The 144,179-nt window shown below is 41.2% G+C and overlaps 2 protein-coding genes across 2 annotated transcripts; both read right to left on the bottom strand.

Moving 5' to 3' along the window:
* Positions 1-15,180: 15,180 nt before the first annotated feature.
* Positions 15,181-18,105, bottom strand: LOC134314617 (piggyBac transposable element-derived protein 3-like). The gene is made up of 2 exons (XM_062995279.1): positions 17,876-18,105; positions 15,181-17,515 (listed from the first exon to the last, which is right to left on the bottom strand). The coding sequence occupies exon 2, from the start codon at positions 17,513-17,515 to the stop codon at positions 15,665-15,667; it is 1,851 nt and encodes a 616-aa protein (XP_062851349.1). The 5' UTR covers positions 17,876-18,105; the 3' UTR covers positions 15,181-15,664.
* Positions 18,106-28,773: 10,668 nt separating this feature from the next.
* hhip (hedgehog interacting protein) lies at positions 28,774-101,306 on the bottom strand. Its single transcript, XM_062995280.1, has 13 exons — positions 101,058-101,306; positions 89,467-89,659; positions 69,965-70,109; positions 66,086-66,287; positions 56,679-56,830; positions 54,965-55,138; positions 54,218-54,361; positions 52,943-53,064; positions 48,386-48,509; positions 47,500-47,630; positions 44,410-44,494; positions 30,066-30,214; positions 28,774-29,695 (listed from the first exon to the last, which is right to left on the bottom strand). The coding sequence occupies exons 1-13, from the start codon at positions 101,304-101,306 to the stop codon at positions 29,499-29,501; spliced, it is 2,067 nt and encodes a 688-aa protein (XP_062851350.1). The 3' UTR covers positions 28,774-29,498.
* Between the last annotated feature and the right edge of the window lie 42,873 nt (positions 101,307-144,179).

The following is a 144,179-nucleotide window of genomic DNA, read 5'->3' on the forward strand; positions in this document are numbered from 1 at the left end:
CCCATTCTTCCTGCCAAACTGCATTTGCAAATGTTACAAAGGTCCCTGTTATAAAGTGGCAATTTTGGCAAACACCTTCCTCCAAAAAAAAAAAGGCTTTATGTTTGGGGTTGTTATCTAAAACATGCAAATTTAGTTACATGATGTGAACTTCAAACTTGTTTATTATTACACTAATTGTACTGACAGGGATATTTAAGTTTCATGCTGTGGCTTTGTATGTGAATATCAGTAAGCAATTATCAGTGGTTTTTTTCCCTGCCTTATAGGGAAGCATGGTCAGAAGCACTGTTGCCTCTCTGCAAGAAGGTCCAGGGTTTTTTCCAGGTACAGCAGTTCAGGTACCTTTTGTGTGGAGTTTGCATGTTCTTCACGTGTCTGTGTGGGTTTCCTCCAGGAGCTTCGGTTTTTTCCCACAGTCCAAAGAGGTGCAAGTCAGGTGAATTGGAGATTCGACATTGAACTTAAACTGATGAATCATGTAAAACTAGCCAAACTAGCCAAAGTGTAAAACAGGACATTAAAATCCAAATAAATAAATAATCTTGCCTTTAAGTCAGTTAAATATTAACTAGTTAAAATTCATTTTTATTCCTGAATTCGCATATACTATGTTGCCACAAGGTTTTTCCCATGTGCTTATGCAAAAACTTTCCTACAGGTCTTGTGATTTTATAAAAGATTCTTTGTGCTTGCTTTTTTTGGAATGAATATGGAGGACAATATAAGTTGGGAGACATTGGCACCTAAACATTAATGGTAAAACAGGTAAACCTTTCCAAATTGTGGCAATTTTATCGCAATTTGTGGAGCCAAACTGATGTCATAGCTAGCATAGCTGGGACTCTAAAAATAACCTTGGTAATCCATAATGCATTATTAAAAGTTAGAATGTCACTGTTTCACCAAACATTGGTGTATGTACTTTGGCCACATCATTGCCACAAGCAGATGAATCTTACCTGATGAGAAAGTGCTTTCATGTACAATTTCAGTACCATAAATTCTGGCCAATGTGCTTGATAATTCCATCACAACATTATTAGAAGATCTCTACATAATAACGCCTGATTTAAAAATATATTTAAATAAAGCCAAGCTCGGATCAGTTCAACCAGTACAATTACAAACTAACAGTGCTAGACTACAATCCAGGATTATTATTCAATTAGATAATCCAATAAAGTGTGCTAGATTAGCACATTCTGCTAACAAAACTCAGGTAAGGATGCCCCCCAACAACCAGGTGGAGTATTGCGGTCAGTCTCTAATACACTGTAATGTAAGCAAAAACATTAATTCATTAGCCAAACACACAGTCTCTTTAGCTATGTAGCAATTGCTAATAGATTTAGCTATTTAGCATTTGCTGTCTACTTCTTTTACTTCTTGTACTGTCTAATTAATTTATATTTCAATCATTTTAACGTGAGTTAAATTTAGTTTTTATTAATATTTAATCTTGCCTTTGGGTCTCAGAATTTCATGTTGTTGGGAAATTAATATTATTATTATTTTTATGCATTTTTCTCCCTTTTTCTCCCGATTTTTAGCGTGTCCAATTTTTATCCAATTGCGTTATGCTTCCTCTCTACTGGTGCTGACTCCCGCCCCTGATTGAGGAGAGCGAACTGACACATGTCCCCTCCGATATGTGAGCAGTAGCCGACTGCATTTTTTCACCTGCACCAGCCAAGTTCATATGTGAATCAGCCCTGTGCACGGAGAGCCACACCCTGATCAGCATTATTCCTCTACTGGAATAATGTGCAGACAGCATCAACCAGCCAGCAGAGGTTGTAATTGCATCAGTTATGAGGTCCCTATCCGGCTCCCTAACCCTATGAACAACAGCCAAACGTTGTTCATATAGCCGCCCAGCCCAGCCGGATGGCAGAGCCGAGATTCGATACGATGTATTCGAAATCCCAGCTCTGGTGTGCTAGCGTATTTTACCAGTGCGCCACCTGAGCGGCATGAGAAATTATTTGTAAATGCAATCAGTGCTGACAGGTAGAATGGGCACATGCCTAGGGCAGCATCTGTATAATTTTATTCAAGTCGCATGCACATCTGTATATTTGTTTATCTGTCAGTTGTTGTTATTGGGACATGCCTATTTAATAAATGCAAAAAGGGTTTAGTTTCTGTGTTTTGAAAGGAATGAGAGGTGACAGAGAAACTGACGGAACAGCAGAAATACAAAGCAAAACACAAAGCTTGCACCTTATGAACACCCCCACCCAACAATGGGACAAACTACAAAACATCTTTAAATGTCACATTTAAACTAAGTGGTGATCATGGCAGAGGTGGTTCATTGGTCTTTAGTAAAATGAATCAATTACATTTGCACCACTTATCAAAGCTGTGAAGCAATTAAGGTGTAAGGGCTTTGCTCATGGTGGGGCATTAAACAGCATTATTCTAATTACTAGTCCAGTAACTTTTTTAACTTGGAGGTAGCACTGCCGTGTCTTCACATCTAGAGTTAAACATATATTTAGTTTTGGGAAAGTGAATATATATAACCTTAGTTTTACATGTTGGCAGGTGGCCATGACATAATAAGATAGGTCCTGTCAGAAAATAGACTGTTATGAAATAATAACAGACGTCGTGGTGGAAAGTGGACCTTGATCTCATCTGCTCTTGTTGGGCGTGGACTCTTGCTTACCGTGTGGGTACCTAATGCAAAAATAAAGGGTTCACTACATATAGCTTATTACAGAAGTGACAACAGAACGAGAAAATATTAAGAGCATATACACCGACCAGGCTTATCCATGACCACTTATGACCACTGACAGGTGAAGTGAATAACACTGATTATCTCTACATCACAGCATATTAGGCAGAAAGGGAACATTTTATCCTCAAAGTTGATGTTAGAAGCAGGAAAAATGATCAAGCGTGAGGATTTGAGCGAGTTTGACCAAATTGTGATGGCTAGATGACTGGGTCAGAGCATCTCCAAAACTGCAGCTCTTGTGGGGGTGTTCACAGTCTGCAGTGGTCAGTATCTATCAAAAGTGGTAAAAGGAAGGAACAGTGGTAAATCAGCGACAGGGTCATGGGCGGCCAAGGCTCGTTGATGCACGTGGGGAGCGAAGGCTGGTCCGTGTGGTCTGATCCAGATGAGCTACTGTAGCTCAAAATGCTGAAGAAGTTAATGCTGGTTCTGATAGAAAGGTGTAAGACTCCATGACGGGTCAGGGCTGTTCTGGCAGCAAAAGGGGGACCAACACAATATTAGGAAGGTGGTCATAATGTTATGCCTGATCAGTGTATTATAGTAGGTTACAGTGAGGGATAAGCAAACACAGTTGGGTGGCAAAAAAGTGTCGAATCAGTATAGAGGATGCATTCAGGGTAATTGGACACGACTAGATTAGGGGGGAAAATTTGGAGGAAAAAATTTTTTATTGGAAACTTCAGGAACGGAATCAGTTATGTTTGTTTGTTTATAAGGATTTTAACGTCATGTTCTACACTTTGGTTACATTCATGACAGGAACAGTAGTTACTCATTACACATGAACAATTTTGTATCTCCAGTTCACCTCACTTGCATGTTTTTGGACTGAGGGAGGAAACCGGAGCTCCCAGAGGAAATCCATGCAGACACGGGGAGAACATGCAAACTCGACTCAAAAAGGACCTGAACCACCCTACCTGGGGATCGAACCCAGGACCTTCTTGCTGTGAGGCGACAGTGCTACCGCCTGAGCCACCGTGCCGCCCAATCAGTTATGTAGGAAACCAGAAAAACAATTGTGCATGATCTACTTCTGACTCCATGTCATACCTTCATGTGTTTTCCTTGATAACACAATTAAACACACTGTAGCACTCAGTGAGAGTGAGCCCTGGTTGTCTCGGTGTGTGGCATTTCGATGGATGAGCTTCTCAAGTGGCTTTTTGTGTCATGAGTAATATAAAAGTTAAATACTCCATCCCCATGAGCCACTTCATCTGAAAGCCGAGAGCCTCTTCAGCTCATCCATCTCGCAGAATGACACAGCCACTCCACTCAGATGAATGTGTGGTCGAAACGGTTGAAAAAAAAAAGCATGGGTGAGGAGGATTTTACAAATTGCAATATGGATTTTATTTTGGATTCTGAGGTTATGAAAACATGATGTTCATGACGGGCTTTTGGACCGGGATCAGACATGTTGGGTTGTTATGTGCTGAAACATGATGAGAAGGGTAATATGGGATGCCACATTGATTTGGTCCAGCTGTATGGATGGAATGCCACCTACTGTCTAAAGTGAAAAGACTAAAATGTGTGTCTGGTGTAGAGTGTCTTTAATACCACAAGAAATATCCTATTCCTACGTTTTAATAACCACATTCTGGTTAAGATCGCTGTAGGTTCGGCACCATCTGAAAACACTGAGACCAGAGCAAGAATAGCCAAAACACACAATGTACACTGATCAGCCATAACATTAAAACCACCTCCTCATTTCTTCACTCATTGTCCATTTTATCAGCTCCACTTACCATATAGAAGCACTTTGTAGTTCTACAATTACTGACTGTAGTCCATCTGTTTCTCTGCATGCTTTGTTAGCCCCCTTTCATGCTATTCTTCAATGGTCAGGACTCTCCCAGGACCACCACAGAGTAGGTATTATTTAGGTGGTGGATCATTCTCAGCACTGCAGTGACACTGACATGGTGGTGGTGTGTTAGTGTGTGTTGTGCTGGTACCAGCAATGCTGCAGGAGTTTTTAAACACCTCACTGTCACTGTTGGACTGAGAATAGTCCTGCAACCAAAAATATCCAGCCAACAGCACCCCGTGGGCAGCTGATGAAGGTCTAGAAGATGACCAACTCAAACAGCAGCAATAGATGAGCGATCGTCTCTGACTTTACATCTACAAGGTGGACCAACTAAGTAGGAGTGTCTAATAGAGTGGACAGAGAGTGAACACGGTATTTAAAAACTCCAGCAGCACTGCTGTGTCTGATCCAATCATACCAGCACAACATACACTAACACACCACCACCACCATGTCAGTGTCACTGCAGTGCTGAGAATCATCCATCACCTAAATAATACCTGCTCTGTGGTGGTCCTAGGAGAGTCCTGACCATTGAAGAACAGCGTGAAAGGGGGCTAACAAAGCATGCAGAGAAACAGATGGACTACAGTCAGTAATTGTAGAACTACAAAGTGCTTCTATAGGGTAAGTGGAGCTGATAAAATGGACAGTAAGTGTAGAAACAAGAAAGTGGTTATATTGTTATGGCTGATCAGCGTATCTATATATGATTGGACTGGACAGTGGTGCAGAAGTTGGTGTTAGTATTGCACCACACCAGGGTCTTTTGGATCTGTATGTAACCCTTGGCTTCAGTTATTGTTTGTTCAGAGTTTGACATGAATCATGGCATAGCTTGTCTAAATTGTCCCAGAGGCAAATAAATAAACAAACAGGAGTGTGTGTCCTGGAATGGCTTGGCACCTTGTCCAGAATAATTTCACATTTTGGATTGGTGTTACGCTAATCTGCCCATCAGCGATGGATTATTTGACAGGACATCCAGTATATGCAGAGAACTTTATACACTTTATATATAAGGCAAGACAAGGGCAGGGCAGGCACAGAACAAAGTGAGAACAATACACACCGTGAACACAAAGGGGAGCTACACTATCAACATGGATGACAAGGCTAAAGGTTAGTGTGAGGCTAACAACTCTGCTAACACTAAATGCTAACTAAGACTTGGAAGCGTTCAGAATAAATTCCTTAACATGAATCTTAAACTCTACCAAACAAGAAATACTATATCCTAAGCTAAAGCTAAGCTAATTGCTAACAAGAACATGAGGGGTATGACACCATGGAAAACAATAAGACAAGAAGAAGACAGAGACTAGGACTGAGATTCTGCTAAGGTCAGGCTAGTACAAGGCACTTGGACATCAAGGTAATACAATAGCTAGGCTACAACAAGGAACATGGATCTTAAGGTCAGGCTAGAACAAGGCACATGGACTAAAGCTACTACAGCAAAGAACAAAAGCCACAAACAAGCTACAAAGAGGGTTTAAGGCTATGCTTTCCTACCCAACCTAATTTACACCAAAAGCACTCAACCTGAGCAGGGGAGCATGGGTAACTTATACACAAACCAATGATAACACAACATGGAACAGGTGAGATGATTAAGGTGAGAGCCAATTAGGGCAGGGGCGGAGACAAGGGAGGCGTGGAACATAAACATCAAACAAAAGCTGGAGCTGTGACCTATTACTAAAAATAGATCTACTAGTGTTAATTACTGTAATTAGAGATAGAATTAATTAAAAATATTTGGACTTTGGTAGGATCCACAGCAGCACTGCTGGAGTTTTTAAACACCTCACTGTCACTGCTGGACTGAGAATAGTCCACCAACCAAAAATATCCAGCCAACAGCGCCGCATGAGCAGCGTCCTGTGACCACTGATGAAGGTCTAGAAGATGACCGACTCAAACAGTAGCAATAGATGAGCGATCGTCTCTGACTTTACATCTACAAAGTGGACCAACTAGGTAGAGTGGACAGCACTGCTGTGTCTGATCCACTCATACCAGCACAACACACACTAACACACCACCACCATGTCAGTGTCACTGCAGTGCTGAGAATGATCCACCACCTAAATAATACCTGCTCTGTGGTGGTCCTGTGGTTCTTCCTGATCATTGAAGAACAGGGTGAAAGCAGGCTAAAAAGGTATGTAGAGAAGCAGATGGACTACAGTCAGTAATTGTAGAACTACAAAGTGCTCCTATATGGTAAGTGAAGCTAATAAAATGGAGGTGGTTTTAATGCTGATCGGTGTATATATGTACTGTATATCCTTGGATTGTTGTTTACCTAAACTAGAGTAGGTAAATGTTAGCTGTGGAAGCACTTTTATATGTTGCTTTGGATAAGTGCGTCTGCTAAATGCTGAAAATGTAAATAATGTGGTGATGGCGAGGAAACGAGGAGGCAGCACTCCTCATTCAGTCGCTTCTAAACCAGCACAGAGCATGAAGTAGAGGATAGATCTGAATACACAGACCACTCCCGCTATGTCTAAACAAGTAGAGAAAGGGTTTACCCCAACAAACGCAACACACTCAACGAAAACATGACAAATTTAACATAAAACGAATACAAAAAGACCATTAAACACATCAACACATAATAACCACGAACATACAAGCAAAATGCCATTTTAACCACAAAACCCACTTTATATCCCCTTAGAATATTTTGGTCTTGGCCGCAGGGCATCATGGGATGGCAGACCCTCATGGCTGATGGCGCATGCAGGGGAAATTCCCCCCACCCGGTCGCCACAATATAAATGTATATTAGCAATTATAGCAGAAATACGGATCACTCTAAAGGGTTCACAAACTTTATATCTGGAGCAGTGACATGGTCAGACGCTGCACGCTTCCTTTTTAAAAGAGCTTCAGCAGAGGGAGCCTTTATCTAGCTTTGCACCGAAGTGTTTTCTCAAAAGCACTGACCTACCCATTTAACATGGGCATCACTTGGGTTTGATTAAAACTCTGAGGGGGGCTGAGGATGATTTTGGGAAATTGATATTATGCACAGCCTCATGTGAGGAATCAGGACGCGGCACCACCCAGCTCGCGTGTATGAAAACCAGAGTGCCGGAGTTTATAAAGAACAAGCGAGAGGAAACAAAACAGGCATCTTGTGCCAACAAAATACAAATGAAGTGAATCGAGCGGGAGGAACGATATATCAAAGCCTGTAGCAGGTTTAATCAGAGACGTGAAGGAAACATGAGACTCTTTGATATTCATTAGGGGATATTTCATCATGTTAATTAAGAACATGCAACTGAGCCTAAGATTAGACTACGATTCATGACAGAGTTGTGGTTGTGGTTACATAGTATGTTTTCCATTATTCATTGTGTGTGGTGTGTGTGTGTTTGTTTTGTGTACACACACACACATAAATATAAACATACATATATACACATACATATACAGTATACATGTACAGTGTATCACAAAAGTGAGTACACCCCTCACATTTCTGCAAATATTTCATTATATCTTTTCATGGGACAACACTATAGACATGAAACTTGGATATAACTTAGAGTAGTCAGTGTACAGCTTGTATAGCAGTGTAGATTTACTGTCTTCTGAAAATAACTCAACACACAGCCATTAATGTCTAAATAGCTGGCAACATAAGTGAGTACACCCCACAGTGAACATGTCCAAATTGGGCCCAAATGTGTCGTTGTCCCTCCCTGGTGTCATGTGTCAAGGTCCCAGGTGTAAATGGGGAGCAGGGCTGTTAAATTTGGTGTTTTGGGTACAATTCTCTCATACTGGCCACTGGATATTCAACATGGCACCTCATGGCAAAGAACTCTCTGAGGATGTGAGAAATAGAATTGTTGCTCTCCACAAAGATGGCCTGGGCTATAAGAAGATTGCTAACACCCTGAAACTGAGCTACAGCATGGTGGCCAAGGTCATACAGCGGTTTTCCAGGACAGGTTCCACTCGGAACAGGCTTCGCCAGGGTCGACCAAAGTCCACGTGTTCGGCGTCATATCCAGAGGTTGGCTTTAAAAAATAGACACGAGTGCTGCCAGCATTGCTGCAGAGGTTGAAGACGTGGGAGGTCAGCCTGTCAGTGCTCAGACCATACACCGCACACTGCATCAACTCGGTCTGCATGGTCGTCATCCCAGAAGGAAGCTGATGCACAAGAAAGCCAGCAAACAGTTTGCTGAAAACAAGCAGTCCAAGAACATGGATTACTGGAATGTCCTGTGGTCTGACGAGACCAAGATAAACTTGTTTGGCTCAGATGGTGTCCAGCATGTGTGGCGGCACCCTGGTGAGAAGTACCAAGACAACTGTATCTTGCCTACAGTCAAGCATGGTGGTGGTAGCATCATGGTCTTGGGCTGCATGAGTGTTGCTGGCACTGGGGAGCTGCAGTTCATTGAGGGAAACATGAATTCCAACATGTACTGTGACATTCTGAAACAGAGCATGATCCCCTCCCTTCGAAAACTGTAAGTTATATCCAAGTTTTATTTCTATAGTGTTGTCCCATGAAAAGATATAATGAAATATTTGCAGAAATGTGAGGGGTGTACTCACTTTTGTGATACACTGTATGTATGTATGTATGTGGAAGCGATGCATAGGTATGCACTTCTATGTTTCAGGTGTGTCTATGTGGGCATGGAGGGGTGTGTGTGAAGGGTACATGGGTGTATAGGGTGTGTGTATGTGTGTGTTGTCAGGTGCATAGGTACATTTATTCATCACGTTGTGTATCTGTGTGGAGGAATATGTGGGGGTACATGGGTGTATAAATTGTGTGTGTGTGTGTGTGTGTGTGTTAGCAGGTGCGTAGGTACATTTATGCATCACGTGTGTGTAGTTGTGTGAAGAGGTTTGTGTGAGGGGGTACATGGGTGTATAAGGTGTGGGTATGGTTGTGTTGGTAGGTGCATAGGTACAAATATGTATTGTGTGTTTACCTATGTAAAGGGTTGTGTGTGGGGGGTACGTGGGTGTATACGATGTCTGGGTATGTGCGTGTGGGTGGGTGCAGATGAACATGTTTGTAAATTGTGTGTGTGTGTGTTGAGAAGTGTGGGGGGGGGTACATGTGTGTTTATAAGGTGTGTGTGTGTGTGTGTGTGTTGGCAGGTGGATAGGTACGTTTATGCATTACGTATGTGTATGTGTGTCAAGGGTTGTGTGTGGGGGTGGCACGTGAGTGTTTAAGGTGTGTGTGTGTGTGTGCACATGTGTCGGCAGGTGCATAGGTACATGTATTCATCAGGTGTGTGTATCTGTGTTGAGGGGTGTGTGGGGGGTACATGGGTGTTTAAGGTGTGCATGTGTCGGCAGGTGCATAGGTACATTTATGCATCACTTGTGTGTATCTGCGTCAGTGGGTGTGTGGGGGTGGCACATGTGTGTATAAGGTGTGTGTTTGTGTGTGTGTGTGTTGTGTATCTGTGTGTGGGGGGTACATGGGGGTATATGGTGTGTATATGTGTGCTGGAAGATGCATAGGTACATGTTTGAACAACGGCTATGTATCTGTGTGGAGAAGTGTGTGTGGGGGTATGTGGGTGTTTAAATTGTGTATATGTGTAATGGTAGGATCGTAGGTACATGCATGTACATGTATAGGGGTGTGTGGATGTGTGTGAAGCATACATGGGTGTATATGGTGTCTTTGTATGTGCATGTAATGGGTGCAGATGAACATGTACGTATGTGTCAGGTGTGTGTGGGGGGTACATGTGTGTATAAGAGGTGTGTATGTGTGTGGGGGGAATGCATGGGTATATGCATGAATCAGAATTAGGAGGGTAGTATGTGTGGAGGGGTATGTGTAGGGGTATATGAGTGTATAAGATGCATAGGTATATGTATGTATCAGGTACACAATATGGACAAAAGTATTGGGACAACCCTTCTAATTTGCAGTCATGTGTTTTAGTCATTTATTACAGGTGTAATAAATCAATTATGTAAAGGAAATTGTATGCTTTTAACTATACAGCAACAGTTTAGGGAAGGCCCTTTCATGTTCCAGCATGTGCCCCTGTTCACTAAGCAGTGTCTATAAAGACATTAAGAAAATCTCGGTTTAAAGAAACTCCAGTGACCTGCACAGAGCCCTGACCTCAGCCCCACTGATCAGCTTTGAAATGCTCTTTTAACTAAAAGGGCACAAATTCCCACAGACTAGTCTTGTGAGAAGGCTTCTCAGAAGAGTGGCTGCTGTTACAGCTAAAAACATCACACAGAGGTTGCTGTAGTTTTACACCATTTGTTTTTGAAAGACGTCCAACAAGCTCATGGTCAGGTGTCCAGATTATTTTGGTGTGTTTGGAGGGGTTCTCACAAACATGCTGCAAACTGCCAACACAAGCACATGGCATCATCACACACATGCTGCCAGCTGCCAATACAAGTAGTGCTTCATTAAGCACATTCTGCCAGCTGCCAAAGGTGGCACAGGGCATCACCATAGACATGCTGCCAGCTACAAACACACGCACAAGATTTGGAAGGGGGGCGTGGCCGGAGCCCTGCAATGGTTGACCTTAAGCCAGAAGTATGTAAAAGCACACTGGTAAGAGGTACAAGCTGGTTAAATCAATGATATGAATGGTTTAAACTTTGTTTAAACAGTTTAAGGAAGGCTCTTTATTGGCAAAAAGCCTGTTTAGTTAGACATGGTTTGATTAGTTTGGCGTGGGGGTACTCCACTGGCCTGCTCAGAGCCCTGATGTGTTTGGGATGAACTGGGAGTTGAACTGCCAGTTGTAAGTCAGACGTTTTTCATCACATCAGTGCCTTAAACTTTGACTCTTTTTGCTGTGAGGAGACGGTGCTACCCGCTGTGCCACCGTGCCGCCCATGTGTTATAGTAAGTACTGAGAATTAAAATATTAGTTAAAGTGCTAAAGAGCATTAAACTAAATTCATTATAAATATTAACATATTTTTGCCCCCAAGATTTTAGAAGAATAAAAGACAACTCGTGGGCACCCAGGTGCCGCAGTGCACCAGTGCCGAGATTCTGAACACCCCGGTTCGAATCTCGGCTCTGCTACCGGTCGGCTGGGCGCCATCTAGCGGGCACAATTGGCAATGCCTGCAGCAGACAAAAATTGGCCAGCGTGTCTGCTGGGTGGGAAAATGCCCAGACTAAGTGGGTGGGGTCTTCAAATGCTGTGGAAGGACCCTTGTTAGCAGACTGAGGTGCCTGTGCAGAAACTGAATGAGCCTCATGTACGAATCCACTGAAGCACAGGCGTAAAAGAGGGGGTCTGCTAGGACTGCACACGTGTCGGAGGGAGCGTGGGGCAGGCGAATATCCCCTCCTCGAGCTCAATTGGGATCCCCAGCAGCCGAAGACAAATTGACTATGCTAAATCGGGAGAAAAGGGGAGAAAATGCATAAATAAATAGACAAAATGCAACTTGATCTTTACTGTTAATAAACTAATTTTAATAATTCATGACTTAATGATTTTTCTTTTTGTTTATGCATTTTCTCCCTTTTTAGTGCGTCCAATTACCCAATTGCGTCATGCGTCCTCTCCACCAATGCTGATCCCCACTCTGATTGAGGAGAACTAAGCTAACCCACACCCCCTCCGACACTTGAGCAGCAGCCGTATGCATTTTGTCACCTACACTTTGACGAGTGCAATGCAGATCAGCACTGTGTACGGAGAGACGCACCCTGACAGCACTCTTTTCCCATCTCTGTGCGGGCGCTATCAATCAGCCAGCAGAGGTCGTAATTGCATTAGGTATGAGAGAGTCCCTATCCGGCTTTTTTTAATATCCCAACCCCCTATATGAACAACAGGCCAATCGTTGTTCATGTGGCCCAGCTCTGGTGTTCAGCGTGTGTTTTACCGCTGTGCCACCTGAGCGGCGGCTTAATGATTTTTTAACATGACATAAAACAGCATCTGTCCGACATTCACAGCTTTGTACCTGCTTTGTACCAAAGCAATTGGTAACCATTTTTAAATTACACGCGTGTGTTGATGCTAAACCATAATCAGTGGTGTTCTCGGAATGATCTATTATCTTTAATCCTCTCAAATAAATAAAAAAAACAGAGAGAAGCAGGAGAAAGCGAGACGAATGGCTGCGCCTGCAGGTTAACACCACTCTAGACAAGCACTGCCATAAAACATTTGCATAGCTTGTTTTAATGTGTTTGGGAAAATTGGCCGACTCGGTTTGCGAAGATACCTCAGCATGGAAACTTTTACCTGGGTGGTCTCTTTCCTCCCATCCAACTGTTTACCGTGCGCTTCTAGGAATCACAGCTGAGATAAACAGACGAAAAAGAACGAGTGTCTGGTTTCACGAGCTCACACAATGCTCTTGGTACACCTGCTTGTTCCGAACGCACATGTTCACCTATAAACTCTTTTATCTGAAACAATAAACACGCTCAGCTCTACCTGTGTGCATCAACTCGGGCGTTTAACATCGGCCGTAATTAACCACGAGGCCGTGCAGACCAGTGATCTCATTCCTCCACACCCATCCCCCAGTCCTCCTCTCCTGACACTTACCTGTCTTCTTCTGCCAATCTCCTGCCCTGGATATCAAATTGGCCCCGGTGTGTGTTTACATGACAGATTGGGCCCCAGTGGGAACCTTAATTGCATCATTTCATGGATGCGAGTCAGCGTAGCGGCTTACAGACAGTAAACACCAGTGAAGAACCAGGCTTGGACATAGCTTGTCTTCATGAACACACACACAAATGGCTTTGCGTGACACCCGTGTGTGCCTGGGTTGGGCCAGTTCTGGTTATCTTCAGGGTACTGGATGTCCTAGATGAGGTGTGAGTGTAACCGTGGGTTTGTATTGACTCCTCAGATCAGTCAAAAATGAGTTCACATGTGTTTAAGTAATCAGATATTGGAATAGGAGAATCTGACAACGGCGACCGCCGACTGTTGAGCAGCTGGAGTCTCGTATCAAGCAAGAATAAAGAAAAATTCCACTTGTAAAACAGCAACAATTAGAGTCCTCAGTTCCCAGAACATTAAAAAGTCTCATTAATAGAACAGGTGATGGAAAACATTGCTAAACACGCCCGTCTCAGCAAATTCTTTATTATTCTTTGTTATTTTATTTATGCATTTTCTCATACTTTAGCGTAGACAATTAGTCTTCCACTGCTGGGGACCCCAATCGCGCCCGAGCAAGATATATTTGGCTGTCATACGCTCCCCCCGACACACGTGCAGTCCACCAACCCCTTCTTATTCGTCCATACTTCCAAGGATTCGTGCATGAGGCTAGTCTCTTGCACTGATCTCTGCGTTCCTCCATTTCCATACAGGCACCTTGGGCTACTAACCAGGGTTCTTATACAGCACTGAAGACCCCACCTTGTTTTGTAGTCTGGTCTTTTCTCACCCAGCAGACCTTAGTGGAAAATTGTATCTGCTGCAGGAACTGCCAATTATGCCTGCTAGGGGGCACCCAGCCGACTGGTAGCAGAGCTGAGATTCAAACTCAGAAATTCTAGTCCTTCAGGTGGCACAGCGGTAAAACACACGCTGGAACCAGAGCTGGATCTCGAATACATCGTATCGAATCTCAGCTCTGCCTGCCTGCCGGCTGGGCTGAGAAACCACATGAACAACAATAGGCCTGTTGTTCAGATAGGGGTGGGATATTAAAGCCGGATAGGGACTTTCTAATGCAACTACGACCTCTGCTGGCTGATTGATGGTGCCTGCACATAGACGGGAAAAGAGTGCTGTCGGGGTGTGTCTCTCCGTACACAGTGCTGATCTGCATTGCACTCGTCAAAGTGTAGGTGATAAAATGCATACGGTTGCTGCTCACGTGTCGGAGGGGGCGTGGGTTGGCTTTGTTCTCCTCAATCAGAGCGGGGATCGGCATTGGTGGAGAGGAAGCATGACGCAATCGGGTAATTGGATGCCCTAAAAGGGAGAAAAAGGAGAGAAAATGCATAAACAAAATAATAAAAATAAAAAAACCTACAAAATTCTAGCGGAATTTCCTGCTGTGCCACCTGGGTGCCACTAGGTAACAAATTGTAATTGTGTTTATATTTACAAACTACAATTATCTTTTTTTCTATTTAAATATTTCTATTTAAATATCTCCTCTATTTAAATATTTACAAACTACAATGATCTTTTTTTCTATTTAAATATCTCCTCGATGGAGGCACCCCATCAACAAAAATGGTGCATTTTAGGATTTCCGTACTTACAAATGAAACTCCAACCTGTTTTTCCACAATATTGCCCAGCCTGGTCAGGTTTGCTTTCACAATCCTACAGAAATTCATCAAATGTTTTTTGGGACTGTTTGGCTTGATCAGATGAGTTTGTACTGAAGGGAATATCAGAGTTCCTGCTCCGTGGCCACACACACTGCAGCAGTAGTCCTCAATGACTCAGTCATGTAAACACATGAGGTAACAGAATATGCTGTGCAATCAAGGCCGTGACAAGAGCAGATACAGAACCAAAACACTGTCATGTAAGGAAACTACATCAGCTGTTTACTCCATCCATAACCCTTTAATGTCCTCACCAAGAAAAAAGCAAAGGAAAAATTTTTAATTTAAATTTTTTATTTGTTTGGGGCATTAATAAAAACAATTGGTGTTTTTTTTTTAAATAGACCCCCCAGTTTTCAAAATATACACCTCTACCAAATGGTTGAGATGGCACTCAGTGGTAAAATCAGAACATGAACCAGAAATACAAAAAATATTAAAAACAATGGGCAATGACATGCTAACTCTTTGTTTTCTTAACTTTTGTGACTTTTTAGACAAGTGGAATGTGTCCAAGGTTGTCATATAACATCTGGTTGTGAGGGCCTTGGGATGTAGTGTTTCTTCCGAGACATATTTGTAGTAAAATCAGAACATAACATCAACAACAATAATAATAATAAAACAATAATAAATAGTAACAACAACAATAAAAAGCAATAATAAAGTGCAGTAACATGCTAACTTTGTTAACTTTTGTGACTTTTTTGAAATACTCATGTGTGATGTGCAACAGCACTAATGGTTTTTCAGCATTGAATCCAATTTATTTCTTGTGGTATGCTATGAAGCATTGCTGGTTTGCATTAAGACACAAGAAAACATTGCATTTCTCACACTTCCACCTTGACACACCCTTTGGACAGAAGTTGCACCGCCCACGCTTGACACTGTGAAGCGGCATGTGTCCACAGTTGTCATAACGCACATCTGGTTGTGGTTGTGTGGGTCTTGGGACATATTGTTTCTTCTGAGACATTGGTGGTGGAGAAGAGAATGATGGTCGGCCAACCTTGGATGCTGTCTTGTTGACTTGCTTCAAAGTGTGGGCGACTGCCAGGCGGAACCTTTTGAGAGGTATTGGTTTCTCATTCAGTAGGTCACAGTCTCTCTTGTAGACCAGCCAGGAGTTTGAGACGCACAGGTCAAGAATGTATCCAAACAGTGGTAAGTACCATCGCCTTGACTTCGCAGGGGTCTTGTACATGTGCACCAGCATGTCAGAAAGATCAATGCCTCCCATATGCTCATTGTAGGCTGGGATAAGTGATGGGCAAGGGACAGAGATCTTTGTCTTGTCAACTTTGCTCCACCTTTTGACAGTGGAAAGAGGTGTGATCCCACAAGCATTGCTCAGAAGGTTGACACATTTGTTGTCAAACCATTTCACTGCAATCACACCATCAGAAGACCTATAATCGAAAGCTCCACGTCCTTTCTTCCTTAGCTGTTGGTCTGTAATCAAGGGTATTCCACTGACACGGTTTGATCGGACAGTGCCGATGCATTTGACACCCAAGTTTGCATGTACATTCTGGATCATCTTAAAGCTGGTGAAGTAGTTGTCACAGAAGACAACTGACAGCTGTGGTTGCGTCATGGTTTTGCACAAAACTGTCACCAGTTTGGCCCCTAGAGTCAGCTCTTGCTCCTGCTCACTTAGGGCAATATTGAAAAATGTGGATGCCCCTTGATAGAGCAGTAGATCATGGATGATTCCAGATGAGCTGGCTCGGCAGAACAATTTAAAGCCGCACTTGTCTGGTTTGTTGGCAATATACTGGCGAAGAGTGCCGGCCCTTGTGCCTTTATATGCCACCATCACCTCATCAATACTTTGTTTGTATGTAGATGGAATGAGGAGGCACTGCTCACGAAGCATCTCAAAAAGGGGGCGGATTTTAAGAAATCGGTCTGGAGTGCTATCCCACTGTTGATTGTCATTAAAATGAATGAACCGACGCAACAGCCTGAATCTTTTACGTGGCATGATATCAGCTATGACGCTGAATCGTGACTCATGGTGCCAGTAGTCTTCAATAGATGGGAAGCTGAAAACACCCATGAAGAGTAGTATTGCCAAAAACTCTTCAATCTCTTGTGGACTAGTTTTGATTGGATCCCCCAACTCTTGGGCAGAGTATAGATTGGTCTGTTGAGCAATATGTTCAATCATCTTGTCAGTGAAGAGTGTTTTGAAATACTGGAATGGTGTCTTTACAGCATCAGGGGGCTCAAATCTTGAATCAGGAACCTGGAATGTCCCAATGTCTTCATGTTTCCAGATTTTCTCCCTGCCTTTGTTTAGGCCTAGGGGTGAAGTAGGGTCACTGGTGTCCTCTGGCTCCTCTAAGGAAACTGTTTTCAGGGAGTTTTTCTCTTTCATCTTCTTCTTACGGGGTGGCGGTTTAGAAGATGAACTTGTTGAGACTATGTCCTCTTCATCCATGGACTCAAAAGATGTTTCTCCAGAGTCTTCTGTTTGTGTGGGCAGATAATCAGGATCCTCTATTTGGTCATCGTCATCACTCAGATCACCATCAGACTCTTGAGGATTTTCTGGTATGAGGGCTAGGACAGAGCGTGGTCTTGCACCATAAAATATTTTCGTGTCCATCTATTATTTGTAAAAAAAAAAAAAAAAAAGTTAGCATACAATTTGTTACAACCAATTTCCTTGTATGTGTCAAAATTTGTCAAATAAATAGATTTAAATATATTTCATGGAATAACAATAAATGTGTCACATGAACAAAATATGAATGATCAGAGATTTTTATTTCAAAGCAAGAAGTTGGTTCTAATTACTATAGCTAAGCATATACACTTTTACCCTAAAGAGTCAATTCAACCATTTGGTCACATATGTTTTAAAAAATTATTTGACCCTTATAAAACATATTTATGCTGTATAAAGTTACATCATTCTGATCATTAAAACCTCTGAAACTACAATGTGCACAGAAAATATGCTTACCTTTGAAAATTTGGCCAAAAAACGTCCGAATGGGTGGCTTGTTTTACTGGTAGCCCACTTCGGCTATGGAGGTGAACTGAAACGGCATACTATTGAAAGACACAGTGACCCCTAGTGGATTTTTTTTGCATAACATACCTCTACCGAATGGTAGATATAGCACTATCAGTTTGAGTTAAGTTCAACAACTTTTCAATAAGATATAGTGACTCAAAATGTGCTCTACCAAAATGTTGAGCAGAACGTTAAAGGGATAACCACAGCTTACAAACCAGTCCGTACAGCTAGATGAACTTCAGCTATTGCTCCGAATTACTGTACCTCATACCTCCAGATATATAAAAAATACTTATGGAGTTTTCTCAGTTATACAGTTCACAGAACTTGAACAGGTTCAAGTAATAATCATCTGTCCTCAGTTAGAAATGCACTACTAGGTTCCAAACTACATCTGTCAATAAAATATCTGTCTTGCAGAAGCTTTGTGGATTTGGTTTCCATGGACAAGCGGCTCTAAATAACCTCAAAAAAATGCACAATACCAGTATTCAGATGAATTGATTTAAAGCATACTGATAAATTTTCCTTGGATTTACGAAAGCACATTCTTTGAATTGTTTTCAATAATAAAAATCAATTTGGAGAGGCTAAGCAAAAAAAAAGAAGAAACAACTACATACAGTGTATCACAAAAGTGAGTACACCCCTCACATTTCTGCAAATATTTCATTATATCTTTTCATAGGACAACACTATAGACATGAAACTTGGATATAACTTAGAGTAGTCAGTGTACAGCTTGTATAGCAGTGTAGATTTACTGTCTTCTGAAAATAACTCAACACACAGCCATTAATGTCTAAATAGCTGGCAACATAAGTGAGTACACCCCACAGTGAACATGTCCAAATTGTGCCCAAAGTGTCAATATTTGGTGTGACCACCATTATTATCCAGCACTGCCTTAACCCTCCTGGGCATGGAATTCACCAGAGCTGCACAGGTTGCTACTGGAATCCTCTTCCACTCCTCCATGATGACATCACGGAGCTGGTGGATGTTAGACACCTTGAACTCCTCCACCTTCCACTTGAGGATGCGCCACAGGTGCTCAATTGGGTTTAGTCCATCACCTTTACCTTCAGCTTCCTCAGCGAGGCAGTTGTCATCTTGGAGGTTGTGTTTGGGGTCGTTATCCTGTTGGAAAACTGCCATGAGGCCCAGTTTTCGAAGGGAGGGGATCATGCTCTGTTTCAGAATGTCACAGTACATGTTGGAATTCATGTTTCCCTCAATGAACCGCAGCTCCCCAGTGCCAGCAACACTCATGCAGCCCAAGACCATGATGCTACCACCACCATGCTTGAATGTAGGCAAGATACAGTTGTCTTGGTACTTCTCACAAGGGCGCCGCCACACATGCTGGACACCATCTTAGCCAAACAAGTTTATCTTGGTCTCGTCAGACCACAGGGCATTCCAGTAATCCATGTTCTTGGACTGCTTGTCTTCAGCAAACTGTTTGCGGGCTTTCTTGTGCGTCAGCTTCCTTCTGGGATGACGACCATGCAGACCGAGTTGATGCAGTGTGCGGCGTATGGTCTGAGCACTGACAGGCTGACCTCCCATGTCTTCAACCTCTGCAGCAATGCTGGCAGCACTCATGTGTCTATTTTTTAAAGCCAACCTCTGGATATGATGCCGCACACGTGGACTCAACTTCTTTGGTCGACCCTGGCGAAGCCTGTTCCGAGTGGAACCTGTCCTGGAAAACCGCTGTATGACCTTGGCCACCATGCTGTAGCTCAGTTTCAGGGTGTTAGCAATCTTCTTATAGCCCAGGCCATCTTTGTGGAGAGCAAAATTCTATTTCTCACATCCTCAGAGAGTTCTTTGCCATGAGGTGCCATGTTGAATATCCAGTGGCCAGTATGAGAGAATTGTACCCAAAACACCAAATTTAACAGCCCTGCTCCCCATTTACACCTGGGACCTTGACACATGACACCAGGGAGGGACAACGACACATTTGGGCACAATTTGGACATGTTCACTGTGGGGTGTACTCACTTATGTTGCCAGCTATTTAGACATTAATGGCTGTGTGTTGAGTTATTGTCAGAAGACAGTAAATCTACACTGCTATACAAGCTGTACACTGACTACTCTAAGTTATATCCAAGTTTCATGTCTATAGTGTTGTCCCATGAAAAGATATAATGAAATATTTGCAGAAATGTGAGGGGTGTACTCACTTTTGTGATACACTGTAAGTACACAATCATTTTATTAAGATTTATTTATTTATTAGGATTTTAATGTCATGTTTTACGCACTTTGGTTGCATTCATGACAGGAACGGTAGTTACTGGTTACACCTTGATTCATCACGTTAAGTTTTTAAAGTCAAACACAGTCATGGACAATTTTTATCTCCAATTCACCTCAGTTGCATGTCTTTGGGCTGTGGAAGGAAACTGGAGCTTCTGGAGGAAACCCACACAGACACGGGGAGAACATGCAAACTTCACACAGAAAGAGCCTGGACCACTCCACCTGAGAATCGAACCCAGGACCTTCTTGCTGTGAGGCAACAATGCCGCCCTGTTTAGGGATTGACACAAGAGGAAATAACTGTATATTTATCAGTGATAGACAATTTCCAAATGATTGTTTGTCGCTTAATAAGATTTAAATAGCATAGATGAAACAGAATTCCTTTATTTGTCATATATACACCGATGAGGCATAACATTATGACCACCTTCCTAATACTGTGTTGTTCCTTTTGCTGCCAAAACAGCCCTGACCCATCGAGGCATGGACTCCACTAGACCCCTGAATGTGTGCTGTGGTATCTGGCACCAAAATGTTAGCAGCAGAGCCTTTAACTCCTGTAAGTTGCGGGTCTCTATGGATCGGACTTGTTTGTCCAGCACATCTCACAGATGCTCGATTGGATTAAGATCTGGGGAATTTGGAGGCCAAATGAACACCTCAAACTCGTCGTTGTGATCCTCAAACCATTCCTGAAGCATTTTTGCTTTGTGGCAGGTCGCATTATCCTGCTGAAAGAGGCCACAGCCATCAGGGAATACAGTTTTCATGAAAGGGTGAACATGGTCTGCAACAATGCTTAGGTGGCTGTCTGAGAGACTGAGAGATGCTTATAGTCTCCATCTGATTTCCACCTTTTTGGACGCTCAAAGAAGCTTTAAGGAGAAGAAGATTTTCATGTGATGATAATGTGAAAGCAGCGCTGCATCAGTGGCTATGCGCTCAACCAAAAACACTTTTTGCTGATGGCATTAAAAAGTTGGTACTACGCTGGAAAAATGCATCGGAGGGTGATTTTATTTGTTTTTAAAATTCTCAATAAATAGAGTTTAAAAAAGTGCACAAATGTTTTAAAGAACTCTTGTATTAAAGTAATACAACATAAAATAAAACAACTTTATACACTAACCGAGGAGAGATCGGGTTGACTGGCCTGAAGTAGTAAACAAATGTGGCAATACAGTAATCATATGAATTTTGTTTAAATCTGTTATCTATAAGAATAACTCTTCAGTTCATGTACACAGTATTGAAAAATACAATTTAAACCACCGGAGTCTTGGAAATATTTAGTATACATGCCCCGTCATGTTTACCCAGTTCATGGTTACACTGTTTATTAAAGATATCCAGGCATGGGCCCATTGGGGCAGAGAAAGAAAACCATTTCAAATAAAGAAAAATGATTTATGCCACAGATAGCATATAAACTAAATTGTACCTCATCAGGCTGGCTCCAAACACTGAACAGACAACCAGGCATCCAGCAACTCTGTGAATACACTGTGGCGACTATGATGATGGCCCTCCCAGGGTGGTCTTCATTCGTTATGATAACGAGCCGTCAGTCTGATTGATTTTTGGTGATACTGTGCTCATGATGTTATATTTATTTGAAGAATTCAATTAAACAATCTGTATAGAAAAGCCACAGCGCACATTTAACTTCACTGTAGGTCTGCATGGTGTAAACCGGGCTCGAATGAAGACCTTTGGGGTTTGGCATGTATTGCTGCAATCTGAGCTTGTTTGTTTCAAGAAATGTGTGACCTGCGTAAACAGCAAGTTTGTAATGCTGAGGTCATCATTGTTTACAGTATACACCGATCAGCCATAACATTAAAACCACCTGCCTGATATTGTGTAAATCCCCCTGGTGCCACCAAAACGGCTCTGAGCTGTCAAGCCTGACTCCAAAAGACCTGTGATGTGTCCTGTGGTATGTGGCATCGAGATGTTAGCAGAAGATCCTTTAAGTCCAGTAAGTTACAAGAAATGGTGTCAATGGATTGGTCCATTTATGAGTGTGCTTTACGTCAATCCAGCTGAATATTGGTATTGCACGTTCAGTTGAGCTTATATACCTGTAGAACTGCTTGTTCACTCACTCACTCACTCACTCACTTGCTTAACTGCTTATCCAGTTAGGGTCGCAGGAAGGGGGGGGTGCTGGAGCCTATCCCAGCTATCAATGGGCGCAAGGCACACAGTAACACCCTGGACGGGGCGCCAGTCCATCGCAGGGCAGACACACATACACACACACATTCACCTATAGGGCAATTATATGTCTCCAATTAACCTGACTGCATGTTTTTGAACTGTGGGAGGAAACCGGAGCTCCCGGAGGAAATCAACGCAGACACAGGGAGAATATGCAAACTCAACACAGAAAGGACCCAGACCGCAACGCCTGGGGATCAAACCCAGGACCTTCTTGCTGTGAGGCGACAGTGCTACCCACCGAGCTACAATGCACTCTGAGTTCTGAGACTTTTTTGTCATAGCAAGTATAATTCTTTTTTATTTTAGCAATTTGTATTATAGTAACTCTTTGTGTTGTCGGACCAGATTAGCCTTTCCTTTACACCCATGCGCCCATGACCCTGTTGCCAGTGTACTTGTTATCCGTCTTTGGACTACTTTTAGTAGGTACTAACTAGGGCTGTCACATGATTAAATTTTTTAATCGAGATTAATCACAATTAAAGAACCAAATTAATCGTGATTAATCGACTGCAAAAATAACTAAACAAAATTTGAACAGGTATGCACATTTTTATTGCAAGAACATGTTTACCAATAAAAAATTTAATACAATTATGATAAAATTAGTAAATCTAAATTATTTTAAGAAAGCCAGCCAATGCCTATATAGAGTTGTTAACAGCTACCCATCTTTCAGCCAGTTATTCAAAATGACAAGTCTGTTCACATTATCTGGCAACAGTGAGAATCTTTTCCTGTTCATAACCCTGACACTGGAAACAGGCGTTCAGGGTACTACAATCAACCATTTCTAGATGCAACATGTATAACGTCACGTTGTAATGTTCCCACGACGTGTACAGTTCATGGACTTTCCATCCAAATTCCTCTGAAATAAAGTTAGACTGAGTCTGAGCTCATTTAGCCTGTAACGCGTATCCATGCACGCAGACGCCCAACGAGACTCTGACCAAAGCGTGCTCTGACCAAAGATGATATTGAAGCATAAATTAATAACTGTAATTTTGTCTAGTGATGATTTCTCACGCTTTTCGAAAACAAAAATTTCAAAACACCCCTATATTTCGTAATATGTAGCAGCAGCAGCAGCTCGAGTAATTTGTAACTCACCAATGCAAACTGGAAAAAGAGCCGTGTTATCGCTGTACAGTATAAACACAATGTTGCTGTGTTAAAGCATCACAAATGACCACAGTGACACGTTTAAAGTGGCACAAACACAGCCCAATTAAAATCGTTTGATTCAAAATTTTATTCTTGATTAATTTGGACTACTGTCAGTAATTGTAGAACTACAAAGTGCTTCAATATAGTAAATGGAGATGATAAAATGGACAGTGAGTGTAGAAACAAGAAGGTGGTTTTAATGTTATGGCTGATCGGTGTAAGACTAAAGCTACTTCTCTCTGCACCACAACCTGATTACAAAGCTTTAAGACAAACTGCAAAATGAACTATTTTATCTGATATGATCTGCAGTATTTCTCGCTCTTTCACATGTTCAGATTACCTTGCAGATTAAAATGTATGTTTTTGTAACACTGATTTTATAGGGCGGTATAAGGATTCTGGCCTTTACTTCAGGATTAACATTTTAGAAATATTGGGCTTGCAGCCACATCGGCTTCCTTGGCATCCCCTGAACGTCCCTCTGTCTACTGTACCTTGATGAAGTTTGAAGAGAAAAAAATCTATCTCTGGAAATTTGGCCAGTGACGTACAAGAAATGAAACACTTCCCAGCATTGATCCACAACAGACACCAGGGGAACCTACATAAATTCATCGTTTGTTTGCACTGGGAAACCTTCTCTGATATTTTTTGCGGTGAGATGTTGAAATATTTATGTGCGCTGGACACTTTGGAGATTTTGAAGCCTCTCAGTGTATCCTTGTTACCTGGTGTGGACACAGTTTCAGATAATCTGCACTCAGTCATGCGGAGGAGCAGCCAAATGTACACCGGCGTACAAGAACTACCAAGAACACCATTTATTAAATCTCTTCTAAAAGCTAATGCAAAAGTTTACTCAGTTGATACTTCATATAAAAAATCCTGCCACACATTCTATAACCTTCCCAGTTTATTACGAGGGTTCTTTGAAAAGTTTACGCACTTTTTTTTAAACTTTAATTATTAAGAATATCAAAAACTAATGACATCACTTTTCTACAGTCACCTTCTGATGCATTTTCTCAGCATCGTACCAACTTTTTAATGCCATCAGCAAAAAATGTTTTTAGTTGAACGAGTAGCCACTGATGCAGCGCTGCTTTCACATCCAGGTGGAAATCAGATGGTGCTAAATTTGGACTAAAAGCGTCTCTCAGTCTCTCTGTCTCCAACCAAAATATAAAAGTGCTAAAACTTTTTGAACATCCCTCATATAAATGCATACCCTGTATATATAAAAATTAATGGGGAACAGTTGCACTTTCGCTGTTTTTTTATATATTCTTTATGCATTTTCTTTGCTTTTTCTCCTGACTTTTTAGCGCGTCCAATTGCCCGATTGCGTCACGCTTCCTCTTCACTAATGCCAACCCCGCTCTGATTTGAGGAGAACGAAGCTAACCTATGCCCCCTCCGACACATGGGCAGTAGCCGTATGCATTTTGTCACCCACACTAGGTGAGTGCATATATGCGATTCACTCTTTCTGCACTATTTCCCGGCCTCTGTGCAGGTGCCATTAATCAGCTAGCAGAGGTCGTAGTGCATCAGTTATGAGAGAGTCCCTATCTGGCTTAATATCCCACCCCTATATGAACAACAGGCCAATCGTTGTTCATGTGGCCGCTCAGCCCAGTCAGATGGAAGAGCTGAGATTCGATACAATGTATTTGAGATCCAGCTCTAATGCACTTGCGTGTGTTTTTCCCGCATAGCCACCTGAGCGGCTGGCTGTTTTTAATATTAGCAACAATGGCAGTGAATAGTGGACCAGTGATCACTGTTTCTGTACTGTTCAGATGGAACCTGAAACCGGAGACTAGAAACAACTCTGACAGAACTTAATCAAACAGTTAGCCTATTTCTAAAAACATTTTTTTTAAAGATTTATGTTACATCCACCCAATATTTAGTAATGCTCAATATGCCCCCACCCCCAATATACTGATGTAAACTTATAAACAAACATATTACACTTACTGCACAGACTTTGCAGGACATTCTTTGGCTTGTAGTATTGAACAACCTCCAGCAGCATTAAACAGGGATGGTTATTTGAAAGTATATGGCTGTAGCCTGAGGTTCTTTTAAGGCAATGTTCCCATATGATAATTTTAACAGAGATCATGGCTAGACCAAGGCAAGACCAAAGACCAACCTTTTGTAACCTTTGTCAAAAGAAATGCAGAATAAAAATCAATCATACAACGTGCAGTTTTAAAAAATCAAAAAACACCAAGAATACACCATTTTTGTTAAACATGCTATACATTTTAATAAACATAATGATATTTTTGGGAAGACACTGTGATAGCCCTAGTTTTATTTACAAATACATGATCAAATTCTTCACATAAAACAAAACCAACATTGCAAACAACTTAAATAACTTTATGTCATAACTACTTAAATAATGAATTAAACCAAAATAAAAAAGGGTTACTCTATTCACACGACACCTTCCCAGCAGCTCCAATGCAAGTTTCACATTAAGTGCTAATATTACAGAATAGACTTACAGCATAAATCCCTAAACAAATTACAGAAACCGTAAAAGTTAGACAAATGAACACTCAGTAATGCTGATATAGTATAGAGAGTGAATAATAATACAGTATACCCGAGTACTCTACTACATTAAACCATATGATCAACAATAGAGTGTTTGAAGGAAATCAATCAAACTGACTGGCCACTCTGTGCTACATGCGATGATATTGATGGTCTTTGAATTGGTCCTCTACCAAATAATTCAACTGATCAAGTTGCACAATGAAGTACATTTGAATAGCAGGACATCTGGCAGATGATTTAAAGGTTTAAAAACAGGTTTTATTTGTAATATAAGAACATACTGATTTTAATTAGTCGAGTTTGTGATGAAACCACCAGTCAGTATAATCCCGCCATTTTTTCCAACATGGAATTTTCCATGGGGGGTATTGTTCATGATTTTATTGATGACTCATAGGAGCATGCCAAAAGTATACAATTACACATTCTCCATGTCTGCCTTTAGGCCTGTTTAAAACACATTCTTACATGCTTCAGTGGTGAAGCAAAACACTGACTGGCATCGTCTCATGACTGAAGTTATAAATGCAGACTAGAATGCACAACCGACAGACTGTCGTATAGCTTTTGGGAACTGTGAGTAGAAATATATAACATTAATTTATATGCTTAATGTAAAACTGCTTTCTATTCACACTCTCGTCCGTCATATATTATAACACTTAAAAAAATAAACCCTCCTCTATTGAAACAATAGTAATACTATATTATTTTGCAAAGCTAAGTAGTACTTGTCTTAGTACAGTACTATAAGAAATGTACAGCACTAAAGTTGATTCATTTTTGAAAACTAAAATATTAAAACAAACAAACAAACAAAAAACCCACTGGGGTCCTTATTGATTAATGATGGATATGCACAAATCCATGGTTAAATAGTGTGTATGGATATGAAGAAAATTTCCAGGCTGTCAGTGTTTTATTCATACTTGCAATCTGCTGTCAGTTTTATTTAACAGAACAGAAAACCTGATCCTGTTTGTCCCTTGCCACAAAAATGACCTATTTTATATTTTTAATTGTAACATGCACAAATTGGTTCATATTGTTTACTGCAACTGTGGCTTGTCACTTATTTATTCAAAAATCAATTAAAGACATTTAATGTATGAATAAGTTTAGGCAGTAAGATAAAATACATTACAGGCCCTCAGGGTGATGGAGATGGAAGAGGGGGTGCTGCACAGCAACATGAACCTGAGGACTGGGGTTAAACCCTCACCTCTGGTCATTTTCTGAGAGTAATCTTGCATGTTCGGGTGCCCAGGTGGCACAGCGGGATATTCCACTAGCACACCAGCGCCGAGATTCTGAACTCGTCGGTTCGAAATTCTTTGCAACTGTTCGGCTGGGTGCCATCTAGCCGGCATAATTAGCAGTGCCTGCAGCAGACACGTCTCTGCTAAGGCAGGATGACCGGACTGTGTGGGTGGGGTCTTCAAACGCTGTGTAAGGACCCTGATTAGCAGACAGAGCCTGTGCAGAATGCATGGGTGAAAAAGGGTTCCGCTAAGGGCTGCATGTGGGTCGGAGGAGGTGTGAGCAGCAATATACCCACCTCGACTGCACTCAGGGATCCCCCAGCAGCGGAAGACAAATTAACTACGCAAAATTGGGGGAAAATGCATAAATAAATAGAACAAAAATCCTGCATGTTCTTTTTATGCCTGCATGAATTTATTTTGGGTAATGTGGTATTTTTGACCTCCCAAAACCATGCAAAAGAGCAACTAGCTGTTCTAAAGGAGCTGTGCTCCAAGGTGTGGGACTCCCCCCTTCCCCATGAACCTGACCAGGACGAAGTGGTGAGAATAATATAATATTTGTGCATAAGCATCATTAATAAACAAGGGCCCATAATAAAAATGATAAAGAGCATTTGTATATGCAGTCTCATGCAAAGGTTTTGACACCGCTGGTCAAATTTCATGTTTCAAGTTAACAAATCCTGCACAACAAACAAAATTCTGCACATTTTAATACACAACTGAACTGTTTGTTCACTTAATTTAACATAATAGGTGAAAATCAAACGCAATTCTCTCATGCCCAATCAATATTTTATCAAATGATTACTATAATTCTATAATTCTTTATAGATACTGTGTAACTTATTTTTACTTAGAAAATGATCAATGCATGATGAGGGGTGTCCAAATCTTTGCACGAGACTGTACTTATGGCAGTGTTATTAGCTCAAAATACATAAGTAAAAAAACCCTGCTGAAAACAACAGCCAGGGCCAACAGTTTTTTTTAGCTCATTGAATCAGGCAGGTCTGTTTTGATTAGTTTCGGATGCTGGTACAACTGGTTCTAGCTAATCAGGCAAGGAGACCAACTAAACCAGCCCAAACCATTAAAGACCAGCAGTTGTAAAATGGTGTGCGCTCAAAATCTATACAAATCTAGCTTGTTCCTGTGCTGAATCTCAAACAGAACCCAAAGCTTATGAAAACCTAATGAAACCTGTAAATCTATGATACATTATTTATACTGAAAGCAGCGTGCATGGTCATGAATATCGAAAAAAACAAACATTTGTAAAAAATGGAATAAAAGTGACTATTAAAACATTCTTGCTTTGCAACTTACTCTATTTTCTTTATACAAAAATACACACTGAATGTCGTCAATATTCAGGTTTAACTTTATGGACCCCCATCTGAGCAATTCCATAGCGTACATCTGATGATAGTTGGCATCTTTGACATTTTATTAATCATAAAAATATGGATATTGTACGTTTAGCAAATGAATGGAGACTCTATAAAGGCTAAGCCTTTGGTTTATGGTTCTAGATGTAGGGCCAGCATGAATTTACATGGTTAATTTTAGTCAGGTAGACCGTCCATTTGAATTCCCAAACTGAGTCCTTGAGTCTTGATTGCTTTGTGAGTTTGTGAGTCTAGCGAGTCCAGTCTTTTGGAAGAAGGTAGCAGGGCTGCAGACTTTGTGAAGTCCTAATACTCAGTGAAGACAGCAAATCAAATACTTACTGGATCCATTACCTCATGAGGGCTTGTTTTTGACACCCACTGGTCTCACTATGGGTGTATGGATATGTAAAAGGGCGTGGAACAGTGGACATGGAACCAGTGTTGTTTTGAACCATTTTAATAATTTAGTAAAACGAAATTTAAAGGAATCAACCAAATATAGAGTAAATACCAGCATATATTGTTCCACCAGGTAAAAGTACAGCTATGTGAGGGTGGTGCTGATGGTGATTGGGTGCATTTGGAAGTCGGGGTGTTGATGTCCTAAAGGGAAACCCTTAATCACCTCCTTAAACTCCATCTCCGACTGTTTTACACAATGAAACTGGTGAGGTCCAGCAGGTATGATGTCATGTCGATTATGTGATCCATGATGCCGTCTTTGTTTTGTTCAGTTTGCGTGCCGCGTTCTCCCTTCTCACACTGGGCTCCGGAGCAGCCTTCCTTACAAAAGCATTTGTTTGGTTCGACACATACGCCGCCATTCCGGCATGCAGGTTCACACTTGGCTATGAAAAAGAGGCAGAAGAAAAAGCAAATGAACTAACTGTTGCTAACTTGTGACCACGGCTATCAGTGTGATTTGAGTTTATTTTTAAGGTTCATTCCAATAATAAAATAGGTCCCAATTCTAACCTCTGTGGCTAATCAACCATGGTAGCCTAGTGGGTAGAGCTTTGGGCTATCAACTGAAAGGTTAAGAGTTCGAATCCCAACTCTACCATGCATGCTCTACCATGATGGCTGACCCTGTGCTCTGACCCCAGCTCCCAAACAAGCTGGGATATGCGAAGAACGAATTTCGTTATACTGTACGTCTGTATATGTATATATGACAAATAAAGGTATTCAATTCTGTTGTAAATATGTGTACTTTACCTCGTAAGCAGGAAGGACCCTCCCAGCCGCTGTTACAGCAACATTTGCCTGTGGGGGTACAGTGGCCATTTCGGCAATCCCAAGAACAAGAGCTGCTTAGCACCTCAGGAGCTTCCACGGGTCGCCGGCATTCTTTAGGGACCTGAGGCCTGCAAAAAAAATCACACAATACTCGTTGTAACTCGTTGAACATTGCAACTAGTTGTTCAGTATATACAAATATAAATAGTCAAAAGAGAATTATTACAGTAGGCAACACTTCTTAGGCTAGTTTTCACTTGCTAGTAAGCTTAGAATTTATCATGAAGTAACTGGAAATCAAGAAGAAGACATAAATTAGACCAAAATTCTTCTCAAACACATGATTAGACCTTTTTGAGAACTGTCTGGCTAAACCGGTGCAGGGTAGGGAGAAGCTTCATCAATCTTGTGATTAATCTCTATCATTTTGCAATGTATTTGATGTCAGACTACCTACATGCATTGTATTTCCTGTTATCAATTAAAGGGGTATGCTTCTAGCACCTGAGGGACATTGGTGGTTTTTTTAGCAGTTAAGGGACTGAGTGATCAACCAAAAGTTTGAGAGAAGTTCAAGCCTCACCATTACCTAACTATCACAAATATATCCATCAGCAAAGCCCTATTAGCAACTAAGTTGTTTGGTGGTTTCCCATCTTCATGCTTAAATGTAAATGCTGTACTTGCTTCTTGAAAAAAGCCTTTTTCAGTCAAGGGAAAGATGAAAACTTTGTAAGATTATCCTAACTGTTCCTTTCATACATGTAACCTCACAGATACTCGAGATTGGCTGTTGCATTGATTAATAAGGGAGACGAGAGTCATCCAACCTACAGAAAATAACACACCAGCTAAATAGCAGGGCAGTGTTAGTTCAGCAGTTAAGGTACTGGGCAAGTGAACAGAATGTCACTGATTCAAGCCACACTAATGACAAGTTGCAACTGTTGGACCTTTAATTTCTGACATTGTATTTGATCACAATTTTAAGTCCTTTTAGATAAAAGCATTTGAAGAATGTTGTAAATACTGTAAAATAATGTTCCCTTGGACTTCCGGATGTAATAGTGCTATAATAATATGATAAGAGAACAAAACTGTAATCTCTCAATGACAGGCCTGTCTACGTAATGCTAGTCTAGTACAGGTTTTTTTTTCAAACCCTGGGTCATGACCCACCCAAAAAAATGAGTCACAATTAGTCACTAATAGTAATTAAATAAACACATTTTAACAGGCACATAAAAAAACTTGAACATGAACGTCCCCTTGCGGAGGCTTTACGTTACACCTTGTAAACCACAGTGGGATCAAAATCGCCAGCAATTTCATTAATGAATTATATTCGATGTGTTGCCTGGGTAGCAGTAAAAATCATGGACAAAATGTGGGTCACTTGGAATCGATATTCAACGTCAATATGTATCGATATTCTAGTACATATTGACGCTGGAAGGTCAGCAATTAATCCATCCACATACTGTGTACACACAAGACTGACATTAACCTTCTTACAATACAACAATGGCAGAATTATGTTTCCTGGGTCTGTTGGTCAATATAATGACAAAGTTTTATTTATGTAGATTTTTTTAGTCACTCATGCATTTTCTATAAACGTTTTATTCAGAAATCATCATGGTAACAGTGAGTGGAGTACTAGGCTGAGGAACAACCTGGACAGAGTGCTTGACTTCCACCAGGTTGCTCCTGAGGTCCACCAGAGTCCACACAGAAGGAAACTGCAGGCGTGATAAAAACCTGAGTTGTTCGAGCTGGGTGATACTAACATTACGTACTTGGCCACAGTACTGTCCATATATTAATCATAGTGGTACAAAACTCTCAAAAACATAAGCTTCCAATAAGGAAATCATTTCGGTAGGAAACAAGCCTTTATATGATGGATGATGCCATGTTTTCTTTGGCCTGGCAACATCTGGAAGTGGAAACAGTACTGTTTTGTGTGTAATGGGGCTCGAAGGTGAAAGCTCACCATCATGCTGAGTGGCTGCTAATGAAACTGTGAGAGCTGCAGCTCTTCAAACAACCTAATGCCTGCGCACACGGCCTAATGAGCCAGGCGAATCTCTTCAGCGCTGTGTGTTAGCGAGCCGCCGAGGCTGTTGACATACCCAGCGGGCTCTCGTACACGGACACAGTGTAATTGGCTCGGCTGAAGAAGAAACTGCATGAGGAACGGGCTGAAGAGCACTTGGTGAGTTCATATCCTGTGTGTCTCGCTGCGAGTGATGCATGGGAAAGTGAGGCGGCCAGTGGCTGCTGAAAGTGGAAAACTCAAAAGCAAGCCACTGTCTGGGCTTCCTTCATACTCAGGTGCTTCACTGAGTATTAAGCTTTGTTTGGCTCTGTGAGAAACCCACTAAGGTCCTGGTTTACTGAGATCCCAAATTTGTATGTGCAATGTGATAATTGTGAGTACAGTAGATTACGAGCCAGGCCTTCATCCAGCATCTGTGTCTGACTACTTAAATGAGCACAAATTCCCACAGACACTCCAAAAGTTTGTGGTAGGATTTCCCAGAGAAGTGAAGGCTGTTATACACTGATCAGCCATAACATTAAAAGCACCTCCTTGTTTCTACACTCACTGTCCATTTTATCAGCTTCACTTACATAGAGAAGCACTTTGTTGTTCTACAATTACTGACTGTAAGCCATCTATTTCTCTACATACTTTTTTTTTTTAACTTGCTTTCACCCTGTTCTTCAATGGTCAGGACCCCCACAGGACCACCACAGAGCAGGTATTATTTGGGTGGTGGATCATTCTCAGCACTGCAGTGACACTGACATGGTGGTGGTGTGTTAGTGTGTGTTGTGCTGGTAGGAGTGGATCAGACACAGCAGCGCTGCTGGAGTTTTTAAATACCGTGTCCACTCACTGTCCACTCTATTAGACACTCCTACCTAGTTGGTCCACCTTGTAGATGTAAAGTCAGAGACGATCGCTCATCTATTGCTGTTGTTTGAGTTGGTCATCTTCTAGACCTTCATCAGTAATCACAGAACGCTATATATACGCTGTATATATTTTTGGTTGGTGGACTATCCTCAGTCCAGCAATGACAGTGAGGTGTTTAAAAACTCCATCAGCATTGCTGTGTCTGATCCACTCATACCAGCACAACACACACTAACACACCACCACCATGTCAGTGTCACTGCAGTGCTAAGAATGATCCACCACCCACTACTTACTCTGTGGTGGTCTTGTGGGGGTCCTAACCATTAAAGAACAGGGTGAAAGGGGGCCAACAAAGCATGTAGAGAAACAGATGGACTACAGTCAGTAATTGTAGAACTACAAAGTGCTTCTATATGGTAAGTGGAGCTGGTAAAATGGACAGTGAGTGTAGAAACATGGAGGTGGTTTTAATGTAATGGCTAGTTATCGGTGTAGGTGCAAGAAGGGGGAGCAGTTCAACTCTTTAAGGTTCATGGTTTTAAAACAGGATGTCCAACAAGCTCATGATCATATTTCTACTTACTTTTGGCAATGTAGTGTACCAGCTATAACCACTAAATCAATGCCATACTAAACCTAATACTGAAATGAATAAAAACACCAATAACAAATATGAAATAATAAATAAATACATTAATTAAAACTACATATGCACTCCCAACAAAATTTAATATTGATAAAATACTGGCTTGTATGTACGAGGGAACTTCAAAAAGTTTATATTTATATTTTGGTTTAAAACGGTCAGGGTGGGAGGAGTAGTAATCGGTCGTGTCTGAGAGACTGAGAGACGCTTATAGTCTGAATTTAGCACCATCTGATTTCCACCTTTTTGGACACTCAAAGAAGCTTTAAGGGGAAGTAGATTTTCATGTGATGATGTGAGAGCAGTGGTGCATCAGTGGCTACGCACTGAACCCAAAAAATTTTTTGCTGATGGCATTAAAAAAAAAGTTGGTACGACGCTGGAAAAATGCATCGGAAGGTGACTGTGTATTAAAGTGATGTCATTTGTTTTTGAAGTTCGTAATAAATAGAGTTAAAAAAATGAGCTGAAACTTTTGGAAGAACCCTCGTATGTATTTATGCATGTTTCTAAATGTAAATTAGTGGGATGCTGAAACCCCCTGACAGACGCGTGACTGATGGTTGTAGTAGGGTGGTAACAAGGGGCTTCTGGCAAGCTGTATTGGCAGAGTGGGGGGGTCTGGAGGGAGCAGCAGGGGGCAGTTCCCATGCTTCCTATTGCTGCTCTCACCACCCGCATCAACTCTCCCCTCGACTCTTTTTTGTGCTGTTGTGACAGGCTGTATGTTGTTAAAACAAAGGAAAAAATTGAGGCGAAAGACACGGTAAGGAACGCGATGGAGGCTGGAGGAGAAAGTGAAGAAGAGAAAACGAGGGAGAGAATGGAGAGAAAGAGGCGTCTCTCCGGAGGATTGGGCTAACGGCGTTAATGACGCAGGGGTCAGCGCAGCTACTAAACAGTTTGCATTACTGACAGGGTGGCCGTGAAAATAACACCTGCTGCTGCAGCCCTCCACAAAGGCAGCTGGGTCAACAGGCACTGTGGGAATGTATCAACTCCGGGAGGCCACTTGCATAAAACACAGACTGATAAATTAAACGAGGGCCGTGGCTTATTAGTTTAAGGCCGCCCTGGAGCCCGCCGCTCCTCGTACTGAATAAAGGCCTGAACACATAAGCTGAATAAAGATGCTGAATTCAGACTGAACCTGTTTTAATCACTTATAGCATCCTGGTCCTGTACATTGTCAAGTTATGTACCTGGACTACAGCAAAAGACAAGAGGGATGCTGTTTCAAAGTACCTTGAATGTACATTAAATACCTGGATTTATTCTATATTATTACAGTTTCAGCACTATTAGTGACATCATTTATTGTACTTTTTAAGTATTTCATATATTATTTTGTAGGTTTCATTTAAAATATATATATATAATGTATTTATTATTGTTTGATTTATTTTGTTATCATTGGTTTATTTTTATTATTATTTAAATGCATGACAATATATTAGAGTTTTATTTTTATTTTTATTTTTTTAGATTTTTTAGCAATTTGAATTCTAGATTGAAACTTACTGTACATTAAGGGTTGTTGACATTTCTACATATTACAGTTGAAGCTCTATAAAAAACTGTAAGAATCTGTGATTTGTTCTCTCAAACCTTTTTTTATTCCATTTTATTTTTGCATTTTCTCCCATTTTCTTTCAACTGAGCATAGTCAATTTGTCTTCCGCTGCTGGGGGATCCCTGATTTACATTTACATTTTCAGCATTTAGCAGACGCTTTTATCCAAAGCGACTTACACAATGAGCAATTGAGGGTTAAGGGCCTTGCTCAGGGACCCAACAGTGGCAACTTGGTGGTGGCGGGGCTTGAACCGGCAACCTTCTGTTTACTAGTCCAGTACCTTAACCACTGAGCTATCACTGGCCCCTATCACTGGGCCCTGATTGCAGTCGAGGTGGGTATATTGCTGCTCACACCTCCTCCGACTCGCGCGCAGCCCTTAGTGGAACCCTTTTTTACCCATGCATTCTGCACAGGCTCCTCTCTATCTGCCAATTAGGGTCCTTACACAGCGTTTGAAGACCCCACCCACATAGTCCGGTCATCCTGCTCTAGCAGAACCATGTCTGCTGCAGGCACTGCCAATTATGCCCGCTAGATGGTGCCCAGCTGACCGGTGGCAACCCCGATTTTCTAGCCGAGGAGTTCAGAATTTCAGCGCTGGTGTGCTAGCAGAATATCTCGCTGCACCAGCTGGGCACCACAAACCTTTATTTAATTGACAAAAGTACAAAGAAAAGATTTCTAATGTTTTCACTGACCATATTAATAATATTTTGTAAATATAAACAAATGTAGACATTTAATGACTGGAAAAGTTGGGACAGAGGCGTGTTTACCCCGTATTACATCACCTTTTCTATTAATGACACTGTTTAATCTTGAGTGAAGACACTAATTGTTATAATTTTGAGGGTGGAATTTTTCCTCATTCTTGCTTGAGTCGAGACTTCAGGCTGCTCAACAGTCTGTGGTCGCCGTTTTCTGATTCACTTCTTTGTGATGCATTATACAATTTTACTAGTGGATAAATCTGGACTGCATGTGCGCTCTGTGTCTACATGCAGAATTGAGCCTGGTAAAAAAAAACTATGTCTGAAAAAAAAAACTATGGATGCCCAGGAATGGATGTTGCTTTGGTGGCAGCACAGATCTTTCCTCAATTCCAATATACACCTACAGGGGTTGGACAAAATAACTGAAACACCTGTCATTTTAGTGTGGTAGGTTTCATGGCTAAATTGGACCAGTCTGGTGGCCAATCTTCATTAATTGCACATTGCACCAGTAAGAGCAGAGTGTGAAGGTTCAATTAGCAGGGTAAGAGCACAGTTTTGCTCAAAATATTGCAATGCACACAACATTATGGGTGACATACCAGAGTTCAAAAGAGGACAAATTGTTGGTGCACGTCTTGCTGGCGCATCTGTGACCAAGACAGCAAGTCTTTGTGATCTATCAAGAGCCACGGTATCCAGGGTAATGTCAGCATACCACCAAGAAGGACAAACCACATCCAACAGGATTAACTGTGGACGCAAGAGGAAGCTGTCTGAAAGGGATGTTCGGGTGCTGACCCGGATTGTATCCAAAAAACATAAAACCACGGCTGTCCAAATCACGGCAGAATTAAATGTGCACCTCAACTCTCCTGTTTCCACCAGAACTGTCCGTCGGGAGCTCCACAGGGTCGATATACACGGCCGGGCTGCTATAGCCAAACCTTTGGTCACTCGTGCCGATGCCAAACGTCGGTTTCAATGGTGCAAGGAGCGCAAATCTTGGGCTGTGGACAATGTGAAACATGTATTGTTCTCTGATGAGTCCACCTTTACTGTTTTCCCCACATCCGGGAGAGTTACGGTGTGGAGAAGCCCCAAAGAAGCGTACCACCCAGACTGTTGCATGCCCAGAGTGAAGCATGGGGGTGGATCAGTGATGGTTTGGGCTGCCATATCATGGCATTCCCTTGGCCCAATACTTGTGCTAGATGGGCGCGTCACTGCCAAGGACTACCGAACCATTCTGGAGGACCATGTGCATCCAATGGCGGTGCCGTGTATCAGGATGACAATGCACCAATACACACAGCAAGACTGGTGAAAGATTGGTTTGATGAACATGAAAGTGAAGTTGAACATCTCCCATGGCCTGCACAGTCACCAGATCTAAATATTATTGAGCCACTTTGGGGTGTTTTGGAGAAGCGAGTCAGGAAACGTTTTCCTCCACCAGCATCACGTAGTGACCTGGCCACTATCCTGCAAGAAGAATGGCTTAAAATCCCTCTGACCACTGTGCAGGACTTGTATATGTCATTTCCAAGACGAATTGACGCTGTATTGGCCGCAAAAGGAGGCCCTACACCATACTAATAAATTATTGTGGTCTAAAACCAGGTGTTTCAGTTATTTTGTCCAACCCCTGTATGTGTTAATGGTACTTTGCACCACCATACCATGACAGATATAGGCTTTTGCAAGACCATTCACAAACCAAACCAAGCACATGTTTCCACTGTCTTTTAGTCCATCTAAGATGAGCTCAGGCTTAGAGAACTTGGTGATTCTCGATGCAGCAGCGGAGGCTCTTGTGGCTATTTTTATCATAGTAGCATGATGGTTTTTTATGAAGTTAAATAAAGATGAAATAGAATAATTGAATTTTACAGATTTGTACTTGTGCTTGTAGTTTAATTCAGAATTGTTGTGTGTATTATTGCTAGATACATGACAAAAATTTACCTTTTTTGTCTCGAATGTAAAACGTACAGTTTTAGTAAGATAATATTTAAATGATTTTGGTTGTTTATGAGTTTTTTTTTATTAGCTTGTATTTCAAATTCAGCATTAGTTTTGTTTCCTGTATACAGTGTATTGTATTTCACTCTAAAATGGTAATTTTACAGTCACGCCTTTTTCCCCCAAGTGACTCCCAACTGAGCTAAACAAGGGAGTAAGATATGCTTAAGAGCCCAACAGTGGCAGCTTGGAACAACCATGATTTGAACCTCACATTTTATAGTCCCCACCCATAGCTCTTTAGTCACCTCTGTTCTTATATTTTAGTTTTATACAAATAAAAAGAAAGTTGTCTTTCATGTTAAAATGGACTTGCTAAATCACTAAAATGATGTCTAAGTCTGATGTCGCTGTGCCTTTCTGAGCTACACTTTCATTCTGAAAGGTTTGATTTGCTGAATTTGATAGTAAACCAGTCAAGCCCTGGTTTGTAGAGCCTGTGGGAGTCAGACTGGCAATGCCAGAGCTTGGTCACGCTGCTTTTTTGTCATCTCTCACCATTGTCCGGCTCTCTTTGTGCTTACATTGTGTCAGAAAAATTTACTGTGTATTGTAGCTCTGGGCCTTTCAGTGACACTGCAAAAGAGCTTTGTGAGAGCGAGGAACGTGGTGAAGAGCTACTGAGATTTAGGGGACAAAGTCAAATAAAGGGGTCTTTGGCTGAGAATTGGGGTTTATAGGAGCAGAAAATGTGAACACTTTTCAGAAGTATTTGTATCCTGGTCTTCCACACTTTCTCTGGTTTATTCACTCAGTCATTCACTGAATCCCACACGTGCAGAGCGCCCCGGCTTGAGAAAAGGGCCTGAAGTGATTTGTGGCTCCCATAACGAAAGTACTTCATTAAAAGGCTTCTAAAGAGCCTATTCAGGACGCCAGGGTTCAGTGCTGAAATCTGATCCACTGAAAGGACAAAATCTGCATGAAGCGTATGCTTTATATACCATGTTTTACTTTACAGTACGCTCTGAGCCTCTATTGTCAGATTGGAGACCCACCACAGCTAGCTGAGCACTTCGAAGTTTAAAATTACTCGGTGTACCAGAAAACTGCTGGAAAAAGTCATCAGCTTCGTTCTCGTTCAGCTGCACTGTGTTGTTTTCTAGATTAATTAAATTAAAGAAAATATTTTAAGAAATTAAGAACGTCTAAAATATTTTCAGTCTGAAACAGGAGGCTTCAGTGACTTTGACGTGATCCACTTTTTTCTGGGCTTAAACAGCAGTGTCACCTTTCAATCACCTTTCTGAACGGTCAGAAATGGAATTAGGAGGCTTGAAAACAAAGTGCTAGTGAATGTCCTCATAAAACAGTCAGCACATTTAGATATTGCCTGCTGGAATTTCCTCCCCTGCTGCCTACTGAAACTTGCTAAGATATATAATCTGAAACATGAATTAGTGATAAATCCTATTGATTACAGTGTCATAACAAGGACCTAATAATGAACCTTTTCCCGTGTAATATCCAATTTGCTGAGAAATTCAAAATTCAAAGGTTTGTGTTTAATGTTTTAATGTTTTTTCTTTGTTTTTTCTATTTTATTTATGCATTTTCTCCCATTTTCAATAGTCAATTTGTCTTCTGCTGCTGGGGGATCCCTGATTGCAGTCGAGGTGGGTATATTGCTGTTCACGTCTCCTCCGACCTACGTGCAGCCTTAGTGGAACCCTTTTTCGCCTCTCTATCTGCTAATCAGGGTCCTTACACATAGTCCGGACATCCCGCCCTAGCAGAAACGTGTCAGTTGCAGGCACTGCCTATTATGCCCACTAGATGGTGCCCAGCTGACCGGTGGCAATGCTGAGTTTCGAACCGAGGAGTTCAGAATCTCGACGCTGGTGTGCTAGCGAAATATCCCCCCGCTCCACCTGGGCGCCACTGATGTTTTTTCATTCGTGTAGCGTTCAGGTGCCTCATGTTTACTGGTTAATTTGCACTATGAGGCGGTTCTAGCAATCCTACGGCAATTCAGTTAGCAATCGGTTAGTCAAAATGCTAAAAACACGACTCAGGTAACTGAGCTTAGAAAACTCCCAACCAATTCTGTGGACACGGGAAGGGGGTGTCAAAACACGGACAGGTATTTGCATATTTGAGACAGAGCCTCGTACCATCGCTGGATGTTTTAGGTTTACATTCAACCGTTAATGTCGGCTGTGCTGTGTGTTGTAGCTTCCATTTATTATATAATTTAATTTATGAGTGTAATTTAATGACTGACGTGAAATGTGACACTTTTCTTTAAAAATCTGTGAAATCTGTGATTTAAAAAAACTAGGTGTGTGAAATTAAGCAAATTTCCCCATGAATTTCCCGTCATAAGTGTACATATAAGTTTTGGTAAAATAAGCATCTCATTAACACCTCTTCACGTTACCTAAACGCTCTAGAGCTATACAATTGTTGTTTACCATTTTTGTGTGTTTGCCAGTGGCAATTGTATTTCTGTAGGCACCATTAATGCCAAGATGGACAAACGAATTTTGAAGCTTATGCTGCCCAATCTAAACATTTCTAAACCGAAATCTAGTCATTTCCGATTCCCCTGATTGAAATACCTTTGCTGCCTGCACCACCCCTAAATAAAGAGAGTCCATGTGCAGTCACATGTGCAGTTTTCGGTCACTTCCAGTCACTTCTGAAAGCAGCCACCTGTGTCTGTTGAACACTTGGCCAAGCACTCAAGTGCTTAAGCTCTCAGCAATGGGGGCCTAGTGTGTTGGACTGCTGCTTCACCCAAGAACTGAGGTCATTTTCAAGAACGTCTTTGCTTATTTTAGCACAACGATGCCAAACCACTTACAACAAAGTGAATTTAAAGTAACAAAGTACAGATGCTAGACTGGCCTGCCAGCGGTCCAGAACTGTCTCCTATTGAAAATGTGTGGTGCATTATAAAAAAATTGCAATTGAGTCTTTTAATATTTATAACATTGGTACCAGTATACCATACTGAACGTTTGGCTGTTGTTCATACAGGGTTAGGGAGCCGGATAGGGACCTCATAACTGATGCAATTATGACCTCTGCTGGCTGAGTGATGGCGTCTGCACAGAGTAGAGGAATAATGTTGATCAGGGTGAGGCTCTCTGTGCACAAGGCTGATCGGCATATAAACTCGCCTCGTGCAGGTGAAAAAATGCAGTCGGCTACTGCTCACGTGTCGGATGGTGCGTGTGTCAGTTCGCTCTCCTCAATCGGGGGTGGGGGTCAGCACCAGTAGAGAGGAAGCATAACGCAATTGGGTAAAAATTGGACGCACTAAAAAAATGCATCAAAAAATCCAATACAACAAAGTAAAACAGTAAAGAAGTAATACAAGTAAGTGAAGATCAGTATGTAGGCTACACTGTAATTTGAATATTTACCCAGTGGTCTTTTCTAACAACTTTTCCGCTAATCCGTTCCACTTATATAACACAAGCTGAAATGAAACTGATCCGTGTGGGAACTTTAATGTTTTGAAACAGTTTCATGGTCTCCTTCATTGTTACTGTCCAGTAAACAATCCCACACAACCTCTACTGTCCGCACAAGCCTGCATTTTTAATGTTACGCTGGTGGCCCACTTATTATTCAATCCTAGCACACTCACAAACAGACGTAGCTTGTTGAAGTCACCCTGGCGTGACATGTTTACCGTCTCAGACATTTGACGTGATGTAATATGTTCCCTTCCTCGTTAAGCCCGAAGCGGCATGGTAGACCCAAATCAAAACACCATGCGTGTGTTTTGAAGGGTGCAAATTTTGTCGGCAAGCAAAACCAAAACACGGAGCGGAGCATCTCAGGTACGTAGATGCGGGACCACCCATCACAGCGATGCAGATGAGGTCAGGAGTGTTATATACTTCACAATGTTTGGTAATAAGATCCCACAAACTGACAGCGTGCATAAAGCTGCACGCCCAGCACCGTAGTTTCTACAGACTAAACAACCCTCAATCGTGGAAAGAATTGTTGTTCGGAAAAAATGTGCCAATGCCAGAAAACACAAATAAGAAAGGATATCCAAGGGGCCTGGGCAGGGAGGAAACATCTGTTGCATAATTAATTGAGTTAGACTTGGGTGGCACTGTCATTCCCACAGAATATTTAGAAGAGGATTGATTCTGATTGTATTTTCCACAAGAAAACAAAATGAAACAGTCCAATAAGTCATCTGAGGTTGATAGTTAATTCGACGCAGGCCATTATTGTTTTTGAGGGTTTAAATAAATAACAATTGCTGAGCAGAAGCCAAATTCGTCATCAGTAAGACATATAAATGGAAAAAATGTAAAAACCGAACATTTTAAGCAATTGGTTTGAATTAAAGATCTGATGTATAGCAAATTGCACTTGTCACAGTTCAGCATTGGTCCTGTGGGTACATTTGTGGGTCTATTTGTATAGCTAATTTGCTCCTTATTGTCCCATAGCTTAATGTGACCAAAATACAGACAGGAGGAAGAAAATAAGTAAACAAAACCCTGAATTAAAGCGTGGAGGAACTGACAGTGCAGATGCTTTCAGACAGGTGTACTGCATACTGTTTGGCAGCTTTAGTTTACCTTGATTTTAAATGAAAATGGTAATAGGAAAAGGGTAATTAGGTTCAGTGGAACTGGTCTACAAAATTAGACAAAAGTGATGGTGAGATGAGATAATCCTTTAGCATAGTTTTGACAAGTGAAAAAGTGCACATGTTGTCTATAGAGAGAACATCTCGGAATATCTGTTTGCTCTACAGTGGAAACTTGGTTCTCAAACATCTCCCATATTGAACAATTTGGGTTGTTGTCTTGGTTGTGGACTGTATTTTTGATTCTCAACCTACCAGTTTTTTTTTTTGTTTATGCATTTTCTCCCCTTTTTCTCCCGACTTTTAAGCGTATCCAATTACCCAATTGCATTACACTTCCTTTCTACTGATGCCGATCCCTGCCCTAATTGAGGAGAGCAAGACTGACACTCCCACGCACACTCCCCCGCACACGTGTGCAGTAGCCGACTGCATCTTTTCACCTGCACAAGGCAAGTTCATATGCGGATCAGCTTTTGGGTACAGAGAGCCACACCCTGATCAACACATTATTCCTCGACTCTGTGTAGGTGCGATAAATAAGCCAGCAGAGGTTGGAATTAAAAAAACGTTAAAATGCTTTATAATGCATAATTTTTTGGAAGTCTGAAACGGATTATATTAATTTTCATTAAATCCTATGGGAAAAACCTTCAGGGATAGATTACTTTTGAGAACCGAAGTTCCTCTGTATTTGACAAGCCCTGATATATGATCATTAACAAGAAAACTGCAAAACCAAATTACATTATACCACCCAAAAACCCTAAACCACATGCACACTGTCCTTGCATAAATGACTGTTTCACTGGGAAAGCTGTTTACATTTGTCACAATTAATACATCAACCTGAGAACAGTCTGATCATTGTCTCGTCCAGCGTTGTATTTTGAGCGGATTTGGTTCTGAGCGCTGTCGGACATATGAATGCTCTCCACCCTCCTAAGGAAAACACCCCTGCTGTCGATGACAGGTGTGCAACTCCCGTCAAAGCTCGGAAAATATCCTAGCGGACCACACATGCTTCCCAGTTACCCAGTAAGGCTTGAACCGGCTTGACAGTGTTGGTGTTAGGAACACGTTACACTAACATTTGGAAATGGTGTGCTTACTCTCCAATTATGGCTGAGGTTTGTGTTGGCTAGGGCCAGCAGTTGTGTGATGATTTGTTTAAAGGGGCACGGTTCTGGCATGTGTGCAAGAGAATCAGACACAGAAAGTTTAATGCCGTTAGAAAAAGCAAATTTAAAATGTCTTTCTTGATCCCAAGTTCTGGTTTCACTTCTGGTATTGGAAGGTAACCACCCAGGTGATCCATGGAAAACTGGATTCATCACTTGTGTGCAAAACATGAACTTAAGCTCCATGGAAACACCAGACATGAGGTCTAAATCCAGGTTCCCAGAATGCTGATGCTGTGCGACACCTACAACACTAATAGCACCACCTTGCCATAGAAGTAAAATGTTAAACTGTCTATTCCAGCCACCTCTCCATGGATGATGGACATTCATTCGTTCCATTCCAAGGTCTCGAAAACACATTGCACAAGCCAAAAGCACTAGTACGTTTACTCACACCTGTGTAAATAACAGCAATTTCAATTTACAATCTACCTACTGGAATAGATTTGGGTGAAAAATACCCAGAGGAAATGTAACCACAAGGAGAACATTCAAAAGCCCCCCAGTGGAGTTCCAACCACAATTAACCACAAATGAAGCTTCGTAAGATCACCAAACAAAGGTATCACAGGAGGTTTGGGAATCAACTCTACAGATTAGTACATTTTAACCCCCTTCTAATCTCTGCCAACTGTAAAACAAGTGTCCAGAACTTTATACATGAGCTAAACTTGCCGTACCTTTTAGGGTCGACCAGCTTGTAAAGTCTTCCGCTGTGTGACTGCATGGACAAGCTTTTGCTGGACGCCAGGATGTAGACCTCACCTAAAGGAAAGAAATAAGAAGGTGAAGATTAGGTTTCAAATCATCACCACCGGTCTGCACCATCGCACCTGACCTGCTCTGAGGAAGAACAGTAGTTACTGGTGTGGTACGCTTTTTGGACCTTTTTTATGGAAAGAGCTGGACATGGGGAGAACCAAATTTAATACAGACAAAACACAGGAAGCAAAGAAATACTAACTGAAAACAGAAATGACACTGTGCCTTGCTAGTGAAGTGTGAGGTGAAGCCCTAGACCTGCAAGAATGAAAAGTACCTATGTTTAACCTATGTAGAATGATAATTTGGTTAAAGAGCCACTAACATAAGAAAGGGGCAATCAAAATAAATAAAGTGACCAAAATAATAGGAACAAAGTAGCTAATAAAAGTCCTAAACATATCCGCAGCCTGCAACGGAGAACGTGGATAGAACAGGGATAGTGCAACTAAACTGGTTATCACAATATGACAGACTGCTTCGGCCGTCTGCAATAACTCAGTTCTCAAAAAAAAAAAAAAAAGGAAAGATAGGAAACCCTCAGACCCAGCCGGGAATACAGAAGTGATACCCCAATCTCACCAACTGTATGCGGATTTACAGACGGGTTCCGCTCTGGGGCATTTCGCTCTTCCAGGGCGGTTCAATTGTGAAGCCCAGTTGTTGCTTTTGTAAAGGCAGAAACTAAATCTGAACCTTAACACACAGCCAGGGAAAGTGTTACTCATTTGTACGGTAAACATGACCAATTACACATTTACAGGGTTGCCAGACTTCACACATGAAAAAATGAATTGTTGTTCAGTTACCTATTTAATTTTTTTATATTTTAAACCCAGGCATAATTTAACCTAAAGATTCAACATCCCTGCTCTCAATGTTTATTTATTTATTAATTTTCACTAAACACTTAATCCTTGTCAAGGTTGCAGAGAAACACTAGGAAAACATAAACCCAATTTAAATAGTAGTGGGACCTTTATAATTACAATCACACTGACCTGTCCACCTTGTCCCCTAAGCTCCTATGACCCTGCCAGATAGTAAGTTTACACAACGTGTGTAAGTGTCTTAACAACAAGTGGATGGTATAAAACATTGCCATGCTCACTCTAGGCATTGGGAATGAACAGTTTAAGTTTCCCCATCATAAATACTCAAGTGGGATGTTACACAGTCACATACTCTGCCTCCCTGGGAAGCAGGAACCACCTGGGGGTGTGATTTCCACCAGACCCTGCAACCCAACCCGTACATTTTGACTTGCAGGAACTTCGTCGGATTTGGCATATGGTCCAGATAAATAACCCTTCTATAGACTAGTGAAGCTGTTATCAATGACTGTGTGGTTCAGTTTGTGGTTTGGGTGAATGAGGCGACTGCCACTGGAAACCCCTGCCTGCTGACAAATCATTCTGACCTTTAAATCCCAGTCATATCATCCATCAGCAGCATGAAAGAGAGGAAGTAATCTGTCAGGAAGCTACAAAAGTTCCATGTCATACTGGAATGTGCCATACAGGAAAGGTATTTTGTAGTGGGAGGATTGACTGGTTTTCCAGCGTGACCCCCTGCTTTGGCGATTTCTGTTCTGTATCATTCGGGGGTCTTTTAAAATGAACCTTTTTGCCCCTTTAACATTCTTAGGTGAAATAACTCCTTCAAAAGTCATTCATTCATCTTTAGTGTTTGTTTTATGACTTTGACCAGGGTCATGGTGGGTCCGGAGCATAACCTGACAACCTGACCGCACGGCTAGGGAACCCACACAGATATGGGCCAGAAATGCCAAACTCTACATGTAGAGTAGCCAAATAAAGGGTTGAACCTGGGTCAGTGGAACTGTGCAGCAACAATAGACAGTTTATAAGCACTCAAATGCATTATATGTAATCATGGTCATAATAGGACTGGAGTACTGGGCACAAGTCAGAAAACATCCCAGGACAAAGCACCAGTCCATGACACACAGGGCAGCACATACCAGGAGGCAATATATAGTAGCCAATCCACTTACCAACATGTTCTGGATGCTTAGCTCACTGATGCTGGCAGAAAGCATGACAGTAACCAGGGACATGGATCAAACCCATATCAATTAAGCTGGGCAACAGTCTCCAGTACCATCTGTTTTAAGGGTTTCTAGTGTGACTGTGGCTTGACTCATTAATTTATTGTTACCAACTGCTTCATCCTGGTCCAGATCTTGATTGGCCAGTGTTAACACAGGCACAAGATGGATATACACCCTGGACAGGGCACCAGTCCTTTCCAGAGCAACACAATGGCATATTAACTCACCAATTCACAACCAGAAGCATATAATATAATAACCTGCTAATAAACACAGTCAGAGCCATGGAGATCATCACAGACTCCTATAAATCTAGAGTGGCTCATGTGCCTCTCCTTATAAACAGGATCGTCGGGTGCCCTCCGCCCTCCCTGGATGATACTGCCAGCTCGCGATGCCTTAGCCGATGCTCTTCCATCCTTAGCCGAGACCCCTCAGGTTGCTGAAAGCTCGTACCTCCAGATTTAGGAACAGTTTCTTCCCCTGGTCTATAAGGACCTTAAACAACCACCATCCACACGTTGTTTTGGAGCAATAACCACTTGTGGAATTGGGGTTAGTGTGGAATTTTCCAGTATTGTTTGTTGTGGCGCCCTGTCCAGGGTGTTACTGTGTGCCCTGCGCCCATTGAGAAGCTGGGATAGGCTCCAGCACCCCCCCCCCCCAACCCTAATAGGATAAGTGGTTAAGAAAGTGAGTGAGTGATTCTGAGAGGAAATCAAAGTACCTAAAATAAACCCACATGATCTGTAAAGTAGATTTTTAAAACCTTTTCTGCAAGAAAAGAAGTTCAATCCAGAAATAAAATCAAGTTTATTGATCCAATCAGCTGTAACGCTTATTTCTTTTTCTTTAAACCATGAACATTTCAAAGCCAGTCTGTGTTCAAGAAACAAAGTGACCTTCTACATGAGAGAACAGAGATTTCACTGACCTAGTTCATCCTCGCCAAACCCCAGGATGTGGCCTACCAAAGAGGAACCGCAGGAACTGCTACTTCCAAGACAGAGTGGCTTCTCCTGCCACGGCCGGTCCTCAGAGGGCCTCTGGAGTATTCTCAGGTTGCTGAAACACCAACACACCGAGAGTTTCACCATCATGTCACTGAGATCACATTTTACCTTTTCTCTTAGTGTGTGTGTGTGTGTGGGGGGGGGGATGTATTGTAAACACTTTTACACCCTTAACAGTTCAGATACTGAAAACGGGTTGTTTTTGGCTGACATAACACACATTATTTAGCATTGTTTTACAGGAATGGAACACGGACAGTGAAGAAAGATTGTAAACACCACAAGATTGTGAACAAATGACATTGCAACAAATTTAATGTTTATTAAATGTAATCCCATCCTTCTCAGTGGAATGGGCTTAAATGTTTACACCGATCAGCCATAACATTAAAACCACCTCCTTGTTTCTACACTCACTGTCCATGTTATCAGCTCCACTTACCATATAGGAGCACTTTGTAGTTCTACAATTACTGACTGTAGTCCATCTGTTTCTCTGCATGCTTTGTTAGCCCCCTTTCATGCTGTTCTTTAATGGTCAGGACTCTCACAGGTCCACTACAGAGTAGGTATTATTTGGGTGGTAGATCATTCTCAGCACTGCAGTGACAATGACATGGTGGTGGTGTGTTAGTGTGTGTTGTGCTGGTATGAGTGGATCAGACACAGCAGCACTGCTGGAGTGAGAATAGTCCACCAACCAAAAAAAATTATGCTGCTTCAAATGTATTCAAGTACAACATCTTGTTGTAACACAAATTAAACTAGCATAAACTTAGCATTTAGCATTAGCATCAATGAACTTACCCATTTTTGTCACCAAATACATAACTTCCATAAAGTCTTCTTGACTGACAGCCCCTGTAGAAGAACCCACCAAGTGGGACTGCACCATCAGTGGATTCCAGGTCATAAATAGACAGCTCGTTCTCTGTGGAAAAACAATCACACCAATAGTCGTCAAATATTACTCAGGAAAAGTAAAAAATACATTGTTTTCCCTCTTTTTCTCCGATTCCCCCCCCCCCCCCCCCCCAATTTTCTCCCCTAATCCAGTTGTATCGAATTACCCTGATTGCGTTACGCTTCACCTCTACCGATACAACCCTCCACTGCTTACTGAGGAGCTTCACAACTGACACATTCCCAACTGCCTCTTTTCATCTGCATGAGGCGAGTTCATATGTGTATTAGCCTTGTGCACGGAGAGTCACACCCTGATCAGCATTATTCCCCAACTCTGCGCAGGCACCATCAATCAGCCAGCAGAGGTTGTAATTGCACCATTTATGAGGAACCCTGGTCCAGCTCATCCCACCCTGAATCGTTGTTCATGTGGCCGCCCAGTCCAGCCGGATGGCAGAGCTGAGATTCGATAAGATGTACTCGAAATCCCAGCTCTGGTGTGCTAACACAATTTAAAAAAAAATGCATTTTCTCCCCATTTTAATCCCGATTTAGAGCACTCAGTTTTGTCCTCCACTGCTGAGAGATACCAGATTGCATCCAAGGAGAGCACGTCGCTGTACACGTCTCCTCCGACACGTGTACAGCCTTCCTCTTCTCGCCCTTGCATTCTGCACAGGCGTCTCTTCCGCCAATCAGGGTCCTTACACAGCGTATGAAGACCCACCCACCCACACATAGTCCTGCCCCCACCCTGCAGATACGGTGGCCAATTAGTATCTGCTGCAGGCACTGCCAATTATAACCGCCAGATGGCGCCCAGCCGACCGGTGGCAACACCGAGTTTCGAACTGAGGAGTTCAGAAACTCAGTGCTGGTCTGCTAGTGGAATATCCTGCTGCGCCACCTGGGCGACGTACTAGCATATTTTACCGCTGCGCCACCTGAGTGGCAAAAAATGAATTTTTAGGTTGGTCGTCTATCCATATGTCTGTCCAATCTTTATTTTATAAAAACTTTAAGATTGCAGTTTTTTTAGAAACATAGGCTCCTATAGGACCGTATACATAGAGTCTACTTTCTTTATGACCCCACATTATACCAAAATGTATTCGTCCTGCATCTAGACTTCACACCCCTGCCAAACCCATTAATAACACGTATATAAAGTAAATTATGTAAAATAAATGATATACAGCCAACTTGGTGGAAAAAGTTAAGAAAGGCAGATTCCTGTTCAAGCATAACTGTGCCTCTGTCCACAATACAAGGTGAAAAACATTCACACATAGGGATTTAGCTAATTCTACAATCCAAAATGACTTACAATTGTGAGCAAATCCAAATAATTGAGGTTTGAGAGCCTTGATCAAGGGCCCAGCAGTGACAAATTGGCTGTGACAACCATCTGGTTCCTAGTCCAGAACCTTAACTGTCATCACAAGACATGTTGACAAGTTTGGTGTGAAAGACGTCCAGAGGCCTGTACTGAGCCCGGACCTTAACACTACTGGTATGAATTGGTGCATCAGTTTCAAGCCAGTCGTTCTTGTCCAACATCAGTTTCTGACCTCACAAATGCTTTGTTTGAGTGAACTGGCACATTTCACATTGGACAAACTTCAAAATCTTGTGGCTTCCCAACAGTGGAAGCTATTATAAAGAAGGAGTTAACACCATATTAATGCTTCTGCTTTCAGAATGTGATGTAATAGTCAGGTGCTCAAAAATATATCAGTTTAACATCACGCTGTCAGGGTGCCATTAGCACGTTTTTAAGGCAGCGTCATTAGAATCGCAGTTCTGGGGTCATTAAAAACAACATAAACTTGATTTAAGAGAGACCTAACTGTTCACAAAAGTGCCTCATTAACGTTGAGCCTGTGTGAGAGAGTTTGTGTTGTGTGTGTTAGCGCCACTGTCTATGGCAACACTGGTTATGGCAGCTTTGGTAACAGCCAGAATTATAGCATTAGAGTCAGCGTGCCGTAAAACTATATAGCTCTGTTTAATGAACTAACTCGTTCGGCATGCTGTTGCTTAATGGTGTAAATAGAGCTGTAATTTGGCCCACTCAGCAGGGGCATGTAAAAATAAGGTGGTGCGCTGTATGGCAAGTTACGGTCCAAGCCAGCTAGTTTCTAGTTCTGAAAGAAACAGCATTCTTGAGTTCTTCTGGTATTGATTAGACTCTCGTACATACGGGCTGTTACAGGAACTAGGCCAAAGTATTGTCTACATAAAGATTGGATCTGACAGTAATAAATCTTATTCATGGACACAAATTTGCATTCCCCGACAACATTGTGACAGCAGGAATGCTTATAAAATAGTTTTAAAGTATTTATATGCTGATTTTCTTTTGCAAATACAAAGTGGCCCAAGAACTGTATACACTCTTGTAAGTACTTACTGGTTAAGAACAGATTGCCTGTCTGTACGACACTTCAACATGCATCTGCATACGAGCTTTTACAGTTTGGATTTTAAATGAGGTCATAGATAACCACTATTGAAGTGTGTCTACCAGACATGCAGACTCGAGTCTGAGTCGCACGTAAGTCGCACACACAGCAACTTCAGACTCGACTCGGACTCCTTTCAAATGACTCGGACTCGACTCATGACTCGCAAAAAATTACTCTTAAACAACTAGAGTCGCTAGGGTCAGCATGTGTTAACATTAGTAACGTCTGACCAGTTCACTTCATTTGAACATTTTCATTACCTTTGGATTGGAATCTCACTTAAAATGGTGGAACACCCTATGTAGAGCACTTCACAGGAACAACTGGGGTGAATGGAACGCTCCTACAGAATTGGCGCTAATTGTTAAAAGACCGTTTTCTGAACCAATCAGACCTTCTGATTTTAATTTTTAGTAAGAAATGCTGTTATTTGCATTTATTCAGTTTGCGTCACACAGATGATGTGTCAATGAAAAGCGTGATTGGCTTTCTAACGAGTTTGTGTTTTACTTCACAACCGGGAAAAGTTTGGAGGTTTTTAATTATAAGCACATTTACAAAATAACAGATTATATTCCTAATGGGACACACGGTTATACATTTAATAGCATCTGGAAGAACATAAGCTAAGGTAAGCAGTGGTTATGATTTTTTTTGCTGTGTTTTGGATTTTGGCCGCTGTGCTGTGATTTATCGTGAGCTTTTGTTTTGCAATGAAAACAAAACGTATCAGTTTAAGTTTTTAACTGGAAACTTCTTGTTATGGAAATTACATTCATTTGCACAATGACAGGAAAGTAAAGACACTAAGTAAAACTGCAAAATACAGTCGCTAATCTGTTGTTTTTGGCCTGAACTTTAAATATTATGTTTGTTTCTATACTACATTTCCAATATATGTTTTGTGTATATTATATTTACTCGTGACTTGACTCGGACTCTAGCCTAAAGACTCGTGACTTGACTCGGACTCTAGCCTAAAGACTCGTGACTTGACTCGGACTCGTATTTTGTGACTTGTGAACATCTCTGGTGTCTACATTGTTTGGGCCCCTCTGTATATGTACAGTTGTTGTTAATCAACCTAATATCCGATGCTTATACTTTCCCCAAAATGGTAATGGATTTAACTTAATTTAGATAGTATGTACTAAATCCACACCACTTAACCCACACTGGCCAGCACATGCCTCCACTTATATGTGTAAAGCCACTAGATGCTTCCTTACACTGGCTGCCGGATTCCAACATACAGCCTTAACACATAAGGAAAAAACACTTTGCTTTCTTTATTTCTCCACTACTCTTGCCATTGTCTCAGCCAGACACCCTGAGTGTCTGAGCATAAACAGGCCTGTGATACAGATCAAATCAGGTTTCTGCAGGGCCTCTATAAGGACTAGAGATAATGGTTAGATAACCTTCCAATTTTCCACTATTGAGGACCATTTTGGGAAGAGAAACCAATATAAATGTTGTCCCATTATAGATATTGCATTGGGTTTCTCGTCTCTGTTAACTTTTATTCCAAGACCATTTCTGTTCTCCAGGGTATTTCTGTGTGGCGACACAGGGACACAGTTGGTACTCTGGGTGATGGACAGCAACACTGACCTTCTGTCACTGTGAAAGGTTTCCCTGGTGTCTGTATGGTATTAATCCAGATAGTCTGGTTTCATTTGACCTCACAAAACATGCCAGGTGTAGACTGGCTATTCTAAATCGCCCCTATGTATAAGTGACTGAGTGTGTGTTGTTTTATGATGGACTGGTGCCTTGTCTAGGATGTTGTACCAACAGCAACTCTTTCCAGGGAAAGGTGCCACAAGCCTGGTCAGGTGCTATACAGACACAAGTGTTCATGTGTTAGGGAAGACTGGAGGGGTAAGGTGCTAGCACGAGCAGCAGTGTAATACGAGCATACAGTGGAGGTCACAACTGTAATGGAGAACTGGATACAATATCTGTTTTGATTAAAAATTGAACGTACCATAGTCCTTCCCTTTGCTGATCTGCAGGATCCTTCCAGTCATCGTGTTTCTTCCTGTAGTGTCAGTACACAGGATCAGAAGGCTTCCGTTGGTGTCCATGCGAAGCTTGTCCACTGCACACCTACAACATCACATGTCATTAGTAGACAGGAGTTTAAAAGACGTTGAGTTTCAAGGTATTTTTTCCTATTAGGATGTATGGAAAACCTGTTAATGTGTTCCATGGTCCCGTGGAACTGCATATATTTTAGGCTTATGTAAAATAATGGGGTTGTTTTTGACACTTATACACTGAAAATACAAATATAATATAAAAAAATACAATAAATTCAACAAAACAAGCCCAACGCAGCAAAAGTGCAGGAAAAGTTAGGGAAGCGCAGCAGCAAACTAAGCAGCACCGACACACTCCTTGGGAAACAAAGGTACAGCTGGCACAAAAGTGCTTTTGCTGCTTCTAATGTGAATGCACCGTAACACCCCTTTATTTACAATGCATGCACATCGAGTCTAAAGGAAGTGGAGAGTTTAGAGGACTTCGAGTTACAAGGTATGACTGTACTTGAGTCCACAGATAGATTTTGAACAGTTTATTTAACAGACACCAGTGCATTCATTTTTGCAAACCAAGCCAATTCACCTTCTGCATGTTTTTGGCAGATCAACAGAAACCTGAGCACCCACAGTACAAAATATGCAAAACTCAAATCTAGAAAAGTAAGATTTGAACCCAGGTTCCCAGGATTTATGTTGCTGTGATGCACCCATGAAACCTGTTGCACCAGGTGAAGTGTTTTATTTGTTGCCAGCTTTGGTCAATTGTCCAGCAAAGCTTACAGATTTATGTCCAAAGGTCTATTTTTTTCAGATTAAAAAAGTGCTTGAGTGTGTTGGACCATCATAGGTTGATCCAGGTTTCTCCCACTTAGAAATGTACATTTACATTTTCTTCATTTAGCAGACGCCTTTATCCAAAGCGACTTACATTACAGTATACAGTCTAAGCAATTGAGGGTTAAGGGCCTTGCTCAAGGGCCCAACAGCAGCAACCTGGCAGTGGTGGGGCTTGAACCAGCAACCTTCTGATTAACTTTTCCCAGTACCTTATCCACTAGGCTACGGCTACGGGAAGAAATCCCATTTCTAAGACCAGGTGTATTTAAAAGAGTTAACTTTAGTGTTTTGGAGGACTAAATGTGCTGACCTGTAGTAAGAAACTAAGATTCTTGTTCTATGCTCTAAAGTTTTGAAACCATTCTCATGCCGCCACTCACCTTCCAGGATCATGCAGCCCATGGGCAAAGATTTCTGGAGGCTGGTTGGTACTGTTAAAGTAGGGGTTGTCCCGGGGTATGGCGTAAGGCATGGCGCACTGGTCCGTATCGACATCCACCCTCAGAACTGATCCGGTGAAGTCACTGCAATGGCAAATCACTTTTAGCAGTCTTATAAAATCAGAACTGCCTGCTCACTGCACTTCACACAAATCCTACTGGATTACCTGATAATCGTAGATCCCGACTGGTCATATAAATCATTAGTCAGTAATAAAGTTCTTCTACAAACATGCATTAGAAATAATGGGTTTCAGAATCTGCAGTAAACACAGAGAGTCCCAACCACCAGGCCAAATACTGGAACAGGGTTGACGGTTGTTTGACTCTGAGCTGCAACTATTTGGCATTGAAACCAATAGTCTTCCCACGTAAATGCAAATAAATCTGTGGGGTAAAACTATTTGTCCATAAAAACACACTCTGTGGTGCTACACCTATGCCCAGATCGTTTTTATGCACATATTGGTTTGTGGTGTTAAAATGGTTGGCATCCCCATGTTCAAGAGCCCTACCTTTGCAGATCTGTATTTTTAACACCATCACATGTACATAGATGCATTAACTTTACCAAATCAGCTGTCTGTATTTGTAACAAGACTAATGGAAGATGTATGATTGGGTGCATTGGGAAAAGCTAAAATAAATAAAAAAGTGCTAGTGTGCTAAAGTGCTTGAGAAAATCACCTAAGACCGTCCATTTCTTCCATATCATCCAGCGTGATCATGCCATCACCCAGAAAGATGTGCAGAAGCCCATCTGGCCCGAACAGTAGCTGCCCACCAAGGTGCTTCCTGTGCAGCTCTGCAACCTCCATCAGAACTCGGATGGTCCTGGTGTCCACTTGGTTGGGGTTTTTCCTTTAGTACACAATGAACGAAGCTTGTTAATGGTTTGCAATTAAAGACAAAGGTTTAGTTACACTTCAAGGAAGCTCATTTGTCTTTATTACATTTCTTGTGAAAATATACTGGATCAAATGATACATATAGCAAGAAAAATAAATAATTTGTTAGTGTACAAAAATTGATAGCTTTGTGCTATCAATCAAAATGCTGTGGATTCAAATTTTGACTCTGCCAATCAGTCTGCCAAACTGTTAGACCCTTGGGGAGGTCTCTAACCCTCTTTGCTCCAAGGGTGCTGTACAATGGCTGACCATGTCCTCTGACTCCAGCTTCCAAACAAACTGGGATGTGCAGAATAATAACTCTATATTAATAGCACTGTATTTTTTATGTATGTGTGACATATAAGGGCATTCTATTCTTCAGTCATTATAATTGACTGTAACTGATAGCTCTGTGGCCATCAGACTAAATCTACTGTGGTCTCCAGCCAAGGGCAAGAAAAGAACCCAAACTGTCACCTTATGCTGAGAAGAAATGCTTCTTCAAAATGACAAGCTTAGGTTTTGATTGTTTGTTGCCAGTCACGTTAAAAACAAAGCAGTGGGGGCGCCTTTTGTGCACAGCAGTTTTGTAAGTCCATCTTGATGTGTAAAGCTTGCTTTACAGTGGACACCTAGACCTTGTTTCTGGATTGCCTCTGATTTTCCAGGCAATTTTTTCAGTATAAATTGACAGTGTTAGTTTTTTCTCCTGACTTTGAGAGAGACTACTGTTTATGTATTTTGAATTGGGTACCTATATATGTATATGGACACTGAGAAATTATCAGCTATAATCAATCATAAGGAATAGGACAAGTTTATCACAAGTTAAATGATAAAGACATATGTATAAAAGAACATTAACATGTAAAAGCTGTGGCTTTTTTGGATGAAGCAGTTTGCCATGGCATGTACATATATCATACTTCCAACTTTAACTGTATCTGTGTGAAATATTCTGATGTACCAAAAAAACCCTCAAGTTTATCCAAATATCAAAGCTACATATGGTACATCATGTTTGGGGTACATAAACATTTTAAGCAGAACAATGAATGACATTATAGCTACTGTTAAATATTCAGCTTGTAATTACAAGCCTATTAAAATACCCTCAAAAATACTTAGCATCCCACCCATGTGTAACTGGCATGTTTGCCACTTGACAAGTGAAGCCCTAAATCCAACATACTGCTTTAATTAAGTCATAAAATGCAATAATGAAATAAATGTAATTCTAGCTGTTGTGAATGCTGGCGCGAGGCACAGCAACATCCCAGGCATTGTCAGTAAAACTATATAATTACCTACTGCCATTATATATTTCTGTAAAACCATCCATCAGTGTCAAAAGAAATTTTACAAGAAGCTTAGCAGCCAAAAATGTGGTTTTTAAACCACACATCCCCTGGAACATGTAATAACATCATTAAACCTATTTTATTTTGCTCCCAAGCCCAGAATGGTCAGTTTTTGATGTCAGTGAGGTGTAACGCTAACACAGTTACCTGGACACTGTATACTCAACCACACGGAGAATGTGGTCGTGAGGCCCGATGGCCCAGCGCTCCTGGTTGGTCGTGTAGGAGACGTAGAGCTTGCCGTTTTTCTTATAATTGGGGTGGAATGCCAGGCTTAGCAAGCCCCTTTCATCTCCTCCCTGCAAGTCAGATGGGGAGCACAAAGAATCCAGAAGTTAATTATGTTCTCCTTTTTAAAAGCCAGCGTAGGGCCAGGCCTAAAGCCAGCCCCCCCGTGTCCCTTTCTGTCCCTCGCTTTCTTACTCTCCTTTTCTAGCTCGCTCCCTCCATATGGGAGCCAGTTACCCCCATGCCCTCCTGCTCCGGCTCTCTTTCTTCCTCAGCCCCCGGTCCCCCTCCTCGACTACTGCATTACAAACAATTATAAAACATTTGACTCCCCGCAACCCCCTCCTTTTCGGTCCTCCTTTTAGTTGTGTGGCTCATTTTTAGGGCGAGGCCCCCTTTCGTAATGCCCGGGCCCTCCCTGCAGCCTTGGCCACACCAGTGATTTGTGTGTGTAATCTTTGGGGGGATACCCGCGAATGCAACGCCGAGTGGATGAAAGAATTTATTAGCTCACTGGCAGTTCATAGAGAGCACAAAAAGCCCAGGAGTCCTTTAGGCCAAGCCGTGGGCCTCCACCTCCCTTCCACCGACCGACCCCCACCCTTGTTACCCTCTCGCTCTCCAGTTTTTAATCTGTGCAAAATCTGAGAGGGAAGAGGGGGAAAAGGAATGGAATTAAGGGAAAAAATAAACAAGGTGCAAACGGCTAACTCCCACTGTCTTGGCAACATGTTTAGAAAAGCATTAAAATTGCTTGTGTAATAGGTAAACCCTTGTCTCACCCCAGAGGCGGCTCTGTCAGTTGTCACGACTCCGGTGGTCCGGTCATCATAGTTAACTGTAATAAGCAGCTGTATCATTTCAGACACTGGGCAAAGCTATCAGGTTAGGATGTCTTCTTACTTTTTGTTACAAAAATAAAAGGAAGGAACAGAACACCACGCTCATGCGTTCAGAATGTCTGAATGACAGCATTTCGAAACCCCCCGGCTTGTTTTGATCAGGGATCGCTGAGATGCGGTGCACTGGGATCGGACGTAACACAGGCGGAGTGTTTGCGCCCCACACTAAGCCAATGTAGCGTGTCCAATAAACAAATACAGCATGCCGTCATGTCAATTTTGCAGCATTCCTTTTCGATCTTTCACAGGAATAAAGCAAAGAGAGAGGTCTTCTGTGAACCGCCTGAGTTAACAGTGTGGTTCAGCTCAGCGAGCCAGCCAAGACACACAGATCATAAATTGGTCAGAGAAGCTCTGTTAGGCTGTCCTGAACTAATCCAAGTTGGACGGGCCAGTGGCACAAATGCAGGCGCGAGTCCACACCATTTCTGGAATGCTCCGGAGAGGAGGGTAAAAGATCTTCAGTAATCACACTCAGGAGTCCTTTCAATCCGACCGCAAGTGCAAGCTGACAGATAAATAATGACATATAGGCATTATAAGCTCGAGCAGACTTGTGAGCTGACTGTGGTTTCTATTAAGCCGCTTTTCCCAAGTTACAGAAGAAGATTGCATGAACGCACGTGTTTCCTGATACTTCTTCCAAACACTTGACCTATATGTTTGACTCCCAATTCAGTGACCTGAATGAAAACTAACAAATGCAGGGTCAAGACAGGAATTCCAACCAGTCGTATGATCTTTATCCAGGGACCACCATGAAATAATATTAAATCAATTATAAAAGGGGTGGGTAGTTCCCAAAAACAATTATTCAAATGATTTTATCCTGATTAGGACCGTAATCTTGGTCCTAAGCTTGTCCTAAAAAAACTAAGCACAAATTTGGAATACAACCTGAATAGAGAGCCAGTCCAGTGCTGTAAATTAATTATAATTTTAATATATGTTTAGTTGCACCAGCAAGTATAGCAGGTCAACAACAAGAAGAACTCAAGGATAACTCACTGTCTCATAGTGTTTTACTATTGTTCTTAGACTTTTGTACATATCAGTTTTAGTTGTATCTCTTTTTTTAATGCATTTTCTCCCCTTTTCTCCCAATTTTTAACACATCAAATTTTTACCCAATTGCGTTATGCTTCCTCTCTACTGGTGCTGACCTCATTCATATGCGAATCAACTCTGTGCACGGAGAGCCACACCCTGATCACATTATCCCTCTACTCTGTGCAGACGCCATCAATCAGCCAGCAGAGGTCGTAACAGCCAAATGTTGTTCATACAGCTGCCCAGCCCAGCTGATGGGCAAAATCTCAGCTCTGGAGTGCTAGTGTATTTTACGACTGCACCAACTGAGAGGCTGTGTTAGTTGTATCTCTGTTGTGGTGTGGCCAGTTGCTGCAGAGATTGGGCAACAATTTTAGACAAGTGTTACTTAGAAAAAGTGACTTTGTCCAATGTTTTTGCTCTCTGTCCTCTGAAGTACTAATCAAACCATCTGAATGCTTTACATTTACACTTTTGGCATTTAGCAGACGCTTTTATCCAAAGTGACTTACAGTGCTTCCATAGTAAATATTTATAGGTTTAACAGTGGTCCAACAGTGGCAGCTTGGCAGTGGTGGGGTTTGAACCAGTGACCTTTCAATTACTAGTCCAGTACCTTAACTGTTAGCCTACAACTGCCTTTAGATTTAGAAGCCTGTTAAAGGTTCAGTAGATTTCAGTCTGGTTAAAAACAAATGTGGCACACACTAGCACACCAGTGCTAAGATCTCGATCTTCAAAGTTTAAATCTTAATCTTGCTATTGGCTCTGGCTGGGTGCCCACATGCAGACATGTTTGGCTAATGTCGGCCAGGTGGGCGGGCTGAAGAGATGCCTCGTTGCTGCTGCAACTGCGGCCTCTGCTGGTTGGACTAAGGTGCCTGCACAGAGCTGGTAAATAATGAAGATCAGAGCGTGACTCTCTGTGTTGCTTAAGATACTGGACTAGTAATCGAAAGATTCAAGCCTCACTAATGCCAGGTTGCCACTGTTGTGCCCTTGAGCAAAGCCCTTAACCCTCAATTGCTTATACAGTAAACCTTCACAGTACTGTAAGTTGCTTTGGATAAAAGCATCTGCTAAACGCAGAAAATTAAGCAGTTAAAGAATTGGTTGGCACTACACACGTATCAGAGGGGGCGTATGCTAGGGTAGGGATCTGCAGCAGAAGAGGAAGATATAAGTCGGGTAAAAAAATGAAAAAATGCATATACATATATATATATATATATATATGTGTAGGTTAAAATGAGGTAATATATGCTAACCTGCATAGTACTAGTACTCAATGATTAAAGCTCCCTCTGTGCTCAGTGTTATGTAGAAAGGAAGCCCCCAAGGTATTCGACTCAAACCTAAGTGGCTTGCAAATACTTGATTAGTGTCTAGGCTTTAGATGAGGATGCTTGTGCCAGGGTTGCAATTAAGCAAATCTGTTTTTTGGACTTGAGCCTGCCATCTATTTGCCCGCTCTGGTATTCCTGCACTTTTTTAATGATAATTGGATTGAAGACCTGGCTTCGTTAGGTTCGACTGTTAATTTTGATCCAGCAAAGTGGATTGAATGTGATACCTGTTTCCTGTTGCCTAGTGTAAACCCTACAGTGTACGTACTCCACTTTAAACCAATGTAGTTACTGAAACATTAGCTTGTATTGTATTTAGCTTAGCCCTTGTAGCATTGTTACTTTAGCACTGAGGCATGTAGTTTTTACAGCTTTGTTTTTACAATCCTACAAAAAACAATGCACACCTACGTGAGGAGCTATCAAAAGAAGAGTAACCCTTACAAAATACACACACCCATCCACCTGTTATTGTAGATGAGTGAAGTTAGATCTGGAGTAACAGTGGAGACTTAAAACAGGCAACACACTGTGATAATTTTTTTAAAGAAGACACACATTTACACATTAAGCATTTAGCAGACACCTTTATCCAAAAACACTGTATACATTGCAGTGATAGCTCAGTGGTTAAGGTACTGGACTTGTAATCTAAATGTTGCCGGTTCAAGCCCCACCACCGCCAAGTTGCCACTGTTGGGCCCCTGAGCAAGGCCCTTAACCCTCAATTACTCAAAAATTTTGTTCAGTCATAACTGTAAGTCGCTTTGGATAAAAGCGTCTGCCAAATGCTGAAAATGTAAATGTACATTGCAAGCAATTGAGGGTTAATGGCCTTGCTCAGGGCCCAACAGTGGCATGTTGGCAGATGCGGGGCTTGAACCAGCAACCTTCCGATTACTAGTCCAGTACCTTAACCACTAGGCTACAACTGCCCAAAAAGGCTGTATACTTATCCAAAAACACTGTATACACTAAAAGCAATTGAGGGCTAAGGGCCTTGCTCAATGGGCCAACAGTGGCATGCAGGCAGATGTAGGACTTGAACCAGTAACCTTCCGATTCTTAACCTCTGAGCTACCCCTGCCTCATTAGACAACACCATTGGGAACGTCTACAAACCCTGATATTGTATTCTGTGTTTTCCCCAAAAGGGTCCAAACTATCTCCCAAAGCCAAGCCCAGTGCTGGGAGAAGTTAAGTGAGATGACAGCAGTGGTTGTTTCCTGAAGTGATCTGTTAAAAACGGAGGGTGAAAGGGAGGCCATTTGTCAAAGCCGGGGTACTTATGTGAGACAGGTCTGAGAGCCCTCCTGCTCATCTGAGTGAAAAAGTCCAACAGCTGTGTGTGTAGTGTGACAGAGAGTCTGACACGCCATGAACTATTTGCCTCGGCAAGAAATACTTTATTGCAGCTGGCTGCCCTCACGCTGGCAATGGATTCGCGCTCACGTTGCGTACAGATGTCTTCATCTCCACCATCCCCGAGCAGACACAACAGCGCAGCGGTCCCGTGCCTTTCCTGCTAACAATTCAATGTGCAACGAATCAAGGCTAAACTCTTAATCACCTTCTCCCTCGCACAAATATTTTAAAAGATCAACACATGCTTTATGTGTCATTATGAGGGCTGGAGTTCATTTTTGGCATCTGGAAGAGGTTGACTTAATGCAAACCCAAAACACGGTAATTGGTGAAGCACCAGCGCTTGCTCTGGCACACCCAGGCGACGTTAGCAGCTGGTTAACCTGGTAAACACCGCACAGCTGGGATGATGTGCGGTATTAAACCAAGCAAGATAATTATCCAGCGATGTACAGCTGAACCATACGTCCTTAAACTGAGCAACTGTGAACGATTCAGACCAGCTGATGCACTTTAGGTTTAATTGTCTTAATAAATTTGCAGAACAAAACTGCTGCTCTGAAAATACAGAGCTCAAGATAAATATGTGTCTGTTTAACTTCAAATTAACAACTATGTGAGCTATGCGAGCGATCTAAAAACAAGGACTAATGATGACAAAGGGAAGCATGTGTCTGTCCTTGGGGCAGGCAGGGACAGCAGATAAAATTTAATCCCAGAACACCCACTGCGCTTGGAGGACCTCCGTCCAGCGGACACCGCATTGTTTCTGAGTGGTTAGCGTAATTGGCAGCAGAGAGATTGAAGATTTCAGGAAACACAGAACATTAGAATCAAAGCTGTGATAAGGTACTATCTTCTTTTCATTAGGAACCGGCGGGGGGTCTAGCTCGGACACATCGGGAGCAACGTCCTGTTGATGCTTCGCGTAAACACAGTCCACTCTCTCTTGTGCGACTCTCTCTGATAACATCCAGATCCTACAGAATAGGACTCCTGGGCTTCAGGGCTTCCCTAATTTTGTCATAATTAATGCTTTATCCACAAACGATTATGTTTAATTACGATAACACACATTTCCCCAGCGGAGCGTTCACATGTCCGAATCACGGAACTTCGTAATCGCCATCCTCGGGGATGAAAACGTGGCATGCGACACATGTAAACTTCCTGTGAAAAATAGAGCCTGCTTCCTCTGTCCAGGGACAGTTTTGCGAATGGCATTAAACACATGACGCTGTATTTGTGGACCAAACTGACAAACATCCGTAGTGGCACACGGCATGGCTGCCGCTGATGTATGGGAGGATATCCTGTAATCACGCAGCTACATTTCAAACTATTCTTTTATTTTTTTATCAGAAACCAAACACCAAAGACCTGAAGATCCCTCTGCTGGTCATGCAACATCAAGCCACATATCAGCCTTTGTTTTTATTTAAGTGTACGCATACTGTAGTGGTATACCAGTGATATTTCTCAAATATCTTGTATTTGTTAAAAATTTATGTACCTCTATTGATGCAAACGAAGTGGTGCAACAGCAGGTACTGCCATCAAAATGTGGCACTCCAGTGGTATTTAGGCCACTTTTTGTTTTGTATTGTTCTTGCACTTCTTTGTTATTCTGTCTTTAATGACGCTTTGTCTGTTTTTTGGTAATGATTATGAATTTTGGACTTTTTTTTACATGAGACTCTGTGTTTGTAATGGCACTGCTAAAATATTAAAAGGAATTCGCAAACGCATTTGCAGCAATTTCCAATTTCCAGCAAATCAATTCTACCACTATCATATCCATTAGTAACAAAGACTACAGGAAACACGTTTGACATCAAATCTAATACGGACGGCCGCTCAGGTGGGGCAGCGTATCGAATCTCAGCTCTGCCATCCGGCTGGGCTGGGCGGCTACATGAACAACGATTGGCTGTTGTTCACAGGGTGGGATGAGCCGGACCAGGGTTCCTCATAACTGATGCAATTACGACCTCTGCTGGCTGACCGATGGAATAAGTTGGGGAATAATGCGTTGATCAGGGTGTGGCTCTCAGTGCACAAAGCTGATCCGCATATGAACTCGCCTTCTGCAGATGAGACAATGCAGTCGGTACTGCACACGTGTCGGAGGGGGCATGTGTCAGTTGCTAAGCTCCCCAGTCAGCAGTGGAGGGTTGTATCAGTAGTGAATGCAAGTGAATGCAAGGTCTAACTGTACATCAATAAATGGTACTTGGCACTTATGTTTAAATGCAATGATTGTAGTTGAGTTCATTAGAATTAATTTTGTATTTTATTTTATCATAATAAAGTCCTAATTCTATCCTAACCTTTTTCCAAATGCCAGAGCTGGATGGAACAGGCGAGGGCAAGTGTGCATGGTGATAGAATTTCCTCAGGGTTCGCTGCAGTAAGCGAGCTCATGTGTCCCCAAGCAAGCTCGTGTGTCTTTCCAATACGGAGGTGCCAAAACAGACGGAGGAACAGAAGAACAGCGTATCTTTCAGGGTGTGTGGCGGCCTCCGGCTTTCCGGAAGTCCGAATTCCCTGATGGTATGAGGCCAGGCTGGATGGATGTCAGATAGGTGTTAATTTCCCTTCAGAAGCACAGACATGTCCGCAGCTTCCTGTCTGGAGCGAAACCTCGCGGCGGTGCGGTGTATGTGTCAGAGGAAGCGCTGCTTTCCTCAAACCCCTCATTATGACCAGGACTAACACTGAATATGTGTGTTTACCCGTACTTCACAGGGCATGCTGGCACGGCCAGTCGAACAGACAGAAACATGTCCTTGTGCAGTGAGGTTGCACATACCACTCTGGAGCGTTTTAGAGCGGTGATGCATTAAAATGTATACATTATTTTGTTTTTAGTATTGAGGAATTCCAAAAGGGTTTGCACCTGTCTCTTTTATATAAATAAAAATTTTATGTTAATGTAAATGTTTCCAAATGTACATTTACATTTTCTGCATTTAGCAGATGCTTTTATCCAAAGCAACTTACAATTACAACTGATCACAATTTTAAGTAATTGAAGGTTAAGGACCTTGCTCAGGGGCCCAATAGTGCGACTTGGCAGTGATCAGGCTTGAACTGGCAATCTTCTGATTAATATTTCACTACCTTTAACCACTGAAAAAAATTCCAATCATAAAACATTTTTAAATCTCAGGTATGAATCCTAATGGTGCCACACTGCTGGGGTCTAGATGGGGTGTAGCACTTTGTCCCCTGCAACAGTGATTCAGCTCAAGGCATTGACATGAGCAGCATAAGAATTTGGAAGTGTCCAGCAGATTTACACGTCAGTGGAGGCGTATGACAACCTGATGTGTGTTGTCCCCCTTTTTCAGACAGTTGTATCCTAGCGGTTATGATACTGAACTAGTAATCAGAAGGTCACTGGTTCAAGCCCCACCGTTGCCAGGTGGCTGCTGTTGGGCCCTTAAGCAACCCTTAATTACTCAGACTGTATGCTGTCACAGTACTGTAAATCGCTTTGAATAAAGGCATCTGCTAAATGCTGAAAATGTAAATGTCCCAGTGTAACCAGCAAAGATTGGCACAGTGAACAGGACAATTAAGCACATTCAAATAAGGGCAATGTAAAACAATGGGAAATGTTTGTTTTATTAATAAGTGTTGTATTTCATGAAATTTCTACCAATTTTTAAACAACTGTTAATGACAGCCATGCTAAAATATTATGTAAAAATAATAAGTGACTAAGAGCCAACCTGTTACTTCAACCAATACAAAACTGGCAGCTACAATGTCCAGCTGAGCTGAGTTTGATCGTTGTTGCCATTGTGTGTGTGGTTTCTTTTAGGTTTTCCAGTTTCCAATTTATTATTATACTTCCTATACTTCCAAAAACATGCGGAAAATAGACAGTCTACAATTAATTGTCCCTTGGTGTAGCGATTGGAACCCTGAAGAGATAAACCATTGCCCTGTCCATGGTTGTATGGTCACTACAGGGTTTTCTGTAGGCTCCAGGCCACTCTAACCCTGATTAGGATGCTGCTGTATTTGATGATGAAGCCCTTGTTTCTGTTTTATCCAATGAAATCTACATTAGCTGTATACCGACCAGGCATAACATTATAACCACCTTTCTAATATTGTGTTGGTCCCCCTTTTGCTGCCAAAACAGCCCTGCAACTGTGATGCTCTGTGTATTCTGACACCTTTCTATCAGAACCAGCATTAACTTCTTCAGCAGTTTGAGCTACAGTAGCTCGTCTGTTGGATCGGACCACACGGGCCAGCCTTCGCTCCCCATGTGAATCAATGAGCCTTGGCCGCCCATGACCCTGTCGCCGGTTTACCACTGTACCTTTCTTGGACCACTTTTGATAGATACTGACCACTGCAGACCGGGAACACCCCACAAGAGCTGCAGTTTTGGAGATGCTTTGACCCAGTTGTCCTAGCCATCACAATTTGGCCCTTGTCAAATTCGCTTAAATTCTCACGCTTGCTCATTTTTCCTGCTTCTAACACATCAACATTTGAGGATAAAATGTTCACTTGCTGCCTAATATATCCCACCCACTAACAGGTGCCATGATGAAGAGATAATCAGTGTTATTCACTTCACCTGTCAGTGATCATAATCTTATGCCTGATCGGTGTATGTACCGTGTGCTGTGACTTTTACCTTGATCCCAGTTTGCACCAGTTTGTGAATGTCCAGGAAGGGCTCTTTCATGAGTTCCATGTCGTGATTGAGGATGCGGACGAAACCTTCCTTCTCCACGATGAAAAGGCGCTGCGATCCATCCCCACAATGCACCACGGACACAGGCTGCCGTAGACCGCTCAGGATCTCCTGTGCGCAGTAGCAGTTGTGCTTGTGCTTCCTGCTGAAGAGAGAGAGAGAGAGGTTCCATCAGAAAACTTCTCATTTTTACTAGCTGTGTATCCTGAGCAGGGTCGTGGCAGGTCCAGTGCCACCAAGGAAAGACTGGAATGGCACCCATGCATTAGGGCTTCAATCATTCTTAGCTTCTTAACAAACTTAGCCACTGACACCTGAAGGGAACAGACTTTCTGAATGGATTTGGAAGGTAGCCACACATTGACTGGAGGAAAGGCTCAAACCCGGTCCCTAGGTCCCCAGAATTATGGCTTATGCATGGTCAAGAAAACTCACCATGGATGGGCGGACAATCTATTGACCAGTCTACACTATCAAACACTTACCCAATCACTTTCTCACACCTGGGGATAAATTAGAGAAGTCAGGGTATACTCTGCATGTTTTTGGAGGTAAAAGGAAACCAAATTACCTGACAGAAGCCAACACAGATAAAGCTAGAACAAAGAATACTCCTTATATACAGCAACCAAAGTCAAGTTTCAAACCCAGCTATCCAAAAGCCAAGTGCTCTACAGTACCCACACTACCTGTGGTACCACAGTACCAACCCAGAATCATTTTCCTGAACCTATATATCCTGGTCAGGGTGGTGGCAGCTTCTATACCCTGGGCATCAAGTAAATATATATATTTCAACTACAGGCAAGTTCCTTTATCACATTTCAGATCTGATGCAGTAAAAATACCAAACCACATTATGAATTATACAAGGTGTGGCCATCAGTGTGGGTGTGATGGATGGCAGCTGCTAGCAGACTAAAAAAGCCTAAAATAGGGTTTAGGTCGGAGCTCTTGCAGGCACCAGGTATAGCCCTGCACTTGCAAGAACTGAAAGTGAACCCAGTTTAAAATAAGCTTAACCAAGGTAAAAGGAGTGGCAAAAATAATGAAAATATTCAAAGTAATAGAAAAGAGGCAGAGCAAAAAATGTTGTCACAAAATGACAAGCTGATCAGAGCAAGTGGTTCCCTCTTGATGCTTAGTTGTTAAGGTACTGAACTAGTAGTTCCTGAGGACCTGTGCTTAACCCATGCATCCAGTCAATCTGGTAAAGGGTCACAAGTTTTCTCTTGGTAATCAGGATTCCTTTTGTCTCCATAAAACAGGTCAGGAGGTGGATTTCTGCTCTAAACTGCAGTAGCTGTGGGCCACCATGCCGCTGCCATGAATGAAGTGGTTAGTGAGAATGATGAGTAAACGAAAGTTCACAAAAATTCATGTGTGTGGCTCAGTAGCAAAGCTTGCAAGATTGCACAGTGCTAGGCTGTGAGCACAGGTCCCACTAGAGGACGTTGGGCCCTCAAGCCACCTTCATGGATTCTCTTTCTGACAGTTTGATCAGAAACATGCACACCTGTAGCTGGTTGGAGGTTATTTTGTTGGGCTCTGATAGTGGGCTCCTGTTCCACCTCACACAAAGAAGCAGATACTGGTCCTGCTGTTGGGTTGATGCATTTCTATGGCTTTGTCCAACCCTCCCTGTGTAACAGCATGTCCTGGTATCAACTTCATTAGACTGTGCCGAGAGCAAAGCTTCTTGCGATGGCACATATGAATGTGCCTGTGCATTCTGAATGGGCTGCAGGTACCAACTCATGCTACCAGTAGTGACAAGAACACTGGAAAAAGCAAAACTCAAAAAGAATCAGTCAGCAAGGTCTCTTGCCACCACCTCCAAAACTGTTCCATTTTGGTGGTTGTCCTGCTGTTACCCCTCCAGTACACTGGTCATTACTTTTATTTGCACCAAAACAAGCTAAATTGATTCAAAATCGGTAATGTTTCCTAACTGGACAGATTGAATTCCTGAAGTTTAACTGACCTGGTGTTGTACTTTGATGATTAAATGTTCCCTTAATGTTTTGAGCAGTGCTATAAAATAAAGTTGACTTGATTCTGCAGCTCTGTTGTGAAAGTAGATATCACGTCCTCTCTTGATTTTTTTTTTTTATTTCAAACAAAAGTGCTTAACTCTAAGGTCCTCAGGTCACAGACAAACCATTATGCGGTGCTCCACTGGTCTTATCGGCTGAGATAGTGGTTTCTGAAGGTCCTCTCTCGCCCTGTCTTTTCACATAAGCTTTAAAGTCCACTGCTTCAGATCAGAGCGGCAGCAGTATAAGCACTTTCTTTGTGCCCTTAAAGCTGGCTAAACCGGTGCTGGGCAAACAGACGCGGCTCAACCACGGGAAGGGGGGGGGGGAATGTGAGTTGGCCTGGCTTTGAGGACAAGCAGGAATATTTTCACGCGTTGGGTTATTCATGCGTGTCATGTTTTCACTGACCTCAGCCAGTGACCTCTGCTTTCATCCAGAAGCAGCTACTGATGGACCACTCAAAAAGACAAACTGATAACACATCATCACAGGGCTGTCACTTGTGGACCCTTGAGCAGGGCACTTAAACCCCAATGTATTATATCCTGTTTTAAATGTAAGTTGCTTTAGATAAAAGCGTAAATGTAAGTCACGTCGTGTAAATCATATTTCATAAATCATGTTTATGGGTCATAAATTCCCATAAACACACTACTAAATCTTGTGAAAAGTCTTCGCAGAAGAGTTGAAGCTGTTATAGCTGCAAAGGGTGGGCCGACAGGATTTGCGCACGAGGCCAGTCTCACACATGGAGAGTCACAAACTGACCTTCACATTCTTCCACTTCTGTACAGGCGCCTTGGGCTACTAACCAGGGTCCTTACAAATCTTTGAAGACCCCATCCCATTTTTAGTCTGTTTTTTTCTCACCCAGCAGACTAGTCGCCAATTTAGTCTGCCATTTGTGCCTGCTAGGGGGCGCCAAGCTGACTGGCAGTAAAGCTAAGATTCAAACTCAGAGAGTTCAGAATACCAGTGCTAGTGTGCTAGCGGAATATCCCACTGACCCACCTGGGCGCATTTCTTTGTTTTTTTAAATAACTATATTAAATAAAGCATAATGTATATTGGATATTTTATGCTACGTTTATTTACACATTCATTTATTTATTTTTGTGTGTTTTTGTGTGACTGCGATATGGGGTAGGGCAAACATGACACACTGGTCTAGCTGGTAAAAACCATGAATTTTCCACCTCTATGTCTATACTGAAATATGTGCATCATATTTTTTTATGCATTTTCTCCCCTTTTGCCCCGATTTTTAGCGCGTCCAATTTTTACCCAATCGCGTTATGCTTCCTCTCTACTGGTGCTGACCCCCGTCCTGATTGAGGAGAGCAAACTGACACGTGTGCAGTAGCCGACTGCATCTTTTCACCTGCACAAGGTGGGTTCATATGTGGATCAGCTTGTGTATGGAGAGCCACACCCTGATCAACGCATCAGCCAGCAGAGGTCGTAATTGTATCAGTTATGAGGTCCCTATCCGGCTTTTTCCTCCCTGTATCAACAACAAGCCAATCATTGTTCCTATAGTGGCCCAGCCCAGCTGGATGGCAGAGCTGAGTTTGGAATAGACAAGTTCGAAATGTCAGCTCTGGTGTGCTAGTGTGTTTTACCGGCAAGTTTAATTTCTTTGACAATGTGAACATTTCTATGCATTATTACCTAACATTTATTATAAACGTGACAAAATAATAATGATTCAGTATCAGCTCATACTTAAAACAATCAGTGTCTAAATACAAATAAATAAATGTAACAATGTGACACATACCTGTTGATGACTTCTATTCTCTCGTCTCCGAGGTAGTTGGACTCCTGCCCACGTGGTATATTTCGGTGGAAATCGGGAAAGCACAGGCCCCCGTCCCTCCTTCCGTAGTACTGGCAGAACTCGTCCACGTCTGCTTGAAACAGCTCTGCCAAACACAGACAGACAACTGTGCTCAGCCTGAAACAGACACCACACGGGTCTGAGGGGATGATGTCATCGCTTTTAAGCCTGGCCGAATCCTCTTAGGTAAAGCTGCACCCCTCCAGGCAAGCTCCCACAGTTCGAGACACTTCGGCACAGGTTCGAGCCCGGTCCCATCTGTGGTTATGGTGCATCGTGGGACATTACGCAATACCATGCTTGTAATTGAGGATCAACACATATACTGACAGAGACCCCAATAACAGACACCTCGGAGACATATTAAATACTGAAAATCGCTTCACTTGTGACCGGTAAAAATCCAGACCTATCAGATTCTTATACTTCAGCTTTTTTGTAAACCTGACCTACAATCACACATTTAGTAAATGCTGAGACAGGAGACAGTTCAAGCAGCTTAGATTCCAGACAATGGGCCGCTCAGGTGGTGCAGCGGTAAAACACACTAGCACACCAGAGCTGGGCTCTCGAATACATCGTATCGAATCTCAGCTCTGCCATCCGACTGGGCTGGGCGGCCACATGAACGTTTGCCTGTTGTTCATCCAGGTAGGGAGCCGGATAGGGACCTCATAACTGATGCAATTATGACCTCTGCTGGCTGATTGATGCCGTCTGCACAGAGTAGAGGAATAATGCATTGATCAGGGTGTGGCTCTCCGTACACAAGGCTGATCGCATGAGAACTCGCCTCGTGCAGGTGAAAAGATGCAGTCGGGTACTGCACACGTGTCAGAGGGGGCGTGTGTCAGTTCGCTCTCCTCAATTGGGGCGGGGGTCAGCTCCAGTGGAGAGGAAGCATAATGCAATTGGGTGAAAATTGGACGTGCTAAAATTTGGGAGAAAAAGGGAGAAAATGCAGCCTGGCAGTAGCACAGCTTAAAACGTCAACCTGCCAATCACTAGTTTTTACCTTAAACACTGAGCCACTAACCTAGATAAATATTTATAAACTGTCTAGTCAAAAATAACCTGTAAATGCTTACATTTCTAACCTGCAGGAAAAGTTTACATTTCATCATTTACTAATTCATTCATTAAAATTTTTTTGTAATTGCTTCATCCTAAACAAAGTACGAGGGATCTTCAAAAAGTTTTCGCACTTTTATATTTGGGTTGGAAACGGTGAGGGTGGGTGGAGTAGTAGTTGGTCGTGTCTGAAAGTCTAAAAAACTGAGAGACGCTGATTTCCACCTTTTTGGACGTTTAAAGAAGCTTTAAGGGAAAGAAGATTTTCATGTGATGATGAAGTGAAAGCAGCGGTGCATCAGTCAGTGCAATCTTTTGCTGATGGCATTAAAAAGTTGGTATGACGCTGGAAAAATGCATCGGAAGGCAACCGTGTAGAAAAGTGATGTATTTTGTTTCTAAAATTCTTAATAAATAGAGTTAAAAAAAAGTGCAGAAACTTTTTGAAGAACCCTCATACCACCTCTGATGAAACCAAAACTTTTGAGTACCATCTATAAATCCTCTTACAAGAACACACACCACACAAACACACTAGTACACAACAAGCATAGGTGCAGTATTTACTATTTCCGGTAAAGGCGTGATCATGTTTAGAACGGTGTTTTTGCTTTAATACTCCATGCCAGTTTAGGTAAATCCCAAATTTACATAAAGTGTCATCCTATACCATACCATACCATACAATCATATAGCCATTTCTCGAAATTCGCTCACACTAGCAGTTTATGTCAATAATATCATACAATGTTGCCCAGCCAGCTATCTGTCCTTCTTTGGTCAGGAGTGAAGGTCTGCAGCAGTAAGCGTGGTGAAATATGATGAAGTAATTGGATGCGATGAGATTGGAGGGAAAACTGGTGAAAATGCATAAAAATTACAAAGAAAAATGTATAAATATTTAAAAAATGAATTGTTCCAATCTGAAGTACCAAAGATACTTGAATCACAGTCTAAAAACCGTATGTATTATAAGTATTGATTTTCCTCAACTTATTTCTATCTAAAAGATTTGCAGAAGTACTTTGGGTGGTGGATCATTCTCAGCACTGCTGTGACACTGACATGGTGGTGGTGTGTTAGTGTGTGTTGTGCTGGTATGAGTGGATAAGACACAGCAATGCTGATGGAGTTTTTAAACACCTCACTGTCACTGCTGGACTGAGAACAGTCCACCAACCAAAAATATATCCAGCCAACAGCGCCCCGTGGGCAGCGTCCTGTGACCACCGATGAAGGTCTAGAAGATGACCAACTCAAACAGCAGCAATAGATGAGCGATCGTCTCTGACTTTACATCTACAAGGAAAGACCTACTAGTTAGGAGTGTCTAATAGAGTGGATAGTGAGTAGACACAGTATTTAAAAACTCCAGCAGCACTGCTGTGTCTGATTCACTCATATGAGAACAGCACACACCAACACACCATCATCATGTCAGTGTCACTGCAGTGCTGAGAATGATCCACCACCCAAATAAGACCTGCTCTGTGGTGGTCCTGTGGGGGTCCTGACCATTGAAGAACAGGGTGAAAGCAGGTTAAAAAGTATGTAGAGAAACAGATGGACTACAGTCAGTAATTGTAGAACTACAAAGTGCTTCTATATAGTAAGTGGAGCTGATAAAATGGACAGTGTGTGTAGAAACAAGGAGGTGGTTTTAATGTTAGGGCTGATCGGTGTATATATATATATATATATATATATATATATATATATATATATATATATATCCGGAGGCTAATATAACAAACAGCTTTGATGCCTGTCTTCCTTAAGTCTTGAGAGGCTCGAAGGGTAACAGGAACATAACAGGGTTTGATAAGTGCTTTAAGCAGCGGTCCCCAACCTTTTTTGCACCACGGTCCGGTTTCATATAAGATATAATTTCACAGACCGGCGGGGGCAGGGGGATTTAAAATAGAATAACTTTAGAATGAAAAATCTGTGTGAATCCTGAGCTTTTTTATCTGCAACGAGACACTGCTCCCATCTAGTGGTGATTGGGGACAACAACACCCGAAGAGTATTGGAAATTTGCATTTGTTGGTATCATGGTTATAAATTAAATGCAGGAAGCTTGCAGGAAGACTTTGATTTGAATGCAGTGTTTGGGTAAAGTGGCAACACTTGGGTAGATTCAAAACTATTCCATTTTGAATCAATTGCAGAGGTTTATGGTGGACATGGAGGATGATGGAATACCTGCTTGGAGAGAGTTACATTTATAATTTCGGCATTAAGCAGATGCTTTTATCCAAAGTACTGTGACAGTATATTGTCTAAGCAATTGAGGGTCTTGCTTAAGGGCCCAACAGTGACAACCTGGTAGTGGTGGGTCTTAAACCAGCGACCTTTTGATTACTAGTCCAGTACCTTAACTGCTAGGCTACAACTGCAGTAATCCAGGCTCAAGATGACAAAACACTGGACAACAGGACCAAGGAGCTCAATTTTGGATCAGTGCATCAGTAGGAGTACGCTTGAGCCCCTGGACTCTTATGCAACGGTTCATTAAAAACAAACACGTCTACCATGTGCATGTCAAACCTGAACCTGTCAAACACGCCACATTTTTCATCTGGAACATGCAGCTCAGATCAAAATAAATGATGGCCGCACACCCGGGTTTGATTGATTGTGTTGCGCAGATTGGATTAACACGCTTGCTTTTAGGGAAAACACACTTTTTTTGTAAACAGCCAACACGTCTCTGAACTCATCCGAGGATCTGACACGCCTGAGAAGTGTGAATTGGGGGAGTGTGAATGATAAAACCTGAGAGTAGGGAACATGGAGCGGTCTGTAGGAATGTGCTGGCTTTTAACAGCTCAGCAGTGGCCTAAAAACAACCAGGCTGGTGAGTTCCCTCATGGAGAGGAACGTCTGTTAGGGTGGTGGTGGGGCGAGGGGGGCCATATACCCCAGTGATCGAAACACAAACACACTCCCCTACTTACTTTCATCTTCTCTGAGTCCCTTCATGCCACCTGAGGAGTGTGTGTGTGCTGGTAGTGGGGGTGAGCACACCAACAACAAAGGTGATAGGATATCCCTAAACATCTAAACACAACAGGGAGATCAAACACACACCCCTACACACACTGAGGCATGCCACCCACGCACAAGTAGTTATGTGAGGGCTGCTGGTGTGAGTGCTGTGACTAAAGCACAGCAGTAAATGGTTTTATGGAGACATGGTCCAGACTGAGGTAAACTGGAGTGTCTTTGGTGCTGAAGGAGGAATAAAAGTCCCATAAATGCTACCGTTTGGCATTTAGAGAACAACTGGAGAGTCTTAGCAGCCTGATCAGTACTGACTCATGACCTGTACGTACATTTCAGGCCAATACCAAGACATACCAGGGATCTTCAAAAAGTTTCCTCACTTTTATATTTTGGTTGGAAACGTTGAGGGTGGAAGGAGTAGTAATCTATCGTGTTTGAGAGACTGAGAGAGCTTATAGTCCGGATTTAGTGCCATCTGATTTCCACCTTTTTGGATGTTCAAAGAAGCTTTAAGGGGAAGAAGATTTTCATGTGATGATGATGTGAAAGCAGTGGTGCATCAGTGGCTATGCCCTCAAGTTCCTGGAACATGGGTGACACCATACACAATCAAGACAGCTTTACTTCACCATGGCTGCCGAGCACGATAAAAAGCCTGCTACAAAATTAGCAACTTAAAGCAGTTAAATAAATATTCTAAATTTGTACGCACTCGTTTATAAACTCTGCAACATTAGTTAGGGGTAAATGACTTTTTAATGAAAAAATGATTTTTTTTCTTTTGGCTGCTCTTGTATATAGGGGCGCTACAGCAGTTTTGGTTCGCATACCAAACTTGGTGCAGTTTTTTTTATGCCGGATGCCCTACCTGACGCAGTCCTACTATTTTTATTCACCCCGATATTAGTCAATCTTGTCCATACAGAGCCCGACTGGACGACAACACTCTGAGATTTGAACCCTGGCCACTCTGTCACCTGAGTGCCCCAAATGTGTCTAAGTAAATACATTACAAATAAGGCAGATGTAGACACTGAACACGGCACCAATCAACCACAGGCTAAATACACTCAACATATGTTTGTACTCTCTAATGCCTAGGAGCAACCTAGAAATCCACCTTCTGCAGGATTTTTGCAATGGTTGAAGAGTACTCAGAGGAAACCATGACCGAAAGCAAGAATTAAACAACGCATCTTAGTTGTGTGCTGAGCCACCATTCTGCCTCATTACGGGTTACAGCAGTTTGAAAAATATATTTATTGCCCCCCGACAGTCCCACCGTATCTTGCTAGGGAAGTGTGACAACCAGATTAATATCACAGCTCTAGTCCATCAAGATAGACGAATAGATATAACTTTATTAATTATGAGGGAAATTGTTTAAAATCTATAAGTAACTCTGTATGAGTAACAAATACATATAGAGAAATTATGGAGAGCATCAAACCTTCATTTCTTTCAATGTAAATATCTTTAGTGGCTCTAGAGGGTATGAGGGGAACTACAAAAAAAGAAATATTGGAACAATGCGTTTGAGACCATCTCCCATCCACACACTTTAATGTTCTCCCAGACTTCATCCGCTTCACACAGCAGATTTACAGTGTATCACAAAAGTGAGTACACCCCTCACATTTCTGCAAATATTTTATTATATCTTTTCATGGGAAAACACTATAGACATGAAACTTGGATATAACTTAGAGTAGTCAGTGTACAACTTGTATAGCAGTGTAGATTTACTGTCTTCTGAAAATAACTCAACACACAGCCATTAATGTGTAAATGGCTGGCAACATAAGTGAGTACACCCCACAGTGAACATGTCCAAATTGTGCCCAAAGTGTCAATATTTTGTGTGACCACCATTATTATCCAGCACTGCCTTAACCGTCCTGGGCATGGAATTCACCAGAGCTGCACAGGTTGCTACTGGAATCCTCTTCCACTCCTCCATGATGACATCACGGAGCTGGTGGATGTTAGACACCTTGAACTCCTTCACCTTCCACTTGAGGATGCGCCACAGGTGCTCAATTGGGTTTAGTCCATCACCTTTACCTTCAGCTTCCTCAGCAAGGCAGTTGTCATCTTGGAGGTTGTGTTTGGGGTCGTTAACCTATTGGAAAACTGCCATGAGGCCCAGTTTTTGAAGGGAGGGGATCATGCTCTGTTTCAGAATGTCACAGTACATGTTGGAATTCATGTTTCCCTCAATTAACTGCAGCTCCCCAGTGCCAGCAACACTCATGCAGCCCAAGACCATGATGCTACCACCACCATGCTTGACTGTAGGCAAGATACAGTTGTCTTGGTAGTTCTCACCAGGGCGCCGCCACACATGCTGGACACCATCTGAGCCAAACAAGTTTATCTTGGTCTCGTCAGACCACAGGGCATTCCAGTAATCCATGTTCTTGGACTGCTTGTCTTCAGCAAACTGTTTGCGGGCTTTCTTGTGCGTCAGCTTCCTTCTGGGATGACGACAATGCAGGCCGAGTTGATGCAGTGTGCGGCGTATGGTCTGAGCACTGACAGGCTGACCTCCCACGTCTTCAACCTCTGCAGCAATGCTGGCAGCACTCATGTGTCTATTTTTTAAAGCCAACCTCTGGATATGACGCCGAACACGTGGACTCAACTTCTTTGGTCAACCCTGGCGAAGCCTGTTCCGAGTGGAACCTGTCCTGGAAAACCGCTGTATGACCTTGGCCACCATGCTGTAGCTCAGTTTCAGGGTGTTAGCAATCTTCTTATAGCCCAGGCCATCTTTGTGGAGAGCAACAATACTATTTCTCACATCCTCAGAGAGTTCTTTGCCATGAGGTGCCATGTTGAATATCCAGTGGCCAGTATGAGAGAATTGTACCCAAAACACCAAATTTAACAGCCCTGCTCCCCATTTACACCTGGGACCTTGACACATGACACCAGGGAGGGACAACGACACATTTGGGCACAATTTGGACATGTTCACTGTGGGGTGTACTCACTTATGTTGCCAGCTATTTAGACATTAATGGCTGTGTGTTGAGTTATTTTCAGAAGACAGTAAATCTACACTGCTATACAAGCTGTATACTGACTACTCTAAGTTATATCCAAGTTTCATGTCTATAGTGTTGTCCCATGAAAAGATATAATGAAATATTTGCAGAAATGTGAGGGGTGTACTCACTTTTGTGATACACTGTATATACAGTGGGGTCAAAAAGTATTTAGTCAGCCACTGATTGTGCAAGTTCTCCTACTCAGAAAGATGAGAGAGGTCTGTAATTTTCATCATAGGTACACTTCAACTATGAGAGACAAAATGAGAAAAAAAATCAAGGAAATCACATTGTAGGATTTTTAAAGAATTTATTTGTAAATTATGGTGGAAAATAAGTATTTGGTCAATAACAAACAAGCAAGATTTATGGCTCTCACAGACCTGTAACTTATTCTTTAAGAAGCTCTTCTGTCCTCCACTCGTTACCTGTATTAATGGCACCTGTTTGACCTCGTTATCTGTATAAAAGACACCTGTCCACAGCCTCAAACAGTCAACCATGGCCAAGACCAAAGAGCTGTCGAAGGACACCAGGAAGAAAACTGTAGACCTGCACCAGGCTGGGAAGAGTGAATCTACAATAGGCAAGCAGGTTGGTGTGAATAAATCAACTGTGGGAGCAATTGTAAGAAAATGGAAGACATACAAGACCATTGATAATCTCCCTTGATCCCGTGGGGTTAAAATGATCATGAGAACGGTGAGTAAAAATCCCAGAACTACACGGAGGGACCTGATGAATGACCTGCAGAGAGCTGGGACCAAAGTAACAAAGGCTACCATCAGTAACACACTACGCCGAGAGGGACTCAAATCCTGCAGTGCCAGGCGTGTCCCCCCGCTTAAGCCAGTACATGTCCAGGCCCGTCTGAAGTTTGCCAGAGAGCATATGGATGATCCAGAAGAGGATTGGGAGAATATCATGTGGTCAGATAAAACCAAAATTGAACTTTTTGGTAAAAACTCAACTCGTCGTGTTTAGAGGAAGAAGAATACTGAGTTGCACACCATACCTACTGTGAAGCATGGGGGTGGAAACATCATGCTTTGGGGCTGTTTTTCTGCAAAGGGGACAGGACGACTGATCCGTGTTAAGGGAAGAATGAACGGGGCCATGTATCGTGAGATTTTAAGCCAAAACCTCCTTCCATCAGTGAGAGCATTGAAGATGGAACGTGGCTAGGTCTTCCAGCATGACAATGATCCCAAACACACCGCTCGGGCAACGAAGGAGTGGCTCCGTAAAAAGCATTTCAAGGTCCTGGAGTGGCCTAGCCAGTCTCCAGACCTCAACCCCATAGAAAATTTGTGGAGTCCGTTGCCCGGGACAGCCCCAAAACATCACTGCTTGGAGGAATGGGCCAAAATACCAGCTACAGTGTGTGCAAACCTGGTGAAGACTTACAGGAAACGTTTGACCTCTGTCATTGCCAACAAAGGTTATGTTACAAATTATTGAGTTGAACTTTTGTTATTGACCAAATACTTATTTTCCACCATAATTTACAAATAAATTCTTTAAAAATCCTACAATGTGATTTCCTGAATTTTATACAGACCTCTCTCATCTTTCTAAGTAGGAGAACTTGCACAATCAGTGGCTGACTAAATACTTTTTGGCCCCACTGTACACTATATTGCCAAAAGTATTCACTCACCCATCCAAATAATTGAATTCAGGTGTTCCAATCACTTCCATGGCCACAGGTGTATAAAACCAAGCACCTAGGCATGCAGACTGCTTCTACAAACATTAGTGAAAGAATGGGTCACTCTCAGGAGCTCAGTGAATTCCAGCGTGGTACCGTGATAGGATGCCACCTGTGCAACACGTCCAGTCATGAAATTTTCTTCGTTTCTAAATATTCCACAGTCATTCCACTGTCAGTGGTATTATAACAAAGTGAAAGCGATTGGGAACGACAGCAACTCAGCCATGAAGTGATAGGCCAGGTAAAATGACAGAGCGGGGTCAGTGGATGCTGGGGCACATAGTGTACAGAGGTCACCAACTTTCTGCAGAGTCAATCGCTACAGACCTCCAAACTTCATGTGACCTTCAGATCAGCTCAAGAACAGTGTGTAGAGAGCTTCATGGAATGGGTTTCCATGGCCGAGCAGCTGCATCCAAGCCTTACATTACCAAGCGCAATGCAAAGCCTCGGATGCAGTGGTGTAAAGCACGCCACCACTGGACTCTAGAGCAGTGGAGATGTGTTCACTGTAGTGTCGAATCACGCTTCTCCGTCTGGCAACCCGATGGATGAGTCTGGGTTTGGTGGTTGCCAGGAGAACGGTACTTGTCTGACTGCATTGTGCCAAGTGTAAAGTTTGGTGGAGGGGGATTATGGTGTGGGGTTGATTTTCAGGATTTGGGCTCGGCCCCTTAGTTCCAGTGAAAGGAACTCTTAATGCTTCAGCATACCAAGAGATTTTGGACAATTTCATGCTCCCAACTTTGTGGGAACAGTTTGGGGATGGCCCCTTCCTGTTCCAACATGACTGCACACTAAAGCACAAAGCAAGGTCCATAAAGACATGGATGAGCAAGTTTGGTGTGGAAGAACCTGACCTCAACCCGACAGAACACCTTTGGGATGAATTAGAGCGGAGACTGCGAGCCAGGCCTTCTCGTCCAACATCAGTGTCTGATCATCAGTTCGCTTCTTGAAGAATGGTCAAAGCTTCCCATAAACACACTCCTAAACCTTGCGGAAATCCTTCCCGGAAGAGTTTAAGCTGTTATATCTGCAAAGGGTGGACAGACATCATATTAAACCTTATGGATTAAGAATGGGAGTCACTCAAGTTCATATGCGTGCGAAGGAAGATGAGCGAACACTTTTGGCAATATAGTGTATCTATAGTACACTCAAAGTTTCACCCCTATTATTCTGCATGATGACTTCATATTTATTTATGCAAAGCATAATTATTTACCCATAACTACAGTAACATTATATAACAACCATCATTTGTGAGTAGTGAAAGGCTTTTTAGGATTTCACACTGGCAAAATGATGGAAACAAGCCTGAACAAGTGTTATTAAGGAGGTGTTTTCTCAAGCTTATAATATAACTGGTTTGATCACATTACTTCAATAATTCTATTTCATTGTGTACACCAGCAACATGTATACCAGGTGTATGAAATAACCTATATACGATTAAACATACGACTCCAGCTTTGTGGCAGCGGTTTGGAGAACGCCCTTTCCTATGTGCCAATATGCACAAAACAAGGTCTATAAAGACATGAACTGAAGAGTTTGGTGTGGAAACACAGGACTGCATGTCACACATGGACTATGCAGCATTTGCACACACAGTCAGTATTTCATATTTAAAGCTACAATGTAAATTTACTTAAGAGTGCAAAGACTTTTATTTTTATCTTATTTTTTACAGTGTAAATAATTTTTTGTGATTACTACTCCTGTCTTTTCTCTACTGCTGCTACTCTATTGGAGAGATGCCATTCGAAGTTTCATTGTACCTGTGTATAGTGAAAATAAAGATTCTATTCTAAACTTCAGTGACCCTTACAGAGGGGGTAGGAGGAAATCCAGACAGACACAGAAAGAATGCGTAGCTCCTTACAGACAGTGACCAGAGGTATGGATCCAACCCAGGTACTCAGAACTCACGCTGTTGTATGGCTCTCTATAGCTAGCTGTGTCACCATGCCACCTAATCTATAAATTTTAATCTATAAATCTCAAAAGTGTAGGTACATGACAATAATTCACCAATTGTGCAAATTATGACTAACACCTTCTCTAAACGTACAGCAATACGACTACGTGGCCGCACTCTACAGAACTGCCCAGTTTTATTGTACTGCCCTAAGACACAGAGCGAGAGTACGCGAGTGAACGAGCGAGAGAGAGAGAGAGAGAGAGAGAGAGAGAGAGAGAGAGAGTCCGCATCGCCGGCACTATGGTTATACTTCCATCTGGTCTTCCAGCGCAACCTGGGTGGCCACCCAAAGTACTTGACATCTTGATGCACTTCAGCAGTTTTACATATACACAACCTTTGTAGAAAAATAAATGTGTCATTCGTCACCACATATGCTGATTTTGAAGGGAAAGTGAGGAGAAAGGACAGCGAGGGAACCTGAGGTTTTTCAGGCCTAAAACTGCAGGAGTGTGGTGATTTTTATCTATCCAAATGTATTTACTATTTTTTCAGATTTGTGTATAAAAAATATCTGTTTTTGTTAACAGTACCAAGCTGAATATCACAGTCCTGTCCACAAGTGCTTGTTCACAAATCTTCAAGCAATATGCTTGCACAATGGGTGGATATATAAAGTTATTAGGCAAATAAAAATGGTAATATCACAACAAGATATCCTTTGCAATACCCCCTTCCCCCTAAACTCATGAAATATCTACTAACATTTGAACTAAATGCTACTATAATATAGGGTGACCATATTTTGGTTTTCAAAAAGGAGGACACTTGGCAGGATGGGAGCATGGACCAGACGGACACCTGCACTGGGTTGACAGTAACTTTTTTTCTATTTTATTTATGCATTTTCTCCCATTTTTCTCCCAATTTAGTGTAGTCAATTTGTCTTCCACTGCTGGGGGATCCCTGATTGCAGCTGAGGTGGGTATATGGCTGCTCATGCCTCCTCCGGAACCCTTTTTCACCCATGCATTCTGCAAAGGCTCCTCTCTATCTGCCTATCAGGGTCCTTACACAGCGTTTGAAGACCCCACCCACATAGTCCGTTCATCCCACCCTAGCAGAAATGTGTCTGCTGCAGGCACTGTGAATTATGCCCACTAGATGGTTCCCAGCCGGCCGGTGGCAATGCCGAGTTTTGAACCGAGGAGTTCAGAATCTTGGCACTGGTGTGCTAGTGGAATATCCCACAGAGGCGCCTGTGCAGAATGCATGGATGAAAAAGGCACCTCCAACTAAGCACCTCTCCATAATGTAGGTGAGGTTCGAGCATTGTGGTGATGTTTGTATTTTTATTTATTATAAAGCTGAAGAAAAGTTGAATTGGTTGAGGTTGATGTCCATTTTAATAATCAAAATGTTTGTTTGTTGTAAAAGGTATTGAGGTGAGCGCACAATGCTGAGGCATTATCTAAAAAACATGCCATGATATTAAGAATGATGGTGACGCTGCTCAGGTGGTGCAGCAGTAAAATACGTTAGCACACCAGAGCTGGGATTTCGAATACATCGTATTGAATCGTATCAAATCTCAGCTCTGCCATGCGGCTGGGCTGGGCAACTATATGAACAACGTTTGGCTGTTGTTCATAAAGGGTTAGGGCGCCGGATAGAGACCTCATAACTGATGCAACTACGACCTCTGCTGGCTGGTTGATGGCATCTGCAAAGATTAGAGGAATAATGCTGATCAGGGTGTGGCTCTCCGTGCACAAGGCTGATTTGCATATGAACTCGGCTGGTGCAGATGAAAAAATGCTGTCGGTTACTGCTCACATATCGGAGGGGGCGTGTGTCAGTTCGCTCTCCTCAATCAGGGGCGGGGGTCAGCACCAGTAGAGAGGAAGCATAACGCAACTGGGTAAAAATTGGACGCGCTAAAAATTGGGAGAAAAAGGGAGAAAATGCATAAAAAAGAATATTGGTGACTACTTATTATTATGTAAATTAAGCTTATTCATATAACAGTGAGAAGTCTTGAACTTTAAGGATAGATGGTACAAATACCACTAGGCCAAGGGCACTGGGTGTTAACCCTACTGCTGTCTGCCATTCCTCTGTCTCTCTCTGTTTTTCTGCCTCTTCACATACTCTAAATAGACCACAATATAGACAATATTTTAGTAGGTCTGAGCAGCAGCGTGTTTTCTACTCATACTGTAGACCACACGTAGTCAAACCTTTTTATGTAGAGCCCTGACATTTCTGTACACCCTACAACAACCACCACTATTCCTTAGCAATTTAAAATACAAGCGCACAATATGAGCCCATGCTCAACACAATACATCGTTTATAATTCACAGAGACAGATTATTGCCAGTTTCTATTTACTAGCAGAGTCTCTCCTACCACACAACAGCTACAAGAGAGGTTCCACCACAAAACATAATGCCAGCTACTGCCTCCTTTAATTTACTGCTCATTTAATATAAAACAGATGCAGAATATGCTTAAGAAGGAATTAAGAAGCATTTACTTTATAAAGAGTAGCTATACTCCCACTCAGAAAACAGGATAAATTATGCCACCTTAGACTTTCATGCATGGCTTTGGCATATAGGTTCAAACTTAAGGACAGGGTACTGTCACTTTACTGCTGCGCCAGTCAGTTATCAGGGACTCCATATACATACATATACTGTATATATATATATACAGTATATATATATATATATATACACTGATCAGCCATAACATTAAAACCACCTCCTTGTTTCTACACTCACTGTCCATTTTATCAGCTCCACTTACCATATAGAAGCACTTTGTAGTTCTACAATTACTGACTGTAGTCCATCTGTTTCTCTGTATGCTTTGCTACCCCCCCTTTCATGCTGTTCTTCAATGGTCAGGACTCTCCCAGGACCACTACAGAGAAGGTATTATTTAAGTGGTGGATCATTCTCAGCACTGCAGTGACACTGACATGGTGGTGGTGTGTTAGTGTGTGTTATGCTGGTATGAGTGGATCAGATACAGCAGCGCTGATGGAGTTTTTAAACACCTCACTGTCACTGCTGGACTGAGAATAGTCCACCAACCAAAAATATATCCAGCCAACAGCGCCATGTGGGCAACGTCCTGTGACCAATGATGAAGGTCTAGAAGATGACAAACTCAAACCGCAGCAATAGATGTGCGATCATCTCTGACTTTACATCTACAAGGTGGACCAACTAGGTAGGAGTCAAATAGAGTGGACAGTGAGGGGACACGGTATTTAAGAACTCCAGTAGCGCTGCTGTGTCTGATGAGAATAATCCACCGCCCAAATAATACCTGCTCTGTGGTGGTCCTGACTATTAAAGAACAGCATGAAAAAGCGCTAACAAAGCATGCAGAAAAACAGATAGATTACAGTCAGTAATTGTAGAACTACAAAGTGCTTCTATATGGTAAGTGGAGCTGATAAAATGGACAGTGAGTGTAGAAACAAGGAGGTGGTTTTAATGTTATGGCTGATCGGTGCATAAAGCTTATTTTAGTATATATACACAAGCTGGTTTGGGGTGTTGACAGCAAATGTACAGCAAATATACAGACAATTTCTGGAAGTTTCTGATAGGTGGGTAGGTGTAAATATTCTAGGCAAGTGAGTAGCTTGTAACAGGTGGGGCAGCACCTGTCATGGGTCATTAAATAGCAAGTAGCAGCTACCACATCTGCTCCTGGGCAACACTGTGTTGCAGCTGGTAAGGAGGGTGCCTCACAACAACACGAGTTCTGCAGACTTAGGCTTGCTACACACCTCCAGTTTCTAAAAGTGTGTGTTCCCCTATAAAAACTAATGCCTTGTCCAGGGTGTCCAGGATGTATTCCTGCACTATGATCCTAGCCATGATTAAAATAATAAAATGATTAAATGAACTGTTAATGCGCCGGTAATATGCCTTTTAACTTAATTACTGACTGTAGTCCATCTGTTTCTCTACATACTGTTTTAGCCTGCCCACCCTGTTCTTTAATGGTCAGGACCCCCACAGGGCCACCACAGAGCAGGTATTATTTAGGTGGTGGATCATTCTCAGCACTGCAGTGACACTGACATGGTGGTGGTGTGTTAGTGTGTGTTGTGCTGGTATGAGTGGATCAGACACAGCAGCGCTGCTGAAGTTTTTAAATACCGTGTCCACTCACTGTCCACTATATTAGACAACACACACTAACACACCACCACCATCAGTGTGACTGCAGTGCTAAGAATGACCCACCACCCAAATAATCCCTGCTCTGTGGGGGTCCTGACCATTGGAGAACAGCACGAAAGGGGGCTAACAAAGCATGCAGAGAAACAGATGGACTACAGTCAGTAATTGTAGAACTGCAAAGTGCTTCTATATGGTAAGTGGAGCTCATAAAATGGAGAGTGAGTGTAGAAACAAGGAGGTGGTTTTAATGTTATGGCTGATCGGTGTATACATTGTTAATATATTAAATAATAATAATAATATTATAATAAGAATAAGAAGAAGCATGATTACACACTTGTTTGCTTCAAAAAGTTGGGGCAATTTGGCAATTTTATTTTTAAAGGTGTCCTGAGTTAAACCCAAACAGGAAATACATTTTGGAGTGACACCCAGGGTGGCCAACAGTCTAATTACAAACGATGTGGTTGTATATTTATGGTGTGGTTTGTGTAAATGTGTGTAAAGTCTATGAGTGTGGTCTGTGAGGTCTGTTGCCTGTTTGTGCATTCACAACATAACATTCCCTCTGACGGAATACACCAAGCAGTGACAGTTGTGACTCTACAGGACAACATACCAGACAAACAGGAAGTTTGTTCCTAATGCCGTTAATGCTATAGTGGAAACATAAACTCTGAGATAGCTGCATGGTTCACCACCCACTTTTACAATTTACTAGGCAGAGAGCTTGAATGCAACACCAAGAAAGACAAACTACTGATGCAACTGACCATTTAAAACAGGTATTTATTGCTGCATCTTGCCCTGTGTGTGTGTGTGTGTGTGTGTGTGTGTGTGTGTGTTCCTCAGTGGGGTAAGGTGTCAGGGTCAGTCACGTCTGGACCATAGTAACACAAACTCACTCCAAACACGTCAGCTACATTGATGTAAATACAGATGCTTGCCAAAGAAACGGAAAAGAAGCTGGTCATTAGACCACTCATTCACAGTTCCAGAATGTGGGGGTTCCAGTGGGGTGGGAACGAGTCCATTCATGGGTGTCGAGGTGTAATCTAATGTGACAGCCTCAGAGAAGAACAGTACTCAGTACTGTGTTGCCAGATATGACTGGATGTCAGGCAAAGCCTACTTTGCAAGGAGGATGGACACATAAAACACCCAAATGGGTTCCAAAAAGGTTATTTCAATAACAGGGTAATTTATACATTTATTTATTAAATTTAGTCAGGGTGGCAGTGGGTCAGTGGCAAACAAAAATACTGGACACAAAGGGGAAATAAACCCTAGACAGAGACTATCACAGGGCACCACACACACATACCTAATCACACGAGGGGGCAACAATTAGGGACAGGAGTAGATTAGTGATTAAGGTACTAGACTAGTATCAGAAAATTGCCAGTTCAAGCCCCACCACCACCAAGTTACTCTCAATTGCTCGATTTGTGTTCTGTCATAGTTGTAAGTCGCTTTGGATAAAAGTGTCTACTAAATGCTACAAATGTGCAAAACACTTTTGACCTTGATGTGCCCTTCTAACCCTTCTAATAGTCTATGCATGCATTAATGTATCAGTCAGGCGGCATGGTGGCTAAGTGGGTAGCACTGTCGCCTCACAGTAAGAAGGTCCCGGGTTCGATCCCCAGGCGGGGCGGTCCGGGTCCTTTCTGTGTGGAGTTTGAATGTTGTCCCCGTGTCTGCGTGGGCTCCCTCCGGGAGCTCTGGTTTCCTCCCACAGTCCAAAGACATGCAAGTGAGGTCAACTGGAGATGCTAAATTGCCCTATAGGTGAATGGGTGTGTGGGATAGGCAAGAGCACCCCCCCCCCCGCGACCGTGATTGGATAAGCGGTTAAGACAGTGAGTGAGTGAGTTTATTTATCGGTTCTTTGCATTTGATGCTTGTTTTCCAAAATCCTAATGGGTCCACAAAAAACACTTTTGCACTTTCTTGTAGGAATCTGACTATAAAAATAAATACACAGAAGATTAAATGTTGTGTAAGATTTTATTTGGCTTTTAGTATTCATTGCATTTGCATTTCTTCACCATGTACTCATGCCTATTCAATAAATGTATCACAGACTAAAATATGGCCCTGTCAAATCCAATCAGTTCAAATCCAAATCATGGCAAGAGCTTTTTACCACATTCCAATTGCACCAAAACCCAGAGATATTTATATATTTACATAATCCTTCCGGTGATGGCACTGAATGGCACTGCCGGCTTCTGGAGAAGCTTAAAGAATCTTTGCAAAGAATCGTGTGGGATGAAATTGTGTGGAAATAAGACAAGTGGTTCGAACCGAAAGCCAGAGATAATCAGTCAGGGGTATTAGGGTTTGCCAGGAGCCTACAGAACCATATTTATGCATGTGAGGGTGTGCGCGCCCCCGTGTGAGTCATGACCCATAAACAGTGGCCGGTGCTGTGGGATAAAGCAATACCTTCACACAGTGTCTTTGCGTAGCATCTGTGGAATGATAATCCTCGTATTCCAACCTCTACTGGGGTTTTGCTCAAACATTTGGAAAGGGTTCGGCTCTGACGTCTTTTCCTCAGGCTTTAGGCTAAGCAAGCATACCGTACATGTTCATGCGCTCACTGAGCATAGGAGCGAAAGAGCTGCATAATACAGTGACAAGATCTTCAGAGTAAACATCAAATCATGCTTTTGATGAAAGATTGTTGATCACATAAACAGCAGTTCGAGTGGAAAAAATTTGGTTGTTCTGAAGTTTAGTTACACGCACACAGAGAATAAATGTTTGCAGGCAGTGGATCATGTTCGAACAATCCCAGAATGTATTATTTGGCTTAAGCATGCAGACACTTCATCACGAAGGCTTTACCCAAAAATCTGGAGTGTGTCTGTGGGAATAGGTGCCTGTTCAGCGTTTGTAAGGTCAGACACTAATGTAGGCAGAGAAGGCCTGACTCTGCAGTCCTCTAAAATCTACACTGTGCAATTAATCCCAAAGCTTTTTTAATAAAGTTGAGGTTAGGGCTTGGTGCAGGCCACTGAAGTACAACAACGCCAATGTCTTTATAAAGCTTGCTTTCTGTTGCAAACATATAATTATTCAATATAATTGATTTCATCTACCTAGAAATAAGTGTGGCTGAAACACCTATATGTAGTAATAAGAGGGTGTCCACATACTTTTGGCCATGTATGTATAGTTGTATGCACATGTTTTTTTAAGTAAAAAGAAGTAAACACAACCTCTGCAGCACACTATTTCAAACATTACATTTGAATACGGTTGTGGTAGTTACTTTAAAATCAATTAACTAAAAAAATAGGAAAAATAGACTAATTATGGCATCGGACATCCAACAAGTTAGTACTTTACCCCCTCTCATGGCTGATATTCTTGTTTAATGACTTTTCACCCATTCCTCCTGGCAGACACATCTAGATGTGAGACATTCTTGGGCTCTTTTCGCACTCACAGCAGTTTTTAATCTACTAATTTCTAATGATGTTTAAATCTTTGGCTCGCTTTGCTTTAGTTTCTAACTGACTGTGTCACATTTGCAAATATTTCTCCCATTTACCAGTACAATGTTTCCTGTATCACTGGCTGCCACACAACCCTACGCATAACAAACCCCCCAATTCTTAATATTCGTCAAGATACTCTTTTATCAAACAGTGTTCCATTTTTTGTGGAACTTGAGATTTTGCCCCAACTTCCAAAGTTCCTTTTAACTGCAATTTTTCCCCTCCCAATTTTTTGTCTTCTGCTGCTGAGGGATACCAGATTGCATCCGAGGAGAGCTTGTCGCTGCTCAAGCCTCTTCCGACAAGCGCACAGCCCTCCTCTTCTCGCCCCTGCATTCTGCACAGGTGTCTCTTCCACCAATCAGGGTCCTTACACAGTGCATGAAGATCCCACCCCACACATAGTTCGGTCGAGCAGATACGGTGGTCAATTAGTATCTGTTGCAGGCACTGCCAATTATGCCTGCCAGATAACGCCCAGCCGACCGGTGGCAACGCCGAACTGAGGAGTTCAGAATCTCGGCGCTGGTGTGCTAGCTGAAAATCCCACTGCGCCACCTGGGCGCGTTAACTGCAATTTTTAAATGACATATTATATACTAGAGAAGAAATGATGGGTGACAGCACTTTGGTATCTTTGCATGAATTATTTTTCTTACTTAATAAGAATTAAATAGCCTTATTTTTAGATCTTCACTCAGGGGGTAAAATCAGTACAGTAAATCAGGTTGTTGAGTGACAGCACAAAGTTTAAAGAGGCAGATCATTTATAATGCTCATCATCCGTTAACAATCTACAATGACAATTCTAATTCAATTAAATTCTAGTCAATTAAAGCCTAACAGGTTAATTAAGTGCTCAGACTTCACATCTGCAATGGTGTCCTAACCCCTGCATGTTCCACAATTACTCATGACTTACTTCTATGTAATTTTCTGTGTTACCTGGTACGTGTCCTCTACAGGTGTAGTAGAACTCCCGGCAGTAGTCGAAGCACAGGCGAGGAAGGTCTGGATCGCGGTGTAGAGTCGACTCTTGCTCAGCTGAACGGAACAGCATCTGGGCGTTAGGAGAGCAGCGGGCACATTTAATCTCCTCCAGCAGTCTGGAACACTCCGTGCTATTGCTGGAAATAATCTGAGGAGATCCAGACACACCACAACATCAACCAAATGTTAGTAATCCTATAATATTCTGATAGAGCTTTTGATTTGTTTTTATGGTCTGGTGTGGGTGTAAACAGTGCTGCTCCACAATGTATAAAATCAGTTAACAGTTACAATAAATAGAATTAGATGGAACATGAGTCTGAATATCAGTGGATTATCAACAGCCTGGTTATAAAATGAGTCTTATTGGCTGTGGAAGACGTCTGACCGGCTGTAAAGTGTGTCTGTTTGGCTGTGAGGACAGTTTGATTGGCTGTAAAGGTGTGTCTGGTTAGCAGTAAGCCCCTGGCATTTACGATTGTGAGTCTGAATTGCTCTGAAATTACTCAAATTGAGCTTTAATGGCAACAGAGGAATTGAAATAAGCAGTATTGCTATTGTGAGTCTGACTTTGGAGTGAGTCTCGCTGGCTTTGTTTAGGAGCCCAACATTGGCAATATCATTAAACCAATAATATTCTAAGCAGTAGTCCAGTATGTTAATCACTAAACTACAACTGTTTTAGGGGTCATATAAAGCAAATCAGATTCTCTTAAAGCCACTGACACACCAGACTCAGTCCACTGATGGACTGCTGCTTTCACATCATCATCACAGGAAAATCTTCTTCCCCTTAAAGCTTCTTTGAGCGTTCAAAAAGGTGGAAATCAGATGGCGCTTAGACACAACCTTGTAATGTCCCATGTGCAGAATGTACGACCAGATTTTGATTGTGAGAATTATCATCTACAGCAGTAAATAAGTAAATTGGCTACTAATCTTTGGAAAGAATATGATTTGTTTAAAATGGGTTACAGTGCCAGGCCTTTGTGATTCAACTTTGTGGATATGTGTACCTGGATTATTGAGCATGCATCAACAGAGTACCAGATTTTGTTAGGCTTTGGACTGATTCTGACTGGTTTTATGGTGTCTGATTTGCTTTATATGAACCCTATTAAATTTTAAATAAAGCCAAACTGATATAGGACAGGCACTGTCGCCTCACAGCAAGAAGGTCCTGGGTTAAATCCCCAGGCAGGGCGGTCCGGGTCCTTTCAGTGCAGAGTTTGCATGTTCTCCCCGTGTCTGCGTGGGTTTCCTCCGGGAGCTCCAGTTTCCTCCCACAGTCCAAAAACATGAAGGTTAATTGGAGACACTGAATTGCCCTATAGGAGAATGGGTGTGTGTATGTGTGTGTGTGCGTCTGCCCTGCGATGGACTGCCGTCCCGTCCAGGGTTTTACTGTATGCCTTGGGCCCATTGAAAAGTCCCCCTGGAATCCTAATTGGATAAGCGGATAAGAAGATGAATGAATGAATGATATAGAACAGTTGTAGCTTACTGATTAACGTACTGGACTAGTGCTCAGGATATAATTGTTTTAATGATATTGCCAATGTTGGTTCCCTGAGCAAGGCCCTTAACCCTCAATTGCTTGCATCGTATCGTGCACAGTTTTGATAAAATGGTCTGATGCATTCCAGCCACCCCAGGACATTTTAGGTGAGATTCCAAGCCATAGGGAGTGAAAGTGTTTCGTTCCAGAGGAACTTTAATCTGCGTAGGGAGTTGTGAGTAACGGTTTATCACTACGCAGGAAGTAGACAGTAAATTTTACCCATCAATCATTGTGTGTCTTGCAGGTTAAGACAGCTGCCGCATTATTTTAGCAAAGATTAATGAAACGTTAGTTTAATAGCTCTTACAGATATGAATAAACTCTGACATAATCCCGCTTGTATCATTTGCTGATAGTGAGATGCACGAGATGCAGCGGGGAGTATGGATTATTATTAATTTATTTTATCATTATGAGCATTACAACATATTAAACATGACACAAGAATGTTGTATGTCTATAAAATCACATCAATTCAAACTCCGATCAGCCATAACATTAACATAACATAACATTCCTTGTTTCTACACTCACTGTCCATTTTATCAGCTCCACTTACCATATAGAGGCACTTTGTAGTTCTACAATTACTGACTGTAGTCCATCTGTTACTCTACATACTTTTTTAGCCTGCTTTCATGCTGTTCTTCAATGGTCAGGACTCTCCCAGGACCACCACAGACCAGGTATTGTTTAGGTGGTGGGTCATTCTCAGCACTGCGGTGACACTGACATGGTGGTGGTGTGTTAGTGTGTGTTGTGCTGGTATGAGTGGATAAGACACAGCAGCGCTGATTGAGTTTTTAAACACCTCACTGTCACTGCTGGACTGAGAATAGTCCACCAACCAAAAATATCCAGCCAACAGCGCCCCGCTGATGAAGATTTCAAAGATGACCAACTTAAACAGCAGCAATAGATGAGCAATCATCTCTGACTTTACATCTACAAGGTGGACCAACTAGATAGGAGTGTCTAATAGAGTGGACAGTGAGTGGACACGACACTTAAAAACTCCAGCAGTGCTGCTGTGTCTGATCCACTCATACCAGCACAACCCACACTAACACACCACCACCATGTCAGTGTCACTGCAGTGCTGAGAATGATCCACCACCTAAATAATACCTGCTCTGTAGTGGTCCTGTGGGGGTCCTGACCATTGAAGAACAGCATGAAAGGGGGCTAACAAAGCATGCAGAGAAACCGATGGACTCCAGTCAGTAATTGTAGAACTACAGAAAGCTTCGTTATGGTAAGTGGAGCTGATAAAATGGACAGTGAGTGTAGAAACACCCACAGGTAACACTGTGGTATGGAATGAGGCATTGTTTGCTTTGAAGTGAGTCTTATCGCTATTGTGTGAGTGATTAACTCGGTGAGTCTCATTTTCTAAAAAGTTATCTTAATATTGTCTATCTGACTGATTTGAGTGTTGGTCATTTTGGTATCGGATTCATTTTCAAGGTAATTGGTTTGTTTCTGATCAACTGTAGTTCTGTTTTATTAGCCATGGAGTGAGCAAGTCTGGGTCACATCATTGTAAAATAAAAATCAGATCATTTTTACCATATTTACATCCACAAAATGTTCCTTAAATTTACCTTAAAAACAAGGCAGTAGTGACTAGGTGCATGATGTAGATATTTATGGCTTACTCCAAAAAGTTTATTCTCTTACAGATTTGTTTGTACAAACTCTCAAACGCTTAATCTAAATTGCACCCCACATGCTGCCCATGTGCCGTGCCAAGAAACAAACTAAGCGAAGCAAAACGGAGAAAAAAAACCGAGGGCATTCGAAACCTTCCTTTAAGTCAGCAAACAAATGCAAACAAACAGACCGGGCCCGAGAAAATTAGCAGGCTTATTTACGTAACTAATTATCTGTAATAAAACAACAGTGTAATGGGCCTCCACTCCGCAGGCGTGCGCCTGTGGCCCAGCAGCAGCCGCCTGGTACTATTCGCCGACTCTGTGTGAGGTCCGTGTGTAAACACTAATTTATAGATAGACAGGCACATCATTCCACTGCTGGTATCAACAAATTAGCAGTCTGTCCAAGTCAATTAAAGCTGTGGCCTGCCCGCAGCCTCCTCAACAGGAACCTACAACCACAAAAGTTAGGGTTTGGCCTTATAATTGAGTTATTTGGAAGGGTCTCATTTGAACCAAATGAGGACTGAAAGTATTATGATAGGTCTGCGGCTACAGAACTACAGGGTCGAGGTGTGATTCTGTAATGTGTAATGAAACACCATTATAAATCCTTTCTAATTGCAACAAAACTAGTGGAAATGAGGGATAAACTGATGTAATGGTACAGAAATTACAGGACACAAGGGAAGCTGAAACCGTTTACAGTACGTCATCGAGCGTTCTGTTTTATTCTGTGACTGTTTGCAACATATACCCTCATGTCCAAAAATAAACTTAAAAATAAAATGCTGGGTCATAAAGATACACTGCAAAATAATTTAAAAAACCCTCCCAATTATTGCATTCATGTGATTAAGCCATACTCATTGCTAACAGACATAAAACCAAGGATTTGCTAGACAGATACTGAAACAACCTGTATGTATAACCTATTTGTATCCACAGTACCAGAATAAATCAGACTGTCTCTTTTTACCTGACAAATATGAGCATGATTGTGAAAATTAATTTTTAATACATTTTTTTCCTCTTTTTCTGCCATGCAGGAAAAATACACATTAGACTTATGAATGAACCCAAATGTAAAAAAGCTTTGCCATATAAACTATATGTTTCAATTATTTATTTAAAAATAGAGAAAACATCATTAAGTTTTCAAAGACTGGCATGACACTCGACCGCAACGACTGTATGTAAACATTTGACTACAAGTGTAGAATCCCCAACATATGTGTACTGCCTGTGCCAAGCATATCAAGCCCCTCTCCAGTCCCAGTTTGGCGCTTCTGGTTGGTTCCCCAGCTCTGCGAGTACCCGTTCTCTCGCTCTAAATTGCCCATTGATGTAGGGAGCTGTGGATGGCACATGGTGCATGGAGAGGAGCATTTTTGTGCTCTCAAGCATGCCCTGTGCCCATATGCTGCTGGGATGGGTTCCAGACATGCCATCACCCGTACCACACACAAGACCACCTTTGTTTTTTATGTCGGGAAATAAAAAAACACTATTTGTGCTCCTAAAACCCCAAACCAGTTTCTAATAGTGGGGAAAACCATCAAAGTCATGCAGATCTCAACCTTTCTCAGTCATGCGTCACACTTGACAAACTGAAGCTTGAATATGTCACATGTACGCACTAGCTTCCATTACTCAACGAGAAATGCGGCCAATTCATACAACCAGGTTTACGCTAATAGTGGTGTTATAAAAGGCGCTTCAGTCGAGCGTTTTACAAACCTGTTCCAATCCTTTCATTGATCCCACTGGATTTTAAAATGTCAAAACACCCTCAGAAAACAGAAGGTAAACGCTACCTTTAAGCTATAAAAGGCTTGGGGGTAGCTTTAAGAGTCTATCTTCTGACCTTAGTACCTTTATGTACCTTAAACGGTTATTTAAAGAAAGAATAAAAACACTATTACGCCAAACATCAGTTTAAGCATCTGGGGTCTATTACAGCCCATTATGTAGAATAAAAAACAAAAAACAAAAATAAACAAACATGATTAATCTCTGGTATTTAGTCCACATAATGTCACTCCTACTGCTTTTATAGAGCAACTGACGACAAGATTTAAACCAAATCATTTTGGCTTTTTATTGTTTTTCCCCCATTATTTTCCCAATCTAGCTGTTTTTCTCTGCAACTTGCACCATCCCGTTCTGGCCTCTACATGTGTATTTACATTTACATTTTCTGCATTTAGCAGATGCTTTTTATCCAAAGCGACTTACAATTATAACTGAACACAATTTTGAGCAATTGAGGTCTAAGGGTCGTGCTCAGGGGCCCAGCAGTGGCAACTTGGCTGTGGTGGGGCTTGAACTGGCAACCTTCTGATTACTATCACTGCCCATGTGTATAGTAGTAGCCGGTCACTTTTTATTCCCTGCTCAGAGGTGAGGCTTCATGTAGAGTGTTATCGTGCATGGGCAGTCACAAAAGTCTCAATGTGAAGCTCTGCTCAAATCAGCATCTAAGCCGGTTGTGGAGACAGCATACCGGGAGACAAGAGAAACCCCGCCCGACCTTCCCACCCTCAAACACGGCCTACTGTTTCGGTTTGGTTGATCGGCCAGGTAAGATCAGTTGTGCTTCTGATCTTAGTGCCTCTTAAGATCGATAAACCAAATCGTAAGTTGTGATCTGACCAATCAGGCAGAGGTTTCATATCTTGATTTTTAATTACCTGGGATCAGCAGGCCACAAATCAGCTGTAACACATTTACGTTGTTTCATGACATGACAAGTGTAAAATGTTTAGCTTTAGTACAAATCAGCAGCGTGAGCTTTAGATTTGATTCCTTGTTTGCCCACAGTACCAGAATGAATCAGACTAAATGTTTCTTTTTACCCGACAAATATGAATGTTTAAATAAACTTAGTATATTAAGCAACATAATACGTTTATTGAAATAAATGTTTACAAAATGCAAAAAGAAATATTTGTATATAACAGAATTCTGGAATCTAAGTTAGATATTTTTATCCTTTCTTTTAAATATTAGATCTTAAATGTTAGATTTTAAATGTGTAATCTGAGCTTTGTTTCTAATCGAGACGTAATCTTCCACATGCAGAAGGTACAACCAGATTTTGATAGTGACAGATAAAGTAGTGTAATAGCAAAACGGCTATTAATTTGTTTTTATTTAACAGATTTCAAAGCAAGAAGGTCCTGGGTTCAATCCCCAGACGGGGCGGTCCGGGTCCTTTCTGTGTGGAGTTTGCATGTTCTCCCTGTGTCGGCGTGGGTTTCCTCCGGTAGCTCTGGTTTTCTTCCCACAGTCCAAAAACATGCAGTCAGGTTAATTGGAGACACTGAATTGCCCTATAGGAGAATGGGTGTGTGTGTATGTGTGTCTGCCCTGCGGTGGACTGGCGCCCAGTCCAGGGTGTTACTGTGTGCCTTGCGCCCATTGAAATGCTGGGATAGGCTCCAGCACCCCCCTAATTGAATAAGATCATTCTGTTAAATCAAGATTGGGAATGGACATCAGTGAATAGTGCTTAGTCTGCAACTTGCACCAGTTAAGCAATGGGTTTGTTCAAAACTTCTAGATAGATAGATGGATGGATGGATGGATGCATAGATAGATAGATCGATAGATGGATGGATGAATGGATGGATGCATAGATAGATGGGTGGATAGATGTTGAATGGATGGATGGATAAATGCATAGATAGATAATACGTTTATACAATACATACAAGATTTACATAAGATAAAGTATCTAAGATGTAGGAAAATGATATAGTTGAAATATATTATGGCTATTGTACTAGTTTATACCTGTAATAGATTTAATTGAGCCCATATTAATTTGTTTAATATAAAAATCGTGAGCAGAAGATTAAATGTAACTGTAGATCGACACTTTATTACTTATGCACTCAACAGTTTAAAAAAATGCACCAAAAATTGATAAATAAAAAATAAAAAAAAATTTCACCATATCAAGCTGAACACATTTGACTTTAAAAAAACAGTAGTTATTGGTGAATCTGTGCTATCACTAAGGTTTCCTTCAAATCGAGTTTAGCCATGATTGACCAATGTGATACGTGGCAGCTACCAGAGTTACTTATTAAGATCCCCACAATTCCCATTGTCGGTGAGATTACCAGAGCAAACACATAAACACACAAAGACACACTTGAAAACAATTGCTTGTCATTCACCCTCGGACAATAGGGGCCGACGAAGCCTCACAAGGCCACACGGTAAGGGGCAGCCAGAAGGCCAAGGAGTCACATTACGTCATGCCATGCATGGGTAACCATGAGCGTGTATGAGTGTAAGTTCCTGGTGGAAGCATCAGGACGATGCAAAGAACGGACTCATCTGTGGCATCCGAAAGTAACCTGGACGCAGCTTGGTTCTTTGTTTCTATAAAGTATCAGCTCGACTTGGCTTTGCCAGGTTGGTGGGTGTTTAACAGCTTAAGACAAACACTTTGGCCCCTGTGGGGGAAAGGTGTAAGTTTGCGAGGGGGTGGGGAGGAAGGGCAAACGCTCTCCAGAGCACTCGGGAGAGTGATGTTCTCCAGCTCCAGCCATTAGCGAAACTAACAAACACAATGGTGTTGTTGTTATTCTTTTGCCATGGGCTCAAAAGGCTCCGTGTGTGGGCAGTGTAGCGGGGAGGAGGAGATGTCCACTCCCTGGTTTTGTTCCATTCAGAGCCGCTCTTATTTGCATGAATTGAGCAAATGAAATGATGCAATATGGCTTTTTTAAACCAAAGTGCGATGCCACCCAGCCACATGAGTTGGTCGATGGAGGCAGTTTACATGAGAAAGGGGGCACCTTTCAGCTGTGAATTTGCTATAGAAGTTTTTATTTGTACCATGGTTGAATTTAAGCACTGCTAATGGGACCCAATGTCCCGAGGGATAAAAAGTGGCAATTAGACGCATACAGCTGCATGTAAATGGTTTAAGCAGGATTTTTTTCAGGTGATAGCAGGCGAATGCAGATAAACTCAAGACGCACTAAATTACATTACGTTATACAAACGAGCCTGCATGGAAGAGTCACAAATAAAGAAATCCCTACAAAAAATGCCACTTGAATGACTGGCAGAAAAGTCCTTGGATCTAACGAGACTGATTCAGGTGTGCTTGGATGGTGCAGCTCTAAATTGTACTGCTGGGATCTTGGATTCAAATCCCCAGCTGTGCTATCGGCCGGTTGGGCGTCTACATACAGACATGATTGTGTATGTCACGGAGTGGCGAAAGTCCTGCGATGAGTCTGGGGTGTGTTACTGCATTGAGCCCAGTGATTCTGGTGAAACAGGATCGCGACCATGACCAGGATAAAGCAGTGGTAAAACATGGAAGTGAACCGAGGGACTCTGGTTTCCTCCCAAGTAAAACTCTACACTGAACCTATGTGTGGTTAAGTAAATGAATGTAAGTGTCCGTCATGCTGTGACAGATTGATAGATGTGCCATCAAGGATGTTTTCCTCCCTTGCACCCATTGCTTCAGAACAGCGGCACCCAAAGCGATCCTGACCAGAATTAAGCTAATCATAAAAGTGAATAAATACGTGATTTTTTAAATTCAGCAGAGAAAACAATGTCCATTTAATGCTGCAAGTTACCATTAAAATGTCACATTTTTAAACTCTGCACATGTGCATTAGCAAGCACAACAAGCAGCAGCATTAGCACCAGTCACTCAGGGACAATGTAAAGGAAAATCCAGCTTCTGTATGTTTCTCAGAGGTGGGTGAAAACCAGAGGACCCAGATGAAATCCATACAGACACTATGAGAACATGTAAAACTCTGCACAGACAGCAAACAGGCACAAGGATGGTACCCAGGTCCTCAGCACCACCGCACTGCCCCACACGTTCTTTATGTTCCACACAATCTATAATAACTGACCATGCATCTGAAAATACCTGCAAACTAAACAGCTCAGATCCTGGTCCACCAACACGTCTCTGGGGTGGTACCCTGAAAGGTATACCTGACCTTAGTTAATGTGGTGTGTCAAAGCTGTAAAATCACTGATCTGTGTCCGATCTGGAACATTCCACAATGCTAAAGAACAAATAATTGCTTATGAATTTGCACAGGAGCGTACCAGGGTTTTAGCGTTTTACACCGTTAGAATGGTCGTTACTGGCTTGGTTAAAATAAAAGTACAGACCATCTGACCCGAGTGTGTGTTTTATTTTATATAGCCAGAATGTAAACATGCCACCCTGTTAGGGAAAAGTAACTGCTCATAAGTTTATTAAAATAATAATAATAATAATCAGGGTTATAGGAGGTATAAGGTACAAAGTGGGTGTATGGAAGGATTACTGAAATAAAAAATCTTGTAACAATTATAAAGGGACATTGAAAAATAAGGAATTGAGAAACATGAACGTGGAGCATAAGAAACACAAGGAGCATAGAGTTAAGAACACGGAGAACATAAAAACACAAGAATATGAGGAACACAAGGAGAACAAAAACATGACAAATATAAAGCACATTAGAAAGATGAGCAACATGAACATGAAGAACATTAAACATTGGGGACATGAGGAAAATTGGAATCATAGAGAACATAGACAAGATGAGATGAGCAGCATTGGTAACATGAGAAACATGAACAAAGGGAACATGAGGAACATTGCTGAGGAACATGCAAAACAAATCATAAACTGCATAAGGTGCATGAAGAACTTAGCATAGGCAATGTGGAGAACATAAGACATGATAACATAACGTTTTTATGTGGAGAACATAAAAACGTTCTTTATAATTGCACAATTTTGCAAGTTTTATTCGTAACAAAAACAACAAATTTAGTTGGAATTCACAGATATTAAAACTGCCTTATGCCTTTGGCACTATTTAAATTGTCATACAGCATGATTTTAGCACTCTGTTGGACTATAAGCCATACAGAACATAAAGAACACAAGTTACAAAAGCAACAGGAGCAACACGAAAAACTTAGGAACATAAGGGCCATTAGAAAGATGAGAACAAGAACATAAGGTGTTTGTAGCAAATGTTACACCGCAGAACATGAGCAAGGTTTGGAATGTGAAGACCATTAAACATACAGAACATTAGGTAGTATAAAGGTATGTAAAGAACATGAAACTTGGAGTAAAGAACATATAAAGTGGAGTGAAGAACATATGAAGCACCATAAGGAGAGCCATAAAATGACAAACTGACAAAAACAAGGAACATAAAAACATAATGAATGTAAGGAATGGGCAACATGCTGAATATGATTAATGAGGAACAAGAGGAACATGAGATCATAGAATATAGGGACCATGTGGATCATTAATGAACATGATAAATGGGGAATAAGAAGAACATGAGCACCTGTGATGTTTGTTGTTCATGTGTACCAGCGGTTGCCAATGGGGTGTAGAAACAAATGAGGAAGAAATAAGGAACATGAACTAGGAATATTATATGGAAACTTGGGATGTATGTTGCTTATGAATGTAAGAGGGCTCACATAAGGAACATTATGTTTGATGCGCATACATTCGAGAAGGTAACTGTTTATTCATATGGAGCACTAACTTTGAGGAACACTAAGCATATAGAATGAGTAAAGAGATGTTTCTAGAGAATGCATGGTTCTTCTTAAGGAACTTGAGAAGTTTTAGGAACGCTAAGAGTAGCACATGTAGGCTATCTCAGCTGGTTATCGTGGTTTTTTTGCGAACATAAGGAACATGAACATATGATGAGCAGATGATGTTTGTAGCACGTGTATCTGAGAGGGGTATCGTGTTTCCACAAGTAACTTAAGTAATATGAAAACAAGAAATACGAACAGGGTATGATGAGGTATGACGTGAAGTTTGAAGCATGTGAGGAGGCTACCGTGTTTTCTTATGGAATATAAGTGTGAGGAACTTGAAGAACATATGATGATGTTTAAAGCACGTGTAAAACAGAGAGTTATCATGATAACTCATGCATAAATAACACGAGGAATATATAAGGAAAGAAGATACGAGAAGATACGAGTGATGTTTTTTAAGGAACATAAGTGTGAGGAACTTGAGGAACACATGATGTTTAAAGCACGTGTAAATGAGAGTTATCATGATAACTCATGCATAAATAACACGAGGAATATATAGAACACGAAGAAGATAGGAGTGATGTTTGTGAGGAGGCTACCGTGTTTTCTTATGGAATACAAGTGTGAGGAACTTGAGGAACACATGATGATGTTTAAAGCACGTGTAAATCAGAGAGTTATCATGTTTGCATGAATAACAAGAGGAATATAAAGAACATAAGGAAGACAGGAGTGATGTTTGTGAGGGGGGTTACCGTGGGCTCTGTTCGGTGCGGGACTCGGCGTGTCAGGCAGCAGGAGACTCGTGGATAAAGCGCAGAACAAACATCTCCACCAGCGGTCACTTTGCGCTCCTTCTTCTTCAGGCGCCTCGGTAAACTTCCGTCGTAGCATCTCCTCCGACGCGGACTCAGATCGCTCTTTTCACCCCACTTTGCGTCTGCACATTCCCACAGATCCGCTGCCGCGACCAACAGCACCAGCACCAGCTTCAGATGCCTCATGGCAGAGATAAATATTCACACCAGCACGATCAACAAGTTTCTCAGCCTTTCTCAGGGTCTCCTTCTCTCCTTGCGGGTTCACCAAAGTTGCACCAACGCAAAACTAAGCGCAACGAATTTCCGATCAACGCACGATAATAAATTACAAGTGCAGATCTGGATTTGGAATTTGGCACCTCACACGAAAACCGTTTTCTTTCATAATGTAGTGTATGTAAAAAAAATAATACAACTGGATTAAATATAGAAAATCAAACGAAAGAGAACAGATCAGAAGTTAGAGCAGATCGGATCCCCTCGGATGGTAAAGTTAAATCCCAAAGTCGCGCTAAGTTCAGCGCCGTATCTGTGCTGCGATTCCTCCTGCGCGTTCACGTGTTTCTCTCGCTCAGACTCGCTCTTCTTTTTAACCAGCGCGCTAGAAGCGGCCCGGATGACGTGCTTCTGCGTGAACGCGCATCAGGCGGGTTCACGACAAGAGACGCACTTAGACCACCTGTAAGCACAACGAGGCGCGTCTCCAATAAACCGAAATGTTACTGAAAGATAACTACACGAACAGCATGTGATAAAACGTTTAGTACTTTCACAGAGTCATAATTCCATCACAAACGTACATATTTAATAATTAAGTTTTGGATTTAAATATTTAAGATTTTTATTTAAACATGTAGTATTTAAGTATTTAATAATGAAGTATTTTTCAGTAAAAACAGTATTTTATAATGACAAGACATGGTTCAAACAAAACATATCCTATATAAAGTAAAAATCGGTTACTGCTGAAGTCAAACGGTTACTTATACGTTTCATCCACAAGGTTTATGTCTACCACGTTATTTTTTTTATTATTATTATTTATGCAACTGCTGTTTTTTTGATAAAATAATATTCGAATATTTTATGAAAATTTTAATCGAATGCTATATTCTATATTGTTGGTTCATACTGTTATACTGTTTCCAGTAAATATACTAGGTCAGAAATATATATACAGCAACCTTAATTATTATAGATGAATAAATGGTCAGATATAATCCAAGAACCGCCCAAAATTAGGTTTATTAAAAACAAAAGCTAACACTTTTTCCACAGTCAAGAAAGAGGCAGGCATGCAAAAAGGACTCTGGAATCTCTTGTGTGCTTACCCATAAAGAACTATTGCTTCTCTTTAAAGTGTAATTTTTTTTAATGAAACCAGCATTGGGTATCTCTTTGTTTCTAAAATAAATAACTATGTCTCTTATCCACTGACCAAAAAGAGAAAGGGCAGAGCTTTGCTGCAATAAAATTAGATGTATTACTAACATAAATACATATTCTATAACTTCAGATTGTGCACTGGATACAGATCAGACAAAGCAAGAAGTGGCGTTCTATATAAATACTAGTGATGTAAAAAAAAAATCTATCAAATTATGGAAATGGAGAAAAGAAAATGAGCTTATCGATCACAGTTAGGGTTAATGTCAGGGGAAGATCCAGGCAAGTTAATACTGATGAATCTATAAGATCCACTCCAAAATCATGTGGAATAAAAGATTGATATTTGGGTGGTGGACATTTATCAGCACTGCAATAAGAACACATACACCATTAACACTTATTACAGGTGTACAATTAGAAATTTTAACCTTCCTCTAGTGCTTATTATTTTTTGGAGCACTATTATTCTTTTATTATTGACCTTGAGTTGTTTAAAAATCCTCAAAACACTGCTGTACCTGCCACAGCTTTGTGAAAGCCACATAAAATATAATTGAGCCACTGAACACATGAGCCAACCAGCATTTATTCTCTCCTAACATCAACACCTATTCTCTTTTTTAAATATGGTCAGTATAGATTACCATTTGGGATATAAAACACTAGATGAGTTACTTCCATGTTTTTATCCATGCTTTTATCAGGTTGTGATCTATGTAAAGAAAAAATATTTGAAGTATTTTTTCTATAAATATGATACTTAATCTAAAGTAAGTCACTAATAAACCTTGTGTAACTTAAATTTTATATTGTTTTTTGTATTTTGTAAACACCTGGCAACTTTTGCAAGAACAAAAGATTAGGTGGGATGAGTCTAACTGGGGGTGTCCCAATCCTGCACAGTTTAGTAGATCTCTGCTCTAACACACCCATTGAAACCCCATGAAAGGCTTAGTGTAAAATGTAGGGTTTGGAACACTTTAAGCATGTGTAAGTGTGTGTCAGGGTGTGCGTTACAGCAGTGTTTCTACATCCAGGTTCCTATGCACTGCACATGTCAGTATTTCTTAGTTAAAATGTGTCAGTCAGCATTCAGTAAGCTTCTCACTGAGTCAGATTTCTAGAGAGAACGAAGTTAAAAGTTAAAAGGCTTAGTGTGAAATGGATGGTTTGGAGAACTTGTTGTTGTGTTGGCTCATTTTTAATGTTCAGCACACACTGCACATTTTAGTATTTTAGTGTTTAGTGTGAAGTTTAGTGTGAAACAAAGTTAAAACATGTTTTAAACATGTTAACCTCCCCTGTGGTCATTTTTTTTACACATTTATATTTAGAATTAGCTTTCATGTCTTTTCTCACCAGGTTTTTGCATATGCTCACATATAAAACTGAATTAATTCCAGCGCTTTCACAGTAATATGAGATTTTGCACACCAGCTTAAGGCACAAATGAAGATTAAACATAAAATCCTTAGGAATAAAACTAAAACTAAAAGCTTTAAAAATTCAAGCCAAATTTAAATTTGTCAAATGTCAGGAAACATGTTTGCTCTAAAACTCTTGCCACTGTTGGCCTTGGCCTGCTCAGGAGTTGCTGCTTCTGGAATCTGTAAAGTTTCTTCGTGACAACGTTCAATCAAAAACTACTGATAAATGTATAACATGGACCACCTTAAATTGTGTATAGAGCAGATTGAGCAGGAGTGAATCCTAGTACACACATCCTTCTAAAAATCCTCTAAAAATCCCTCAGCAAAATTGACCTCTGGATATATATATGTGAAATTAGACCTGAATTCAACTGAAAAACATTTTAACTTTCTCAGGTGATAAAAACTTCTTTATATCTGCAATGCTAGCTATTTTTATATTATAAAATACCTTATTATTGTGCTGCTATAAATAAATAATTGGAGACCACTGCCATAAATATTGACATACAAGACAAGCTTATACGTAGATTATTTTTTAATAGTTTGGGTAAATGTAAATGCATCTAAAACATGCACTATGAGCCCAACTTCTATACTGTCCAGACCCTGACATTTATGGTTGTTACTCAGTGGGTGCTGTCATTCACATTTTATCAGTCATAATAATAACAATGAGTAAATAATAATATTTATAATGATAATAATAATATTACTAATAGTATTTATACATATCCTACGTATACTACATGATGTACTCACATGTAGAATATATATGTAGCTGTACTCATATGTTACTACCCATCTCAGCTGATATACAACTTCATCAGAGACAAAAACTATTATAGGGAAATAAAGTATACTGCCAAAATATGTGTGCACACCTCACTTAATCATTGAGTTCAGGTATTTTAGTCATATGCTTTGATTACTGTATAAATTAAAACAATTATAATAAACAGATTATATCATACAATTTGTGACATCAGGAAGGACCTTTTTTGATTCATCATGACTGTGTTCTTGTGCACAAAGCAAGGTTTATAAAAGCTGGTTTGATATGTTTGGTATGAGGGAACTTAAAGTGGCCTGCACTGACGTCATCTGCATTCAACACCTTTGGGATGAATCTATCTATCTATCTATCTATCTATCTATCTATCTATCTATCTATCTATCTATCTATCTATCTATCTATCTATCTATCTATCTATCTATCTATCTATCTATCTATCCATCTATCCATCCATCCATCCATCCATCCATCCATCCATCCATCCATCCATCCATCCATCCATCCATCCACCCACCCACCCATCCATCCATCCATCCATCCATCCATCCATCCATCCATAAAGAACATCCATCCTTTCATTAAGAAATTTTTTTAACTCAATGCTAAATAGAAAAGCTTTGATTCTTAGTAAGTGCACAGATACAGACATCAATGTGACATTTAGCCTCTACATTGTTTTATTGTGTTTTGGGGCATTCTCGACAGTTGTGTTTACTGCATTCTCAGTAAAACATTCTCTTGCTGATTTAAATGTTGCCACCAGTCCTGCAGCATCTCCAGAGAAATGAGATAATGGAATCTCCCCCCTAACTTTTGTTGTTCATTAAATGTGAACAAACATTTTTCCAGGGCTAATCAGGAGGCTGTAGTGGGACGGTCTTCGCTGATTAAAACATGCTTTGCCATTACACAAGTAGCGATGTTAGAATTCCAGCTATTTCTGTTCTTTAGAAGGCTTCTGATAAGACAGAGCCAAATGCAGCACAGTCTTGGTTTCTTCTCATCTTCAGAGAGATCTACAGATTGTCAGTCTATAGGGGAATGTCAATAAAGAAAATATACATAAACAGTAACAGACCTCAGATCAGCTTTATTATCACACCTAATCTACCTTGGGTGGCTAATTGTAACCAGATATAAAGGGATGCAGTAGTCTAAACTGGTTGATGAAAAATGAGTATCTGTAAACTCAAACTTTAAGTGCAGCCTTACTTTAATTTCAGATAGAAATTACTTTATTGGATATAAGTGACCCCAAAAATTGATATACTAAATATACTGGAACCAGTTGCAGAGACAGTGGGTAAAAGAGAAGGAGGGAAAAGTTGAACTGGGGCACGTAGCATGTCGGATCAGGCTGACACTTTTTTTGGGAGATTTATGTTTAAGAAAATATTTACATCCACGGCTCATTGGAGGGTTTTTCATACAAACAGCTCAACATTATATTTTGCATTAGAACCCAAAAATCACCGATCAGCCATAACATTAAAACCACATCCTTGTTTCTACACTCACTGTCCATTTTATCAGCTCCACTTACCATATAGAAGCACTTTGTAGTTCTACAATTACTGACTGTAGTCCATTTATTTCTCTACATACCTTTTTAGCCTGCTTTCACCCTGTTCTTCAATGGCCAGGACCCCCATCACAGAGCAGTTATTATTTAGGTGGTTGATCATTCTCAGAATTGCAGTGACACTGACATGGTGGTGGTGTGTTGGTGTGTGTTCTGCTGGTATGAGTGGATAAGACACAGCAATGCTGCTGGAGTTTTTAAACACCTCACTGTCACTGCTGGACTGAGAATAGTCCACCAACCAAAAATATCCAGCCAACAGCGCCCGTGGGCAGCGTCCTGTGACCACTGATGAAGGTCTAGAAGATGAGCAACTCAAACAGCAACAATAGATGAGCGATCGTCTCTGACTTTACATCTACAAGGTGGACCAACCAGGTAGGAGTGTCTAATAGAGTGGACAGAATGGTGGATGGTATTTAATAACTCCATCAGCATTGCTGTGTCTGATCCACTCATACCAGCACAACACACACTAACACATCACCACCATGTCAGTGTCACTGCAGTGCTGATAAAATGGACAGTGAGTGTAGAAACAAAGAGGTGGTTTTAATGTTATGGCTGATCAGTTTAAATTATATGGCCAAAAGTATTTGGGCACCTGACCATTGTCGGACATCCCATTTTAAAAACAAACTGTATTAAAATAGAGTGACCTCTATGTGATAATTCCTGCTCTAACAACAGCCACTCTTCTTAGAAGGCTACTCACAAGACTTTGAAGTCTGTCTGTAGGAATGTGTGCTCATTCAGACAAAAGAGAATTAGTATAGCTGGCCACTGATGTTGGTCAGGTATGGGAACCTCACTGCTGGTTGTGGTAGAAACATGTGTGAGGCAGCTGTTGATAGAATAAAGATCAGAGTGTATCTACATTGAACGACCACCACCAGATTGGAGGAAACTCTTGTTCCCAAAGTTCAAACATTCACCCTGATGCTGTGATTTGGCCAGTGAAGTATAGATGGCATGTTTTATGAGCTTATTCAGCTTTACACTGGAGTTAAAGGGCTTTAAATATTATTTTGGGAGCCCTACACCTGCACTACTCTACTTGTAGGCAACCCTAGTCCCATAGTACAAGTGCCAAATTTAAAACCCAGACTATAGAAAATTATAGTTAATGCAGCTTAAACATAAACTCACTCCCTCACTTTCTTAACTGCTTATCCAATTAGGGTCGCAGGGAGGTGCTGGAGCCTATCTCAGCTTTTCAATGGGCGCAAGGCTCACAGTAACACCCTGGACAGGTCGCCAGTCCATCACAGAGCAGACACACATACACACACACACACACATACACACACCCATTCACCTATAGGGCAATTCAGTGTCTTCAATTAACCTGACTGCAGGTTTCTGGACTGTGAGAAGAAACCCACACAGACACATGGAGAACATGCAAACTTCACACAGAAAGGACCCGGACCGCCCCATCTGGGGATCAAACCCAGGACCTTTTTGCTGTGAGGCAACAGTGCTTCCCACCGAGCCACCGTGCCGCCCTTGAACATAAACTAACAAATAAATAACAAATGTTACTAAAGTTACATTATGTATTTTTGCTGATCTAATTTTGACATGAAATATATCTGCTGTTGATTTTGTTGACCCTTTTTATTTAAAGTTGGTTTATTTTGGAGTGTTTATTTTATTTTTATTTTTAGAAAAAACACTTTTATTAAGTGTTGATTGGTTTTATTTGTTGGCTAAAGTTTTTTACTCTTTAAAATTTTAATACTTCATTTAATGAGTTTTCGAATGTAATGTGTTTATTATTATTATTTTATTTATGTACTTTATTTAAAATCAACATGTTTTTTAACTTAAATAAATATGTTTTCTGTCTGATTTCATTGTCATTGAATAGTTTTAAAAATAGCTTTTATGTTCACTAACTGATTCATTCTGCTCGGAGTTATTGTGGTTACGGCTGCAAATCAGAAACACATCTTGGATAGGACACTAATTCATAGGATTAGGCAATAACTTACTCTGTTTTCTAATGAGATGTTAGAGGTGGTACGGTGGTGCAGTGGGTAGCGCTGTTGCCTCACAGCAAGAAGGGCCTGGTTTTAATTCCTCAGCCGGATGGCCAAGGTCCTTTCTGTGTGGGGTTTGCATGTTCTCCCTGTGTCCGTGTGGGCTTCCTCCAGCGATCCGGTTTCCTCTAAAGTCCAAAGACATGCAGTCAGGCCAATTGGAGGTACTAAAAATTGCCCTAAGTGTGAATGTGTGCATTTGAATGTATGTGTGTGTCTGCCGTATGGAGGACTGGCGACCTGTCTTTAGCCAGTGAAAGGGACCCACCGCGACCCTCACCAGGATAAAGCAGCGGTAAAACAGACAACAACAAACAAACCAATGTTTATTGTAACAAAATTTTGAATTACAAGCAGTATTAATACTAGTAATGTCTATAATGCATTAAATAACTAAATAAGAACTAAAACTTACTAAAACCACCCTTTTTACTGACACTACAGAAGGTACAGTGCAATCAAGTCTTCACAGATATTTTTTATCTGATATTTATATTATTAAATTTTCTATGCGTTTTGGCCTCTTAATAACACTAAATGGTGTTTTAGTTTACTCAATATAGGCAGTGATAGCTCACCGGTTAGAGTACTGGTGTAACAAAAGGTAGCTGGTTCAGACCTCCTTGCATGTAAGTTCCTATTGTTGGGCCCTTGAGCAAGGCTCTTTTTTAATATTTTTCTTTATGCATTTTCTCCCCTTTTTCTCTCTTTTAGCGCGTCCAATTGCCCCATTGCATCATGCTTCCTCTCCACCAATGCCGATCTCTGCTCTGATTGAGGAGAATGAAGCTAACCCACGCCCCCTCCGACACGTGGGCAGCATGCCGTATGCATCTTATCACCTACACTTTGACGAGTGCAGTGCAGCCTAGTTGCGTGTACGGCGGGACACACCTTAAGAGCACTCTTTTCTCATCTCTGTGCAGGCACCATCAATCAGCCAGCAGAGGTCGTAATTGCACCAGTCATGAGAGAGACCCTATCCGGCTTAGTCCCGCCCATCTGAACAACAGGCCAATCGTTGTTCATGTGGCCGCTCAGCCTCAGCCGGCAAGGTAGAGCTGAGATTCGATACGATGTATTCGAGATCCCAGCTCTGCTTCCAGCGTGTGTTTTTACCGCTGCACCACCTGAGCGGCCTGAGCAAGGCTCTCTAACCTCAGTTGCTTGAACTATATTCAGTCAATCCTAGTACTAGTAATATTGCCTAAAATAAAATTATACGATGCATTAAATAACCAAACAAGAATTGAAACTTACTAAAACCAACCATATTCATGCATTAACTGCCTGACTTTTGCATGTTCAGCATGATGTGTGTTGAATGGGTTTCTTACCACCCACCAACAGCACAAGATCTATAATATAAAAATAACGATAACAATCACTTGCTAAAAATAAACAATTGAATTTTAAATGTAAAATAACAGAAATAATTTGTTTTTCTTTTTATTGAACAAAATGTATAAACCTGTGATTTAAGTTACTTGTTTCATGACTCTTCTTTATGTAATTTGTTTTTTAAACATATCTACGAACACAAAACGACATTTTAAGGATAAACAGCTGAATCACAAACCTCAAAACAAGGTTTCCCATATATTACTGCATGTACTGTATTTAAAATACATTTCTTCTTTTTGTTTTTAAATAAAATACACTTTTTGTGGTCAGGAAACCCAGTGTGTACGCTGCCTGTGGTTGGCAGCTTTTGAATATTTCTTGCTTTGTCATTTTGGAAAGTCCCGGGGTGCAAGATTGGTCGCCTTGAACATAAATGGCAAGACGTAAGCGCCGTCCTTTTTATGAAAAGCACACATGGTTGTGACCACACAGGGACCACCAACAATCTTCGACTCAGTGACTAGATGTGGCCTCACTCGTGTGCATTAGAGATGTAATAAGGGCCTGTGTGTGCCCCGCTCCATTCCTCTGAACCCCCTTAAACAGAGCTGATCATCTTCACTACAGGTGTGTGCAGTGCGTGGGACACGCTAATCTGTTGGGTTGAAATCAAGCCTTCACAGATATTTTAAAAATATTAAAATTTTTAAGCATTTTGGCCTCTTATTCACACTAAATGGTGTTTTAGGTTACTTAAAATGGGCAGTGGTAGCTCACCAGTTAGAGTACTGGTGTATTAAAAGGTTGCTGGTTCAGACCCTATTACATCTACATTCCTATTGTTGAAATGTCTTTATGGACCTTGCTTTATGCATGGTCAGAGTCATGCTGTTGGGCCCTTGGGCAAGCCCCTTAACTCTCTCAGCTCCAGAAGCGCCATAAAATGGCTGACCCTTTGCTCTGACCAATCTTCTAAAAACGAGCTGAGATATGCGGAAAAAGAATTGTGTTGTACTGTACATCTCTATATGTATATATGACGACAATTAAAGGCATTCTATTCTACTGTTGGTGTTCTAGGTTACTTAAAATAGTCAGTGGTAGCTCAACAGTTAGAACACTGCTGTATTAAAAGGTTTCTGGTTCAGACCACATTACATCTACGTTTCTATTGTTGGAACCTTGAGCAAGACTCTTTAACCTCACTTGCTTGGATTGTATTCAGTCACATTTGTAAGTCACTTTGGATCAAGTCTATAACCAAGAGGACCAAATCTACGGTAGGCGAGGAGGGACCTACCATTCTAAAACATTCGAAATCAACAGCTGGTGGGAACACTCTCAGATCCCAACAATACACAAAGCTAGTGAGTTGAATATGTGTACATACAGGACCACTACAGAGCAGGTATTATTTAGGGGGTGGATCATTCTCAGCACTGCAGTGACACTGACATGGTGGTGGTGTGTTAGTGTGTGTTGTGCTGGTATGAGTGGATAAAACACAGCAGCGCTGCTGGAGTTTTTAAATACCGTGTCCACTCACTGTCCACTCTATTAGACACTCCTACCACATTTATCAATTGAGAGGGAGCCCCACAGGACCCCCACTGGACCACTCTTAGCACTGCAGTGACAATGATGTGATAACAGTGGTGAGTTTTGTTCTAGTTTGAGTGTGCAGAAGTGTGAGGCCTCCAATTAATCCCAAAGGCTCTGTACTGGCCACTTAAGTTCCTGGACACCAAATTGTTCAAACCTTGTATTTATTGACCTTGATTTATGCACGGGGCAGAGTCATGCTGGAACAGGCATGGATCTTTGATACACTGTCATTGGACAGTGGTATCCTAGTGGGTAGAGCGTTGGGCTATCAATTCGAAAGGTTGAGAGTTTGAATCTGGCTCTGCCATGCTGCCACTGTTGGGTCCTTGGACAAGCCCCTTAACCCTCTCGGCTCCAGGGGTGCTGTACAATGGCTGACCCTGCGCTCTGACCCTATCTTCCAAAAATGAGCTAGGATATGCATACAAATAATTTAATTGTACCGTGCACCTGTATAAGGTGGCACGGTGGCTCGGTGGGTAGCACTGTCACCTCACAACAAGAAGGTTGGGGGTTTCCTCCGGGAGCTCCGGTTTCCTCCCACAGTCCAAAAACGTGAAGTCAGGTTAATTGGATACATTGAATTGCCCTATAGGTGAATGGGGGTGTGTGTGTGTGTGTGTATGTGTGTCCGCCCTGTGATAGACTGGCACCCCGTCCAGGGTGTTACTGTGTGCCTTGTGCCCATTGAAAAGCTGGGATAGGCTCCAGCACCCCCCGCGCCCCTGATTGGATAAGCGGTTAAGACAGTGAGTGAGTAAGTGTACACCTGTATATGAATATATGACAGTTAAATGCATTCTATTCTACTGTCGCCGCAAGATTAAAAACATAGTTTTTTATTGTTGATTTATACACCTTTTAGCAATGATTTAAATAATGTGAAGAGATCTACACATCTTTTTGGCCATTTAGCATACAGATGTTACAGGTGTATGTAAACATTTGATACATTGAAAGCTGTTAATAAAAAAAAATTAAAGCAGAAAACACGCTGGGTTGAACATGATCTGCAGCATGACCGCAATTATAATTAATTCAGTAAACATTGCTCTGTCAGAGCTGTCAGTGTTTTTGTGGCTGGTTTGACCTCCAGTTAGATGACACAGGAAGCACATGCTTTAGAAGTTAATGGTCGGGTGATCTGCTCTCTGACAGCAATGCTTACACTAATGATTGAGTGTTTCATACACAAACTCATCCATTCCCACAGCATGGAAAATGCTCACTGCTGATAAACTGATGAATCGAACGTGTCTGCCGGGTGTTTACGAATGCTTTCAAGAAATAGCAGAAGCATCCAGTAGAACAACGTGTACAAGCCGCAAGTTCCACTTCAGTAGCTCTAAACACGTGAGGACGTTTTAAGTGCGCTAACTTACGTAGAGTGAAGAAGCTGATGTGTTGTTGGTTGTGTCGTGTTACTGGGTGACTGCGTGGGATCAACAACCTCTAAATCAGCGCCTTCAGCTATCAGACCACCACATAGACTGTCCCGTTCCCGGTCTCTGTTAGTCACTCGATCGTTCCCTTCTCTGCCTTCTGCTACCTTTGTTTCCCACATGCTGAAACTTTTGACTAATCTTTCTTCTCTTTTATCTCCATCCTGGATTTTTTTCACTGCATATGATTTTATCTAAATAGATTTTACAAATTTGGAATTAATTATCACATGTTTCTACCAGCTTCTGTTTTTATAAAATGATCAAATTGGTGCTAATAGAACACAATCATGCTTGAAGGAAACCTGAAGGAAATATGTATAGTACCCTGAGCTAGCTGCATATTATATTTCCACCTTGTTTCTACACTCACTGTCCATTTTATCAGCTCCACTTACCATATAGAAGCACTTTGTAGTTATACAATTACTGACTGTAGTCCATCTGTTTCTCAACATACTTTTTAATCTCATTTCATGCTGTTCTTCAATGGTCAGGACTCTTCCAGGACCACCACAGAGCAGGTATTATTTAGGTGGTGGATCATTCTTAGCACTGCAGTGACACTGACATGGTGGTGGTGTGTTATTGTGTGTTGTGCTGGTATAAGTGGATCAGACACAGCAGTGCTGCTGGAGTTTTTAAACACCTCATTGTCACTGCTGGACTGAGAATAGTCCACCAACCAAAAATATTCAGCCAACAGCGCCCCGTGGGCAGCGTCCTGTGACCACTGATGGTCTAGAAGATGACCAACTCAAACAGCAGCAATAGACGAGCGATCGTCTCTGACTTTACATCTACAAGGTGGATCAACTAGGTAGGAGTGTCTAATAGAGAGGACAGTGAGTGGACACGGTATTTAAAATCTCCAGCAGCACTGCTGTGTCTGATCCACTCATACCAGCACAACACACACTAACACACCACCACCATGTCAGTGTCACTGCAGTGCTGAGAATGATCCACCACCAAAATAATACCTACTCTGTGGGGGTCCTGACAATTGAAGAACAGAGTAAAAGCAGGCTAAAAAGGTATGTAGAGAAACAGATGGACTACAGTCAGTAATTGTAGAACTACAAAGTGCTCCAATATGGTAAGTGGAGCTGATAAAATGGACAGTGAGTGTAGAAACAAGGAGGTGGTTTTAATGTTATGGCTGATCAGTGTAAATTGTAAATTAAATAAATCAGTAAGAGTCTGTGTTTGGTTTTGCTCTCATATTGCTTCACTGTAAGTGAAAAGCTTGTTGCATAAATGACACATATTGTTTTTCTTAGACAATCACAACTGCAATCTGAATTAAAAAAAAAATTAGTCTATTTAATTTAACCGTTGGATGCATTTTGTAACAACTATTAAAAAATCCACAATTTAATGTTTAATCTTGGATTTAAACACAACTTTATGTTTCAGAAATGCAATTTCAAAATTTCAAAATTTTTGAAATTTTTCAAAATTTTCAAAATTTTCAAAATTACCCACATTAGAGGAGAGATGATAAAAGATTTTGTGGCATTCTAGGACACACATCATGGCACCAGTGTGGCACCTTTTCTTCATGTCTTTATAGAGCTTGCTTTGTGCACAGGAATGCTGGAGCAGGAAATGGCCTTCCCTAAACTGTTGCACTAAGCTGGAAGCATGTAATTATCTTTATATAATTGATTTATTACACCTGCTAGCAATTGCTGTAACTGAAATGCATAAATTCAATCATTAGAAGAAGTGTCCCAATACTTTTGTCCACATATCGATGGGCAAGTTGTAGCCTAGTGGTGAAGGTACTGGACTAGTAAGCAGAAGGTTGCTGGCTCAAACCCTACCACTGCCAGGTTGCCACTGTTGGGCCCTTGAGCAAGGCCCTTAACCCTCAATTGCTTAGACTGTGTAAGTCGCTTTGGATAAAAGCGTCTGCTAAATGCTGAAAATGTAAATGTAAATATAGTGTAGAAGAATATGGCTAACCAAGTTCATTAGAACAGTCACACCCTGACCCTTGTTTACTACCCTTGTTTAGTTTTACTGTTTTTAGCCACTATATTTCAAATTTACCTTTGTAAATATATGGATAAGCGGTGTTGCTTTTTCCTCAGCCCCCTTTCTTTCCCGGTGGTTTTTAGACAAGTTCTTGCCTCTATTAAGAAAGTGGAGCTTCCAGAAGTCTCTTTCTTCACTTTACCACTTTCTGTTCGCCCACCAACGGTGGCAAAAAATTCCCTCAGGTTATGCAAGCGAGTCCGAAGGAGCTACACTTCTAACAGTTAAATGTGACATTCAATTCCTCAACCTGCCCACACTCCCCTATTTTCTCGTCACCACCATATTGTGAAAGTGTCACTAAAAGTTAGAGGTGCTGATGATGGCATTGCCCTCGAGGCAGAACTGGAGTAGCCTGTTGGATGACTCCGGTGCTCTTTACAGGAAGTGTAGGCTTAATCAGAGCACAGATCTCAGAAGAAGCCACCGACCCGTGTCTCTCCAGGCCATACTGGGGCATTCATCACAGAGGCGTTTTCTGCCATACACCTTTCATCATCTGCAAATCGCTCTTTCCAAAGACCACAACAAACCAGCAGCTGCTCTCCGTGAGGTTTTCAATATCAGCTAATGTTGAACTAACCACATCATTTAATGGTCGAGCTCTCATTCTAATCACATGACACTCTGTATCCCGAAAGGCTAGGGCAGGGCTTGACCACAGATGTCTTTTTTTCTCCTTCCTCCCCTCTACCTCAGTGCTGTAATTATTTGTAAATGGTTCCAGTAGGGTTCAAGACAGTGACCCAAAGCAGACCCTTAGACGGGAAGTCCATATGCGAGTCCAAATTACTGTGAGGTATTATTAGGCTTCTGCATCATACACTACTAATGAGTGGGAGGAGAAGAGTGAACCGTGCGAGTGGGCACAAGCAGCGCTGAAGGTGGTCCTTCCCGTGATCCAAGCAGTTCCCTGTGTTGGGCCCATCTGTTCCCACTCGGGTCTGCTTGGCTCTTGATCAGTGATGAAGGGCTTTGACAGCCTTTTGGTGGCCAAATCAGTGGGTATTTCTACAAGCTCTTGCCCAGCGTTCTGCCAAAGTCTTTCCAGCTAAGGTATTTTTTTTTACAATAGACACCCACTGATGAATGGACTTTAGAACCGTGTGCATTAAACTGGCACTGGAAATGTCTGTACCCAAAAGTATGGGACAGTGGGTTTTGTTAATCTAACATTTGAGAGTGGTTCTAGTGTTAAGAGTCATAATAAAAGTATATATATTCAAATTCAAAGGTAGCTTTATTGGCATGACAAATAAGGACATTTGTATTTGCCAAAGCTTTGTTTTAGGTAAAGAATAAAAACCCAATAAAATAGTATAACATTATGACCACTGACAGGTGAAGTGAATAACACTGATTATCTCTTCATCATGGCACCTGTTAGTGGGTGGGATATATTAGGCAGCAAGTGAACACTTTATCCTCAAAGTCAATATGTTAGAAGCAGGAGAAATGGGCGAGCGTAAGGATCTGAGCGAGTTTGACAAGGGCCAAATTGTGATGTCTAGACAACTGGGTCAGAGCATCTCCAAAACTGCAGCTCTTGTGGGGTGTTCCTGGTCTGCAGTGGTCAGTATCTATTAAAAGTGGTCCAAGGAAGGAACAGTGGTAAACCGACGACAGGGTCATGGGCGGCCAAGGCTCATTGATGCACGTGGGAGCGAAGGCTGGCCTGTGGAGTCCAATCTAGCAGACGAGCTACTGTAGCTCAGATTGCTGAAGAAGTTAATGCTGGTTCTGATAGAAAGGTGTCAGAATACACAGTGCATCACAGTTGGTTGCATATGGGGCAGCAAAAGGGAAACCAACACAATATTAGGAAGGTGGTCATAATGTTATGCCTGATTGGGATAAAGCAGTATAGCAGTATTGCACATGTGCATATACTACTATTATTGCATGACTTGGTCAAGTCCAGCAATCACTTGGTCAGGAGTCCACATACTTTTGGTGATGTAGTGTAGTTAGCTAAAACCTGGTATCTCTGAATAGATTTTTAACCTCAATATAAACAGTATTTTAATTGAACCTTTTCCTTATTAAGCAAAACTGAATATAGAATTTTAATAAGGTGAAAAAACACACCACATGTATCAGCTACACTTGCCCAATAGTATGTGGACACCTGACCATAAGACCCTATTTCTAAACAATGAGCATTATTATTAATAGGGCATTTGTGAAGCTGTAGTTGTTGGAGTGTATATAAATGTTATGTGGACAGACAGCATTAGTGGTTGCTAGTGAAAACAACAGGGATAAAGAATGATTTACTGGATAGTTACTAAACACCCTAAAATTTCAGCCACAAAACAAACACTGAATAAAACAAACATCTATATGACTTAGTCTTAACTATACCCCACTGTAAGATGCCCACCTGCTGTACGAATGCTGACCAGCAGGGAGTGTGGAGGCGCAACCTGACGGAAAGTGCAGTTCGCTTTGAACTACACTTCAAAGCATTCTCTGCGCCTTATCAAACATTACTCGCTACTCCTGGTTGCACCCAAGCACTCTTTTGTTTCCACTAGAGTAATTACCTGTGTGGTTCGTGTTTTCTGGCAAGCACATGAGTTGAATTGTTTGTATTTTTACAGTGCTGCCATGGTATTTTACTTTTCAACTTATTATGTGATTGGATTTCCTTGAAATTCACCATAAACCATGATGCTCCCTTCACCATGTCTTACTGCTGGGGTGAGGTTTTAGTGTTGGTGTGCAGCATCATTACTCCTGTAAACAAAGGCATAGCATGTGAAATGTTGTTTAAGATGGGAGGTGGTTTAGTTTGCATCTGGATTGATATATTAGGAGAAGAATGGGATAGTTTATTGGTAGATGACCGTTGCCTGTTCTCTGTTTGATGACTTCTCTCTGTCATGATGTGTGTTCCACCTGTGAGAAACAGTGGTAGCCTAGTGGGGAACAGTGGTAGCCTAGTGGGTAGAGCTTTGAGCTATCAACTGAAAGGTTGAGAGTTTGAATCCCAGCTCTGCCATGCAGTCACTGTTGGGCCCTTGAGCAAGGCCCTTTACCCTCTCTGTTTGCCGTACGATGGCTGACCCTGCGCTCTGACCCCAGCTTCCAAACAAGCTGCGATACACATAAAAGAATTTCATTGTACTGTACGTCTGTATATGTATATATGACAAATAAAGGCATTCATTCTTTCATTCAAACTCAAACTCAAAAGAAGCTTTATTGTCATGACAAATAAGGACATTCATATTACCAAAGCTCAGTTACAGAGAAAATAAAAATAACAATAAGAACAAATATATACAAAACAATAAAATAATAATAAAAACAGTGCAAACAATAACAAGAAGAAAGATTACATTACCAGTAATGAGGTAGTAATACAAATAAGTTGTGTGCGTGCGTGCGTGAGACATGGTCACCCACTGTCCCTCACCTGGTGGCAGGTGTGTGTGTAGAGTGCTGCCAGTGTGCAGCTCTCTCTGTGCTCCCCCAGTAGGTGGGGCAGTTTGTCGTGGTCTGGGAGGAAGTTAAAGTTGGGGATGATGGTGTTAAATTTGGGGAAGAATTGGGACCGGATGTGGTGATATTTGGTCGCCCCGTCTCCACGGCCAGGTCGTGTGTGCTCAGTCTGTACCTCGTCAGGGTGTTTCTTAATTTAGGGTCAGATACTGTGCTCAGATAATTTGCTGCACTGTACTGTCTGTTTAGGGCCAAATAACAAATAACTGCATTTTACTCTGGACTTTAGTTTCAGTTTCCCAATAATTCAGATATTTCATTCTGAGTTTTTGTGTAATTTGGTTTATTCTATTTGGGTTTGAATTCATTCATCCACCTTGTATCTGTGGTGTAGTATAAGAAAGTAAAACAATAGAACTTGGCTGAATAGCCTTACATCTTGAAAGAATTGGTTACAAAATGGACTGGGCTACGATCCATCACAGGATATCACACTCTCACTCCTGGGTGTAAACTAGCCAATTAGTTTACCGACATGTTTTTAAGAGGAAACACACACAGATTAAACACACAGGTAAAACTTTTTGAAAAATCCTACACAGACAGAATGCAGAGGAGAAAATCTGCTTAAAGTGCTACAGGCCTGACCACCTAACGAAATGATTACGTTACGCTAGTTCTTCCAGACACTTTATTAGGGATGGTACTGGTCAGTAAGTGGGCACAGTATACAGTAGACCCTTGACTTACGAATGTAATTGGTTCTGAAGGGCTGTTCTTAAGTCAAAATGTTTGTTAGTTAAACCTATTTTTCCCATAAGAAATAATGTAAATTGAATTAATCAGTGCCAGACCTCCCAAACCCCCCTTACCTAACCTTTTGAATGTCTTAAATGGTCTTTTTTGTTATAAATACAAGTATATTTCCCCTTAAATCTTAAATTATAGAATAGACATTCCTGTAATAAACAATAATAAACAACAATACACAGTAGTACTGTACTGTACATAAAAAACACACATCACATTTCAGTACAGTACGTGTGCTGTACCATACACCATAATACATTTCCGTCTTTTTTTATAAAATGTATCTACCAGAAACAACAATAACTCTCATAGTTCTCTATTATTTCCTTCTTTATTTCAATAGTGTTGTATTTTGTGCACAGTGACACCTACTGGCAGGGGTAATTATACAACACAACAATGCTTTCTTTGCAGCTTCTTTTTGGCCATTTTAATATAGAATTTTACGAAATATAAAGAAAACACCGAAAAAAACACAGACCGCCGGTCCGATTGTTCGCTCACTATATATATACTGTATATATATATATATATATATATAGAGAGAGAGAGAGAGAGAGAGAGAGAGAGACGGTCGGAGTCAACTTGTTTGTGCCATCACGTGTTTCGAGAATTTCGGTTCGTAATCCGAAATTTGTTCGTACGTTAAGTTAAAAAAGATCGCTCATAACCCGAAATGTTCGTATAGTAAACCGTTCATAACTCAAGGGTCTACTGTATATGTTGTATTTACATTTTTATTGGACATTCAATTATGTGACTTTAAGTTCTTTGTAGCATTAAAGTTCAAATTCATATCAGCTAATGTACGCTACGATAAATACAGTAAATAGCAAATTTATATGTATTTATAGTCTATAAATGAAACATTATTTTTTGGCTGTACAATCCAAAGTACTCAGTTTGCAATCACACTGCGTCACCAGTGTTTATACAAAGTTGATTTATGGTGTGTGCAAATCAGAAACGTGACAAGAACATGTTAGTGATCCAGCTGGGGTTGTTGGGATCTGATAGTGTCTTACATTTTGAAATCAGAGGTTATGGGTTGTTTTACTGGGCCAGGAAAGTGTATTTGCTTGCATAAAACTTCAATCCAGTTTGAATACAGTGCTTTCCTAGGATTTTGTTGGACCTGTTGTTTTGCATTATTAGTGTAATTAGAGACAAAACTGCCCCTCATCTGACTATGTTTATTCTAATTAAATACAATCCAGTAATAGAAGTATTCAGTTCACTGTGGTCAAATTATTCTCTGTGTGTTTATTAGTTATTCCTGTCTGCAAATCAAACTTGATATAATATATTAGCTATTGTGTCCCACAATGAATAAATCCATTATTTTGTATTTACATGTGTGCCATACTGTGTCTGTATAGTACACTATATGGCAAAAAGGTACAGCTTTGATTTTGCCCTGGTGATTCAGCCACCCCATTGTTAATTTACATTTACATTTTCGGCATTTAGCAGATGCTTTCATCCAAAGTGACTTACAGTACTGTGACAGTATACTGTCCAAGCAATTGAGGGTTAAGGGGCTTGCCCAACTGTGGCAGCCTGGCAGTTTTGGGGCTTGAACCTACGACCATTTGATTACTAGTCCGGTACCTTAACCACTAGGCTACAACTGTCTTATTAATAGGTGTATAAAATCTATGCTTAACCAAAGTAGTACAGTATTGTGGCCAAAAAAGCCACAAAAAGAGGTAATGTCCCGCAATAAAGAAAGCAGATAGAAAAGGGATAGCGCAGAAATTATGGGAGGCTAATTAGAGCACATATGGCAACCGACTTCTTAAAAAAGATGAAAGAAACCCCCCCAAAAAGGCAGGGATGGCAATGCACACCACTTCTGAGACAGCTTGCTCATCCAAGGCGGTTACTTTGTGACACCCAAAAAGGCTGTGACACCAGCTGAGTTCCTGGAAAGATATAAAAATATGAGGAGCTGGCAAATCTGTGAGGAAGAGACTGATAGTTAAGTGGAACTGAGATCATTAGTCCGAGCCTCCATGCTCCCTCTGCAGACCACATTTGGCAATGCAGAAGGACATGATTCTGTAACTGAGCGACGCCACCAATCACCACAGCAGGTACTCAGGTTTGCAGCCAGATTTGACACTACTGTGTAGGTGTGGTGCACTCACAACATTTCTTTTTCTGTCTTTGCTATCCATATAAAAGTTACAGGCTTTACTTGGCCAGGGAACTTCTTTAAGGGCATGTATTGCTAGTAATATATGAACTGATTTTGTTACTCTCTACATTTTTTATCAAAATTCTGCCTTTGGTTAATTTTATCCTCACTAACTTTTAATTTTTGATTCATGTGTTTCAATCCCAATAATTGCTAACAGGTGTAACAAAGCAATTATATAAAGGAAATTAAATGCTTCCAAATTTGCAGCAACAGTTTAGGGAGGGCCCTTTTTGGTTTTAACATAACTGTGCCCCTGTGTGCAAAGCAAGCTCTATAAAGACGTGAAGAATAGTTTGATTTGAAGAAACTTCTGTGTCCTGTACCCTGACCTCAGCTCCACTGAACAGCTCTGGAATGAACTGGAACATCTGAGGCTGAAGCTTTCTTGACCAACATCACTGCCCAGCTATACTAATTCTCTTTTGATTGAAAGGGCACAAATCCCTAGAGACAGACTGCAAAGTTTTGTGATAAGCCTTCTTAGAAGGGTGGCTGTTGTTGTAGCGAACTAGATCACATATAGATTATTAAAGGTATTTTAATACCATTTGTTTAACAAGGATGTCCAACAAGCTCATGGTTAGGCGTCCAAATACTTTTGGCTATATAAAATACACCGATCAGCCATAACATTAAAACCACCTTGATGGAGTTTTTAAACACCTCACTGTCACTGCTGGACTGAGAATAGTCCACCAGCCAAAAACATCGAGCCAACAGCGCCCCATGGGCAGCGTCCTGTGACCACTGATGAAGGTCTAGAAGATGACCAACTCAAACAGCAGCAATAGATGAGCGATCGCCTCTGACTTTACATCTACAAGGTGAACCAACTATGTAGGAGTGTCTAATAGAGTGGACAGTGAGTGGACACGGTATTTAAAAACTCCAGCAGCCCTGCTGTGTCTGATCCACTCATACCAGCACAACACACACTAACACACCACCACCATGTCAGTGTCACTGCAGTGCTGAGAATGATCCACCACCCAAATAATACCTGCTCAGTAGTGGTTCTGGGAGAGTCCTGACCATTGAAAAACAGCATGCAAGGGGGCTAACAAAGCATGCAGAGAAACAGATGGACTATGGTCAGTAATTGTAGAACTACAAAGTGCTTCTATATGGTAAGTGGAGCTGATAAAATGGACAGTGAGTGTAGAAACAAGGAGGTGGTTTTAATGTTATGGCTGATCAGTGTATATACAGTGTATGAAAGTGTTAAATGTAATAAAAAGTACCAGTGTAGTTTACTCGCTACACTTGTTTTCTTCCTTTCATCTCATATAAGAGGTGCTATTTTGCAACCCCCTGGTTTTACAGTGCCAGGGAAGTGTTTGATGTCTTGTGTTGTTAGTAATAAATTTGTTATTTCCTTTTTTTCTCTCTCTCTCGCCCTCATTTATATGAAAACCAAAAGTGAACACTTCCCGTTTTGTCTAGGATCTGATGAAGTAAAATGCTGAACAAGCTTGGCTTCCAATGCCAGGAAGATTGTGTTGTTGTTGTTTTTTTCTCCATCTTAGCGGAAAGCTCCAGTAGGTCTAGTTGAAATCACGATGTGGCAGCTGTGCTGTGGATTTTTTCTTGCCAACCTGAGGGTTTCACCCTGTTTGCTGATCCAACTTCTGGAAGAAATTTTCTTGTTTTTTCATTGCCACACAGATAGTGCCGAGATAATAGCGGATTGAAAGCAAGTGCCTGTACACTTGCCCGTGTTTGTGCCCCCTGGTTCAACTCTCCTGCAACTTCTGCTTTGAATTCCTGAACTTTTTAAGAGTGCCGCTGCAGGCAGGTATGCCTGTTTCTCATATCAGCTTACTGGCATCTAACGAAACTCACCAGTATGTCATCCACATATGGTTGTTAGTCAGAACCTATTAAGTTCCTCCAGCTCAGTGTGGAGAGCAGCAGCTTTGGTCAGTTGAGACCCGAGTTCTACACATTTTACTGTAGAATTACGACAAGAACCTCCCCGAAATTGGAATTACAACCCCAAATCAGAAAAAGTTGGGACAGTATGGAAAATCAAAAAAAAAAAAAAAATGCAGTGTTCCCTAAATTTACTTTGACTTTTATTTGATTGCAGACAGAATGAACCTGAGATATTTCATGTTTTATCTGCTCAGCTTCATTTCATTTATTAATAAACATCCATTCCTTCATTTCAGGCCTGCAACACATTCCAAAAAAAGTTGGGACAGGGGAAATTTAGGGCTAGTAATGAGGTGGAAAAACTAAATAATGACGTGATTCCAAACAGGTGATTGTAATCATGGTTTGGTACAAAAGCAGCATACAGGAAAGGCTAAGTCTTTGATGAGCAAAGATGATCAGAGGATCTCCAGTTTGTCAACAAATCTGTGAGAAAATGATTGAAATGTTTAAAAACAATGAACCTCAAAGAAAGATTGGAAGGGATTTACATATTCAGAGTGTAAAGGCCAAGAACGCAAGCTTAAGCTGAACGCCCGTGATCTTCCATCCCTCAGACGGCACTGCATCAAAAACCGCCACTTAATAGCTGCTATAACCACATGGGAAAGGGATTACTTTGACAAAAATTTGTCAAGCTCTACAATACAGAGTTACATGCACAAATGCCACTTAAAGCAGCATCGACTTCTCTGGGCTCAAAGGTATCTAGGATGGACCATCACGTGGAAACATGTATTGTAATCAGATGAATCAGCATTCCAGGTCTTTTTTCAGGTTCATCCTGTGTGCAATGAAATAAAAGTCAAAGTAAATGTAAGAAACTGTGTTTTTTTATTATTTGCATTTTCCATGCTGTCCCAACTTTATCTGATTTGGGGTTGTAGAATAATAACCCCAAAATGTGTAAGGCAAGGACTATTTGGGTGGATAAGTTGGGTAAAACTAACAGCTTTTTTGTTGTTTATATATATACATACATATATTAGCCTTTGTTCGGTGCCCCTGGAGCTGTGAGGGTTAAGGGCCTTGCTCAAGGGCCCAACAGTGGCTGCTTACGACCTCTATTAATACAATTTGACATCCCAAAATTCAATTAGTGGAAAATTGTTGATGAACTGTTGTGGCCAGATGACAGGATTAAAGAAACAAGAGGTGATCACAGGCAGATGTGGTACGAACCCACCAACAGTGGTCCGAGGAGGGACAAGCCAAAGACTGCTGACAGGTTACTGGGTGGCCAGGACTTATTAATGGCAGAAGACTTGAAGTCTATAGATAATTTTAATACTGGTGGATAATTTTAATGCTGGTGATGTGGTAAATGTCACAACACAACACACAATGCATTGAACCCTTCTGTATACTGGGTTGTCTAATCCAAGGACAGTCAAAATGCCCATACTTACTTCTGTCCACTATTGAAAGCACCCACACTGGACGCACAAGCATCACAAATGGACATTGAAGCAATGAAGCAATAGATCTTTTCTGCAAGATCATATGGACAGCCGTGTGCCATTTACCCGTGGAGTTAGTTGGACTGGTGACCAGTTCTGGGTGTTTCATAACCTTCACCCAGTGAATTGTACCACCACAACCCTGAACAGGTTAAACTGCTGGTAAAACAGACAATGAATTAATGAATAAATGAGTTAGTCAGCCCAAACGTTAAAGGTGTTTTTGTACTTTTGATTTAAAGATTCCAGACAATTAACAAATCACTATTTCCTGTTTTTATAGCATTTTCCAAAATGTCTTAACTGTTCTGAAAATGGGGCTCATACCAATAAGCATCATTCCCACCAAAGCCTGATTATCATGCTTCACATTAATGGAGCCAATTACCATAAACACAGTCCACATTTTGTGTGGGAAATCTCATCCTCTAAATATTTCACAGTACTATGTATAAAGTTTATCTTCCTCTAATTGCGGTGATAGAGTCATGACGATGTGTGCTGGTTGTCGTTTCACGTTTGCATTCCAGATCCTGATAGTGGAGAGAAGACCACCAAAGTCTCTGACTCCGCTTTATTGACTTTAGCTGCGTAAAGAGCCCGATAAAGAGCTTCCTTCTCTCGGACATCCATCAGCCAGGCGGATGCAGGCTGTTGGCGCTGTGTGCTCAGTGTGAGACTCTTACTGTCTCCAGCTTCTGTCTGCCAACAGAATGACAAGGACTAAATAACCACTGATTTACTTCATACTGACTCATTAAACACTGATTCACTGAACATTACAAAGTAAGAACTTATTATACAGTGAAAGGAACAAGTGTGTACCCATATTTGTTGGTTATTTAATAAAAATCCAATTTACACTTATATTATTATTTAACTTTGTACATACACTGATCAGCCATAACATTAAAACCACCTCCTTGTTTCTACACACATTTTATCAGCTCCACTTACAATATAGAAGCACTTTGTAGTTATACAATTACTGACTGTAGTCCATCTGTTTCTCTGCATGCTTTGTTAGCCCCCTTTCATGCTGTTCTTCAACGGTCAGGGCCCCCACAGGACCACCACAGAGTAGGTATTAATTAGGTGGTGGGTCATTCTGGAGTTTTTAAACACCTCACTGTAACTGCTGGACTGAGAATAGTCCACCAACCAAAAACATCCAGCCAACAGCTTCCCGTGGGCAGCGTCCTGTGACCACTGATGAAGGTCTTAGAAGATGACCAACTCAAACAGCAGCAATAGACGAGCAATCGCCTCTGACTTTACATCTACAAGGTGGATCAACTAGGTAGGGGAGTCTACTGTGTCTGATCCACTCATACCAGCACAACACACACTAACACAACACCACCATGTCAGTGTCACTGCAGTGCTAAGAATGATCCACCACCTAAATAATACCTGCTCTGTGGTGGTCCTGGGAGAGTCTTGACAATTGAAGACCAGCATGAAAGGGGGCTAACAAAGCAGGCAGAGAAACAGATGGACTACAGTCAGTAATTGTAGAACTACAAAGTGCTTTTATATGGTAAGTGAAGCTGATAAAATGAACAGTGAGTGTAGAAACAAGGAGGTGGTTTTAATGTTATGGCTGATCAGTGTAAATCTCTGTTTGTGCATTAGATTAGGACTGAGTATAGTCATTGCTAATGCAAAGGCAAACAAAGGCATCCTAATCTTGTTAGTCCTAGTCCTGTAGTGAGGTCTAGTCTAGTTAATTTTTTCTGTACATTTCTAGTTTAGTTCAATCTCTTGTCTTGACATACTACTGATTTACCTACACACACTGATCTGTTTCTGATATAGGGACGTTGTAGCCTAGCGGTTAAGGTACTGGACTAGTAAGCAGAAGGTTACTGATTCAAACCTCACCACTGCCAGGTTGCCACTGTCGGGCCCTTGAGCAAGGCCCTTAACCCTCAATTGCTTAGACTGTATAATGTAAGTCGTTTTGGATAAAAACGTCTGCTAAAAGCTGAAAATGTAAATGTTTGATGGATTTTGATTATGGATTCTGTCTTGAATAAAACATTTGCCTTGTCCCTTGTTACAGCATAAAAATCTAATTGTTATTATTATTATTACTACTACTAATAATAAAAGTAGTAGTAGTTTTTGCAGCTGTAAATATGTGTATTACAAAATGTACAGGCAGGTCTCTCTTAAAATCCATCCCTTAACTATGGTCTCCAAACTTCGTCAGATCGGATATATATCAAATTATATCAGATTGTATACCTCACTTGTATTAGATAAACTGATATATAACTGATTTACTCTCAGGCTGAGGAGATACTGTATATCAAAGCTATGAATACACTGCGCTTGTATAATGAGCCTAAATAAAATGAGGTGTGTTTTTGAGAATTGCCACATTTAAATGGACCAGACAATCAGTCAGCTGATCGAGTACGAATCTCTGGCATGTACAGGAGAACTCAAAGACTTTTCAGCACTTGTCTTTCCTTCGGGAGGGCTGATTTTTTCCTGTTCCTCTTAACCTGTGGTTTCCATGCTCCTTTGAGGCTGAGCTGACTGCCAAATATGAGCACTTACGGACTCCAAATATTTGTATGGTCAATTGGGCAGAGTACTGTTGTGGTTGCGGCCCCACGAGTCACATCTAAACACCCTTGAGGTTCGGCTGATTTAACTCATGTGCAGTGGAGCTCTCTGGATAGACAGATTGGTTTCAGCATCTCAATCCAACATTTTCCAATGTCCACTTTATTATTTAACTGCATGAAACTCAGCCATGGTACTTCCTCATTCCTCAAACATTCTTCAAATTCCTTACAAATAGCTCTTAGCTAGCAAAATGTATTCACTTCCAACAAAATGTCACTGTTCCAAAACCGGGAATCAAGTCGCTTGGCATGGTTTTATTATAAAAACTTATTATAAAATTATTGTTTTACATGTAATTTAATTAAAATGTAATAAACAATAATTAAGTGTCACTCAAGTGTCTCAAGTACTATGAGACACTTGAGTGTCTATATGTCTAGAGTAGACTATATGTCTACTCAAGTGTCTCGAGTACTATGACAGACTATGTTCATTTAAGTGTCTCGAGTACTGTGAGACCCTATGTCCATGCAAGTGTCTCAACTACTATGAGACCCTGTGTTCACTCAATGGTCTTGAGTACTATGAGACCCTATGTTCATTTAAGTGTCTTGAGTACTATGAGATGCTATGTCCACTCAAGTGTCTCGAGTACTATGAGACCCTATGTCCGCTGAAGTGGCTCGAGTACTGAGACCCTATGTCCACTCAAGTGTCTCGAGTACTATGAGACCTTATGTCCACTCAAGTGTCTCGAGTACTATGAGGACCTATGTCCACTCAAGTGTATCGAGTGCTATGAGACCCTATGTCCATTTAAGTGTCTCAAGTTTTATGAGACCCTATGTCTACTCAAGTGTCTTGAGTACTATGAGACTCTATGTCCACTCAAGTGTCTCGAGTACTATGAGATGTCCACGTTCAATTTGAATAAATGAATGTACCACATCATATATTTGGTGAGTGTTTTGGTTAGTCTGTGTGTGTATTTAAACACTCTGCTTTAATAGATATGGATGTGGTGAGGGCAGTTAATGAAGGTTAATATTAAGAAACCACATTTCCTCCCAGGATGTTTATTTTAGGCCTCTATTTTTAATGAATAAAATGTTGTGATGATAATGTTATCAGTATTACAGATAGCAGGACTATTCATGTGCTGGCTGCAGCAGACATCAGCATGTGAGGTCTCTGGTTTTCTGACTGGTGGGTCTGTAGTCATTGTAAGCTCTGCAAAGACGACTGGATCTGTTGCATTTTCACTGATATGACCAATATGCAGTTCTGTCTTTGTAACTAGTAGTTTTATGTTTGAAACATGGATTCACAAATTCAGATGATGAAAAGGATCATTGGTGACTTTTTTCTGAACTTGGTTAAATGGATTGTTATAAATATGTCATAGACATGTCATAAAAGATATTATGGCAGTTGCCTGGTCATAACAATGTCTTATATTTAGTCATTCTCATTAAGCACTTAATCCTTGCAGTGTGTCTGGCACCACCAAGAAACAACAACCAAGGTTCTCATCATCTGAATTTGTGAATCCATGTTTCAAACACATAACTACAAGTTCCAAAGACAGAACAGGATATTTGTCATATCAGTGAAAATGCAACAGATTCAGACATCTTTGCAAAACTTACAATGACTGGAGACCCACCAGTCAGAAAACCAGAGACCTCACATGCTGATGTCTAGCAAGTTATGGAAGTCGCTTAAACAGCTTGGTTATAGTAATCAATTGACAACTAAAAGTAGTAATTTTAGTTTGGAGTCTGAAAATAGGGTTATATCAGATAAGAAAGAGGTAGCAGAGAGGCTAAATAATTTTTTTTTACCTCAGCTTCTAGAAGTGGATAAGCTGCCCAGTCAGAATGGTCAGTATGGGGAGAGTTATGTTCATGACTATTATAAACGACAAGGAGATGTAATTGATAGTTTTTCTTTTAATCATGTGTCCGAGGAAGCAGTACGTGAGAGACTTAGGAATCTAAACTGTTCTAAAGCATTGGGTCTCGATAATATTCCGGCTAGATTTTTAAGAGATGCTGCAGAGGTTTTTTCCCCATGCATTACGCACATTATAAATTTATCAATTCAATATGAATATTTTCCAGTTCATTTCAAAGATGCAAGGGTGATTCCTTTTCACAAGAAGGGTAGTAAATTAAATGAAGAAAACTATAGGCTGATATCTATTCTGAGTACTTTATCAAAAATAATTGAAAAGATTATCTTTGAACAGATAGATGGTTATTTGACTGGCCAAAATCTTATTTATGAATTTCAATCTGGATTTAGGAAGTCTCATTCTACTGATGTTTACTTTATTTAACTGATTTTATTAGAAGTGAGACAGATAAAGGGAATGTATGCGGCATGGTAATGTTAGATTTGCAGAAGGCTTTTAATACTGTTGACCATGAGATTTTATTGACAAAGTTATTGGTTTTAAGGATATTGCTGTAAAATGGGTTGCTTCATATTTAAAAGGACGTAAACAGCAGGTGGATGTAGGAGGTGCTTTATCTTTACCCAGATCTATTAGTTGTGGGGTTCCCCAAGGAAGTGTATTGGGTCCACTTTTTTTCTTTTTGTATATCAATGATTTAAGAAAGTACATTGAGTGATGAATTATTGAAGTTTAGTAGGTGGTTGTCACTTCACTTGGGGAAATCAGAATAAATTTTATTTGGTACAAAAGTGAAATTAAATAAGATTCCAGTTTTTAAAGTGGTTATGGGGGACATTGTGCTGAAAGCTAGGGATTCAGTTACTTATTTAGGATATATGTTAGATAGATATACAGTATATCAGGAAGGGGTCAGGCAGATAGGATTTTGATTAAGATTAATCAAAGAATTAGGTTTCTTGCAAGAATTTCAAAGTTTTTAGATAGGAAAACTATGATTACCTTGTCGGGGGTTTTGGTTCAGCTTTATTTTGATTATGCCTGTTGTTCATGGTATAATGGCATTGCAAATCAGGTTAAAAATAGGCTTCAAATATCTCAAAATAAACTAGTTAGGGTTATTTTAAATCTTCCTATGAGAACTCACTTGGAATTGAATAATTTTCAAATGACTGGATGGTTAAAAGTTCAGGATAGGGTCACTCTGATAAAGTTGTGCAATGTGTACAAGATGGGGCATGGGACTGTTCCACAGTATCTTAAAAATTATTTTATTCAGGTGAGGGATGTTCATGATTATTCTACAAGAAGATCATCCACAGATTTAGTACTTCCGTGCTGTAGAAGTAAAGTGTGTAGGGATTCTTTTAGGTTTGCAGCAGTATCTTTGTGCACCGTTCAGTGTTGCCAACTTAGTGCCTTTGTCGCTATATTTAGCGAGTTTTCAGACCCCTCTAGCGACTTCTTATCAAAAAAGTGACTAGCAACTGGTGTTATTGGAGACTTTTGGAGACTCGGACGTGACAGTATATATCATTCTGCAGTTACTGTCCTCAATGAGCAGCGGGTGCTGCCGTTCTGTTGATTTACCCTACCCATCGATTTGTCCTACCGAGCATGCGCACATCGGTTTTTGACTCGTTATGTGGAACGCCTATAATTCTGTGCTACCTTTGCCTAATTTATTTCTGCTAGCGGTTAGTATTATGTGGTTTAAGTTTTAATTTCTTTAAAAGTTTAAAGTTTAAGTGTATGTAATGCCCTTATTATGTGACTTATTTTTTAACTTTGCAAAGTGATCAAATTGGCTATACTTAATTGCATACAGTTGAATAACAGGTGTTTATCTAATGCTATGTGTTAACGTTTTATTTAACCACGTTTATACATGCGTTCAGTGATTTTAGAGCGTTTTTTATACATCTAGAGAAGCCAATCATTTTTAAATAACCATCTGCGACCGGTAATTTTTCAGTTTTGTGCTTTCTTAGCAGTTCAACTGGTACAGTCAAGGTTGTGTATAATAAAGTTAATTACTGAGTGAATATATTGAGCATTTATTATGTTATCTTGTACTTAGCTGTTTTTATACATAAAACAGTTTTTGTTGCTTTTCTCTTGTCAGTTCTGTTCTAATTAATTGTTCCTTATTCCATGTTTTTTTGTAGCTTTAGAAAAGATCTGTGTGATCTATAGTTTTCTCACTGGGATCTTATCCAACAGGGTATGATAAATCACAGAGGCAAAAACGTAGAAGATATTCCTCATAGAGGGTTAGCATATTATTTACTACAAAATGTTTTGTATACTGGCTAATACAAAATAAAATTTAGATTTAATTTATTTAAAATCCTAATAAATAAATTTGAGATATACGTCTGCGATACAGATTAATGGATCTATTGAGATGTGCTACCTATAGTGTATAATAATATATAGACCTATCAAGATGTGCTACCACTAGACCTATCGACAAGTGCAAACACTTATGCAAATTAGGCGATGACGTCATTTAGCGACTTCTAGCGACTTTTAGGACAGCCAATAGCTACTTTCCTTACTGAGGAGCTGGCAACACTGGAACCGTTTGCCAGGACATTTTAAAATGTTTGACAGTTTGCGAGGGTTTAGACAGGCCGTTAAGGAATGGTTACATGAAAGGGGACATTTTTTTATTAATTAAAAAAGTTTTAATAATGTGAATGAATTTAAATGAATGTATTGTGTTGTTATGTTTTAGTGATTTGTATTGTGTTGTGTATAGTGATGTCAAGCTTGCTATGTTGCTTATTACTGGACTTATTTATGTATAGGGACCACAATGAAAATAAGTCTTCTGACTTTTTTTGTGTTATCCCTGACTGTTTCTGTTTTTACAAGAGGCACTGCATCTAGAGAGGGCTGGAGTGCTTGTATGTTTAAAAATATGAAATGATTTAATAAAATCAGTCAATCAATCAAGCAGGAACACACCCTGGGTAGGGTGACAATACATATATATAATCAGTTAATCACAACAATGGGCGATTATTGCAGCCAGATAAACTTCTGCTGGTTTTTAGGGAGTTGAGAGGAAGTTGGAGCACCTATAATTTACCCAGATTTTAGACCAGTATGGACACGACAAAGAATCCAAAAGTCCAAAATAGAGCTGGCGATGTACAATAACAACAAGCAGCATAACCATTATCTGGTATTCATTTACATTTACAGTATTTTCAGCATTTAGCAGATGCTTTTATTCAAAGCAACTAACTCGACTAACACTGTCTAAGCAATTAAAGGTTAAGGGCCTTGCTCAAGGGCCCAACCAAGACAACCTGGCAGTTGTGGGGCATAAACCAGCGACCCTTTGATTACTAGTCCAGTACTTTAACCTCTAGGCTACAACTGCCCCCTATTCAGGGGTATTAGTTCCACCTATTAGTTCCACTACATGGCTCTGCTATGTAGCCACTGTTGGGTCCTTGAGCAAGGCCCTTAACCCTGTCTGCTCCAGGGGCGCCGTAAGTTGGCTGACCCTGCGCTCTGACCCCAGCTTCCAACACCAGCTGGGATATGCGAAGAAAGAATTTCATTGTACTGTACATCTGTATATGTATATATGACAAATAAAGGATATCTTTCTATTGCTAACACGTGATTAAGATTAATGTTTTTAATTAATTGGCCCATCATGTGCACCCATGTACACAAAGTGGGGTCAAAAAACTTAACTTTGACAAACTTAATGTGGACACAAATTGACCGCTTTGTCTGCTGGGTGGGGAAATGACTGGACCAAGTGGGTGGGGTCTTCAAACACTCTGCAAGGACTCTGGTTAACAGACTGAGGTGGCTGTACAGAAGCACGTGTGTAAAAAAAGTGCACGCATTGGAGGGCACATGAGCAGCAATATACCCTTCTTGAACGCAATCAGGGATACACAGCAGTGGAAGACAAACTGACTACGCTGAATTGGGAGAAAAAATAATGAATATTGAATAAATAATGTATATGTATAAATCATATACACAATAAAAGATGTCAAGTAATACATGATAAGCTAACTAGCTTTTAGCTAACATACTTTTTTTGCCTAACATACATAGTTTGACAAACAATCATGGTCATTATGGTAAATTCCAAAACAATCAGATACTATTAAATTAAATAATAAAACTAAGCAGCAGATGTTATGCTTCCTTCACTACGCTTCACAGCTGAGACTTAAATTATCCAAAAATTGTGTTTTGATATGTAACAGCATCACCTATCAATGCTCGTGCACAAAAATACTGCAGAAATTCCTCCATCTGTAGATTTTAACTCAGTAACTCAATCCAGAAATGCAGAGTGTGTGTGTGTGTGTGTGTGTGTTATATCTACTGCATAGGTTGCACATTTAGCCAGGAACACTGCTTGAGCCTGATTTCAATTCCGTTTATACTCTTTTATCATTTCAAGTGGTTGCACTGCTAGCAGCTAAGTGCTTAATGATGCAAGGCACAAGCCCCGAGTTTAAACTATTATTTTCCAGGCTCACCACAAACAGGCGAAACGGTATACAGATCATGTCTTGATAATTGTTCAGCAAACTGTTTGGACTACCATTGTGTCACATCATCTGAAAGCGGAGTAAATATTTATCACTGCAGAGAAGGACTTACGGGAAAGGGCGAGTCTGAAAGTCTGGGTAAAGAGTGGTGAAGATTCTGGACGGGCCAGCTCTGTAGCTGCCGTTGACCTTGTTTACCATTACGGAGCCACAAGACTGATAGGCGTGTTACTGACCCAGCGGACATGTGTGGCATGTTTGGGATCTGTTGAGCGTATCACTGGGGTTAATCTATACAACCACCAATTATAGCTGCAGAAGGTCAAACAAGACAATTCATCAGGCTCAGCTGAGAGACTGTGGGGTAAACAGGGACGGGACAGAATATGGACTGGGTATGAATCAGGTAACTGGGCATGACACGGGTCTGTGCCAATGTTTAATTGTCTCATTAGGAATGAGGGTTCTTTGTATTGCCTGACTAGAACAGACCAGTAAACACTTTTAGTTCATTTAAATATGAAACATATGCTTAGGTTTTTATTATAATTTGTTTTCTATTTATTTATTTTCTCCCTTTTTCTCACAATTTAGCATAGTCAATTTGTCTTTCACTGCTGGGGATCCCTAATTGCATTTGAGGAGGCTATATTTGCCTGCTCACGCCCCCTCCGACGAGTGCGCTTTTTTCCGACGAGTCTTTCTTTTTCAGTGGTTTTGCTCATCCACTTTCTGCACAGGCGCCTCAGTCTGCTAACCAGGGTAATTCAAGTCAAGTCAAGTCAAATTTATTTATATAGCACTTTTTACAATGGACAGCAACTTTACAACTTTACAGAATCCAGGACTAACAGACCAAAAACCCCTGTTGAGCAAGTCGAGGGCAACAGAAGCAAGGAAAAACTCCCTTAAAATTACAGGAAAAAACCTTGAGAGGAACCAGACTCATTAGGGACTCATCAGGGTGTTCAGAATCTCAGCGCTGATGTGCTAGCATAGGTTATTTTATTTTTGTGGACATGCTTGGTGCTGCCCAAAGCAACCTTGTCAACAGTAGCATTAGCAAACGGCCCTTGATCACGACTGCATTGTGATAAAAAGCTTCACAGCACAGACACACTGGTCCACATCCTGGTTTCCTTTACAAGCTTGTAACTCCAAACTCAGATACCCATCCAGTAATATAGAATTATTAAAAAAGAGATATAAAAAGAAAAACATGACAGTTGTATGAGAGAAATAAAACCATAAAAGCCTGCAGTGAGTGTGTAGTGAAGAGAGTGACAGGGAGCATCAGTTGGGTGTCAGTGCTGGAGTAATGGGGGTCATTAACAGGCCGTACACAGTGACTCTGAGAGTTTAGCTTCTCCATGGACCACCATGTCGGGGTTCATCCCCTCATCCTCCCAGCTGCATTTATCAGCCTTACCAGTTCTAGTCACAGCAGACCCAACAGACTGCTCCAAACAGAGGCCTAATGGTCACCCGCTACTGCTGCGTGATGACCTCTTTACTGGGACTGACCCCTTCATAACAGGGAACAAAGTGTACTCTAATCAGCACTGAGTTTTCTGATCATGTTTTAGTTGGTTTCTAAACCAAACCACTTTACAGTCCAGTGTAGGACAAGCGCATGACATTAAAATGAGTTTTCAGAAACATCTTAAGTACAGTAGTATTTTGCTTTTTAAATGTATAGGTGCTTAATGGAGGAGACATTAGATTCTACAATTAGCTTTTGCAATTTAGCTTCTACAGCCATTAATGTAGTAGAAAGGAAAGATAAATTTTTTACTAACTATGTGGACACCTCTCCTAATTACTGAGTTCCAGTGTTTTAGCCACAATTATTGTTAACAAGTGTATAACATTTATTAAAAATTATATGCTTCAATGCCCATGTGCACGATGGTCAGTAAAGACATGGTTTAACAAATTGTGGAGAAACTTCAGTGGCCTACACAAAGCCTTGAATAGAAAATATTTAAGATAAACTGTCACCTTGTGAGCCAGGCACATCTGGTTCGACATCAGGGACTGATCTTACAAATGCTCTTTTGTCTAAATGACCACGAATTCCTCCAGTAGCAGTCCAACATCTTGTGGACAGCATTAACAGTATAGTTTGGACGACTCCATGGTTTTGGAATAAGATGTCCAACAAGCTCATTGTCAAGTTTGCACATACTTTTGATTATGTAGTGAAGGTATTGTGTAGCGACCCGCTGCTGTGGCTGAGAAGGGGGCGGAGCTTTACCCAGAAGGACTTGCGGCTATGGTTACAAGATCCACCGTGACCGTGTTATTCAGCACTGGGAATGGGGTTGGCTGTGCTGAGTAATGCAGCGATGTCTTAGGGTTTTGGGCTGTGCAGTTATTAGCTGTGTGGCTATGTATATGTGGTATGAATGTCTATGTGTGTGAATGGATGTTTGTCCACATGGTCACGAAAAGAGCTGATTTCCCATCCCATCCCAACGCTACATTGGTGTCAGAAGTGGGATCCAGGTGCCCTGGACTGGGGCAATGGCAGAAGAAATTAAGTTTCTTCAACAGGTGAACCCTTGGCGGACGGCGAGAAGACGATCTGGCGAAGAAGAAGCAAACCTGACGGGAGCTCAAGTGTAGCAGCAGTGGCGGTGACAGTGGAGCAACGTGTGGAGAATGTCGCTTGGATGGACAAGCACGACAGCGAGGTGTCTGGCAGAGCTAGCGGCGAAAGACTGCAGCGGGCTGGCGAATGGACTGGTGTTCGGGGTGGCTCTGGCTGGACCGGCATTCTGAGCTCGGCGCGACGGGAGTTGACGCGGGTTTGCTGTGCGGGTGCGCTGGCCCAGATGAACTGCTGGGGGCTGAAGAGGCTGGCGACTACGGGCGGCGAGCAGGGAGACGGAGCGTGCAGAGCGTGTGGCGCTTGTCTTATTGAGCTGCGCCCGCTGGACTAGATCGGTGCGGCATGCCAGTGGCCCAAATGAGCAGTGGGCAGCGATTCGGCAGCTGGCGAGATGAGTGCGGACATGGAGCCACCCGGTGCACCACCCTGGGGGACATTGTGGGGCTTGATTTGGACACGACGAATATCCGGTGGAACTGGCGATTGGCGCCAAGATGACATCATGACGCTACGCTGGTGTTGCTGAGCTCTGTACGGAGGAAGCTGTGCTGGATTGCTGTCGGGTGCGCTGGTCCATGAACTGCTGAGGTTGTAAGAGACTGGTGGCTTTGGGCGGCGGTCAGGGAGCCTGAGCGTGTAGAGCTCGTCCTGATGGGCCACGTCCGCCGGACCGTATCGGTGTGGAATGCCAGTGTTCCAGATGAAGCGGTGAGTGGAGGCAGCGGCACGGCAGCTGGTGTGATGACTGCGGCGAGTGATGGCACCGGGCTACCCAGCGCACTATCTCTTCAAACTGGGGGTGGGTGAGCGAGCAGAACTTCCAAAATGGGGACTTTGCGGGACTTCATTGGGGGGTGGCTTAGTTGGGTCACCGGGACGGTTGACCTTTGAGGGGGGAGCTGTGTAGCGACCCGCTGCTGTGGCTGAGAAGGGGGCGGAGCTTTACCCAAAAGGACTTGCGTCTATGGTTACAAGATCCACCGTGACCGTGTTATTCAGCACTGGGAATGGGGTTGGCTGTGCTGAGTAATGCAGCAGATGGCTTTGGGTTTTGGGCTGTGCAGTTATTAGCTGTGTGGCTATGTATATGTGTGTGAATGGATGTTTGTCCACATGGTCACGAAAAGAGCTGATTTCCCATCCCATTTCGTCTTCGACGCCGTAGAAACGCTACAATATGTTAGGTAAATAATTAACTAAATAATGTAACTGCATCACATATTACTGTTTATAAGTTAATCTAATGTTAGTCTAATTATGTAGATTAGGGCAGCTATAGCCTAGTGGTTAAGGTACTGGACTAGTAATCAGAAGGTTGCCAGTTCAAGCCCCACCTCTGCCAGGTTGCAACTGTTGGGCCCTTGAGCAAGGCCCTTAATCCTCAATTGCTTAGATTGTATACTGTCACAGTACTGTAAGTCACTTTGGATAAAAGCGTCTGCTAAATGCCAAAAATGTAATGTAAATGTAAATGTAAGGATAATTTAGGGGCAGATGAAATGCCTTCAATTTTAATTCATACATATACACGTGTACAATACAATTAAATTCTTTATTCAGGTATTAAGGTACTTGCTCAAGTGCCCAACAGTGGCTGCATGGCAGAGTCAGTATTTAAACTGGCTTCTAGTAGGCTACCACTATGTATAGTATGTTTTGTTTTAACTAAAATAGTCAAAACCAAAATCAGGGCCAAAACCGAAACTTTGCGCATTGCTGTTTTAAATGAAATAATTTTAAACACAGACAGATTAAACAGAAACAATAACAGAAATGACCGACATCTGTGTGCTCGAGATGCCCTGTCCAGCCTGTGGTCCTGCCCTGTTCTCAGTGCTTCCCAGACCAACTAGGACCCTGAACAGGACAGCACAGTTACTAAGATGAATTAATACATAATGTCCTATTTGGTTTGTTTCAAACCAGTTAATAAAATTCACGTTTTGTCCAGAGTGTGGTCAATGGTGCCAGACTCACCATGACTCTGGCCAGGATAAAGCAGTTTATTAACCCTTTAATGGCCAAAATGATTTCTTTGCATTTCTTAGTTTCTTGGGACTATATCAACAACAAACACTTAATATTCTTTTCTAGTGCACACAGTATTTTTTAATGAGCCTCAAAAGTTGAGATGATCACAAAAATATGCAGCTTTTTATGGATGATCTTCAGCTCCTGGCTTTAAGTTTTCTTAAAACAATCTAACACGTCAACCAAGGAGTAGATACGGCCCAAACAAGATGATTTAAATACAGCTTATTTTTACCCAAGTATTTAGACTTAAAGTAAGCTCAACCAAATTGTTGAGCAGACCATTAAAGGGTTAAAATAAATACATGAATTTTTAACAGCAACAGGAAAATTTTACTGTTCTGCTTTACTGTTTTTCTTCTCATGCTTTCTTTGGAATGTGTTTACGAGAATAACTGAAGTAGTTGTCATGATGACAAAAGCTACAAATGAGACACAGATTACAGAGTGTGACAGAGTAATAATGAGGGCGCAGTGAAGAAATTCATTGCTTTTCTTATTCTAGTATAATTTGTTTTGTTGGTATTTGCCTTAAAATAAAGATAAAGGGCGGTGCCCAGCGCTGAGATTCTGAACTCCTCGGTTTGACACTCTGCATTACCACCGGTCGGCTGGGCGCCATCTAGCGGGCATAATTGGCAGTGCCTGCAGCAGACAAGATTCTGCTAGGGTGGGATGACCGGACTATGTGGGTGGAGTCTTCAAACGCTGTGTAAAGACCCTGATTAGCAGATAGAGAGGAACCTGTGCAGAATGCATAGGTGAAAAAGGGTTCCTCTAAGGGCTGTGAGCAGCACTCACTGTCCATTTTATCAGCTCAACTTACTATATAGAAGCACTTTGTAGTTCTACAATCACTGAATGTAGTCCATCTGTTTCTCTGCATACATTTTTAACCTGCTTTCACCCTGTTCTTCAATGGTCAGGACCCCCACAGGGCCACCACAGAGCAGGTATTATTTAGGTGGTGGATCATTCTCAGCACTGCAGTGACACTGACATGGTGGTGGTGTGTTAGTGTGTGTTGTGCTGGTATGAGTGGATCAGACACAGCAGCGCCGCTGGAGTAAAGTCAGAGACAATCGCTCATCTACTGCTGCTGTTTGAGTTGGTCATCTTCTAGACCTTCATCAGTGGTCACAGGATGATGCCCACAGGGAGCTGTTGGCTGGATATTTTTGGTTGGTGGACTATTCTCAGTCCAGCAGTGACAGTGAGGTGTTTAAAAACTCCATCAGCATTGCTGTGTCTTATCCACTCATACCAGCACAACACACACTAACACACCAACACCATGTCAGTGTCAGTACAGTGCTGAGAATGATCCACCACCCAAATAATACCTGCTCTGTGGTGGTCCTGTGGGGGGTCCTGACCATTGAAGAACAGGGTAAAAGCAGGCTAAAAAGAAAAGCAGGCTAAAAAAGAAATATATATATTTTTTTTATTTTTTATTTATAAGGCAGCTGAAAACATTGAGTTGCTGGAGCATGTTATGGTAAGTTAATAAAGCTGCCCTAAGTCTTTGATATCACTGGTTCTTGTTTTCAGTCCAGCAGAATTTTGGTGCAGAAACGTACCTACTAGTAAAGAAGTGTCTCTCATGCACCAGCACCAGATCCATCCAGCTGTTGAAAACGCTCTATGTGTGGCTCCCACAGTTTTTAACAATTTTGTAAGTGAACATCAAAAGTTCATGCATTTTTTTATGGCTGTACTTTGGTGGTCTTTCTCTTTCATAAAAAACTGTGTTTTCACTTAAACACTATTCATATTTCCAGTAAATATAAAAGACAGGCTGCTATGATTTGCTTACTTTACCACTACCACTTTTCTTTAACCTCAAACACATATTTGTGGTATCATTACATGCATTTATAGCACAGGCCAGTTTATAGAGAGGTGCAGCGGGTGCTTTTACTTCCCCTATTATTGGGAGAAATTGCTTAAATGTAAAATTTATAATGAGATTTTTTTTTCTTAACAGAAATACATTACAGCATAAGATTATATAATAACTTCATTTTGTAAACACATGTTCATTTTCATTATTTAATAGTAAACAATTAAAACAAATTAGAGTTGCTGCGAGTCCAGAATCTATCCAAAGTGAAAGGCATCAAGCCATTATTTACTCATGTGTATCAAAACCAGAGACTATTTAGAGTAAACAATGAGTAGCCTCACGACAAGTTCTTAGTTCTTCATATATAACACAGCCACCATCAGGACTATCAGGGCATACTCATAAACATGATCTGCTACTCTACCATAATTGTTAATTAAGCAATAGAACACGAGAGGGAGTGTGTTATCGCGAATAACATCACGGCAAAAATTTTGTAGTCGTATTCTATTTATTCACCTACACCAACGCAGTAATGTTCATTGCATAGTGTACATTACACATCTGTTAATGTTTACTGCAAAGGACACTTTCATAATAGTTTATTACATTACATATCACATATCCTTATTCTATTTATTTAGCTGCATAGTTTTAAACAGTAATACTTGTTTTCTTTAATACGTTTTACTTTACTTTACTCAATGTACCTTGAGCTGCTGTAATACAGTAGACCCTTGAGTTACAAACGGTTTACCATATGAACATTTTGGGTTACGAACGATCTTTTTCAACTTAACGTACGAACAAATTTCGGATAATGAACCAAAATTCGCGAAACATGTGACGTCACGAACAAGTTCACTCCGACCCTCTCTCTCTCTATATATATATACATACTGTATATACAGTGAGTGAACATTCGGACAGCGGACGGTGTTTTTCCGGTGTTTTCTTTATATTTTGTAAAATTCTATATTAAAATGTCCCCAGAGAAGGTGCAGAGAAAGAGCAGTTTTTTGTTGTTGTATAATTATTCCTGCCAGTAGCTGTCACTGTGTATCAGAAAGAGGGGACAGTGAGTAAGAGAGACGAAGGAAGTTATTCTTTCATGAAATTACACCTCCAAAATACGACGCTATTGAAATAAAGAAGGAAATAATAGAGAAATATGAGTTATTGTTGTTTCTGGTAGATGCAATGTATTATGGTGTATGGTACAGCACATGTACTGTACTGAAATGTGATGTGTGTTTATGTACAGTACAGTACTACTGTGTATTGTTGTTTATTATTTTTTATTACAGGAATGTCTATTCTATAATTTAAGATTTAAGGGAAAATATACTTGTATTTATAACAAAAAAGACCATTTAAGACATTAGAAAGGTTAGGTAAGGGGGGGTGTTTGGAAGGTCTGGCACAAATTAATTCTATTTACATGATTTCTTATGGGAAAAATAGGTTTAACTTACAAACATTTTGACTTAAGAACAGCCCTTCGTAACCAATTAAATTCGTAAGTCAAGGGTCCACTGTAGCTAACTTCATTTTTTTTTAGGATTTTTGAACCCAGAATAAAAAGCCAACAGCATCCTGTGATCCGAAAGCGTCCCCTGATAAAATGTTAAATGAAGATTAGCACACGTTGTGTAAAAAATAGCACTATATTCTAAACTGTTCATCTACAACAAGTGATAAACGGGATTGTTTATTATAAAGACATCGTTAAGTTTGACCCGTTTTTAAAAATCCCAACAACACTGCTGCACCTGTTACACTCATAAAGAACAATGCATGGGGTTTAGGTGATGAAAAACTGTACAGAGCAACAGTCAGTAATTGGATACATATTACGTTAATATAAATGATAGGTGAAGCTTTTAAAACAATGAAATCAATGAAAGTAAATATCAAAGAGGTGTACCTAATAAAATGTGTACTATAACTGAAAAGTAAATGTATTTAATCTAATTACCTGAAAGACACCTACCAACTCAACAATTTATTCAACTGCACATGCAAATGAATATTTTATTTGCACTCTGGGTAGACCAGGCCCAGCATTTCCACATGAAGCATTTCTCTCTGCAGATTGCCGGTTTGCTGGTGGCATGGCAGGACTCAGCGGTGGCAGGAGTGTTTCCTGTCTCAGTCTTTCAGTTGTCTGTAACACTCTACTTCAGTTCAAGGTCTCGTTGCCCACCCAACGTGGTTATAGGCCTTCCCAACTGCATCCTCTCTCTCTCCTAAGTGGGTGGTCTGACAGGGTTCGGCTTAGGCACAGGTGGGGCATTGTAGGGGTGCTCACAAATATGCTCCCCTCACCAACAACCTCCTCCCCACACACACATTCACACACATTCATACACATCTCTCTCTCTCACACACACACACACATCATGCATTTCCCCATGAAAAGGTGGACCACATTTTCACGAACTCTCCATCTGACCATTAAAGCGCAAAACGAACACAGTGGAACAACATAAACAAACCAGTGTGATAGCTAAACAGAATACACACTCACGCACACACACACACACACACACACACACACACACACCATGTTACACTCCAACACACTGACATAAACCCAGACTATAATCATTCTCATATATTACCCATCACTAAAGTCTCTCCAGTAGCTAAAGCGTGTTTAACTTGACCTCATCAACAAGACATTTGTCAATCAACAAGGCCCAAATTGTCTTTTTAAAAGTGGAAAAGTCAAATTCCTGTACCCTGGCCTTTGTAAATAATTACAGTTCTGCCGAATACGTTGTCCAAAGTTTACACGGCAGGTTCACTGCACCCTATCTGTTGTTTGGAAGTGAAAGAACCACCAGCACAATGTTGACATATGGTGGATCTGGTGCAGTGTACCAAGCATGGCCTCGGCCTTGAGCATAATAAACAGAAGCATAAAGAGAGATTTGTGCAACACAGCACCCCCCACCCCCACCCCCCCAAAACGTTTCCAATCTTTCCCACAAACCTTGTCTCTGCACAGATAGTAGACCACCAAGGTTCACCTCCAAACGTCTTCTTCCATTGACTTGGTTGTGCAAACAATTTAAATGTCGTTTGGTTACGTGTTGTACAATTGTTCTAACACAGAGCAGGGTGGTAGCATTTTCACCTTCTTACATTTACTTCAAGATACAATATATAACTGTTGCCATGATTAGGATTCAAAGACATTTCTTGTAAAAATGATTTATCCTTATCACATTTGCTGATGAACAGAACATTTAAGAATTTTTATTTTATCCAAAGCGACTTACAGTACTGTGACAGTATATTATCTAAGCAATTGAGGATTAAGGGCCTTGCTCAAGGGCCCAACAGTGACAATCTGGCAGTGATGGGGCTTGAACCAGCGACCTTTTGATTAATAGTCCAGTACCTTAACTGCTAGACAACTGCCCTACAGTACTCAAATATAATAAACAATACCTAAACAACTCTAGTAAAAAGTAAATTATTTATAAGGAATCCTCTCAGGAGTGCGTTTTGAAGAACATTATATAATTTTTTAAAAACACCAAAATCTTTTAGAATAAAATATTGCAAAAAAGAAAACAATTACATGGTGCAGTGGGTAGCGCTGTCACCTCACAGCAAGAAGAGTCTGGGTTCGAAACCCTAGCTAATTTGGCAAGGTCGTTTCTGTGTGGAGTTTGCATGATCATTTAACTCATTTAAATGCTGCATTTTGTGTTCACCTGTATTGTCTTTTTTGTTATAAAAGTAGTTGCAGTGTTAAAATCATCATATTAAGCTCAACAGAAGCTTCTTGATCACATGGACAAAGAAAAAACAGAAGCAGGAGCTTCATCCTTTAGACCATGTAAAGAATTTTGCTTTATGGTGATGATCTGGATGTATCTACAGAATACAGAATGACAATACTTTGTTGTAAAATAAGATTGTTATTATATTAAATTATTATTATGTTTGTTAGGATTTTAATGTCATGTTTTACACTTTGGATA

The sequence above is a fragment of the Trichomycterus rosablanca genome, chromosome 5 (genome assembly GCF_030014385.1).
Source record: "Trichomycterus rosablanca isolate fTriRos1 chromosome 5, fTriRos1.hap1, whole genome shotgun sequence".
NCBI lineage: Eukaryota > Metazoa > Chordata > Actinopteri > Siluriformes > Trichomycteridae > Trichomycterus > Trichomycterus rosablanca.

Coding starts and splice junctions, on each gene's coding strand:
- LOC134314617 (XM_062995279.1), bottom strand. CDS start 17,515: ATGGACACGAAAATATTTTATGGTGCAAGACCACGCTCTGTCCTAGCC.
- hhip (XM_062995280.1), bottom strand. CDS start 101,306: ATGAGGCATCTGAAGCTGGTGCTGGTGCTGTTGGTCGCGGCAGCGGAT. Junction 89,660..101,057: donor CGCACCGAACAGAGCCCACG/GTAACCCCCCTC, acceptor GGATCTCCTCAG/ATTATTTCCAGCAATAGCAC. Junction 47,631..48,385: donor GTATTTGGTGACAAAAATGG/GTAAGTTCATTG, acceptor TTGGTGTTTCAG/CAACCTGAGAATACTCCAGA.